Here is a 142895-nt window from a genome sequence, read left to right as displayed (position 1 = left end):
CCGGTGAGGAAAAATAATCTGTGATCAGTCGATAGCTCAGAGAGGAAACATCAAAGGTGTGAGAGCCTCCCACACATCTGAAATAATGAATGTGATGCGTAAGACCTCACACACATCTGAAAGTCTGTTGGCACTTTGTAGAACGTCTTATACAGTCAAATATACAGTAGGTGCTGCGTGCAGGTGAGCTTGTGAATGAAGTCTGCATGAAAGAGGGTGACACATTGGTTGACACATACTCAATATTACCAGAGGTAGAGGGATCAATATTACAATATAAATGGGATGTAGTCTTATCAAGCCACTCCTCAGTGTCTCCAAATTAGTGACTTTTTAACATAAAATCGATGTCCAGAGGGTTTGAAAATGAAACTAATTTGCTCTTTGACTCACCAACATTCACTCTAAAATAAAAGATGACATGCTTAGCAAGGGACTTGCTCTTGTATTCAGACTTACCAAGCTTGTTTCATTATATTTTAAATCAAATGGTCTTAAAAAAAATTGCCGGTTTCAAGGGATTTCACTCAGTTCATGATAATACTACTTTTCTCAAGAAATAATGCAACATCCTGAAATCAGAAATTCAGTTCAGGGGGTTTAATGGTTGCCAAACAATTCCTGTTACCCAAGCATGGAATTAAAGTTTCTTCAAAGCCACAACATTATCTGCAAGTGCAACCCAGAAATGTCCCGATATGTGTGAATATGAGGTAAAGTCAGAAGTGGGCCTTTTTTTTTTTTCTTTTTTTTTTGAGTGCAGATTCAGCAGCAGAGGCATAAACTGGTTTAAGTGTCGGAAGATTCCTTCTGCTGTGTTTTTTCATATCTCATCCCATTTGCCTTTTAAGGCCATCATCGGGCCAATTAATAGAGCCTCACAGTCATAACATGCACACACACAGACACACATGAACAGTCATTCCAAACAGCAGTTTCCAACGGTAAGCAGTGTTGGGCTGGGTAAAGCTAATTCACTGTGCGAGATCAACAGACTGATGTGCAAAGACTGTATTTTTTACAATGCTGTTACTTATTTTTGCGGCAGAGGATTTTCCCCAGGACACCGGCTGTTTAGAAGAGCAAGTGGAAAAGCTTGATATAGAACTGGATATAGATCAGTCACTATTGTGTGATATGAATATATTCCAATGGCTTGTTGTAACTGATTGAGGAATGATTCTCATCCTGGCATCCAGACAGTGAGAAATCCTGCTGCAGCTGTTCTAAGACAGCAGAGAAGGAAGAGACCAATAATGATGATGATGATGATGATAATGATAGGCAAATAAAAGAGCCTGCTGAACACTGTTTGAAGTGTGTGTGTGTGTGTGTGTGTTTGGGTTTTTTGTGTGTTTAAGCATCAAACGGAGATGGCACTTTGTGTGCACGCCTTAGTGTGTGTCTCTGTGCACGCGTTTCTCTGTATGTGACAAGCGTGTGCACATGCTACGTGTGTGTGTGTGTGTGTGTGTGTGTGTAAGCATCAAACAGATGGTGATGAGTGGGTTAATATAAGGTTGAGGTTTCTTCCCTCTGTAGTTCAGAGGCTGCCGCTGTGTCCCACCCCCCATGTGGAGAACGCCACGTAATTACAAGCACTATCAAGACAGGCCACGCGCCTGTGTGTGCATGTACATGACTGCCTTTGTGCATGTGTGTGTGTGTGTGCACGGTGGAGCGTCTGCGTCTGTGTGTGTGTGAGTAATTACCCCCCACCAATAAAACAGGCCGTCTACAGGCTTCATGAAAGGAGAGAGGCAGCCTAATGGATTGGTGAGAGGAACACCCACCACTTTAAACAACACTGCTACTGTAGCCTAAGCACTGTGTGTGTGTGTGTGTGTGTGGTGCCTCATTGAATGTCATGGCTGTAGTTTAGGTTGTTTCTGGTGAATTAGTCAGCACAGCTTATCATCAGATGCAATAGATAATGGTGTAAGTGTGAAAATGCGTTGTCACTATCTGTTTATGGAAACAGAATTCAACAACAACCCATTAACCACCTGACAAGCTTCTCTCTGACACCTTCATTTCTAAGGTTTATATTCAAATATGCGTAATTCCAAAAATGAATAAATGAAACTTATGAATGAGTACAACACTGTTTGGAAGACGTTTGGATTGCTTCAGGGACATGACGTGCCCAGCCTCATAGGAATCCATTTATGGCAAAAGGCAAAATGCTTAAAGGAATAGTTTGGTTTTGGGGGATTTGGGGTTTCTGGGGTCAGACAAACTCGCATTGTAAAATGCAGCTTAGAGGCCGGTAGAGGCCGACAGTCTTCTTGGTGATGGTCTTGTTTGCTTCCAGTAATACAGGAATAAGTAGTACTAATGTCTTAAAATGAATGGGACAATAATTTATTGATGTGAAAATGCGGCAGTAAGAGGCATCACACTGTATATCCAAGTTTGGTCAAAATCAGGCCGGTAGATTCCAAGAAATCACCAACCAACAAACAACTGCACAACACAGCCATAGTCCGCAGCCCATCGGCCCTCTACCCCTCGCTTGATGAAAAACCCAAACACATCGAGCCACAAACACACACATCAGTCTGTATACAGAGAGACAAGTACACGGAGCCACCAAGACGCCGAGGCACCAAACACCACAACATTCCCATACCTGCCTTTTTCTTATTTCTCACCGGCTCAAACAAACAGAGAGACGTACAACCACCTTGCGCCACAAAGACACAATCATGTGGTGCCTCCAAGACACACACGCACCGCAGCCATCCGTGCTTTCCTTTTTGTCCCAGCTTAGACAAACAAAGACGGGCCCAACTGGTAGTTTCCAGCGTCTGGTGACTTACCATGCAACGGTGCCCTGCTACCCACTATTATGCCCCTCAGCCAGCCTAAATGTTCCAAGGCACAAAACCAAAAACATACAATTACTGTATTGTGTATGTGTATCTGCGAGTGTGTGAGTGTGTGGAGTGTAAATGTGTGCATGGGTGCATGTGTGTGTGTGTGTGTGAGCCCTGGAGCCACCCAGCTGCAGTTGGTATGTTTTTAACCAATTCTGTCTCCTGTGTTTGGACTGTAGGGGAAAAGACCACCCTGGAAAAATCCCTATTTACAGCTCCCCCTTCTCTCTCTCCTAACCACTATAATATTGAAGGTTTCCTAACCTGTGGCCTTGAGTTACAGTTCGGAGTCCACCAAACACTCAATTACACTTTAAATATCTGTTAGGGGGAAGTCTGCGAACTCTCAGCGCTGTATTTCTTTCACCGTGCTGAACCGCACTGAAAATGATTTGAGCCCGGCTGAACTTCAGCTGGGCATGGCGTGGCATTCGACAGAGTTGCTTCACAACCGGCATAATGTCTCTCCCATTGTACGACCAATGACGACTGAGGCAAGCTGAATAGTCGCAATAGAACACAGACACCAAAATCATCCATGTGTCCCCAGTAGATTGTTGGCTCCATGCTAACACTTAAGTTGGACACTAGCATTAGCCTATCCAAACTAAAATGGAAATATTATTAACTCAATACAGCTGATATACTTAGGTTTATTTTTGTAACTAGCCTACCTAGCAGAGTGCTTCTTCTGTCCCTCTCCTGTCTCCCGCAACATTTCCCTGAATAGCACCCAAGATAAGGTGGCATGATACATGGAACCTATGCTAACTTTTAGTCACTAGATAGGTAGGCCTGTATAAAAGGGCATACGTTTGTAATCTCCAGTAAATAAACACAAGTAGAAAAACGAAAAACACAGTTTCAAAATGTTACTTTCGACACAAAAAATTACATTTTCGGGGATAATTCAAGTTGTGGGCGGAAGTATGAACGTAATGACTTCACAACTTCTGCCCTAACTTACGTGTTACACGATAAAATGTCCGTGCTTCTTTTGTCCCGTGCTTTTTTTGTCCCGGCTTTTTAGCTTTTAGCTCCCATCGCCCACCACATTCACTTCCTATGAAAACAGGGAAAGTACCTGCTAGTTCAAAACAGTGTTATTTTTGTGTCATATTTTGTGTACATTTTACCAATCTCCTACACAAAACTGCATATCCTTTAACACTACTTATCAAGTCCTCATTTTTGAGATAACGTTAGCGGCCTACTATCACTCGACATAGTGTACACTAAAGTGTTAGTGTGGAGCCTCCTATCACTCGACATAGTGTACGCTAAAGTGTTAGCATGGGGCCTCCTATCACTCGACATAGTGTACGCTAAAGTGTTAGCATGGAGCCTACTATCACTCGACATAGTGTACGCTAAAGTGTTAGCATGGGGCCTACTATCACTCAACATGGTGTACACTAAAGTGTTAGCGTGGGGCCTACTATTCCAGAGATGTTGTTGATATAAAGTTAGTTACTTAAACTTGTACGTGAACTGTTCGCTGCCGGTCGCTGCCATTGTTGTCATCGTTTTCTTGATTAGGTAAAAGTGATTAGGCTAAAGTGTTAGCGTGGAGCACCAGAGCCAACGGGGACACAGGGATGATTTTGGTGTCTATGTTCTCATCACTTAATGAGTAAGTTGACTTGGTGTATTCCTCTAGGGAGGAATGCACCTAGACAACTGTTAGTAACACGGCCCATGATCTCAACCATTATTAAAACGCTCAGTTCTCAAAATGTTTAGCTCAAGGTGTCCATGTGCTTTAAGATGGGTTTTTTTGACCTTATCTGTACCCAGTAGTGAATTATCTAGCCTACATCTGTGTGAGTGGTGTGTGTTGCAGAGTATAGGGTGTGTGTCACCCAGCAGTAACTGAGAGAAGTGGAGTTGTATTAAAACCTCTCCTGTGGTTTGTAAGACCACACATCCTGCTGCAGCTACACTACCGAAACCTGCACTACGAATTGCACTCCACACACATGTGCTTAAATGTGTGTATAAATGTTGAGCACCTGAATGCCCCCACACACACATACACACTCTCTCTCTCCCTCTGTCTCTATTAATCAGAATCATACTAGCGAAGTGTGAATCGAAGCTCCGCTGCCAGCGCCCTTGAGTGCGATCAGCAGCAAACCGCAAGCTCACCACCAGTCAAAGTGAAAAACACAGGTTTAAAATGAGCGCTGGAAAAAAAAAGGGCTTTCATCCTTCATCTGAAATTATCACCAGTAACTGTCACACAAGCATGCTAGGTGGTTCCTGCGTGATCAGTTAACAAAAGGCCGTTGTTTTTGCTGCACCTCTCATGAGGCAGCTTTGTGTGAGCGGCGTTATGTGGTTATGCAACGGGAGATGAAGTGGTAATCCTTGAGTTCCTTGTTTTTTTTGTTATATTGTCTCCATCTTTGTTGCTCATTGCTGTGGTGTTTCTGCTCTGCTCTTCCCAGAGATCACCTGTCAATCAAACAGTGTGTCCAGTACTGTGACTTTGTCTTTTTCCTTAGATTTTCTGTTGACGAAGTTTCTGTATCTGGCGCTCTTTTCTTTGTCTGGTCAGCCATGGTGGCTATCACTGCTCATGCTAACTACCCAGTTCTTCTTCTGTTTATGTTTACATAAAACGCATCACTTCCGCCATTTTTCCCAGGAAAGAGCCAGACACCAGGTGTTTAGAACAGCAAATGGAAAAGCTTTCATGAACTGGGTTGGATCACTACGGTGTTATAACAATCAGCGTTAGAGAGTAGCAAAACAAACATTTATTTATATGAAAATGCTTATTACTGTAAACAGGGAGGAGATTTTGAACCAAAGTATGACAGATGAACATATGTTCAACAGAAGTGTGTGTGTGCGTATATTTGTGGCCTTTAAAAGTTGTTTATATGGGAAAAAGAGCACACCTTGTGTGTAGATATATACATATGTGTGTGTGTGTGTGTGGCCTTTAAAACAGTTTTACACAGGAAAAAAGAACACACCGATGATCCCAGTAAGATAAAGGTTACAGCACAGTCATTCAGATTTTCCTCTGAGGAAAACAATTACACACACACACACACACACACACACACACACACACACATAGTCTCATTCTAGTTTTACGATCACTAGTTTTACCAACACCTCATCCGTCCAAACCATGACTGAATATTTTCCCACTGGTGATGAGCAGTACAGACATTCATTGGTGTGTGTGTGTGTGTGCGTTGCAAAACAGTAAAGTCATCCTCATGTGTCTTCCTCAATCTAGCAACCTGACAACAGAACAACAAATACTGTAACAGGGCAGAGGTTGAAGTGTGCTTTGGCTCAGGCTATCGAAGGTTTTTAATCCTTATTTAACCAGACAAGACTAAGAAATCACTTCCATTGATTTATTTACTCTCCATTAAGGAGTTATATTTTGATTTTCTGCAATTTACAGACTTTGAACTTTAAACCCATTCATCATTGCCATATTAAACTTGCTGAGTATTCTCTTTAAAGACACTACGCTCTGAAACTGTTGGAGGCAGCCTCGACATATGATGCAATCTCGTCTTAATCCCTAACCACGCAACCTGTGTCACAACAGCCTCAAACGCGCGGCGAAAACTCCCCGGCGCGTTGTGACGTCGGTCGTCTGAGACGGTGTCGGACGATCCACAAGGTCCGGGTCAGCCAGAGGGCCATGTTGACAATCTGTAGACACAAGAAAAAGGGAAGGACTCTGATTCACTCTTCACTTATTCACCGACTTCTCCTTTTCCTCAGTCTTGGGAAGTACTTTCCCTGCTACTACGTGTGGTAGATCAGTGATTCTCAACCCTTTTCATATCAAGGACCCATAATTTAGTCCACATTAGGGCCACGGACCCCCATTTGATGAGATTTTGTCTCTTGAACCCAAATCTGAGAATATTTGGATTAGATATAATATTAGATATATTAGATATGATTTTGTCCAGAATTCCATGACTATCTGTATTGTAGGTAGAGAGATAACAGTGAAACTATGATCAAAACAGTCTTTTCTTCTACATTCTGTAATTGTGTTAACTTCTTGTAAATGAAATAATGGTGAAGTTTAACAATTCACCAATTTGCTGGGGACCCCCTGGAACCCCATCAAGGACCCCTGGTGGTCCCCGGAAGCCACACTGAGAACCACTGTGGTAGATGACCTGGGTTAGATTTTAAAAGATCAGTAGGATATCCCACATTACTTAAAAATCAGAATCACTTTATTCACTAAGAACAATAAATGTACAAATCTTTCTTGGTACATGGTATATTCATGAAATATGGTGTATTCAGCATTCAGTTTATCTAAGGTGCTATAGGTAAATAAGGGAATTTGATAAGAGAAAATGACTTGGCACACCTAGATTAATGCATCTCATTGATGTCATTGCAAGTTTTCAAGTTGTACGCTCAACTGACATTTCGTAAACCGAAGGTTGCATTGAAATGTGAACGTTTCATTGAGCTAAGTCTGGAAAGTTGTTCTGTCATATAAAAGATGAATATCAAAAACAGGTTAGTGGGTACAGTCGGCTGGTCAGAGTGTGTTGAGTTCCCACACTCAGACCCAGGCCTCTGCCAGAATGACATTACCAGAAGAAGTTGAGTGTGTGCTTTAAGGATTTGTATGAAAGAAGAATTTAGATTAAAGGGATACCTTGACGTTATGAATTTTAGTCTGTAATTTTCCTTCACCAGTCACTTGTCATATTCCTGGGAAACCTCCATGTGACCTTTAACTATACCCAAAAAAAGCTTGTTAGCATTGCTAGCATTCCTCTTTGAAAGCAGTGCATACCGCTAGCTCCAAGCTAGCTCATCCGGCTGCAACTTGCAGTACACGGTGTCAATGAGGAATGCTAACGATGCTAATGTGACAGTTTGTTGATGGCTGATGTTTCAATTCAGAACCCTTTTCCTCACATTACTGAGGTGTGGTTTGGACAGTAGTTGTTTTGATGACTTTCAGACTTAGCTAGGACATGAAACTGGACTGTGACTCATACCTGCATACTTTGAGAGTAAATTGTGTTAATATCAATACCATTTGCATGCTCTAGAGTGGTTGTGATTCAATATACTCAATACAAAATGTAAACTGAAAGTGCAATTCCCCAAATCATGAATGCGCCCACTCGCAACAATTTCCATATAAAATGAATATAGGAACATTTTGTCCTTGGTCTTCAATTTTGAAGAAAATCCACTCCTTGAAACGATCAACTGAATTGAAAGTGAGCTGACCTCAACCCTGGGTTGTTTATTTGACATGCGCAATGATAACTGTTTGGGGATGCAAAGTGAAGCAAAGGAAATAATTGTTGTATTTCATTTATATTCTTCTATTCTTTGTATATTTGTCAAAGTTCAGATAACTTTTTACTGGCATCCAAAGAGCTTAGAACTAAACTTGATTTGACTTGAGCCAACTTGTGACTCGGCTTTACTTGACTTGTCTTGACTTGACTTGGCTTTGCTTGATTTGACTTGATTTAACTTGACGTGGCTTGATTTAACTTGACTTTGCTTGACTTGGCTTGATTTGAGTTGGCTTAACTGAGTTAACTTTGCTTGACTAACCTGACTAACTTCACTTAGCTTGACTTGACTGACTTGTCTACACTTGGCTTGACATGACACGGTTGTCTTGACTTCACTCGACTTGACTTGATTTGACTTGGCTGGACTGACTTGACCTGGCTTTACTAACTTGGCTTCACTCGGTTGACTTCTCTTGACGTCTTACTTTACCGGGACTGATGACTTGACTTGACACAGTACTCTATTGACTTACCTCACTTTGGACTTACATGTGATTCAGCCAAGGGTGACTTGCTCCCACTGAACCTGTCTGCATGAGAAGTGCCCGGTGAAGAAAAATAAGCAGAATTTCAAAATGTCAAGAAGGATGCCATGAATGGCTGTGTAAAATGCCCGGGCTGAAGAACTGGCCCTGTCCCGTACAGGCTTAGGAATGCCTCTGTAATTTGTGGTTGGGGAACCTTGGTATTCCAGGTCTGAAAATGCCAGAGAGCGTTAAGGGCAGTGCTGGTATGACAGAGAGTTCAAAGTGGGAATACAGTGGAGAACCTGTGCTGCAGCCAGGACAGACTATTTGGACAGCTGGCACAGTTTAAGGAGACATGTTAGAGTGTGACTGAGTTTGTGGTCGAGAGCATGAAAATCCTGTGGGCCTCGCAATCTCCGTCTGCCTCCCTCTTACTCTCTGTCTCTCTGGTACCTCTTTACACTGTCTCTGATTTCCCATTGCTCTCTCTATCTCTCTCCTCCTCCTTTTTTTTCACCTCCCCCCCCCCCCCTCTCTTCCTCTCTTTGCCAGGAACTCAGCTCTACATTGTAAGCGTTCACTCTGTAATTCCTGTCCCTCAATAAAAAGGGAGACTGGGTTTCTGGCAGGCCATCCCAACAGCGATCCTGTGGCTTTGGCATCTTCCGAAAGAGAGAGAGAGAGAGAGGGAAAGAAAGGGTGGGGGAGAAAGAGAGAGGGAGAGAGATTGTCTAGGATGTTAGAGTTTACCCAAATGCGTCCAACTAAGGTTCAGCTCCAGAACATTTCAACTCAACCTTATAATCTCCTCTTCTAACAGCCTCTGGACGCTCTGCCCTGCTGCTCTCCAACTCCCCAGGTCCTCCTGGTGCAATTAAAACCAGGCTCAGATACATGTGTGTGTGTGTGTATGTGTGTATTATGTGTGTGCGTGTGTGTGTGTGTATGTGTTTTTCAAAGCGCATGCATGTATCTGTTTGAATGTGTTTTTTTGTGTGGGTGTGGATGTATGTTTGTGTTTAAGTACGTGTTTGTGCATTGGCGCTTGTGTGTTTATGTGTGTGTGTCTGTGTGCAAGAGTCCTTGAGTGTGAGCATCACGTGTGTGTGTGTGTGTGTGTGTGTCCTGCCTGCCTTGACCCCAGCCCGGTAGTCTCCTGTGTTCAGCAGAAGCCTGCCTTTCATGTTGTTGGTATAACAACACACAGCGCACTACTATCATGCAGCACTTTCGCAGGATCACACTATATCCTTAATGCATTTGTGTTGCTGCAAACTCTGTGTAGACTTCTACGCAAAGATGATGACACTGATCACACATCAGTTATAGTCTTACAACATAAACCTTCCATACATTTTACAACTCGGATTCACTGACAAAATATTTTCACCACGAATACACACTTTCTGACCAACTGGAGTTTGGGGAACACACACTTACAACTAGTTGGATTGGGGAACACACACTTGACCGCCAGGTGATGACCAGTTCAATTTGGGGAACACACACTTGATGACTAGTTGGATTTGGGGAACACACACTTGACGACCAATTGAATTGGGGAATACACTTGACAAACAGTTGGATTGGGGAACACACACGTGACGACTAGTTGGATTTGGGGAACACACGTGACGACTAGTTGGATTGGGGAACACACACTTGACCACCAATTGGATTGGGGAACACAGACTTGACCGCCAGGTGACGACCAGTTGGATTGGGGAACACACACTTGACCAGTTGGATTGAGGAACACACACTTGACGACCAGTTGGATTGGGGAACACACACTTGACCAGTTGGACTGGGGAACACACACTTGACGACCAGTTGGATTGGGGAACACACACTTGACCAGTTGGATTGGGGAACACACACTTGACGACCAGTTGGATTTGGGGAACACACACTTGGTAACCAGTTGGATTGGGGAACACACACTTGACCAGTTGGATTGGGGAACACACACTTGGTGACCAGTTGGATATGGGGAACACACACTTAGTAACCAGTTGGATTGGGGAACACACACTTGACCAGTTGGATTGGGGAGCACACACTTGACCAGTTGGATTGGGGAACACACACTTGGTGACCAGTTGGATATGGGGAACACACACTTGGTAACCAGTTGGATTGGGGAACACACACTTGACCAGTTGGATTGGGGAACACACACTTGGTAACCAGTTTGATTGGGGAACACACACTTGACCAGTTGGATTTGGGGAACACACACTTGACGACTAGAAATGACTGGCCTTCTATGCGAGAGTAACAAATTCATTAAGTCATTAAGTATGATGCAAGTGTTACAGTCCAGCACTGCGCGATCACCTAGGGAAATAAAGAGAAACTTACACATGCATACTGTGCTGTATACATAAGTGTAAACACACACACACACACACACACGTACACACACAGCCGCGGTGCAGCATGCTATTCCCCTCTGCAAGTTGATCCTCCAGTGTGTTCCAGCTCTGTTTTAGTAACATCCACTGTTGACAGGCAACTAAAGAAAACAAGAGAGGAAACAAGACAAAGGCAGAAAATGACGCTTGTTTTCATTGAGCCAGAAGAAAGTTGTTACTCTTCACCTTTAGTCAAAGAATGAAAACACTCGAGCACTCTCCGCCAGCCTGTGTGTGTGTTTGGGTTGTGTGGTGTGTGTGTGTGGGGGTGTGTGTGATGTTACTGGGGAGTGTTAACAGCTAATAAATTACTTTCTTCTCTCCGGTGTATTACTTAGCCAATAAGATCCACATGCAGCCCTTAAAACCTGCCAATCAACACACACACACACACACACACACATACACACACACTCACACAAATTTGCATTGTTCTCGGCAGGTCCTGAGGAAAAAGAGTTCCGTAGTGCGCAGAAAAACACACCGTCCTACACTGCAGAGTTTATAAAAGCAGCATGAAGGCACACACACTTGTATGCCTGTAGTTGTAAGAAGCTCAAGTAGGCTATTCTAATTCTTAAATCTTAAACTACATCCTAAGCACGTCGTCATTTTGAATGTCCAACTAGTTTCTGTAGTTGACATGTTTAACCCTAATCCTAACCCTAAACCCTAACCCTAACCAAACATATTAAGTGAATACAGAGCTGGGGAACATCTTTTTCAGGTTCCCATTATGTGCTATATAGAGCTGGGGAACATAGGACCCTGGTAACATAGGATCTTGGGAACATAGGACCCTGGGAACATAGGACCTTGGGAACATCGGACCCTGGGAACTTAGGACCCTGGGAACATAGGGCCCTGGGAACATAGGACCCTGGGAACATAGGACCCTGGGAACATAGGACCCTGGGAGAGCACATATGTAGAACTGGGGAACATAGGACCCTTTGTCATGTTCCCATTATTTGCCATATAAATCTGGGGAACATAGGACCCTGGGAACATAGGAATGACTCCACTGAGTCTTGGATACTTGATGAGGAAAATGCCACTTTGCTAATTCTAACCATAAATCAATAAAAATATAAATGTGGTATAATAGCTTTGCACCTTACCCTAATCTTAAAGGGCAACTTCGCCGATTTTCAACCAGCTTTGTTGCCTGCAGCCAGAGCTCCCAGTTCATTTTCCGGCAAAAAGCCACCAGGTGACGCGAAACGCGTCATCCAGGGGAACTTTGGAGCTCGGCCTTAGACTACAAACTACGTTTCCGCATTTTCTGTAGTGGTGCCTTCAAGGACGGTAAAATGTGGGTCTCCCAAAACACTCCCGTCCCATGCTACGCTAGCGATAGGGAAAAGCAGACACTAATATATCATACTACTAAATACTTTAAAATATCAGTATATTTGGAAGAAAACTAGTTTCATGATACGAGGCCGAATATCGCCTGTTGAATCAGACACAACAGAGTCTGGAAGAGGAAGCGACCACCGGAGCGACGTTTCAGCCTCAGCTAAGCTAAGCTAAATTAAGCTGCTAAATTTCTCCATGATTCATCCAGAAAAGCTGAATCTAACACAACAAAACAACTAGCCATTAATGTCAGAGCGGAGATGTGGCGCCACTATTACAACTTATGAGGCCGAATATAGTGCTGTGGAATCAGAGAAAACAGAGAGTGTGAAGGAGAGGGCGACCACGGGAGCTGTGACAGCGTCAGCCGAGAGAGACGCGCCTGCAGCCGGGAGAGACGTGCCTGTACCTGGGGAAGAGGAAGCGACCACCGGACCAGAGCGACGTTTCAGCCTCAGCTAAGCTAAGCTAAACTAAGCTGCTAAATTTCTCAGTGAAAATAAGCCTCAGTAAAGAGATATAATGCTGCTTTCTCTCTGCTAACTGTGTCTTTGGTGCTACACTGACCGTGAACGCACCATCAGAGTCAGTGACGCGCGCAATGCATTCTGGTTGTTGTAGGATTCCCCCTTAACAGCAATATGGGGAATCTACAGCCGTTTTCTCAGTTTTCTCTGGTCATAGGGCTCCAATTTCAAAAATAATTGCACATTTCTACTACATGGGTGACCTAGTTTTAATAAATCATCATATTCACAGCAGTGAAATAGGCCTTTAAACTAACCTTGAATGCACTCCTAGCCTTCAAATTAACCTCTATTCCTGAATTCACTCGTAGAACTAAAGATTGGCAAAATATTTCAACTTTTGCAGGATTTCTGACCTCTCTGTTTTCACAAGCAGCTGATTCTCACAATAATAGAGGCATCGGAACACAAGCACAGACACACAAACAAACACACACACACACAGATATAGTTAAAACCAGATCCAGGTTGTTTTGAGTCCACTCAGAGTTGCTGTCGAGTGCCAGTAGCTCCTCTGCTGCTTACACAAACTCTTCATGTAAAACACACGCACCAATTATCCATTAGCCGGGTAGCGATGACCTCACAACTCCTCGCTGCCCTGAGCGCTTTAATCCCCTCATAAAAACTCTCTTTTAAATGGCTAATATAGAAAATCTCCCCTTTAACATCGCCACCAATTGCTACCAGAAGTGTTTGTGTAAAATCAAATATAAAATGACGTCAAATTTCAAGTAGCAACTGGTGATGACTAATAAAGGGCTTTCAGGGCAGGTGAAGCGTTGTTTTGAACTACTGCGTACTGCTTTCCGCACATCTGAACACTAATAAAGCCATTAACAAGCCAGTTTGGTTTGGGAATACAACATTTATTGGCCGTTTTTAATTGGCTTAAGGAATGCCCACTGCCATCAAACAGCTAATCACACACATATGAACAACATTGGCTTCAAAAAACTGACTAGGCTACCCCTACCCAGCACACACACACACACCTCTACCTTTCCTTTAAGTACATTATTTAGTGACCGGCCCTATCTGCAGAGCCCTGATGTCAAATTCCATGACTTTTCCACGACGACTTCTGCGACCGAGGCAGCGTGCTTCCAAAAATCTAAAAACGTTCTTCCTTCCCGGATTGTTAATGTTGTTTTTCAGCTCCGAAAAAGTTTTTAAAGGGGTAAACAGTCTGGTTTCCACTGCAGTCCGTGGATGAACTTCAGCTGAAAACCACCAGCTAACGCAACGAACGTGTGAAACAAGTTGTAAAATACATTCTGCTGTGTTCCTGTAAAGTGAACGGTTTGCAAAATTCCCTGACATTCCCTGACTTTCCCAGACAATTTATCTCTGGCATTCCCTGTTATTAAACGACATGCACTGTGTCTCAAAGGCAATATAAGGTATGTAAGCTGCACTTAGGGACGCATTAAAAATGATGCATCCTTCATTTTAAGAGTGTACACTGCAGCTTCCCCACAAGCTGCAGCTCTCCACTGTACTGTAACAGAAGTACAAGTCAGTCCAGCACCGGCCCACAGCTATGCGTGGAATCCTCCCCCCTCCTTTTCCTCCATAGTTCCTCTTATTTCTGTTTTCCCCTGCATTCCCGCTCCGACTGCGGAGTTCCTGCAAAGCGCTTCACACGCAGCGTCGCTCATAAGGCGTTTTAGCCCTGCATAATGAGCTAACTGTCATCATTAGAAGCGTACCGTGACAATAAACACAGTGCGCCAAAGACTCGATGACAGCGGTGTCATCACACATCAATATCAGATTCGTAAGGTATCATAATACATGTCAAAACACATTATATAATGCAGGTCGTTTTCTCATGTGGTTAAATTATTATGATGTAATAGGAAGCAATAGTGTACACACAGGGAATATAGCGTTTTAATAGGCGTACGATGCACTTTAACACAGCTGGAGCCGAGAGGTGAGAGAATCGGACGTTTGGACTGGAAGGTTGACGGTTCAAATCTCTGGACTGACTGGACAACGTGGGTGGGGAAAGTGAATGAGCACCAGCAGCTACTGTTGAGGTGTCTTTGAGCAAGGCACTGAACCTCCAACTGCTTCAGTGGAGCTAAGACTGGTGGTTCTACTGAGCAGCTCCCAGGTGGGATCTTATGGAACCATATGAATGCGAGGCAGGGCGTTGCTGGAAAAAACGCACGGAGCTCAGTCGGCTTTCTCTGGACGTCTATGATTAAAAAAAAAAAAAAGAAAAGTGAAATGAAAGAGTGAAATGATACAGCGTTGATCTCCGCTGGCAGGTCGGAAACCCCTGAGGACGGCCAACAACCTTCCTCCGTCCAGAATCTATAAACCAAAGCGAGCGGTCCATCTTTTCATCTGCACCGCCGGTTCAGATCTCTCTCTCTCATCTCTTCTCAGGCTTGACCTGGCTCTCTCTTCCTCTCTGTCTTTGTGTCTCTTGGTCTCTGCTCTCTCGCTCTCTCTCCGCCTTTCCCTGTACGTCTCTCTCTCTCTCTCTCTCTCTCTCTCTCTCTGAGGTATTCCAGAGGGACACTTTAACAAGGGCTGGAAGAGGCCCAGGCCTTCGCATGTCAGACTCTGAACAAGTGCCAGCCTTTTCTCTTTTTTTCCAATTCATATTTCTCTCTCTCCCCCCTCTCTCTCTCTCTCTCTCTCTCTCTCTCTCTCTCCCCGTGCGTCTATGTCTCTCGCCCCCGGTGCCTGGCCGTCTCAGCGCTATCGCTCCCCCGGTTCCCTCCGAGCCGGGGCCCGGCGTGCCGGCAGGAAACTCGGCCAAGTGGGCTTCCTGAGCGAGCGGAGAGAGGAAGTGCAGTAATAAGGAATAAGGAAGGGGGTGTGGGTTTAAAAATAACCCGCCTATATAAGCTGAGGCAGGAGCCCACTCTCACTCTCAGACTCTCACTCTGCACTCCGCTGCGCTCCAATACGGCTCGGCCCCAGCCAGCGGCTCGCCTCCTCCCGCCCGCTCACACACACACACACACACACTGACACAGGACGGCTTTCCTGCCGTGCAGAGGAAAGTGGAGAAGTCGGAGCAGGTGTTTCCAAGAAGTTTAACAAAGACATAAACTATGTGCGCTGAGGAGAGCCACTTTATCCCGAAACAGGCTGCAATAACTTTCTCAGAGGGAGAAAGTCCCCGTCTGTTTCGAATAAGAAATCGCCGCTCGTACCAGAAACACATTACTCCGATAAGCTCCGGACAACTGATACTTTTCCTCGGCGCGCTGTAACCCAGGTTGAATTGATTGCGCGGAGATATTACATTGCTTCGCTGTTGTGTACGCGGTCGCGATGAAGTCCTGCGTGTTTTTAAGGCGTTTTTAGCCTAGCTTAAGCGCTCTAGAGCTTGTTTTCTAAAAGGCAGAAGACGAGCTTTGCACTTGGAAGAACATTTACAGGGAACCTTTGACCATCCAAACACATTTATACACTTATGGCAGCTTTCTACAGATTGTTAGCGCTTATGTGGTCAAACGCAGGTCTCTAGTTGCGAGGTATAGCTAATCGCTAATAGCTTTTCTACCTGTCACTCTTTGCGCCCGTTAGCATCACAAAGCTATTAACGTCTTACTGTTTACAGTGTGTTGACAGACGAGACAGCAAAATATGTAAAGACGTCTAGGCTAACATCATGAGAGGCAAAGTTTGATCCAAAAATACATGATTTGGAGGGAAACAAGTTTGTACCTCCTGGCGTATTTTCACGCTTAGCTGCATCTGTGTGTATATCTAGTAAAGACCACGCTAGGAATAGAATTGAAAATAGAAAATGAGTTAATTCTGTTATATAGACAAACATCATGGGTCTGTCAGGGTGGCGGCTTCTTGCTAAGATTACATCAGAAGTCCTTGTTGAAGGCAAAACTAGCCAAGATGAGTGAATGTTTGAAAGGTTTCACCCCATAACCATACGTCCATTTTGGATAAAAAAACATTATTACTTCATCTTCAAATGCTTAGCTTCAACCTCGGCAACCTTTGTGTACAAGCAGTAAAGTTTTTACATTTCTAAAGGTCATGTGTTTGCAACTAAGCCCGTCGGCCTCGGCGGTGCCATGATGTAAATCTCAGTCTAAACGATGACATGGACCCAGATGAGCACATGTGCGAACCATCGAGGCTCGCACAGAGAAACACCCAGCCAGCCAGCCAGCCAGGACTCACTTCCACATGGAAATCATACACTGCTCCATCATGGTGTGACACCAAGCCAAAACACACAGACACTCACACACACACACACACACACTTATGCATACATCGATGCATAAAATCTAATATTTTCAGCATGTGGAACATATCTTTCCTTGCTGGCTAAACAGGAACAACAAACAACAAAGGCCCGTTTTTTTCTGCTGTTCAGGCCTCAATTAAAGTTTCACATCCATATAACGCGGGGTGGAAAAGTAACATGAAGTGACAGAGTGGACTGTGATGAATGAGCGGCCCCGCTGTGTGCGGATGGTATGTATTCAGAACGTATTCGGTTGGAGCTGCGGCTCTGTCAGCATGGACACAGGTGGCTCCCAGCACACATCGGCTATTACTCGGCCATAAATCACAGTGTTTGGACGTAGGGGGAGACAAGAGAGACAAGATGGAGATGAAAGTGGATGAGTTATAGGAGAGGGGGGAGATGACATGGGATGAGATGAGGTACAGGAGAGGAAGTACATGGAAGAAGACAAATATCTTCCCACCCCGATGGAGGAAATTCTCCTGGGAGCGGAGTGCCAGAGTTGCACAGTTGGACACGTACTGCGGGGAGATTTCATCTGCTGAACAACTGGGAAAGCATGTTGAAGCGTGCTATTCATTATTAACAAACTGATAGGAGAGATAGAGCGCTGGCCATGGCAGCGACAATGGGAATGGGAAATCATTTACATACCGCAGACTAGGGCTTTCCCCTTATGTGCACTCTGCAGTGGTCGCCCACCACAGACAGACAGCTGCCACCGCTGGCAGAGATAAAACAATTCTCAAGATGAGGTGGCCTATTCAGGGGAAAGGTAGAAGATGAGAGGTTGAGAAAATGACATAACGAGTCATAACAAGTTCACCATTCCTTCTGATTAGTCAGTGTTTTGTCATCTTCGTATAATCCACAAACACAATAAAGAGTAGAAAGGTCAAGCGCCATCAACTGACTGCTGGTTTGAATTAGAATTTAAGAATTGAAATATCTCAGCTGTCACTCCGCTTTTTTTTGGACAAACCGGTGTTTAGGTTTTCAAAATCGTACAAGGAGATAGTTAGAATTAAACTTATCCTCTTCACTTGAAGGCTTGTTGGTCTTTTCTTAGACCTCTTCCATTGGGGGATATGGTGGAAATACATAGTCCCTCTGTCAAAAGCTATGACCATTTATCTTAGGACTTGCCTCACCTACAGTAGCATTGTTTTCTTGCCACGTAATTAATGTATGAGAGTGGTTTCTATCCAGTCTGTTATGAACAGATAGGGCCTCAGGGCTGTCTGAGACATCAGCCAACTGATAGCTATTACCGAAACGTTTGACTGACTGACTGGCTGTTACAGTAAGGCAGACTGACTGTTTATGTATCACTAGGTCAAAAAGTGATGCATGAATCATCTGATTCCCCTGCAGTGCTGTCATATAGTGCCTCGATACTGGAATTGCTGTTGCCTGCTGCAATAACACAGCCGTCAGCTGAGGACTCACTCGGTCCGGCCCTCAGGCTCAGCTGTCCGTTATGTTACTCTAATGATTGGTCAAGCTAGGTATTAATACATTTTCAAGAATGAATTGCTCATTGTTGTGGTGCTGACGCTGCAGAGTTTCTCAATTCTCAAGTCAGCTCAGTTAGCCTGAACCGTTGGTTTTTGGCTTTGTATAGTTATAGCTAACTAGCAAGCTAATTTAACGAAGCAACTGAAGTTAATATTAACATGCAACTAGTAGCCACTAATAGCCTAATGCTAACGCTAGCTTCTAGATACGTTAGCTAGTGTGCAAATCAGATGTGTTTACAACAAGACAGTGGTGGTTAGCTGACCAGATACTATGATTTGCTAGCTAAAACAAGCTAACATTATCTAAACACAAAATCAGATTTATCAGTGGCAAAATGACCAGTTCCCAGTCAAAAACAACACATAAATACTGTTGATGTCTACTCAGTTCTATTGAGTTGGTCATTTAGACACGTAATCCATTCACAGCCATTGATGCCAAGAGCTGAGGGCCTCCAATGTCACCTGAAAGCCCTCTCTTCTGTTCTATTCTATTCTATTCTGTTCTATTCTATTCTGTTCTGTTCTATTGCAGACACAGAGGTCAAGTATTTGATTGAATTTGGGATTCACTGACAAAACCGCAGAAGGCTCACAATTACCACACATCAGAAGTTTCAGCACGTACACACTGTAGTAATACACAGACACACACACCCCCCCCCACCACACACACACACACACACACACACACAGAATCACCCCATGCAACAATGCTGGCCAGTGAGCGGACGGTCTCGTCTTACGTCAGCAAACGTCTGACTCACTCAACATAAGGAGGCCGGGTCACGGTATTCCTCTTTACTCCACCAGCAACACACACGTCCGGCAGTCAGTCTTTGTCACTACTTCCATGTTTTCACAGCACATTTGACTGTAGCGTGTTCCTTCTGGTGATGTGATAAAGAGCTGGTAGGTTTCTGGCCTGGTGAATTACGCCCTAGTACCATCCAATACATTATAACCACATTTTAAATATGACAACTGCGGTGATTAACTCACAGTTTAACAGTGTTTTTTTTTCCCCATATATCAGTTTGATACTACTTACTGCAATGTATACAATGAATTTACCTTATAAACTAATAGAACGGTGTTAAATTCTATTCCTGCACTTAAATTCTATTCCCATACACAAAACGGTGTATAAAGCGAGCTGATCTGGGTTCGCCGTGCATTGCATCCCTGGTCCTGGTTCCAATAGAGGCGACACGTTGGTACATGCTTCCCAACCCCACGTGCCGCTGTAACGTGCCACAGATCTATCTTTGACTAACAACAATGGAATGCCACCGAATCACCGATGGCTGCCAGGCCTCCAAAACTCGGGTCGACTATCAAAGGCCATTCAGCCTTTAATTAGCATTCGAAATCCGTGTTCACCAGAGGGCAAAACACAGTAAGAGTACAGTATGTAAGAGACACACCCCTGACTTTCTGTCTGTGTGCAGCCAGCTGGCAGCGTGTGCCGTGATTAACTTTGGAGAGGCTCGAAAAGCGTCAAACAGGTAATTTGGTTTGGTAATGTAGGTTATGTATTTTTTTTTCTCCTTACATAAGTCGTTTATGAAGCTGTTCATGGATAGAAGAAACACATCTCACCGCAGCAGTCAGACTTCATACTGAAGTAGAGCAGAGTGAAGTGAAGAGAGAGAAAAAGCGATCAGGTTAGATGAGCCTTAATAAACACCAGTATAAAACTTTATTACCAGCAGGTTTATTTCTGTGGTTGTTGACTTGATGGCACTGAAATCTCCTTTTTTTTTTTTTTATTTGAGCTGCAATGAAGATGGATTAGTCATTAACGCCCTCTGTGATAACTGTGTGTATGTGTTATGTAACACAGGGCTAACATGCATGGCATTAGTGTCCATTATGAAATAGAGGGGTAGACTGAGGGAAACTGCTGTTTCACAGAGATAAAGTCATGTAAGGTTCAAAGCAACAGAAACAAACTCATCACACCTGCCTGCCATTGAGTGGATGCTGTCACCTTATAGGCAATATGGAATAATTCATGTTGTAATTCGTTAGAAATTTAAGAGGAAAAACACATTTACTGCTATTTTATGAATCAAATTAACAAATTTGCAAAATTAACAAAAATGCAACATCCAATCTCAGTTTGTCAGTTGTGCTCCAGTCAACTGAGCAGCATTCTCTTTTTCAGGGCCGCCCACTTGCACACTCATTCTGTCACTGGGGGCTTCCTAGTTCAACCACAGTTTTCTACTGTAGGCCACTAGCAGTTGGGGTTCAGTGCCTTGCTCTATGGCACCTCAACAGTAGGCTACTTGTTGAGGTGTTACTCATTCACTTTCCCCATCCACATTTTTCCCCGGGGGGGGGCTTTGAACCAGCAACCTTCCAGTCTGCCTCTCTCACCTGCAGACTCCGCTCACTCCTATAAAACCGTCCATAAAGGAATGCTGGGGGAGGAGGGGGGGGGGCGTTTGCTTGTTGACATTACCGTCTCGGTCGATACCAGCGTGAATAGCAGGCTCCTCTCATTGAGAAAGCCGCCCTATTAACACCTGAATGAGGCTGCACGGTGCGTTTTTGAAGTGGAGGGTGGGAAAAGCAGCCGTGGAGTAGCTGGCGCCTGGTGGCTGAAGCCTGCAGCAGAGCGCAGCTACAGAATATTACGGGGGTTACCGATGGAGCGGAGGGGGGGGGGGAATGGATAAATAATGAGTTTACCGCGCGGAGGAATTGCTTGATCGTAGTCCATACGGAGGTACGGACGCACGCACAAGCGCTCTCTCTGCCTTCCCCTGTGTGCTTGTGTGTGTGTGTGTGTGTGTGTGTGTGAGAGAGAGAGAGAGAGAGAGAGAGAGAGAGAGAGAGCGCTGTCATGCGTCTACAAAACAGCCTGACAAACTTTTTTATTTACTGACAAGAACTGTAGTTGTCATGCGCGGATGGTCAACAAACAAAGTAATAAATAAATACATGAATGAATAAATAAATAAATAAATACGGAGAGTCATTTCATAACACACGGTAACTATGGAAAGAATGCATTTCTCATGTGCGTAAAAGCGCACCGTGCCCAAATGCGTAATGCCCATGGCACCGCCAGCATCTCTGCCTGTTCATCTAAAGCGTGCGGTGCCTTTTCGGTATCGTTTCCCTCTTTTTGTTTTTTCATCATGTCCCAACAATGTGTTAATTGCTTATTATGTCTTTTGGTGGTGGTGGTGGTGGTGGAGGGGGGGGGGGCGGTCTCTCTCTCTCTCTCTCTCTCTCTCTCCCTCTCTCTCTGACCTGCTCCAGTACCAGTTGTCGGACAGGTTTGGCAGATCGAGGGGCGGGTTCTCCCTGCGTCTTCCCCCGAAAAGGTTTAAGTAGCTGCCCGCAGCGGAGGAGAGACAGCATTCAGCACCAGTCCTCCTCTGACTCCCTCTCTCTCTCTCTCTCTCACTCACTCTGTCTCGCAGGGAAACTCTGCCTTTTATACCGAGGCTAAATTTAGGGGGGCCGGCCGGTGCGTAGAGTCCCCATCCTGGACGCGCTTCCTTCCCCCAGCCTCGCATTGGTCCACTTTCTCCAGCGAACAATATTTATAAGAAAAGCGACTCCTACCCGCCGTACAGCTGCACATGACTCTGGAGCAGAAGCTCATCAGACGGCAGGAGAAGCGTAGTTCTCTATAGCTTCTTCTGGGAACAGGACGGACTCTGGTGATTTCTTTGAAAAACAGAAAAGGCTTCTTCTTTTGAATATTTAGGACTACCAACTTTTTTTTATTTCACAACGTATGGAAATGGCCTTGAGTGGGACCATTTTACCATCAATCTCTACATTTGCCAACCAAAAGGAGAAATGCTGGGAAGATGTAAGTATTCTGCTTATGTATTTACACTTTGTTTTACGCACAGCTGGGAGTTCAGGAGACCCAAACATTTTTTTTTATACATTTTTATCACATAAACTAGGCTATACTGTAGCCTTGGTATCAGTCTGTCATATCAGAACACATACAAAGTGTCTGCTGGTCCTTGAAAAGTTTTGAATTGTTTTGCATGGAATTATCTAACTTTCAAGGCTGTTGCTCTCCATGTCTAAAATATGGTTTCAGTGATATTCAATATGCAGTTTTTTCTCTCTGGTTGCGCTGTTTCATACTTTACTGTTTTGTGTGTTTTGGGGTAAAATTGGTCTAAACTGTTATTTGAGCTGGCATTCATAAGATACTTTAAAGTCTGAAAGTCTTAAGTCTTATTTGAGCTGCAGTCACATGTGAAACTAACTTATTCTTCTCTCCCGTCTTCGCTCCAGAGGTGGAAGGGCGACATGGGCAGCGTTGTTCCCGGCATGGACAGCGGCTGCCTGGGCAGAAAAGACGACGAGGACCTGTCTAAGTTATTGGATCTGGAGTTTATTCTCGCGAACACCACCGGCACTGACAGCGCGCCGGCCCCCGGGACAGGGGCCGAGTCTTACCGGCTGCAGGAGTCCGGGCCGTCCGTGTATCACCAGCAGTCCGCGGCCGGCTACACCTCTGTGGACATGAGCAGCCCTCCCCCGCCTTACAACAACAGCCTGATGGCGGAGCTCCTGCGCTCCGACGTGGACCCCAGCTTCTGCTCGAGCCCCGGCATCCAGGGCCGATTCCTGGTCAGCACGTCGCCTTTCCCCGCCGCGCAGGATTTATTCCCGGAGCAGCAGACCATCAAAGTGGAGCCCCCCTCCTCTTTGGACTCCTACGGGCCCGTGATGGGTCTGGTGCCTCAGAGCTGCACCAAAATCAAGCACGAGGGCAGCGTCTCGTGCATGATGTCGTTCGAGCAGCAGCCGCGGCTGGCCAACTCCCCGCAGGCTGCGGTCGGCAGCATGACGCCGCCGCTCAGCCCGGACGACCTGATGAGCTCCGAGTGCCACCAGCCCCAGATGTGCCCGTCGGCCTCCCTGACGTTCCCGCAGAGCTTCCACCCCCACCATCCCCACCACCACCACCACCGCGCCTCCCCCGGGGGATTCCCCCTCCCGCACGCCGGGATGCAGCTCCCTTTCCACCACCACCAGTTCCCCGGTATGTACGGCGAGGACGCGGCCATGGGCATGCAGCAGCCGCAGCAGCAGCAGCAGCAGCAGCAGCCGGCCGGCCAGCGCGTCCTGCTCACCCCGCCCTCCTCCCCGCTGGAGATGATGGACACCAAGCCGAAGAGGGGTCGCCGGTCCTGGCCGAGGAAACGAACGGCGACGCACACCTGCACTTTCGCCGGCTGTGGGAAGACGTACACCAAGAGTTCCCACCTGAAGGCGCACCACCGGACGCACACCGGTAAGCCCTTCACTTTGAAGATACACATCTAATATGTCATTTTCTCAAGGCTTTATGTAATAATATGTAGCATCCCGACTGTATGAATTATTATAGCGTAAGGGAATTCCTGTATGTTTTCAAGTTCCTCACCATTGTGCGTTTTTTTTGTGTCCCCGCAGGAGAGAAACCGTACCACTGCAGCTGGGAGGGCTGCGGCTGGAAGTTCGCCCGCTCCGACGAGCTCACACGTCACTTCCGCAAGCACACGGGTCACCGGCCGTTCCAGTGTCACCTGTGCGAGCGCGCCTTTTCCCGCTCCGACCACCTCGCTCTCCACATGAAGCGACACATGTGAGGAAAACCCACAAAAAACGGACAAAAAAGAAGAAAAGGACTTCTATGCACAGCAGCATAACCCCCATCCCCAATGACAAAGACTGTAGTAATCCTATGATGAACCTTAGAAGGATGCTATGCAATTATCATATCAGACCTATGAGTCCCTATGAGGAATATTATAGGAATGTTATAGTGATTACAGCCTAAACAAAAGCCATAAAATACCATAAGGTCACTATAAAGTCACTAGTGAGCACAGCAGACATACTATAAGTCCCTATAGGAATATTATAGGTATATTATGGTGATTTTTCGTTTGGGCAAAACCAGCATCAGGAAGAGATGCCCTCCAAATATGGTTTTGTAAAAAAAAAAAATTGTGTCTATTTAAATGTTATTTTTTCAGTGACAAACAAACCGTGACCACAAAACCAAAAACCCAGTCATTTGACAGAAACAGTTGAATTCTGTTCAGACAAAAGTTTGTTTTTTAAAGAAAATATGTAGCTGGTACTACTTCTTTATGGAATTCTGTTTGTACAAACCAAAAAAAAAAAAAGGTGCATTCCACTCAACATGCCAGGCAGGACCTATAAGCACACGCCACTGAAGCAACTGGAAGCCGACAATCCTTTGAAGAGCAATGATTTTTTTTTTTTTTTTTTTTTAAACACAATGTATTTTCACCATTAGTGCCTTCTATAACGTATTATTACACATCTTACGAGTGCCATATTCTCCACTGGCTAAAAAAAAAAAAGACAATCAAAGTTTATTCTGTGTGTTATAGCGTCAAAAGTGTAAAACAGCACATGAAATAAGCTTCGAGACAATGTTTTGTTCTAAAACTGCCTTTCAGTCTTTTTCCTCCTTGAAGGCTTGAATTGAATGTTCTTGTCTGTGAGTGCATCTGTCTGTCTGTCTGTCTGTCTGTCTGTCTGTCTGTCTCATAGCATTTGAAGTCAGGGTCTTAAAGAAACGACAAAAAAAAAACAACAAACAAAAACAACAAAACTCGGAAGTCTCACAGAGTGCATGCCATCTCAACGCGACGTGATTGTCAAAGGGCTACACTTTTTTTTTTTAGTCTTTGGCGTTAAGACTTGTTTGTTCGTGTCTTGTGTTACATGTACTGCCTTGTAAATAGGAATCTGTTTTTTTATATAATGTAAATAGTTTATTTTAATGTACATATTAAACTAATTGAACAACATGGTTTGTGACTCCTGAGCATGACTGGGGAAGGGGTTAATTGGGGTTGGTTTGATGTGAACGCACACACACACACACACACACACACACACACATACACACTCAGAGTTTCACACCACCTACTCACTTATTCACCCGCTCACCTTGAATTCACCCTAAAACACAGGGAAACAAAAGCAGTGATTTATCTGTAGACGAGCCATCTTACCATCCTATCTTCCTATGCCACCCCACTCCCCACACACACACACACACACACACACACACGCGAAACCCTTTCCTCGTCCAGCCCGGGAACACACGCAGCAAACGTCTTGCAGTGTGCAGAGCAATGCTTTCCAGCTGCGACGGAGCCGCCGCCAGAGAAGCTGCGGCGGGTCGCCTATAAATACACAAACATTACATTGACATAATTACAGAGGCTGGATATAGATATGGAGGCTGCGTCAGGGCATAGGGGCGAACCGCAGAAGGAGTGGGAGGGGAAGAGAGGGGGCGAGGGGGGGGTGGGGGGGTATGGAGAAAGAGAAAACCCTGTCTCGAATAAACTCCAAAAAAAACAAAACAAAACAAAACAAAAACAAAAAAAGACCTGCCCCGGGGGATGAAGGAAAGTTCAAAACTCTGCTTGAACCGGCTGAGAGGTCAAGCGTCTCGGAGGAGCGTTTTCGAGGCAGGAGGCGCACCTTAGGGTCGATGTGTGTGAGGTAAACTAGTGGAATGTATGTATCTATCTATTCTTAAAAGACATGATCTGCCACATTCTTCTTCTCTTTGTTGCGGTGACATTTTCGGTGCCAAGCGGTGTCAAGCGCTGTGACGTCTTGGATTGTCTGTGGATGCAGTTTGAGTTTCTCTTTCCCTTGTCTGTTCAGCCTTTGGTGGCTATCGCTGCTCATGCTAACTACCCAGTTCTTCTTCTTCTGCTTATTCCGAACAAACTGGAAAATGCACCTAAAATGCATCACTTTATGTGCTGCAGAGGGGGTTTTTTTTCCCAGGAAAGAGCTACCAGACACCGGCTGTTTAGATCAGACAAGGAAAAGCTGTCATGAACTGGATATAGGCTGAATCACTATTATGTCACATTAAGCAACCATTTATTTATATGAAAATGATTATTACTTTGTTGAAGAATGAGAGGCAAGTCAGAAGACAGAGAAAAGAGGGAGGGAAAGAGATAGAAAGAGATGATAGAGGGAAGACACTTATTGTAAGTTGCTTTGAATGCTTTGAATGTAAATAATGTAATGCAAGACAGAGAGAGAGAAGAGAGAAGGTCTAGAAGTTGGATTCTGGTCACCTGACTCGCATTCCAACACAGTAAAGATCTCATTGGCTTCTGCATCAAGCAGAAGTGGAGCTAATGATGTTGCTCTGCACTTTGCAAGAATGTGTGAAAACAAAAGAGGGCGAAGGAAAGAGGAGTGTGCAAAAGGGGCTGAGGAGCAAAGGCGGATGAGAGAGAGAGAGAGAGACAGAGAGAGAGAGAGAGCAAACACACACCCTTCTCTGTCTGAGCTGTACCATCTGCCATGCCATCGACCACTACAGTTTCAGTGTGGTTTACTACAGTAAAACCAATAGAGTTAGACTAATATAGGTTTTTGAGGGCCGATACTGATACCAATATTTTTGTATTAAAGCTGCCTGTAGCCTGTATTGTCTGCCATTTTAATGCCCAAGAAAACCCCCACATTTCAAGTGTTCAGTGTTTCCCAGCAATTTTATACTTGCTTTTACTGTTCACTGTCACCCCTCGGGTTCAACCGATGTAGGTTTTTGAAGGCCGATACCGATATTGTTTGATCGAAGCTGCCGATAGCTAATATTTTTTGCCGATATTCAATATCTTAACTGCAGGTTTGACCTTTTCTATGCCTCAAAAATAAAAAAAAAAATGAGTACTAAGTGTTTCCCCCTGAATTTGATTGTTTTTCCAGGTGGAAAAGCCTCTGAGACACCACACCTAGTCAAATGCAGTGATACATTACTGCATTACTGATCTAAAGAATTAATTGACAAAAAAAAAAGAGACAAATGGAGGAACCTCGGGCAACTTGCCTCTAACACTGAAGCAGTCAGAAGGCCCCTGTGTCTATTTTTGGCCAGGTCACGCATCTCCATGTCATCTACATCTACAGGGTGGCCCATGCCAGCGCTGAGAAAAGAGGAACCCCCCCCCGCCTCTATCATTAGCACATTTACTCAAGTGAAAAATCAAACATTTTCATTTCACTTTTCTCTGCTCCCTACAGCAGGGTGTGTCACTATAGGTACCACTGCTGAGCGTGGGAAGCTTGAACCGTGACCCAAGAGGGGTCAGATGGTTTACATGTTGGTTTATGTGTTCTCTCACCCGTGCAACCGTGTGTGTGTGTGTGTGTGTGTGTGTGTGTGTGTGTGTGTGTGTATACAACAACTAGAAGTGAGTTTTATGACCGTGTTGACATCGCCGTGGCTGCCCGAATGGATGCAGGCGGTCAGACGGTGGTGAAAAAAGGAAAAACTTCCGCACTCTGTCTGCTGAACTTTGCTATTAGAGCGTCTTTATTAGGAACAATGTGTTGCTACTGAGACCTTCATCAGGTTCTTTAAGGTCTCAGTACTGAAACCTGGACAGTTCCTTTCTTCATTTGCCAACCATGGTCTTCTAGCAGCTGTAACCACAGAACTTGAATAATAGAACGGCCCTTCCACTGTTTGCCATGGTAATTTGGCTAGTACAGCATAAAATGCCATTGTAGAATTTTAAGGGTTAGTTGCTATGGTGACAACACAAGTCTGGGCATTAAGGCCGTAAGGTGTGTCACACCTGCTTGGGAACTGTGCAGATGAGTCTGTTAGCAAACTGTCAAAACTCAACTGAAAGCTAACGTTAGTGACGAGGCTAACGTAGCTTTATCAAAGACTATACTTCTCTCTCTAGAGCTCTTCTAGTCTAAATCTGCATATTAGCAAACCGATCTGGTAAGCATCATCAAACAGGTTCCTTTAACTTAATATAACCCCTTAAATGCTATAAACTAACGTAGCTCAAGCCTACCTGTAGTGGAGAAGAAAAGTTAGCATTCGCTAACTTCAAACAGCTAAAGGACATGGGCTGAAACAGATTAACTAGAACCTCTCTAACTGTGCACACATGTGAAAACTTTTGACCCACTGAAAACGACAGCAGCAGCTTGTAAAAGAGCTCCACCTAGTGGAGGCATGAGTGACAACTCTGCAGTGCCAGTTTTCCACTGCTTTGGTTCTTGCTGCAAATCCTCTCACCTCATACGGAAGCTAGCCCAACTGTACACATAAAAATGGCCGCTCTGACCATCCAGGAACATTGATTTGGAAAGACAATTCTATCCATTCAAGAGCTGTGGCTGCCACATTGTATTCAAGTGTGCAAAAGCTCCACTATTTTTTGTTTTTTTTACTATTTTTGATGGCAAATCAAGTCCAAGGAGTTAATTCACGCAGTAAGCAGATGAACCAAACTAGTTACAAAGAGCACCAGATTTCCTCTCCCAGTCTCCCTCTGCGTTATATTGCTTTATCTCTCTATATGAGCGCACACCATAAACTCCTCCCTGTTTGACATTACATCAGTGAACATTTACAGAGCCTGCTCCGTCCCCCCCTGCTGTTTTACAGCTGAACTCGCTTGATCGAGATACCAAAACAGGTTGAGAGGTTTTTTATTCGGTTCCCCGATCGCAGACGAACCGGTCCGAACACACAGGACTTTTTCCATAGAGGCTCGGACTTAGAGTTCATATGTTTTTCAACGGCATGAACTCAACCTCAAATCCATAAGTTGGGAGCTCGTTTTCCTCACAAACTGAATTTCCTCATCCCTCCTAACCATCCGTCCGAGGCAGAGCTTTCCCAGCCCGCCGCCATCATCAGGAAGAGGCTGTAAACACGCTCAGGTGCTCTTGTGCAACGGTTTATCACGGGGGAGGGGGAGGGAGGGGGGTAGGGACTCCCCATTCCTGAGTATTTAACAGCATATTCTATTCCAACTCCTGCAGGACCGCAACATAAAACAGCCATAAAACTGTAAGTGTGTGGAGAAGAGCTGGAGGGAGGGAGGGAGGAGGGGAAAACTGATACCGGGAAGGTGGAGAACAGTGTTTCCCACCTCCAGGATTTTCAGACTTTTTCCTTTGGAACTAACACTATTAAGCTTATTTTAAAAGCTGCTTGACCCATCCTGACCTTCCATTGGTCGGGAAAATATTGGCGTATAATCCGATCAAATGTTTGAAATGATATCTGGGCTTGGAAAGAGGATGCAACTATTTTAACGGAGGCTAAAGGTTGCAGTGTCCCAAACCCATACGGCAAAATGCAGAATTCTCAAATTTCCATATCAACAGAAATTTGCTGATGCTGTACTGGGAACGCTGAGTTGTGAAAAATGTAACTGAATCTTGGCTCGGAAGTCTTCAGGCTCTTCAGCTTCCTGCCAAAAGATTAGCAGCGAAGAATGAAGAGGATTCACAGCGAGGGGGGGGAATCATTTAATTGGATGAGGGCTTTGTTATCCACTTTCCAGCGAATTTCAAGCGATCCTTATCACGCGTCTGGTAAACGGGAGGCATCAGCTTTATTGGGAACGGTCTTATCTGGGTGGATTCCCAGAGCCCGAGGGCTGTCCCGCTGCTCTGAAGGAGGGGAAATAGGGGGATTTGGATGGGAAGAGGATGCCATCTGCTGGGACGACGGCTCCACTGTGGGTGCCTGTCTGCTGGGAAACAACCCGGAGCGCAGACTTTCAGTGTCGCAGCATCTCACCACATCACCGGTGACCTTTTTGTTGATGCATTTCGAAAGTGATTCATCATGAATGTGCGGCAATTTCTCATCTTTCTTTTGGTCGTTCCTCCCATTACCCCCCCCCCCCCCCCCCCCCGCCCCCTGCAGCTGCAGCGGTACGGAGGTGTTGCGTTGCTTCACTGTATGCCTCCGAGAGTATAAGGGGGGGGGGGGGGGGGTGAGGAGGAGGTGGAGGGGGTGGAAGAGTAAGAGGGATAACATAAAAGAGAGGGGAGGAGGGAAGATATGGCTGCCTGCCCAGCTAAACACGTTAATTATGTATTATGCAGTTTATCTAGGGGCACATGGTACACACACACACACACACACACACACACACACATCACCACAACCACAGCTCCTTCCTTCCTCCCATCTCCCCAAATTCTTCACCTCTTTCTCCCCCCCTGCTCCCACTTCATATCTCCATCTCCCTTCAGCTGTTAGTCCTCCCATCCATCCCTCCATCCCTCCATCCTCCTCTGCCTCCGTTCATCCTTCCTTCCCACTTCAGATCAGATCCGCCAGGCTGCACTGACAACTGGTTTGAATTAACTAAAGTCACAAGAGATTCCCTTTTTTATGTGTGTGTGTGTGTGTGTGTGATTTCACATGAATAGCCACCTCACTGTCTAGTCTGGTTTCAGCCCAGTCACCCAACTGGTTTCTGTCAGTCTCTAAAATTGCAAACAGAGCCAGTTCTGGTCCTTCTTGGTGCTTCAGGGCTGCGACTACCTACAACTACCTAACCCTCCCACACACACACACACACACACACACACACACTCCCCCACAGGCATCAGGTTGTCATGGGAAGGGGGGGGGGGGGGGGCAGTAGTTGTAATGGGTCCCTATGTAAGGGCCTCGCAGGTAGAGGCTCATTCCACAGAGCAGATCTCTTTACTGATTGGCCTAATGGCTACAGAGTAGAGCAAATGGCCCTTGGCGCGTATTTGGCATGTGTGTTGGGGGGCGGGGGGGTTGAAACAAATGTTTTTGTCAATTCAGAATGTCACCAAGTGAATTGAATTAGTTTGCAGCCAAAGACAGTAAAGGATAATTGAATACAGGCTGTTTACCTGACTGGAAGACTGGATTTACATTAAAAAAAAAAAAGTCTGATGTTCTGACCGCACTGCACGCGCCTCCGATCGGATCGGTCCGTTTCCGTGTAAACAGATGGAATCACATGTCAGATTTGCATATCTCATACATATCTCATACAGATCTGATATTTGGGAGATGTGAGATCAGGTTTTCACAGCGCTGGCGGGGAAAAGCAGGGCTAGCGTTAAAAGAAAAAAGGCTGCTGTCTCCCTTCATTATCACCAAATACTGCAAGTCAGCTGTAACTGACTCTCATTGAGCAATGTTATGACACCAGTAATAAAGTGAAAAGTAGTCAACCTCATTACTATGAGAGCTACAGATCCATACTTACTAAATCCATATTTTTGACTTTGACCTGCACCAGCTCTGCCACTCAACTCCATTGGCAACTAGGTCAAAAACAGGATTTCTTATTTCACACTTTTTTATCACACTGATTTAATACAGATCATCACATGTAATGGCGAGGGTTCGACTGATATATGGGGCTGATATTGTCCTTTTATTAAAACTCAGATATGATCCAGTCAGTGTGGCCCGCCTCTGATGTCAGCCTGCATATGTGTGTGTGTGTGTGCTCACGGTCCTCGGGGGAGTAAGGGATATCCCGCTGTTTCCAGGAATTCTCCCTCTACGAAGTGTGTGTGTGTGTATTGGGGGTGGGGGGTGGGGGGGTATTGGCTCTGTCTTTTCCTGTTGAAAACACTGCAGCAGAAACATGTAACTGGACTGATGTGACTGAAAGTGAAAGCACACGGGTTGGAGCCGTGTAACGTGTTCAATTCTCCCTGGCAGGGCGAAAATGCTCTGTTGCTACAATGTGATGTTAAGCAGCTGATAGAGAAAAGCCTAAATGTGAACGTAAACCTAGAAGAAGAAAAAGGTAATGTAGTGGAAATGTCTCCAAAGAAAAGAGTCAAAGCTAGAAAAGGAGACGGAGAGGGAGAGAGAGAGATATTGTGCTATCGGTGAGGCGAAACCAGAGTTTATCCTCCAATTCTCTCTTGACCCGAATTCCCAGTTAAAAGCCAATAGCCTTTTCATTTCCTCCTCTCCATTACCATAGGGTAAACACAAACCTACCTAGGAATTTCCTGTTATTCCATACGGAGACAGTTAGCATTCGCTAACACAGCGGATTGCTTGGGTTTCAGCTAATATGTCCAGCAATGGCCGCTTTGTTTGCACAGCATTAATTTCACACTACACAGCTGTATCCTTGAAATATAGCTGAGTGTAATTCGCTGCACATTGCGGCCGTCTGGGAGGGTTGGGGCTGTTACTGGAGGCCTTTCTGGAGCTCGTTGGAGCTTTCTGCGAGGCCTCGTCCACCTGAGAGACTGTCCATGGACATGTGGTCTGTCCAGCCTGGTGTTTACGCCCGAACCCGACAGGTCAGGCTCAATTTCTCATGTAAAAGGTGCTACTTGTAGCATTTTAGCACCCATAAATTATTGTCACATTCATTTTGAGGCCTTAGTATGTTTACCATAAACATGGCAGCCTACTACTGGCCTCTACTCTGCATTTTACAGTGTGTGACACCGGGTCGGATATGGCGGGAAATCTGCTGGATTGCTTTACAGCACATAGTGAGACTGCTTTATGGCACGAATGACACTCAATAGAACTTGTTCTGGATGTCCGCAGAAAATACATCTGCTCTGACAGTCACCTTTAAGACAAATGGTCCTTTTTAAATGATAGTACAGGTAACTCATGTCATTGGTTGAGAAAATGACAAAACCAGACTGGAAATAATTTAGAGATATTGATTGATGATCTTTGTTAAGTTGGGACATGTTAATAAATACTGACCAACTGATTATCCTAGACAATAGGACTTCCACATACAGTGTGAATCCTCAGATTGAGTGGTACAGGGTATCTGCAGGTTTCAGCCAAATAGACTTTTTTTGTTTAATGCTACATGGAACTGAATTTAAGACCAATTTAAGAACCAAATTAAAGAAACAAACCTGACCAGCCTATTTCTGACTGACCGTAGCTATTGTTATGAAACTGTAGTGTATGGATGTGTGCTTTCTGATGGCAGTGACTGATATACAGTATGTGCAGTATAGTCTTTTACCTTGTATATGTTATATACCAATCAAACAGCAGTCGTTCCTCTCATTTAACTGAAATGTTTATTCTAGTAAACAGTACAGACCATGTAGAGGATCACTATTCAAAATAAACCCAAGCCTCTGCTCTCTTTTCGTCTATTAGTGTAATCGTAGTCAATCCTCCAAATGGTTTTTATCAAGTTATTTCTTTTACACATCTTTTTTCTTCTTCTTCTTCTTCTTCACTTCTTATAGGACAAATATAACAGACATGATACTATACAGATTGTATACACACCGTATGCATCTTAATAAAGACAGCTTGGATTATTTCACCTACACAGGAGGGAGGGAAGTCGAACGCAGGCCAAACGTGGAAACAGGAATGCATCAAGCTTCAGAGAGCCCATAAAAATAAATCAAAGAGAGAAGAAAAATGAAAATAAGAACAAAACAAGTCCCCAACAATCTGTTTTGGCTGCTTACCATCAGGCCTCAGCCTAAGTCTTAAGTAACAAAACTCAAGGGCTTCATTCCAAAATGAAATATCCATCATAAGGAAAAACCCCAAACAAAACAAAAAATACTTTGTTTTGCAAAGTGATTGCTCACATGAAAGTAAAGTAGAAGTTGTTATCCATCTTAAAATATTCATTTTCAAACTGCTAACATTGTCGAGAATGAAATAATTCAAGTTAAAATATGGAGTAATGAACATCCCCAGAATGGATACACAGCATTTTGGAATGAAACCCTTTGAGAATCTGTCGCTAGTAGAAAGAAATAAAAGCGTGAACATACTCTACAAAGTCAGGGCAGTGGAGTCGGCGGTAGTGGGCGCTTAAATAATCATATTAAAAACATACGTTACATATCAAAAAAAACATCTGACTGGATTCACAGGTATCTCAGGACACAAAAACAACAACAAAAAATCTATTGCACAATGGAGGTATCAAAGACAAATACAGCATGACTGATGGTACCGCATGTAACAGCAGAGGAGTGGCGGAGGTACGAGGGATCACACACAGAAATGAATGGTGGAGAACAGATATGCCTGTTGGACATGCTGAGTCAGTGAAGTCCAGTGAGTAAGATAATGTTACAAACCTAATTCTTAGTACTCAGGTATTGTTTTTAAAGATGCTACGTGTAGCATTTTGCGTTTCTCAAAATTAAGACTACATTTCCCATAAACCCTGTTGTTTCCTGTCACAAACGAAGAAGGATAAGAGCCAATAGCAGCCGATTCAGACCAGGTAAGCTAGCATGAAGTTGAAACTATAGTTAGAACAGTGGAACTGGAATAAAGTTGTGTATTAGTTACAAAGTGAAAGAGTTCCCCGTTTTGTGCCATAAAGCAATATTGCTTTGTGCCGTAAATCTATCCAGCACCTCGTTTCCCTTCTTCAGGGAACAGGGGTGACATCCATAACCTTATGATTTCTAAATTTCTAAATCTGACCCGGTAGCACATAATGTCTTCTTATGGTCTTGTTTGTTTACAGTAATTATACTAACATTTCAAAATTAATGTGGTAATAAGTTATTGATGTTAAAATGCCACATGTAGCACCTTTATGTTGCATTCTAAGCATGACATTTAATTTGCAATAGCCAAGACCTAAATAAGATACCTGGGAGATACTGATTTTAAATTCTGAAATATTCTGAATAATTAGTATTATTGATGTTGTATACAGGAATATTGGTAATTGGCCTCTAAATGCATACAAACGGCTTATCCCAAATAAGGCATCAACCGTGAACTTGGCTATTCAGAGTAATGTGTGCATGCAGACTCCCTCTCTGAAACAGCACAGTAATCAGATTCCAATAGACATTCATTGAGGAGTGGAGCTCCTCGCCCAGACCTCCTCCCAGAGCAGCGGGTATCACTGACTCTGCCTCCTGCTACAGACACATCTGTTCTACATGATAGATTTCTGTTTCTATCTGCACGTTTCACAATGTTTTTGCTCTCGAAACGCAGCCAAGACATCTGGCTGTGATTAAAACACCACAGACAGACTGAGACTAAATTTAAAGGGATACTTTGACGTTTTGAATATTAGCCTTGTTAGTTTTTCTGCGCGAGGCACCTGTCACATTGTGGTGAGAAACGTTTCTTAAGTGGCACTTCGGTTTAACCTAAAAATACCTTGTTAGCAGTGTTGACATTCCTTATTCAAACTAATGGGTGCTGCTGGCAACAAGCTAGCTTAGTAGCTGGCGGCTAGCAGTACCCATTGGTTTCAATGAGGAATGTAAACAGATCTAATGCAGTTTTTCTTGTAGACACATTTCCACCAGTGTGACAAGAATATCGCAAAGACAAAAAACATACAGGCTTAGATTCAAAATGTCAATGTGTATTTTTACAGGTAAGGGCTGGACCAAAGCTCTTAATTTAACGTTAGTTATTGTACAGAAGTGGACTATGCACCAGGGAGACTCCTCTCATACATTAATACATTTCGCAACGGCTACAGCAAATCTTCATGATATGTAAACAAAAAAAAGAAGTCAGGGAGAGGCAGTTCGCATTTCTATCTGGCAGCATTAGTGACTGAACATTAAATTTAACCACATGTTTTCTGCCCAATTTTGCGGACTCACGCTACAAGGATTTTACCGTCGTTTCACCCAGCAAGGCAATTCCACACACGTATAATATCTGGGTAAAAATCACAGTTCATATGATAGCTCAGTCATGCCGTAGATTCCTTCAGATGCTTCCCCAGCACCGTGATCGCGTTAAATTCGGCGACTGGGGAAAGCAGCTTTAACACTAAATTAGTTGAGGAAATCCTGTAGTGTGAGTCCGGCTTTCAAATATGGCTCAGAGGAAAGTCTGCGCTCCGAGACGAGTCCCACCTCAGGGCATACACATGGCAAAAACACTGACTGAAGCTTATGATTGGTCATGGACACACACAGAATACACACACACGCGCGCATATATAAAATACAACATGACATTTCAACATACAACAGAGGGGCTTTGAGTAAAACAGCAAGTCTTCACACAGTTAGTTTAGCGGGATCTACTCCGTTCCGTTCCAAAGCCGAGATGAAATCGACATAAAAGACCGGAGTCGACTTCAGTCTATTTCACTACTAAGCTGAAGCATTAGCTACCAGTTCAAGTAAAGGGACAATTCAGATAAAAACAAAACAAAGTGAGTGGTTGAGCCCATGTTGTGATACCAAACTATGACACATCATACCGCAAAAAAAAAAAAAAAAAAAAATAGAACTTTTTCACACATTTCCAGTTTTATCCGTGACAGCCTCGGGTGACCTGATTTCAGTTAAGTTTCAAACCTTTCCAAAGCCTTCTGCAGCTCCTGCTCGTCTGTGGAGAACTGAAGCGGCTAGTTTGAACTTCAAATTATACAACAACAACAAAAAAAGACAATATACATTTTCTGATGTCCTTTTAAAACAAAAAAATACTTCAAAATGAATAAAATAATGATCACGTCATGAAATAAAAACCTTGTAAAATCAGCGCTCTCTAAAATGAAAACAAGGTAAAATGTAGAAAAGTGAATTCCCTCATCTTGCCTTTCAGTCGTCGGATGTAGTGTGTGGCGTGTCGAGTCACAGCATTATGATCAAAGTACAGCTGTCGAGAAGAGGCATAGTTAGCTCCTTTTATCTATGTACACTGGACAGAGAGCGAGAGAAAGTGCTGCAGCTCGTCACACCGAACCCTCCGCAGTACCGTCTCACACTCGTGGACAAAGAAAATATATCTGTACAATTTGTTACTGTCAGTTAAAAGGATACGGTGACATTTTAAATATCAGTCGGTCGTTTTCATTTGTCAGGTGCTTGTCGTGCTTCTTGGAAACCGGTGTGCACTGAATCATTATCGAGGCTTGCAAGCCATTGTTTAGGGTAGCTGACGACCAAATAGATTTTTTTCCCCCCGTTCCACAATGTGACAAGTGCCAGGTGAGTAAAACTGACAGGCTGACATGTCAACGTATCCTGCTAATGTCGGTTAAAACTTTTCTTGTTCACACAGGAGGAGCCACTAAGCGAGAGGAGGCGAGCGTCCTTCCTGCATGACTCCATCTCAAAACTGAACGGACATTTCAGAGAAAAATAAACGCTTCTGACTTTATGGTAAAAGTCAAATCTTACTGTAGATCCTGGTGTGTTTCTGAATAAAAAAAAAAAAAAGAGAATTGTTCTCAATCTCAACTTGGAGAAGGCCGCCAAAGACGGTCTTCTCCAAATGGTGGCTCCACATTCATAAGAACCCAAATACTGAAATAATAGCTCATTCTTTAACATAATTCTACCAGCATAGCAAGTCAACACTGAATACCAACAGACATGGTCAATATCATCAGCAACTCAATGATATATCCATATCACGCCTATTCAGTCTTGGGAAAAAAATCCCTTCTTAAAGAAATACCTTGCCATTTTGACTTCTAGCATTATCTTTCTTCACCAGGTGCTTGTTACACTATGGGGAAAAGTTTCTGTATTGGCTCTTTTCACGCTGAAATGCTGAAACTGTGTAAGCTAACAATTTCGGTTAGCTAGCAGCTAATGAAATTAGCTTACAGCTAGCATTACTTGTGGGTTTTATTTTCCCACAATGTGACAAAAGCTCGAGGAAAAAAAAAAACGTTAGCTTACATCTAGCATTACTCACAGGTTTTATTTCCCCACGATGTGACAAAAGCTGGAGAAGAAAAAAACGGACTGAAATTCAAAATATCAAGGTTTTCTTCGAACGTCGGTCGGCTAGTCCGGCCAGTCCAGTGAGTGGATCCATGCTCTTGACACCAGACATCACGTTAGTCCTATTCACCGTCACATTACCATTCAGCCACTATAGTGCATATACGCAGTGCATCAGTTCGCTTACGTCAAGCCCCGACAGCTCTCTCTTGCGTTCTCCTCCATCTCTCCGTTCATCCTTCAATTTTCTATCCGTTCGTATCGGCAGGAGAGTTTCGCTGTGATTGCTGCGGATTCAGTTCTCGAACCCGCGGTGGGATATATAGTTCTGTTTTCTACGCAGGATCAGTGCCCAAACCCGCACGCAAGTTCGGTTTAGTTTTTCCTTTTTTTTTTTTTCTTTTTGCTTTGTTCAGTAACTCAGTGTGGGGAATGCCTGTAGTGGAGGTCGTGTCTGTGTGTGTGTTTACAGGTGCACAAGTTTGTGTGAACACTAGAATGATAGTCCATTGATGTGCTTTGTGTCTATCTGAATATTTAGATGTCAATCAGCTCTACGTGGTTGTGTGTGTAAGTTTGTGTGTCAGTCGGAGAGTATGTGTCTGCATGTTAGCCTGCCTATGCGCTGTGCTGTGTGTGTGTGTGTGTGTGTGTGTGTGTGTGTGTTCCAGGTCATGCGTTTGACATCTCTGCCTTGCTGAGGGCGATGGCCAGCTCCAGGTCTTCCTGCTCCTGCTGCCTGAGCCTCTTCAGGCGCTCTCGCTCGGCCCGCTCGCTCTCCCGCTTAGCCCACTCCAACTGCTGGGCCTCATTCCCAAACTATGGAGAGGGAGAGAGAGAGGGAGAGAGAGAGAGAGAGAGAGAGAGAGAGAGAGAGAGAGAGAGAGAGAGAGAGAGAGAGAGATGGAGGGAGTAAGTAAGATATAGAGATGAACAGAGACACAGACAGAGTACACTAGAATACAGTCTAGAGTTCCAATAAACCAACGTCAGGCATTAAGTTTTTCCATTGCTTGGGGGAATAACAGAAATGTAGTATGTAAACCTTGTGATTGCATGCCACCACAGGCCTACTAATTCCCCAAAAAACATTACCCGTAAACTAGATGTTTAGAGCAGAATAGAACCTCCACATGATGATTGGTTACTGGCAGAGACTAGCAGACTAACTTACCAGCCACGGTCAAAATTTACCAAGGCTTCTGGCAGCTGGTGGTAATTTCCCACCGACTCACCAAACCAATAAAACCAAAGTGTGATTACATTTCAGTCATTTGCTAAAAATACAATCACTTTTGAGTGTTGGAAAGTTGAGTTGTGTTGAGATCTGTGAGCAGAGGGCCAGTGCAAAGTGACCACAGGGTGACTACAGGTTTCTGAAAGCTACATTTAAGGTGCTTTAATGCCAGTTCAAATAAAACCCAAGACCCTTTTCACACCAAAAATGTGCCTAAGAGTAAGAAACAATACAGTATGCATCAGCACAACCAGAGAGATTTCCTACTAGAAAAGTACGGCACCAAGACTGACTCAAACATAACATTTATTAATTAATTATTATCTAATTTATTGCTGCGTTCCAGAGATGACAGAAAGCTGGAAATTCCAATTTCCTACTAAGAAAAATGGAACGGCCCTTCAAGTTGGAATTCTAAGTAGAAACAAGATTTCTCAACCCTGACATTTCAGAGATGCAGTTATCTGACATCAACAGGTTTATTAACCTTCATTTAACTTCAATTTTCAGCATCACATGATATAAAAATGCATTGCGCTTACAGTTGCTAATGTTCTATGCTGACTAGCTAGCTAACATTGCCATATATTGACACGCGCATGCTGTGTCAGCTGTTGCATGGAGAACAGTATTTTATGTTGGGCAAAGAAAATCTCATGTCATCCATGTTTCTCCCCTGGGTTCTCCAAGGTTGTAATTATGACCAGCTGGGAATTTCCGACCTCCGACTCTGAATGGAACGCAGCATATGAGCTTTCAAAAGGCTTGAATTGAGATTATCAACATAATATATTGTAAGACTACTTGTGTGAATTTTGAACTCTCTTACCTTGACTTTGTCGGGTCCTGTCAGAGAGATGGATTACAGAACAACAGAGGAATTATAAACCAGAAATCCCTAAATTCACCGTGTTGATCTAGGCTAGTTTACAGGACATCACACCACAGCACACAGCCACTTTAAAGGGATATCTGGATATTCTCAGTTTAGTCTTCTTTCAAAAATGTTTTCCTTCCGCAACCCTGAAAGAGCATGTTAGCATTTGTCATTGCAATCATGGGATTCTACTAGCTTCGCGCTCCCAAGCTAGCTAGCAGTGCCCATTAGTTTCACTGACGAATGCTAACAAGCCACTTTTGGGTTAACTGAAGTGAACATTGTGACCAAGTGCCACAGGGAAGATAAATGGACTAAAATAAAAATGTCACTTCATCCCTTCAAGTACACACAAGCAACACTGAGCACTGCAGAAAAAAAACGTGGATAAACACGTATTTCTACCACAAGCAGATATGACATGCAAAGGAAGTGAGAAAAAGATAAAGAAATGAGGGCATTTCCATTGCATTTGTATGATGGCACCATGACATAGTTGTACATGTTATGTATTCATTTGCAGATGTGGAGCACTAGGAAATGTGTCCGACATGCAGCTGAAGACATTCAGAGCTGGGTCAAGTAGGATCTTGACTGAAATCCTCCCAGTCTATTTTAAAATGGGAATAGTACTCAATTCCAGTACTACACTCTGCTGATTACAGAGGAATCACTGTCTACTGACCCAGATCTTCAAGAAATAATGCTTCACCATAAACGTCCGAGGTTTGAGGCAAGACCATGTCACAAGGACACCCGATGAAAATGCAGCGGATAGATGATTTTTTTTACGGGAATTAGCATATTACTCGATTTTCATAAAGGGGATACTTCTGTGGGAAAGGTAGGAATGAGATGGTTTTGTCGGAGTTCAGGTTCGATTTAGCAACTGCGGAGAAAAGGATGCAACAGAACCTTACTAAAACAAACCCTTCAGAATTAGTGGTAGAATGAATCAGTGAAATGTACGATTCATTAAAAATAGTTCAAAGCTACAAAGGCAACTCGTATTGGAAATATGAAGGATGCCAGTGTCACATGGTTCAAAAGTTGCTTCGCGGCCTTCCCTACAGTCCAATTTGGCGTTGATAGGATTCTACCTGAATTCATCAACCAGGAAACAGTTGATTACAATGAGTGGAATTCATTTTCGCAATGCCGAACACTTCTTTCATGCCCAGTGAACAGGTTAGTTTATGCAGTGTGTCTGAGGTTTAGTCAAAGGATCGGACGGTGAAGCAGAATCCTTAGCCGTCATGTCGAGTCGAATGCAAACTAAAGGCATGCTTGGAGGACGCATGCAAAAACGGTCCAACCATTGATGATGGTGGGACAAGGTAAAAGCTAACACAGCAGAGGACACACCAAGACACACAAGAACAGACATGCACGACATGACAGACAGCAGAAATGAGATGCTCTAGCCAAATACAGACTACTAGGTAAATGGTGAACACACTAGCACACGAATATAAGAAGGCCATGCAGGGCGGACAGACTCAGAGCTGAGAGCCGAGTAGTGATACTGCTGTGTCTCACGTTAGAGTAACCTTATTTAGAATGGGCTAAAGGGCTTTTAAACGGGACCTTTGTGACTAGCATTTGAACAGCCAGTCGACTACAAGCATATTCTGTGCCTATTTCCACTTAAAATGTGATTTTCTATCTACGTTTCTATCCATTATTTTTTTTTTTTTGCAGTTTGTTCCTATTAGAGATTCTTCATTCCCTATCTATGAACAACATGCCAACTGGTGATATTACCACCCAAGCCTCTGTAAAAGTCAGGGGAATCCCTGACAATGTTTTTAAGATCTTCTTACCAACACACACACACACATTAAAAACCACAAAAAGGGCTGACACCCTTTCCTGCGCGACAACGAGGAGACTGAATCTACAATGCAGCTCTGCTCTGCCCTTCTCTGCAGCCTCATCAAGTGCATGACTTAATTTACTTGTGTGCAATGTTCTACAATGCACACAATTAACAACCGCTAACAATGTCAGCTGCAATCACGTGTCTCAAATTTGAGCCTGTACAGCTTAAATAGAGCATTTTCAGAAGCACTCAGCAGCACCCAGTTAGAATTTATAGTGGACTAAAAAAAAATGGTCTCAGTGGTGAATAGGGGCACTTTTAGCTCTGGGTTCACTCTCACTGCCAGTCCTAGTATCTTTTTCATTGTCTGTTGCAGTTTAAAAGGGGCTCTTAATAGGATACTTACATACTCTTTTATGTACTACATAAACGTAGTATATAAAAGAGTAATTTGTAATTGCTCTTCATAAACTACAAATATGTCTTTACATTTGTCTCACAGTGACAATTTTCCTGCAGTGGGAGGCCAACAGTGCTGAATGAATGTACACTGTCACTTCTTTAGCTATATACCTGATTTTTTTTCTATACACCTCACCAACAGTTATGAACTATGCTGGCTAACCCCTGGCTGTGTCGGAGCTCTCGTGGGGTGTTTTAGATTGGAAAAATGGCAGCTTGTTATTCACAAACAGAAAAGCTTGTTAACATGGGAAACAGAGATAATGGTTAGAAGGAGCTGCAGCAGAGGAGGCTGAAGCATCGAGTAGACAGGCTGCCTTTGTCGTGTGCTGTTCTGCCCTTGTTAACTCCCTAGATCATTAATAGTGCCCAATGCAGTGTGTTCGGGTACGACAGCTATAAGCAGTGTGGTTGTAAGTAGGGATGCACCGCTCAATCGCCCGCCAATCATAACAGGCCAATAAATGCTCTAAATTATATTTGTTATTTATGCTCATATGCCATTTGACAATATCGTTCTTGTTGTTTTTTTTGTTGTCATTTCATTTCTCTTCTTTCTGAACAGAGCATTCTGAGAGGGTTTGATTGTTATATCCATTCACAATTTCAACTGTTCATAAACATTGACAGCTCACATACTGTGTGTTAATTTCTGACGTGTATTTCATAGCCATATGATTAGAAACAGTTGAATGTATTGGACAAGAGGAATAGCATTTGCTGCCTCGATGTAAACCTTTTTCATGCGCTATGTTTGGATAAAAACCAGCAAAGTCACACAGCCATAAGAAAAATCTGCTAACCACAGTGCTAGACTGGAATTTAACTGTTTATGCTCGCTGCTATGCTTGGTGCATCCCTTGCTTTGAGTCATAACCACACCGATGCATTGCCTCCACTACAGTATAATCCCTAGGGCTCTCTGCTGCCTTCTATCCCCTGTCAATCAACATTTCCCTTGATAGTGCCGTTCTAGTGCGCTAAAGTCACCCGGTCTGGACACAGAGAGTCAGACAGTATCACCCATCTCAACTTACAGAGCTGAAGTCTGCAAAACCCACGGTAGAGTCTTTAGGGGCTTTACTTGTTGCCGAGGACGGGGCGAACGGGTCTTTGCCGCTGAACGGGTCGCCCAGGCCCTTTTTACTCTGGAAGGGGTCGACGGCGTCGCCCCCGAACGGCTGGAAGGGGTCGCAGGGTTTGGAGGCGGGGTCGCCCGCGCCGGACATGCTCACTGGCGTGCTCTTACCTGAGGACACGGAAGAGTGGAACAAGTCAGAAGAAGAAGAAGGAGAGATCACAGCAGAGGGAGGTGGGGTGGGGAGAGGGTCGTTTATTAAAGGAACGCTGTGACATTTTTTTTTTCCTTACCAGACACATGTCAAATTATGTCTCTCTATTTGTCAGTCATCCCAGTAAAGGCTTGTTAACACTGCTAGCGTTCGTCACTGAAACCAATGGGCCCGGCCTGTGTATGGCACAGATTTTAAAGAGGCCACTTCGGAAATGTCAAGGCGTCCTTTTAACAGATCTGTAAAGGGAATGAGGGCACATAGGAGACGAGGTGCTTCTGGGAACAGAAAACTGCTTCACTTTGGAGTGAAGGAGACTTAGGCTTTGAAAAGTCTCAAGTCTCACATATCTACAGAGGAGAATGTGAATAAAGTAAGTGTGTGTGTGTGTGTTCACTGCTGGCTGAAAGATATTGAGACTCATTATTACAGCTACATACCTTCCTTGTCCCGTTTTACTGGACCAATTTGCGGCTATTTCTCTGCATGAGTTGGTGGATGTTGTTTCACATATGTGTTTGTCCTACTGTCCACTTGATGATACTTAATATTCTGATGATACACAAATGTATTCACTCTGCATGAATGTCTAGCTGCAGTCAAAGACTGGATGACACAAACTTTCTTCAGTTAAACTACAATAAAACTGAAGCTCTTGTCTTTGGAAATCTGTTTCTAAAACCATTTTTGATCCTCACTTGAAATTCAATCAACATGTCAAACCATTCAGTCTTGTTATGCAAACACCATGTCTTCAAACCTATTTCTACTCCAAGGTATTTCATTGTTATTTTTGCCTGGATTGATGTAAGTCTTGTTGTGACTCGAGGCATGTCGTTTGACTTGTCCTGGTGTGTGTTAAGTGTGATGTTGGTATCTTCTTTTGACACATTGTGAAGCACTGTGTAACTCAGTATGTATGTAGTAAGTATGAGTAATGTTCATCTTAGTGACTTAAGTTATGTTCTGATAACCCACGATCTGATTTGTTGTGGATCAAAATAGCAAACCATTCTCACGCTCAGTTTTTGCTCGTGTTCGTTCCTCTGCCCTCCCCCTGCTTTTACCTCGGTCGTGATATCAAAGATACTAAAGCTTTTGAAAGCCACACAAGTTTCAGCTCTACTTGTGGCACGCCAAAACTACTCATATCGAGGCTTAATACACATCCAACCCTTTAAATGATCTCACACAGGCCTACATCCTACGGAAAAATATGAACCTGCTCTCACACTGTGAATAAAAACAACACTGCACAAATAGTTAAAAAGCCAACACCCAAAATACCCAAACCAAACGTGTGAGCCTACAATGTTAGAAGTCATTTTGAATGGTTTCCTGGTAAACCAATGGGTTGGGTCTCTACCCACATCACCAATTGTCGGTGTGGTTCACCAGCTCACCAGCTACCGACCGATGTCATTCACATTGGTGATAACAGCCTAGATTGATTTCGACATGCTTTACTGCACCACTGATTATCTATGCAAATTGTAATGCAAACATGAAAAAAAAACACAGCTGATACAACTTGCTAAATAACAGTTATGCTGTTGAATTAATTTGTGGAAGGTCATTAATATGAGAGTCTTAGGGGAATAATTCTCTCGTATCATTAGTTTTAATGTAAGCATGTGCTTGCTCTGGTGTGAACAGAACCCTTCATATCTCAATTAGGAAGAAGTGATCTGGAAAAAAAACAACTTTGAAACTGCATAGAAGACCTAAAGGCTATATTTATATTATATTTAAGTCCTTGAATACCTGCAGACACCCTGAAATAGACAGTCTGCTTGCCCTAAAGACCTAATAGTGCAACACTTTCCTGGAAATAACTATAAAAATACCACCTTCCATTTAAAAAAAGGTCCGGTTTTTCAAGCTCGACTACGCTGCAGGGCACTAAATGAATCATAAATGAACAAAAAAAAATTAAATTAGACAATAATTATAGAGCTGGTGTGTCTGTCAAGGCAGGTCACACTGAGTTAAAGCTGAGGCTGGCAGAGGCTCGTGGGAACGTTAAGAGTTTAACGTGCTCTCGGTGTAGGTGTTAAAACCACAGTCGAACCGTTGTCATACAACGTACCCATCCGGTTTTGGCCCCCATTACCCAGATAACCCAGTCGTTCGTGGGTGAGCAGTTCATTTCACACTCGCAACGCTGAGCAATGCCTGCATGCCTGGAAATCAGTTTTTCTCTTTCAGTAAATTGAACAAGCACACAAAGATATATATATAGATAAGCACATTCGCACACACACACACACACACACACACTTGAGTAACCACAAATGCGAGCTCCACCCTGTTTCATAATCATCCTACACATCGTTAGCGACATCTATTTGCGATGTATGCCACAGGCTTTTACATGCTGCATTCAGAGTTGAACCTCTTGAAAACAAATATATTTCCAGCTATGTGCCCAGAATAATGCCTTATTATTTATAATCGCACTGTCAATGCACCAACGGTTATTATGCCTGCAGAGGCCTCGCCTTGGATTATCTAAGACACACTCCGTTCACACCTCATGATCAGAGAGACGGCGACAGACTGTGCAAGAGGGAATATGCAAGTGTGTGTGTGTGTGTGTGTGTGTGTGTGTGTGTGTGTGTGAGAGAGAAGAGAGTGTTTGAGAGAGATGGAGTGGAAAAAGACAAACAAAAAGAAACAGGAGGAGGACGGGGTTTGTTTGTGCATCGGTGGCAACACTGGGTCTCTGCAGCACCATTTGCCCACATCACACAGCTTGCAGCCTGACCTCCTCTGAACCACACACACACACTCGCAAACACACACACACAGAGAGAGAGAGAGAGAGGAAGCATGTCAGGGTGTGGCTGAGAACAACAACCAGGCAAACCACAGATCATATGCTCTTACACATCACCTTTACACGTGCACGCACACACACACACACACACACACACACACACACACACACACACACACATGCACACACACACACACACACACACACAAGAACATTAGTTAGTTAAAAATGGCAAACACAATATAGTGGTCACCAAAATTAAAAGGTGCATTAAGGGCAATTGTATTTAATTGTATTTTAGATGTGGCCCTGTGTACATTAGGATCTTGAGTAAGTTAATAGATGATATGACTGTGGCTGACAGCTATTGGTGTAACTGATTATCCTTGTTGGACAATTTGAAAAAAATACCTCAAAGCTCAAAACAGCCTTTTCACTAGTTCCCTTCTAGACTAGCTGAGTAAGCAAGCTTGTGGAGTAGTGTAAAAGCAGAGTGTGTGGTCACAGTTGAGCAACATATTCTCATTTTTACTGAATATTTAACACTAACACAAACCACACAGATGAACCGAGCTAGGTTTGAGACTGTAAATAGAAAGTACAGTTTGTTTGCTAATGACAGCACATTAGTTTTCGACTAAATCCTAACAAGCATTGACGTTGAATTGACGTTTGAATTGACGTTTGAATTGACGTTTGTCAACTCGACCAAAGTGTGATACCACTGGCTTGGCAAAGGCGAGACTGCTATCTACTCTGTGCCCACAAAGACACTCTTTCCTGTTTACAGATCAGAGCAAGAGTTTAAAAGAGCCTGCTTTCTATAGAAAGCCAAACTATCACTAGAGGAGGTCACAGGGAAGGCAGCACATACATTTCAGCACTACACATGACTGCAACAGCTTCTTCACTCTACTCTAATATCTACCATTGGGGCATTGATAATCTCACAGCACAGATGTACAGTCTACATTCTCTGTAACTCCTTGCACATTTTACTGTACTACAAAAATAGGATGTAGAAGAGATGTCAAACTGTAACAATAAAAGGAGAGATGCAAAGGTAAAATGTTCAAAAGTCCATGATGGAATTTCAAATTACTGCAAAACAGTTTTAGGATATTCCGGTGAAAAAGCTGGTTTTAATTCTATCTTGTGGCACAACAAAATGTGCAGTGGTGGCACTATGGCTAGGTAGTTGTATGGTATGCTAGGTATGCTGGTATAGCACTGCATGGCGGTTACCATACTTACTCAGTCCTGCTCTGCTTCTGCTTACAGCAGACACTGCATGTTGGGAAAACAAGGTTAGACACCCAAACCAAGGTAAACTTTTTAGTCTACCGGCTACAGCGGCTTGTGGATTCAGTTTTATATGACAAATTAAATTCTCAGCTACATAAGGACTTTTTCTGACAAAGTGACTGGCACAAGTTACTTATCAGCCACAGAAAAAAACATTACCAGCTTTTGGCCAGTGGCTGACCCTAACTTCAACCGATGATTGAAACTATGAAACAGTGAAATGAGACGGGAATAGTGAACAATCAGCAAGCTATAAAGCAGAACTGAGAGCAAATTGACCCATATTGTTGGCAAAGAATGTAAAAACATTAAGTTGGCACAAAAGTACAGGAAGTAAGAGTGAAGTAAAAGCTAAAACTAATGTTCAGACTAAAACATGATACTTGGAGCCCATGGGAACTGGTTACAAAAGCAGTAATCTGTGTGATATGTTAGCGTTTTAGCTAATTATGATTATTGATAACGAAACCTGAAATGTTTGTGTCCAGTATAGTCTTTCTGTCCAGTGTCTCTCAGTCTTTTCAGGACCATTACATTACATTAAAACCAATGCTGATTTGCACTGAACTAATGCTACACATTTACCTCTATGTCAACAGCACTGGTCCCTGGACCCCAGTTTGAGCAACACTGTTTCTCTTTCACTTCTTACTCACCACCCTTCCCTTTATTTTTCCTCTTTCTTTCCTCGTCTTTCCCTCCCCCTAATTCTCAATCTGCACCCCTCGTTTCAAATGGCATTCCTTCATTCAATTATTTGCTTTTTTTTTTTTCGAGTGACACACGAGGCATTTTTGTGGTGATTATAGGTATGATGGTGATGTGGTAATGACAGTAAAGAATCCCCTCTCAGGTATCATGGCTTTTATAAACGGCTACCGACATATGTGTGCTGTCTGAAAAGTATTAGTTTTAAAGAATTAAACACAGGAGAAATGATGGTGATGAATTTTATGGTGATGAATTTTGTCACAAGGCACAACTAAGTGTGTTTTAAGGTCTTATAAAGCACTGTTGGAATGTTTATTTGACCAGTCAGAGGGCTTGGTTGAAAACTACCTGTTATATAATGCTCTCTTACTCCCTCCCCCCGTTCTCTTCTTTCACCTCTAAAGCCTCTCTTTCTCTCTCCTACTCTCTCGACTCACCGCTGGGAGGTTTGGGTCTTGGAGGAACGCTCTTCTTCGGTGGTAGAGCTGGTGTGTCGTTCTTCCTGCTAAAAGGGTCGTCCACAAAACCTGACTGGAAAGAGAGAGAGAAAGGAGCAAGAGAGAGAGAGAGAGAGAGAGAGAGAGGATGCGGTTCTATCAGAGCTCAGCGATAGTTCTTGCGCTGTATAATCTATTCGGCAGCCGGTTATTTCACATCTGTCCTCCGGTGCTGGTTCACATCAGGTCAGGTGGGCTACTTGTAAATCGACACTGCTGATGTGAACAAGACTGAAAAACTAAACAGACAAAGGTAATACTGTTACAGGGTTCTGCAGAGTTCAGAGTGCTGCTTTTTCGGGGTATCTGGAGGTTTCAGAATGCCAAATTTAAGTCTTTTTAAGACATTAAATGGGCAGAATAAGAAAAACAACACTAGGAAATTAATAGTTAAGAGGCATGAAGTCCAACTGTGTTTATTTTAAGCAAATGTGATTCATATGGTACTACTTACCCTGTTCTGCATTGATGGTGAAAAAACACCTCTGATAACCGTATTTTAGGTATTTCAATTATTTTGAAGGCCTTAAATTTAGATCATGGTTCTTAATCTTATAAATGAATTTGTGTCTATTTGGGGAAGAAGCCCTGGTCTATTTCAGGACAGAGCAGGTAGTCCTGATGTTCTGACTACCGTTTTCAGGTTGACTTTTGGCTCCCGGTACCTTCTGGTAATCTGGCAGCCAGCTGGCCCGGCCTTCGAAGGGGTCTCTGGGCTTGGACATGTGGCTGAAGTCTGCGAACCCCCCGGTGCTGTTACTGCTGCTGCTGAACGACCCGCTGCCGAACGGGTCCAACGTACCAAACAGATCTGAAAACAGGACAATTACAATCACTTAATATCGCCAAGACTGACGGAATCTACGCAGTCTGGAGGCAACACACCCACAATGTGCATATAAGCAGTGTAAAGATATGGAGAGGACAGCAGGAGAAAGTAATGCAGACACAGAGTTAAATAAAATCAGCCACAGGAGACACATAAAGGTCAAGTGTAGACTCACAGTGAAAACCTGATCTTTACAATCACATCTCAAAAATCGCATTAAAATGCCAGGCGTAACCATAGCCAGGGTGACTTCGGTCTGGCTTTAGCCAAAGTATTTGATCTATCACCACGTATGAAGAATATGAGCTTGGAAGTGAACTTCAAGAGAAAACGCTGGCATGGGGCGTGCGGTCGTGACACCTCTCCTCCGCAGCCATGGGTTTAATAGGCAAACAACATGCTAACCTGAGCCTGTGGAAACAGTGGTCCCAGTGTGGCGACAGGCTTGGGTTCCTACAATCACTGCGGCGCTCCAGCTGACCGAGAGAGCGCGCGCGTGTGTGTTTGTGTGGACTAGATTAATATCCTGGAGAAAATGAAAGAGCTTTTCTTGCGCTAGAGTGGAGAACAAACAGCTGATTGAGAGGGAGTTGATTCTGTCAGAGGTTCAGCGCTGTGACTGATAGCGGACGTGCGGCGTTTTCACAGTGTTCATTCAGAAGTGTTGGGCCACCACAACAAGATCGTAACCACTACTGCTGGAGAAAGTGTGAACTTGAAGATATATCAACATTCAGCACAACTAGTCATTCTAGAAATACTATTACTTTGCTGAAACTTAACTGGTGTAAAAAAACTACGTCAGCTAAAGTAAAAGTGGCTAATTTAAAAGGCAATATTTTTTTTTTTTTTTACAAAAGGAAACATCATTGCAGATCTTTTTCATGCAATTCTGAAAGTTCTTTTAATTGTAAAAAACTTAAGCAGCATAAATAAAGACAGATTACTCTTCTCTGCTGACTGACTATTCACTGCTGACACTGCTGCACCACTATTGGCCAATTTTTGACTTGTCAGTTTCTTATGCAATGCTTATGTATAGCCTACAACATTTGTGCACTGAGGTGATTTAAAACATAGCAAAGTACTTTCCTTCAGTCAAATCACTTAAGTAAAAATAAAATTGCTAATTTAAAAAAATACTGAAAAAAGTACACGTACACAAAAAACAATTAGAGAAAAAAAAACAAAAAAAAAACACACACATGCATTAAGGACTTGCTTCCTGGCTCAGTGGAATAGAAACTGTGACCTGTTCTGTGTGACTGTGGGAACAACACCTAAGATGTTAAAAACAGCTTACAGAGTTGGAAAAAGAAACGTTTTTCACAGTGTCATGACACCTCGTGAAAGCAGACAAATTGTGGGCACAGCCTGTACCGTCAGCTTTGAACCACAGAGAATGCACAACTTGTACTGATTCCTTAGAATTTTGATGAACTTGAAAAACCTAAATGTTCTGCACATACACCGTAGATGTGGGAGGAAATAGAGAATAGAGAATAATATCACACCTGATCCTTTGGGTTTTGGGCTGGTTGAAGAGAATGGGTCATTGCTTGTAAAGTGACTGGTTTGCTGAGGGAATACAGAACATACAGAAGTTTGTTAATGTTAATAATAAAACTCACACTCAAAATCATATCCTGATTGTATGGGAAAAAAATGTGTGCAGTCTTTGAATTTTTTGCACATTATGTTGTGCCACAAAAATAATTTCAAACACCAAGCACCTTGGAGGGTAACGTGGCGCTTTTACTGAAGGGGTCTGGCGTGGAGAAGGGATCCGTCTTCGTGGTCTTCTTGAAGAAGTCCTCCGACGAGGCCTTGAACGGGTCCGTCTCTTTGAACGGATCTCCTCCAAACGGATCTGGGGCAGAGAGGCGGGGGATGTGAACTGCGGCTTCGATGTGCCTTACTCCTGAATCAGGAGACGAGCTGAGACCATTAAACTTGAATTTTTCAAGCTAGTCTTTCTCAGACTTGTCAGACTCATTTTCTTTCATGCCAGATGACGCAACCGGGGACCGCTCATCAATTTCCGATGACAGACGCCGGTTCCCGACTGCAAGTCTGAGTAACGGTGCTCTCGAGAATATCACGCATTTTGACAGCATCTTAAAATCCATTTTGTGCAAAGCATCAAAATGTTGCAACATGTGACAATTAGACTGAAGTTAAATTTATAGCCACATCTCTGGAAGTTCTCAGCTGGAAGGTCTCCGTTATTAGGGAACTCATGTACGGTCTGGCTCAGGGAGTCGGTAGCGCTGCTGTTGACAGGTTGTTTCTGAGCTATTTGGCGAGTCCGCACGCAGTTGTTTCCCAGCGTAAACGATATTTATCATGAACCAATAACAGCCTGAGTGGTTCGGCTTATCCTCTGGGTGCAAACCTCTCTGTATATGTAGTCTAACCCTTACAACCTTTTGCATCCTACGTTATGCAGGAGTAACAAGAAACAGTGACGCTTACTTGGCCGCCGCCTCAGTCATAATAACATTAGGCATTCGGTCAATATTGTTCTATGAAATCTAGTGGATAATTACGGTGAGGAGGTCATGAACCCGGGACTTGGTGAGAGGCCAGAGTACAAATATCAGTCGGTGGGTTTCTCCTTAACACCCAACATCAGACACCACTGGGGTCTGGCCGCGAGTCAAAGATTTCGCTGGATGAAATATTTACAGTTGCGATGGATATTTGCTTTGGCCAACCTGGAAAACCAGATGGGTGAGGAGTGGGGTTTGCAAATTAGGGGACGACTCGAAAAAGGCAACTGAGAAAGGGAATGTTTCAGATGTAAGTATATGAAACCGGGCCGATCTGAAGTGAACCGTGCCGCTGAACAAACACGACGCGCTGCGCTAGGGTCTGCACCGGGGAGTACTGGAAACGAGCCTGAGAAAGTCACTGTCACCGGGAGTTTATCTGTGTGTGTGAGATGTTAAGGTTTCGATCAGTGCTGCTGCATGTGAAAAGGCTGATTTCCATCACCGATCTCCATCTCCTCGCAGCGCTGCGAGTAGAGAAGTGAAACTCCTCAATATCACCGAAGAGGGAAGTGTGAGGGAAGCCACAGTTACACACACACACACACACACTGCTGCTGCACACATGTACGGGGACGTCAACAAAACACAAGGCTGCCACCAAAAGATGAGTCGTGGGCAACTTAGAATCATTTTAAAGAAGCCATTTACTAAGTTTCTTGGTTTTTGCTTGGTTTGATTTACTTTTGGTCTTCAATGTGAAACACCCCCCAACATCCACATTTGAAATCCTTTTTAAATTACTCAACCGGCCCCTAAAGTGCAATTGCTCAACTCGTATTCAATAGGTACCAAAAGTGCATAACGCCCACTTCTGGTTTTTCCATACAGGCCAAAGCAAATATGCAAGATAACTGGAAATATTTTACCAAATCGCTAACATACTGCAATCACTCAACAAAACACAAAGGTGTGTTCAGAAGTCCAGTTGAAAAGAGACAAAAACATAAAACACTCCTGTATGTGACATAATGGAGCAGTTTCCCTGACAAGGGTTTAATCAAATAAAAAAAAAAAACATAATCATCACTTCATAAAATAAGACACATTGCTCAATGTACTTCTCAGTCCAAGACCGGGCTTAAAGCAATATTTCATTGAGAAGTAATGTTTTTTTTCATTGCTCAAATACCTCAATATAGTCCCGGTGAAATGCACATGAATCATTCAGCTTTACCTAAAAGGACTAACAACAGCATACATGCACAGTTCCACACCTGAATGGAATTTGAGTCATCGTAAAAATGGCACTGATTGGCCGTGGCGGGACATTTTTCTGTCCGTCACTGCCAGCAAATACGTTTTCCTCCACATCTGCTGAACTGATCATGACAGGATTGAAAAAATATGTCTACACACCTACAGTGTGTTTTCATGGCCAAGGAATACAAAGGTGTTAAGGACATCATAAACTTTTCAGATCATCATTTAATGGCAAGTTCATTTATAGTGTGTAAAGAAATAGAATGAAACTGAAATAAAACTGAAGCAGAACTGAGACTATTGCCATTTCTGTGAAAGACAGTAAAATGGCAATGTTCTTGTTTCTCTTACATTTGGTGCTTTTACAGATATCTGAACGATCTGGTCAATTTCTAGCCTGGACTATAAGGAGTGGATGAACAGTCCACAGCCAACACTGGCTGTTATTAAGGCCTATACCTATAACCAGATTTAGAAAGTGAGAAATAAAGCCAAATCCCCAGGGTACCTAATATTGGGAGTTGGCAGCTACTGAAGTTCTACAGAATTGTGCATGCTAAAAAGTGAAAATGCTCCACCAAAAAGCTTTATAGCACAAGTCTTTTCCCTAAGTAAATACCTGTGGATGCCGCTGGCTGCTTTGCAAAAGGATCATTTTGGAAAGGGTCGCCTACAGGAGAGGAATCAAGCAGAGGAGGGGAAGAGCGGGAGGAAAACAAAGAGGAAGGGAAGAGGAAGGGATAGAAGACAGTCAGAGACCAACGCAAGCTGAGGACAAACAAGCTGCCTGGGGGAGAGAGAGAACAAATTACACAGCAAACTGAAGATAAACAGACAACAGGGCACTCGGTAAACACAGAGTCAGCCAAGCTGGAGAGGAGAGGAGAGGAGAGGAGAGGAGAGGAGGGGAGAGGAGAGGAGAGGAGAGGAGAATCAAGTAGAATAAAGTTGAAGATGAAGACCATCATCGAGAAAAAGAGGAAAAGGGGAGAGGCAGGACAGATGGATGACAGAGGAGAAGGGAGGGATCACAAGGGTCAGTCTGAGAAGAGGAGGATAATGTACCCTGAGGGAAAAGACAGAGCAGAGAGAGAGAGAGAGAGAGAGAGGGAGAACAGATAAATAGATAGAGGGGGACAGTGAGAACCTTTGAAGGGGTCTGTTTTGAAGGGGTCTTCAGAGTGGAAGGGGTCAGTATGAAGCTCCTGAGGCTGGCTATTGAACACAGATGGCTTCACCTTGAACGGGTCCTCCTGCAGAGAGAGAAAGAAAGAAAGAAAGAAAGAAAGAAAGAAAGAAAGAAAGAAAGAAAAAAAGACAGCAAGAAAGCAAGCAAGAAAGAAAGAAAGATAGATTGGTTTATTGTGTTTAAGACTTGGCCAAGTGCTCATTCGCACAGTCTACATGTTAAACTTCACACAAAACTAAACACACATGCATGCACACACTTACACACACACACACACACACACACACACACACACACACACACACACACACACACACACACACACACACTTTCCTGTATGTCTAACTGCATCAGGCCTGCCAGATGAAACCGGCTTCATCCATCTTAATAACCGTCCACTCAGCCAGAAGTGCAGGATTCAGACTGAAGAGGCACTTCCACAAGAATGTCTAGAAGGAGCAAAGCCCCTGCCGTTATTAAACCAAATGACAGCAGGCGCACACACACACACACACACACACACACACACACACACACACCTGCCCTCGTCCCACTGAGCTCGAGTTTCACTTTAGAAAACAGGGAAGCAATTTTCATTCTTTTGCAATTTGCCTTTTTCTGTATGTTCTACTCTACTGCTCTCAGCTGGTCCGAGTCAAAGCCTTCTGGAGAGGAAGCTCTCGTCTGCCCAGTCACATTCCTCTGTGTGTGTGTGTGTGTGTGTGTGTGTGTTGGGTTACACACAGGGACTTTCCTTCACGTGCCAGCCTGGCTCGGTGCTGGGCTAAATCTAAATGCTCTAACTTGTTATGGTTCATTAGCAGGCCTCCACTCTGTTTCAATAAGAAACCCTGACCCTGATCCCACTGTTGATCCCAAATATATACATTACACACACACACACACTTTTTCCCTACCTATTAAACTCTCATTCACCTGGCTGGCAATTTTTTCTGGGGCCAACTATGCTGTATATTTTATATCCTTCCCTTACTTAAAGTTGCTTCATGTAGCATTTTAAAATACTATCAAATCAATTGTGATACCTTGGAACAATTACTGTAAACAAATGAGACCATGATTGAGACGACTGGTATTTGTACATCACGCCAGTGTTATTGTTAGTGTTTCTCAAAATTAAGACCACATTTCACATAAAACATCTTTGGTTAAAGGTTTTCTCTCTAGCTTTACTGAAGAGGATAAACATGTTGGAAGTGATTTTTCCATCGGCCTTTCACTCCTTCCACCATCTGTCACTGGCAGAAACTCTGAAAGCTTTAGCTCTGTTTGGTCTGGAAGAACAGCCCTCATACTGTTTTGTGCCATAAAGCAATTTCGTTTGTACCCTAAAGCAATGCAGCAGATCTCAAACAGACTCTATGGTACTATACTGCTGTAGTATGTCAAAAAAAAGTGGTATCGTGGTTGTATATATGGGTTTTGTATCTGGAGAGATAAGCATATCGTACCTAGTGGACATTTCTGGTACCAATGTGGTTATGTGGTAATGATTTATTGATGCTGCAGTGCTACACATAGCACCTTTAACAGAGTGAGATCCAATAGTATCATTTCCCTGCTTAGAGCTTCTGAATGGGCTCCAGTGACCTTGTATTTGTTGTGGACTCTTACGGTGCTGAATCCCCCATTCCCACGCAAAACTAACCACAAAGGTGATCTTACCACCTCAGCCAGGGTTTACCTTGCAGATGCACACACATGCATACTTACACACACACACACACACACACACACACACACACATCTCCAAGCATTCCCATACATAGCGCTCTTACACACTGCCATTCATCTCTTTGAGGTATTAAGTAGAAAGAAGAATAAGCTCCAGTGTGTTTCTCGAGGGGGAGGACCTTTCTCTCTATAAGCGTACAGGTAAAGAGCTTAAAAAGGGAAAATCCACCCTAAAACGCAACTTGTATATATTATTACCAGGATCTGTTGACAGTTCAGCCAAAATTTATGAACTTGCAGACCTCTCTTCTGCAACTAGGAGCCAGTGAATCAAGGTTATAATCTGTGTTGTCATCAAGGTGGAAAACCTGGAGCGGTCGCACAGTGAGTGGGAGGCCGGTTTTGTGGACACAAGAGTATTTGTTGGAGCTTTTACATCCCAAGCAGTTTTAATGCTTCATGGTGCTTACTGTTATGAGCCAGACGGCACATCTGCACGTTCTGCTTAAATTTCTGTACATGTCATACTCCATCTGTGAATCTGATAATGTGAACGTCTAGACACATTTATTTATAAGATAGGAGGTTGGAATGCTAATGTTAAATATTGTGGGGTTGGGTGCTCTTTGGATAAAAAAAAGGGTCCTTCAGTAAGATGAGCCATTTTCCCCACAGTGTTCTTTAAATTTCCATTTAATCTAATCTAACCTAGCAAAATTGGTCGTTACCCCTGTGAAATCATCATGGTTACTGACACAGCCAGTTTCCAATTGGCTGTCAATGGGCAAGCTCCACCACAATACCCAAATGAGTCTTGTGTTTGTTTAATTTGCTTGTCTTTTACTCTTTTGTTTCTGACCCACATCGAAGGGGAGTGTTTCACTTGTCCACAAATCAAGACCGAACCCTCCAAAATCATAGCAGCATGTGTGAATTTGCTTTAGGGTGGAAATTTTAAGCGAGAGTAAGAGCTGTTTGCCAGGTGTGAGAGGGCCTGAGCCGAGGTAATGATGTTATTATGAGGAAAGTCAATAGGAGCGGTACTAAACCGTAGGATTAGATCAGTGAAGGGGGAATCTGAAAGGCCCAAAGGCTCCAAGTCTGCAGGGAACACAATGGAGTGTCAGGGAGAGAAATAATAGCCGGGGTCTTAGCGAGAGACGTTTAGAATGACAGGAGTGATAGCGAAAGGATTTGGCACGCTACGTTTTGCATACTGCTGGTAATCTCTTGTCTAGCTGATAATAAGGCAGGGCCATGAGGAGGAGGAGGAGGAGGAGAGGGGATGGAGAAACTATAAAGAAAAGAGCCAGAAGCTGGGATTTACCATTACCGGGCCAAATCCAGGCTAAAGTAGGGCACTGATATCTGATATCTGATTTCACCAATACTAAAATCCAACAACAGGAGTTGATAATATGATAATTGGTAATAAATGTCGAATAATGGAATAACTTGTCTAAATATAATAAAATGTCCCTTTAAATGGGTCAAAAATGTCATAAAACCTGATAATATTATAAATTGCCAGATGATCTAAAAACATGTCCAGACTGATATTGAAATAATTAACACACAGGGATAAAAATAGGGGATAAAAAAAGATTAACTGGATGACATCATGAGGCTTCGGGCTTTCTCCTAGGTGGCCAGAAAAAAAAGCTTTTGAAGTTCAACGTGGAGGGAAGGTCCTACTGAATCAAACATGACATTGCGGATGTGGTTCAAAGCATCACATGAAGCCTGGCAAAAAGTTTACTGCATGTATGCACACACACACACACACACACACACAAAAAAAAAATAAAACCATACACACCTGTGCTGCCCTCACCATGGGTGGGAATCCGCCGTTCTCTCTGTCGCTGAAGCCCTCGCTCATGTCGGCCAGGTTGGTCATGCTGCCTCCGTGGGTCCCGTTCAGGGTGCTGTTGTACTGCTCGATGCTTTTAGAAACCTCCTGTTGGCTGTCCTGGATCTGGGACAGCTTACTGCGAGCCTGCGGGACACACACACACACACACACACACACATAAGTAGAATTAAAACTCTGTAGGGCATCAGTAATGTCCATAGTTCCATAGTTCATGAACCCAGGTGATAGACAGACGGGGGTTTTTGGCATCTTTCATTAAGTCAAAAAGTCACTTGTGATCAGAACTGGTGCATAGGCCAAAAACAGAAGACTGAACAACACAGATAGTATGATAACCACTCAAAAAGTATGATGAGTAGAAGAACAGGAATGTTTCAGCTTTACGTCATCATCATGAATGAATCCAGAATGTAAATAACCTGAATGTAAAAAAGGAACAAGTATTGTGGATCGTACCGTCTGCGTTTAGTATTATGGCATCTGTGAAATAACATATGAGGAACTTAGTAAAGGAACGCTAATCAAGCAAATCGTTGTCTTCGAGAAGAAAAGCCCGGAGAAGAGGGGAGGTGGATCTTTGATCTAGGGGTTTAAGGCACGGCTTCTTAAATGTGTTCATTTCACAGACCCACAAATAGATAAGAATTAGGCCACAGACCCCCATTTGATAAGATTTAGTCCCAGGGACCCATATGGGAAGATTTCAGTTGTTGTAGAACTGTCTGTACTGCTATGTGGGGGGATAATAATGATGGAAGTGAAACCTGATTATAGTAGTCATTCTTATACAGTCTCTAGGATAATTTGTAGTGACTGAAATATATTATATACTGTATGTATGTTCTAATTTAACAGCTGAAGATTTTTGATGTATTTATTTTTTCCCCAAATAAGTCATTTTCTACATGATTTATCATAGCATAATGACGTCTAATTAAATCTAAAAAAAAAAAAAGTATTAATCACAGCAATAACAAATGATCATAACATGAGGAAAATTGTGAAGGCAATGGCAATTGTCATTCATGGAATCAAAGCCACTTATAAACATCTCTGCTGGGGACAAATGGAGTGATGAAATAATATTGCTACCGGCATTCAACAGAAGATAAAAGGACTGGATTCAAACCCATGATGTTTTGGGTACACGGCACGCACCTCGGCCTGGTGAACAGCTGGGACACAGGTCTAACGTGAGGTTTCGCGAATAATACAAAGGCCCGGGAGGACTATGTCATGAAAATCAACATGAATTTTCCTGGAAGCAATAAGGCGGGATATTATTGCAGGTGAGCGTGAGGAAATGATGAACTGCTGGGTCTCTTTAACCCCCAGTGTGACCTTTCCACTGGAGAGGAGGAGTAGTGGCAGAAAATAGACTGTCGCTCTGTAATTCGGTCAGGCTCCGGGATATTGGTGCGTGTGTGTGTGTGTGTGTGTGTGTGTGTGTGGTCACTCAATTAGATGCAGGTGAATATCATCTATCTCCACACGTCATACTTCATGTGTTTGCCCAGTCGAAGTCAAGTTGAACGTATGCGTATGTATGCTTGGATATGTATATGTGTGTGTGTGTGTGTGTGTGTGCTTGTTAAAGGCGGTTAAAGGCGGAGTGTGAGATGAGTGGTTGCCAGGAGATAGATGAGAAGTAACAGCAGATGATGCTAAATGAAACTGACACACCTGTGAAACACACACACACAGCTAAATGTTGTTCTTCAGTTCCTCTAGTGGCATGGGAGGACACATGTTGACTGTAACAGCAGGAATAAAGAAGCCGATTCTGTAGTACAATACTGCTCCCTGCTGGTGACTTTAAGACACACACACACACACACACACACACACACATATATAATACTATACTTGTGAGAACATTCCATTGACTACATTCATTCAATAACCCTAAACTAACTTTAAGATTAACCCTTGCCTTAACCTAAACCTAATTCGAATTTAAATCTTGACCCTACACCCAAATCCTAAACTAACTGGTTCTGCGTGGCTTTCACAATCTCCATCCCACACCTCCACCCTCCTCCTCCTCCTCCTCCTCCATCACCCCTCTGTCCTACCTGGTTGATCTCGTCCTGCGTGGCCTTCAGGGACTTGATGATGGTCTCCAGCTGGATCTTGCCGGCGGCCAGGCTCTGCTCCAGCTGGTTCTCCTCCTGCTGCAGGCGGCCCAGGTCGGCCTTGGCGCGGCTCAGCTCCTCCTCCTGGCTCTGCAGGTCCGACTCCTGGGAGTGGATCTGGCTCTGGAGGGAGGAGATCTGTGGGACAAGAGAGAGGTGAAGAGGCAACACACACATGCCACACACGCAGCTTTTTGAGATGCTAACATGTGATGGTCTTTCTTGTTTGCCTGTTCTCAAGCTTTGTCCCTACTGACCACTGTACACCCTCTCTGACCATGAGCCAATCAAATCAAAGCAAAACAATGGCTCTATCAAACAGGCTGACTGGCTGTCTGTCACACTGCTCTCCACAAAACAGTAGCATTTAAACTTTTCAGAGAAGCTCTTATGACTTAGACTATGTTTTTTTGTGAGCCAACCAATCACAACGAAGAGTTCGAGCTACACTAGCAGCTGATTGGCTCCTCTGCCTCCATCACCGAAAACCACTGTGAACAGTTCAGACAAGCAGAATACACAGAAAACCAAACCAGTGGCACATGCAATGGTACACGCATGTATCTATTCATTCATGTAACCTACATCAATTTTATGACAGAAACAAAACAGCACGTCATTACAAGCTGAATAGTCTGATGTCGTTATGGAAACAAAGTGCTTTTTTCATATTATCTGCGCACTGAGCTTTTTAAAGAAAATAAATGGCACAGTGTGAATATGCCCATACTGGTTCTATTTTCAGCTTTTCAAGTAGAAAAAAAAAAGACAGTCTGTACAGAAAGCTCTTCAGACCAAACATCTTTCACTGTACTTTCTCCTCTCACTCACTATCTGATTAACATTTGATTCTGGTGTGGATGTGCATGTCGACTAGGTTGACTTTTGGGATTTAGGATGATTTTTAAGGCATACCTACTTTATCTGATATGTAACACAAGTCATGTACCAGACTAAAACCCATCATAAAACAATGCCCTTACAATATTCCTGTGACTATGGATCATGAAAAAGCGGTTCTAGGAAAAGATATAAGAGTGAAGGAGAGAGATCGAGGTGATTATTAGGAGAAGGGATATCAGATTCAGTTGGGAGAAGGTGAGGGATATTTCTTGAAATGAAATACTTCCTGACTTGAATGCTCAATATGTCGTGTGTTTGTGTCCGTTGCTGCTTTATCTCTCTCTCTCTCCCTCCTCTTTCATTTCATCATTCCTTCTCCCCCTCTCTTATCTCTCCATCTGACTCTCGATATATGATCCTGACTTCACTCAGAACGTCCTCTAGTTTTTGTTATCTGGGTACATCTCTTACGTCATTCTCCTTCCCTCCATCTCGTCCTCCTTTGCTCCATCCATCTTTCCCTTTTCCCTCTCTCCTCCTCTCATTATCTGATCCTCCTCCTATTGGTCAGCACATCGCCTGTTTGTGTTTGCGCAGGTCGACTCTCTTCCTCCGTCATTCCCTCCCTTCACCTCTCTCTCTCTCTCTCTCTCTCTCCTCCACCCCCAGCTCCTCCCGCCCCTTCCTCACCATCTGAGACTCCTCCTGGCATTTGATCCGCACTTCGTTCAGCATGTCCTCTAGCTTGTGTTTCTGCTGGTCCATCTCCTCCAGGCGGTCCTGGGCGTCTTGTTTCTGGGCCTCCAGCTCCTGCAGGCTGGCCGTCTCTCTGTCCAGGTCGTTCTGCATCTCCTGACAGAAACACAAAGGAAAGGGAACCCATGGGTGCCTATCTTCCTGCTTGTGGAGAATCTATGGGGTCTCAATTAGTGGGGATGGGTGTGAACCTAATGAAGTAAAAGCTGTCCTCACCTGCACCTCTGCAGTCTTATGTCTGATGGCCTCCTCCGTCTCCCTGATGTCCTGCTCCAGTGTGTACTTCTCCCTGACACACGCAGGCATGAACACACATGGACATATGCACACATGGGTGCAGACACACACACACACACACACAGACACACACATACACACACTTACGGTTACAGAAATAACAACGCATCATCCCCCATCCCCCTTGCTGTGTCTAAAGCAGCTCCTCTGCACACACATCAACACATCATAATAACAAGACATCGGACTGGGATTCTATCAAATCTACAATGACATGAAAAAGAAAAAAAAAGAAAAAATATAGTAGTGTTTATATGTGTATTTCTGCATACAGCTGCCCCTTTTGTGTTGTATTGAAGTCTTCAGCTAATGTTAGCTAGTTTTCAGTACCTGTCCTTGGAGTGGAGCAGGTTGCCACACACAAACAGTGGATATCAAAAGTCTACACACTCTTTCAAATGTTCTAGTTTTTATCATCTTGAGGCCTGAAATGAAAACCCATTAAATCTGTTTTTTTCATTTTTATGACCTCCGCCAACAAAGTTGGAAAGAGGTTATGTTTTCACACCTGTCTGTTAGCAAGGCATTTCAAAATGTTACAAATGGATTTGGCTGAAATTTGGTGGACTGTAACCAGACAGCCCTTGGCCCAAGGATCAGTTGGTGTGGATGATAATCTGGATCTGGGATTTCCGCCAATACATGATTAGCAATTTGTAACCATAACTAGTATGCTGTGTTAATGGGCTGATGGGGAATGCCCAACATCCAGGACCTCTGAAAGGACTTCTTAAAAACAGAAAACGAAAACACCTTGGCTGTGTAAGTGTGCACACGCTTTAATTACTGGTGAGCAGAAGCACCAGCAGTAAGTCTATGGATGAGTCTACCAATTTAGCTCATCTGGATTCAGGAATTGTCTTCCTCCTGTGCACATTCCTATCAAATCAGTCCACAGATTTTCCATAGGATTGATTTATTTGCTCACTGCAGGATACTGATCTGGTTTTTTTTTCAGCCATTCTTTGGGACGTAGTCACCTTGAAAGATTACATTCTTCTTTAACTTCAGCTTTTTGTTGCAGAGTGCATTATTTCCCAAAATATTATGGTATCTAGAGCTTGATTTCATGACTTTAGGTAATAAAAATTTGAAAGAGTGTGAAGCCTTTTGATATCCAAGGTCGCTCTAGGGCCTTTACAGCAGAACTGGACACTGTCAGTACTGGAGAGTGACATAGTTAAACTGAAGTCGGTATTGTTTTTCTCCTGTCATTCTGTGACCGTACTGTATATCGGTGTGTGATTGTACGTTTGACAGAGTGCCAGCCCGTGGATATTCAGTAGCCGGTCTGTTTACCTGAGAGTATTCCACTGGGTAAAAGCAAGAGTGCTGACGCAGCATGGAGAGTAAGTGGTGAACAAACAAAAAATTGATAAAATACACACATTAAAGGAAGAGTGGATGCTGTTTACCTGAGAGTATTCCACTGGGTAAAAGCAAGAGTGCTGACGCAGCATGGAGAGTAAGTGGTGAACAAACAAAAAATTGATAAAATACACACATTAAAGGAAGAGTGGATGGCTGGCTGGGTGGGTGGATGGATGAACGGAAGAAGGGAGGCAGTACGATGAGGTAAAGCCAAGATGAGTAGCAAAGGACTCATCCACATTTGATATTTCAATTTTCCTTTTTAAGTGTGCATTTTATCACTAATCTATCAACTAATGTTCTAACCCATCTGTCTAAACTGCGACAGTCAAGCCGAGGAAGAGTAATGGTTTACAGGCTTGGGTTTGAGCTGCATAGCTTTGGTTTGCTTCAAGTTAGGAATGAGAATATGCCTTAGGAACTGTTGTGTTGTGCAACCAGTGTACAACGCATTAGGAACACCATTTCTTTCCATGAAATAGACCAACCAGGTGGATTTAGGTGAAAGCTATGATCCCTCACTGATATCACCTGTTAAATCCACTTTAATTATGAAGAGGAGATGTGGTTGAAGAGGAGTATGCTGGTTAAAGGACAACTGAGACATGGATTGTGGGAGGTAACTCATTATTAAGAAGGTGCTCCCATTGTGTTGTACACTGAGTGCATATAGCAGTGGCACCAAGCCACCATTATGGAGTGAGTCCAGGTGTGCCTTGAGATTTTCTCCAATGGTTTGTAAATTCAAATCAAATAAAAGTTATTTTTGTGAGATTTTAAAGCAATTCATTTGCTATGCCCCAGAGTTTTGCATATTTGCAAATGTGCGCCTTAACAATGAAAAAGGAAAAAGGAAACCCCAATGCAAGGAAAAGACACAACTGGAACTTACTCAGAAGCCATGTGAAAAGAGTAGATACAAAAAATGTTTCACATGACATCTTGGTGTCCATATTTTTCCTTCAGATAGCGAGAAAGAAGACTCAGCTGGGCAAACAAAGCATAATATAAAGGGGAAGCGTTCACTAGTATACAAGGTCATGATGATAATGGTGAACATAAAAAGGGACAAAATAAACACAGAAGCACTCAAATGACTCATCAAGCACAATGATACTTCGTGTCAACTGATATTTCACTTTGGCAGAACATATTTGATTTTGCAATGAACATACCTGTATATGTGTTCATGAATGGTCAACCACCAGAATTGAATAATCTGGGGACCTGTAGTCAGCATCACTTTCTGATTTTTGTTTTGAAAACCTAGTAGTGTTGCACGATGTGCCCGTACTGAAAAAATACCTTGCTACCCAATTTCAAAAACAGCAGCCTACTATACTACTATGTATACTATATACTCAGTACTATGAATCCTTGTTAACACAGATTAATGTTGCCTTAATTAGCATAAAATAATACCACATGACCTTAGATAATCATATGCTCGATTCTGACAACCACAGTGATTGGCTGCTAGTGTGCACAGGATACTGTTGGAGGTTGACAAATGACAAGTTCTGCTAAAGTGAAAGAACTTTGACATAAAACATCACCAAACAAATCGTTGTGTGAATAGTATTGAATAAGAGCAACGAACTGTGAAACGAAAATTACACTCAAATTAAAGCTGTGGCTTGTAAGTATGAAACACATCTGCTGTTGCCTACATTGTTGCTACATGATATGTAACATGAAAAAGGATCTTCCAAACTGCAGCTTTAAACAATAGATGAAAGTAAAACAGGCAGGCTATGTGCTGTCACTACTGTGACGTTATTGAAGCGTTACCGCTGGTATTGTTTGTTACCTCTGCAGCTGGGCGATCTCCTGGCTGATGTCATCCAACTCCTTGATGCCTGTGAACTCTCCCGAACCCACTGAACTGGAGCTGTCCTGTAGAGAGGGAGAGACACGGATGGATAGAGAGAGAGAGAGAGAAAGAGGGAGAAAAGACAAAGAGTTACGAAGAGACATAAGGCAAGACGGAGAGAGAAAGAGGGGAAGACAAAAGAAAGACAAGGACAGTAAATCTCATTTGATGTGGCGTGAGTGAGATGATGAGATGACACCAACCAAGCGAAGCTAGACCGGGCAAAAAGGAAGGAGAGAGAGAAAGAAAGGCAAAGAGAGGACAGGAGAGAAACCATCGGTCGGTGTGAGGGGCACCACAGAGGATTGGAGCGGCGGGTGGGGGGCTGGGTCAGTCACCAACGTCTGGGGAGGGTCACCACCACTGCCATAATTGGTAAAAGGAAAGGTGCAGGATTTTGTAGAAGCCTGTCGTATCGATTAATAACCAGGCATCCTCTTGGGACATTCAAAAGGTTTTCATGTGGGCGTTTTTGAGAAACTGCCAGTAGTCACCTGGTAGTATTTGTTGGCTTTGCTAGTGCAAATCAATGGAGACTGAAACCATTTCTCTCAAAAAACAATCCTTTACAAGCAGTTCCATTATTTAAAGATCCAGTGCAATGATTTCAACTCAGTCAGGAAAGGTTTGATGTTGATTTCTAACAGAATGAGCATCATTTTTCTGTTTTTCATGGTTAGGTGGTACAGAGCTTGTTGGACTGAGTGAGAGCCGGAGCTTCCACTGCAGCCAGTATTGTTCTTTGGGGAACAAATATCCAGTGTTGGAACTTTGACACCCAGCAACAATGGAGGCACAGAGAGTTTGGCTAGTTTGGCAAGTAGCTGGCTGGCTACTGTCTGACAGACTACGGGGCACCTCATTAACTATGCATACTGTCGACCAATCAGAGCATTCGTTAAAACCTGGGTGTAGGTGACATCATTTACACCAGACAGTAGGCCGGAATTCTAAATCTGTTTGATTCTGTTGACAACCAGAGGGAGAGTTTTTCAAATTTCCACAATGCTGACAGTTATAATAATTTGGGTAACTTTACATTAACATGACCTTTGTTAGATTATACCATGAAATTGAGAAATCTCATTGCACTGGACCTTTAATCAGAGTACCGTTACACTTTATGGAAGTAAATGGAATGTTTTTCATGCAACTTTAACTTTGCAATAATTTCAGTCCCCATTGATTTACACCAGCACTGCGAACAAATCCTAATAGAAGGCTGCAACCACTTTCTCAAAAGCAAAAACAATACTGACCAATACAACTGGCTTCCAAACATCTTGAACCTTCCCTTGATCAGCAAAGAACTGAGGAGGTTGAGATACTGTCACTGCAACCAACTGAACTGCACTGCATTGAAAAGGAGAGAGCTGTCTCACAAATGCTTTCCACTATTCTGCCTGCCTAGCCAGCCGCTGAAAGCATTTGCGGGTTAACTGAAGTCTGTGTTACCTACCCACAGCTTGAACATTATAGCCTGAGAGAGTAGAGAGAGGGGTGGGGTGGGGGTTGAGGTAGAAACATCAGCAGCAGAAGAGTTAGGGCAAGAAGAAGAACAAGAGTGGGCAGTGAGTGTCTGGTAAAATCAAGCTGCCAAAGTGGAGGATAGTACTTTTTTAAACGGCTGATTTAGATGTTGCTGCCAGTCGTGAAAGCAGCATCTGTGCCCTCCCGCCCCCCCCACCTCCCACACACACACACACACACACCCTCCCACCCTCCCACCACCACCATATTGTTCAGCCCTTGCCACTACCTGGTGTTGATTTCCCACCCTCGTACTCTTATGTGTAACCTCACAAAACACACCACCTGTCCACGGAGGGAGAGATTCATATTTCCATTTAAAGCCTTAATAGAAAAAAAACACCCTGTCCTACTCTCTTCAACTTTTCAATTTTCTTTTCTTGGTGAAGTGAATTATCAAGAAGTCCACACAATGTGCAAACTGGGCAGCTGCACATTTGTCTATTCACTGGCAAATTGGTGCAGCTCAACAAAAAGGGGAACCTTTCCTTCACACAGTTGAATGAACAGACTTGCATAGATGTGCGTGGTAGGTTTGAAGTTGCCAGTCACAAAAAACAGTTACAGTTGGCTTTTCTACAAGCAAAGGGAAAAAGGTACAAAAAAGGACAAATTCTACAGTCTGACAGTGCATTTGTGGTTTTGCAAGCTACACTTAGTTAACTAAAAACAACACATAGTAAAAGTGCAAATATCAGCCATAATCCATGTCAGACAGGGTTGTGAATTGTGACCAAAAACTCCTACCTTTTGGTAGTTATACAGTACTGTGCAAAAGTCTTAGGCATAAGTGAATGAAATCCATAAAGCGAAGATGCTTTCAAAACTAATTAAATGAAAAGTTTCTGAATATCAAAAATTTACAATAAACAGTAGTCTACTGACACACTAATGCAGAAAACAAATAAACATCGAAGACTTCTAAGAAATGTATATAAAAAATCTAAGGTGCCTAAGACTTTTGCACAGTACTGTATATTTCCAGTACTATTTATCCAGAAAAAACAAAATCCCCGCAGATGTTGAAGAGTAGTCAAAGATAGTACTCTGAGTGGACAAAGTGGCTCTTGATCAAAACGAGCGGGAGATTTTACGAGTTAAGTTTTCACAATAATACAACCTTTAATGAGACAGACAGACATTATTTGCGGAAAATAACTTCACTGACTACCTGACTTGGCCAGAAAAAAGTGTGCACAAAACTCGAACTGCCCAAAAAGAAGTTGCAAAGCTTTCGTTTCCCGCAGACAAAACCACATCTTTATGAATTTGCCCTAACATGCAAAGAGCTGGAGGAAGGAGAGAAGCGGAGAGAAGGGGAGAAGAAGAAGAGGCGCTGACTCACCCGTCTCATCTCGGACAGAGCGGCCATCTCTGATCCCACTGGGGTCATGTAGCCCGACATGCTCTGGACAAACAGGAAACTTGTCAAAACACGGCAACATAATAGCTAATATTCCATCTAACTGTGAAGCAAATTTCATGGAAACTTTTGAAATGTCGCAAAAAACAGAAAATGTGAATTAGATGCATTTCCATTAGCTGTAGTGAAGCGAATAAAATGGCTTCCAGAATGTCAAAGAATATCCACAAGAAACAACTGAGTCTTGAAAAAACAGATTTGCATTGGGCAAGTTGTTATTGTTCTTTATACATCAAAATTTGCATGGAAATACTTGAATGGAAACCCAGCTAATGCATTACCACTATATAACACGCACACCATTTAAGTTAAAAATGCTTTTACACGGGCATTGTTTTCGTGTGTGTACTGTGCGTCCTTATGCCTGTGTGTGTGTGTGTGTGTTTGCGTGACCTACCGGCACGGGGGTGCCCCTCTCGGACGGGGGGATCATGTCGGCGGTGAGGGCTTGCGGCGGGTCGATGCCCTTGCTGACTTTCTGCTGGATGAAGTGCATGGCGAGGGCAAACTGCTCCCGCGTCAGCTTGCCTATCTGTCTGGTGTCTGCCAGAGCCCTGGATGGGGGGGAGAGCGCACGCACACACACACACACACACAACACAGTGACCGTACTGTCAGACAGGACAAGGCTGGGAATAACAATCGCTGAAGGAGAGGGATGCAGTCACCGGCTGAAGCAGGCAGAGAGACAGTGAGCCTGTCAACCTGTCAACACACTTAACTATGTGTCTGTCTTTTGCAATAGAGGGAGTGCAAGCTGAAAACACAGCAGGCCTTTAAAGACCCGAGCTGAAGTTCACCGTACCATATGTGGGCGAGGAGGTTCTGAGGAAGCCCGGAGTGCATGAAGATGTCCTTGACTTCCTGTCCGCTCACGAAGCCGTCCAGGTCAGCGTCCGTCTTCAGGAAGATGTCGTCATAGCGACCGCGTTCCGACACCGGGACCACCCAGTTCACCGAATGCTGAGAGAGACAGAGGGAAAGAGAGAGAGAGAGAGAGAGAGATTATTTTTTTCAATTCAGAGCCAAATCTGCAAAACCTGATCTGTTTGGGTGCATTTCAGCTTCAAAAATAAAAACATTATCTGCACGCTTTGGCATTTGGTAGTAAAATACAGATACAGTGGAAATTAAAATCATATTAAAATCAGGTTTTGGCCTAAATTTGTCCCCCTTTTGTGCAATCCATATCAATAATGCACCTCACCTGTGCAGACTTGAGCGTGTGTTTGGGCGACAGGCTCCCGGTGCTGTTGAGCGAGTTCATGCTGCCGTGGGAGGGCGTGGAGCGCAGCGAGTCCTTGGGCGGCGGCGGGCTGGCGGGCAGGCCGGGCGCCGCGCCGGGCACCGAGCCCAGGCTCTTCTTCCTCTTCGACGGGGGGATGAGGGAGGAGGGCAGGAGGGCGGGCACCGGCTCCTTCTCCAGGGCCCGGTACACCAGGTGCATGGCCTTAGGGGGTGGGGAGGGGGGAGAGATCCTGGTGTTTATGGGTATTTATGGGCCGCTAAAAATAGGCACGCTGGCATCTTGTATTTCGGACAAATAATGATGGGGGAATTAATAAATGTATGACAATGATGTATAAAACGACACTCACCACTGCAAACTCGTCTCTGTCCAGATGTCCATCTTTATCTATGTCACTGAGGTCCCAAACCTACAGAAGGGAAACAAATGATGTTTCTATGAGGATAAAAATGATGTTTCTATGAGGATAAAGTCACAACAACAATGTATTCAGGGCGTTCAGAATAGAATGATGTCATTCTAAAAGATGCTGTTATCCTGTAAGCAACAGCCTCAAGATTTCTTAACATATTGTTCACGATAAACCATATGGAGTTTTACTTCACATCCACATTAGAAATCATTTGCTAAAAGGAGGTGTTACAGACACATCACTGGAATCAAACAGTTGTTTCATTTATGGATACTGCCAGCAAAAATCTACAGTATGTGAGCAAGAATCCCCCCAGGCAGAGTGTCATTGTTGCTGCTTCATATTTACGGGGAAATTAAAAACGTTTCGGTAAACAGACTGGGACTATTTATCAAAATGCGTGTGCAAAAAAATGTGCTTATGTGCTTGGGTGATTCGGTTCAGGCTGATGTACTTTACTCTGAGACCTTGGAACCAACAAACATGTACAAACGCTTTAAGGAATAACAACAACAACAAAAAAAATCAATACCTTCCCAAGGATGTCCAGAGGTAGCTTGGAGTTGATTAGGACTGGTTTGACCTTTTCTCCTGACAGCAGTCCGTTGACTGGAGCCAGGCTTTCAAATATCCCATCAAATTTACTCTTTTCCTCAGGCTAGAAAGGAATACACACACACAAGTCATCTAAAAGGCCTAGTCTGTAATTGTTGCATTGGGTCCCCTGCCCCACTGGCTTTGTTTATCTTTTGATTGACTGGATTGAAGTAAATTGTGTTTTGAGACTGTAAATGTTTGCATAGGTAATGTATGTAAACACTGAAGAGAAACAAACTTGTATTTGTTATAAAAGTAAAACACTTTGAATGCACAAATCAAATAAAATCTCCTTTTACTACGGATGGGACTATTTATCAAAATTCTATATATTGCAATACAAAAATGTGACAATACGTATCGTAGGGCAGAAAAATGAATCGTAATATTAGCTCCATTTTATTCTGCTGTAGTAATCACAAACGAGATGGCTTGCCCATCACAATTTCATAAGCTCTCCATCCAAATTACATTATTGTCACTTTGTAATGACATTTTTAAATTGTTGTTTACATTCTACCAAGTCAATGCCATCGCTGGCTCAGAAATAAACGTAATTCTGTACAGTCACACATAGGACTTTGGAGATTGTGGTATTCCCCTTTAACTCGCTGAATGAATCTAAAACATTTCTGCAGTGACAGGCTTATTCTACTGCCTGTGCATGTAAGTGTGTGTGTGTGTGTGTGTTTGTTTGTGTGCGTGGGTGTGTGTGTGTGTGTGTGTGTGTGTGTGTGTTTCCGCTCACCCTGACAGCCCAGTGTGGCTCGATGGAGGCGGAAACTGTGCTGCTTAGAGACGGACTGCTGGTGTCCTTCTGCAAACAAAGAGACAAGCCTGGCTGTCAGAAGACTTTTCTTCTCTCATACTGACAGACTGAGCCTTTGCTACAAAGACCTACAGTGTGCGATAGCGTGCGTGCTGAAAAAGGATGTAAACGGCTTGTTTACACTGGTAATGAGTGGAAAATGTCTGCAGGTTTGCTGTGAATTCCGCGTACGGATCGATCTCCTGCAAAAATCGTCGTGACTACACCTTTAAGTTTATATGGACAAATAATATGTGGATTATATGAACCATACTCACAAACTTGGGGGGAGGGACTGTGAGGTTGAGGCTGGACAGACTGACCTCCTGTCCGCTCTGAGCGCAGGCCACCAGCCGCAGAGCTACATAAAACCCCTGAGAGACAGATCCAGAGTCAGTGTCGCCCACCGAGCCTCTCCTATTCCCACTCGCTGAGCTAATTAACATGCATAAAACACACACACACACACACGCATAGAGTAATCCAGCTATTGGTCATACCCTGGTTAAGCTCGGGGAGTGATCTATTCCCTACCTGTTTGTCCAGATAGCCTTTGCCATCGGGGTCGGCCAAATCCCAGATCTGAAACACAAACAGCAGGATTAACAAGCACTGTACGGCAACAATGGCAATTGTGGGGCAGCCGGGTGGAGGCCTAGTGGTCTGATCAACTGGTGGACCTGGTTCAAGCCTGACCAGTTCCAGTATTGTCTTTGCCTTGATTATGCTGAATGCGATCCAATATCCTAATGCTGGCTTCAGAATGTCATCGTTATGCTTCACAACAGCCAAAACCACATCAGACCCGCTGCACTCATGATGTCACCAGGTAAGCCTCTTAAAAAAAAAAACACACACACACACACACACACAAGGAAAATCCTGGCAGCCAAAAGTAATACACTAACACTGAAAATGCCTGTTCCCAATTACATTAATAGAACGGTGAGCGGAGCCAAGACGGGAGAAGCATGATGTCATCGCTTCCAAGCAAAGAGACACCATATAGACCGTCATCCCTTCGCTTTCCTGTCAAATTCCCCTGGGAGTATCTGTGTCTGTGTGTGTGTGAGTAAGAAGTCAGATTACTGCCTTTGCTAATGGAGCATCTCAGCTTTAACCATTTCCCGTTGGTCAATATTTATTGTTTTACAGTGTCTTTATCAAATTCACAGACAGACAATGGTAGGACTATATTCAATCCCCTTCTTCTGCTTCTTTACCAAGTCGGGAGAGAATGTGTGTGAAATCCTCAATGATCTTGTCACCAAATCTGTTTGTTCGTTAGTGTAATAGGATGCAACGCAGATCTCCAGTGATGGAGGGGTGTCTCTAGTTGTCTTTCTTTCCATTTACGGATTCATAACCTGGCCACTGTGAAGCCCTTTGAGACTGTACCAGCGATTAAGGGCGAAACGCTACGCACTTCCTAACATGACGCTCTGCACTGAAAGTGACTGCACTTCCTCTATAGATTCCACAGCTGCCTCCATTTTCCATGACACGAGGAAGATAGAAACTGCACGTCTAGAAGAAGACAAAGAAATTGCACGCCAAAACCAAATTACAGCTGAAATTACAGTTCGATTCGCACAGGATTAGTATTATCAGGGGACCTCTGCCTTCAAAATAGAGGGGGTAATTTGTGCATGTTTACTTCACAAATTACAGACATGGCCGATCTGCACAGGGTTAAAGTCACTGTCAGTCCCCCTAATTATTACAAATCCCAGGATTTTGGCTGGAAACATCATGACCATTTCTTTGGTAACCTTCAATCTAGCAGCCACTAAACAGAAAACATACAGTGCAGTATAACTTTAGCCAATATTCACCTTTCCCAATGTGATGTCAGGGAGTCCAGACTTCTTTAAGAACAAGGCAGCTTCTGTCGGTCCTACTCTCCCTGTATTCCCAGGATCCACCTTGGAACACACACACACACACACACACACACACACACACACACAGTCACAGTCTGAAGTACACCATAGCATCTTTATATCTCTTGTTTTTTCCTTCATACTGAACTCTCCTCTCAAAACAAGGTAGGGTAAATAAGCAAAGTTGACATAACTGATTTCATAAAACTGTTATAGGCCTATACATCAAGTTTATTATACTGTTATTACAGTTTCTTGTACAGTGTAGAAACACTATGCTTTCGATTATCATCTTACCTGTCTGTAAAAGTTCTCATATACAGGGTTCCCACTTGACAACTATGGGAGAGAGGACTGTTATTAGACAACACATCAACCCCATGCATTTCTCCACACAGGTATGTCTCATTCAGTGACTAGCTGATAACATGTGAAAATGACTAGCAATGTATTCAGCATTTTCAAAGGAATTCTGACTTATTAGCCACAGCCAAACTTAACCAGCTGAAATATCAAGTCCTTAAAGACCAGATCTGGCCTCATTCATTGCATCTCTGCTGCATTTCTGACCACTGAGATTTTCATGAAAGAGCACACCAACAGTAGTAGTTAGGATCAATAAAAAAGCCATCACAAACCAATGCTTGGGAATATCTTGTTACATTAGTGCCATGAAGGGCTCTGCTGCTCTGTCTAGCTGTCCCTAAACTAGGATATATTTATCAGTTCGGTGACACAAGATAAAAGCACATAAAGGGCACTGTACTGCCATCTTATATGATTGGGTTGCGTTAAAACCTCACCCGCAGCAGGCAAAAGATGCTCTGGTCTGTACATGCTTACAAGTATTGATCAGCCTTAGTTAACGTTAGCAAGCAGTACAGCTGTAACGTTATAGGCAGCTGAATGGAACAAGCTGGCAAGCTGGCAAGCCAGCTCGGCCAGCTCACAACAGCGTCATTCATCAAAGCTCAGCCCAGGTTAGTTGAGGTTAGCCTGTAGCCTGCTATCTAGCCTCACAGGCGTTCCTCTCCATCCTCACCACACTGCTTGTCATCAGGGCTAGGCTAGCTAAGGTTAGCTAGCTTAAAGCACCTAACGTTGCCCAGTCTCATGCTTTGTCAAATTTGCGTGCGCAGGCCAGCCTGTCCCTACATTATATAATGTGTCCATTATCTTGAAACTCGTAAATAGGAAATTACTTGAATGCTGTGCCGTAGGTAAATAGCTAACCTATTGCAACAATTTATCAGACAACAGCTAGCTAACGCTAGCTATCGCTACCAGCCCGCTACCTAACGGTAATGCAATAAGGCCTCGTCCGACCAGCTGACTGTCTTATTTCTAGGTGCATTTCAAAGGGAGCAGATATCATGTTCAAAATTAAATTAAAAAGCAATGTCATGAATGACACATAGTGTGTCATGCTACGACTTCACCTTGCTTAAAGTTGAAGTGTATCGTAGTAAAATGCTGCATCTTTACCTGGGTGAGAGATGTGAGAGCTGCCATCTTCCCTGTTGCTGCGGGAACGCACACACCCTCTCTCTCCAAGGCAACACTCCCCCTAGCGGACAAATTCATGCCTCACACTCTGTTACAGTCATTTCCAAAGTGGGGACTAAAGATAACGTCACGCCAATTCATAAAAAATGTTTATGTTGTCTTAATTATCGGCAGACACATAAACATCATAAGCAAGAATGAGCACCTTTAACCAATTTTTAGGGTAAACTCTTCAATTCGGCATGTATCCGAGACAGCGAATAGCTCTCATTAAAATACAATTTCAACCTTTAGAATTGGTCCACCTTACTCTCACAATCTTCTTCCACCCAAATCTGTTGAGCGGTAACTGGAAATGCAAACCACTTCTAAAAATCAATATTTAATTGATATAAAGAGCTGCTTGGTGCAAGATTGTGTTCTCAAAATTGGAGGTAAAGACCACTTCTGTATGAAATTAAATCTATGAAATCTATGAATTCTTATGAAATCTATGAATTCTGTTTCATGTTTATCTGACCCATTGGGAACCGAAATTTAATCTAACCACAGCTCTCAGATTGGGTTCCTTGAAACAAAATCTTCTCAAATGGGGGTCCCTGGTCTAATGTGGATCTATCTGGGGGTCCTTGACGTGAAATGATAATAGCTACTATGCATAATACTAATGACTTGTAGTGGGGATCCGGGATCCCCTTAAGAAATAGTATTCATTCAGTTTTAATATGGCAACCTCATTCATTTAATGGCTACCCCCACACCAACCAATAGCCTACCACATTCAGTGTTAGCCTAGGCTACTTGACAGTGCAAATATGTGGATGCCTGGATCCAGGCCCTTCAGCGACATGATGAAACAACTTTGACTCAGTCCGCTTTGTAAAAGCCATTTATTTTACACAGTGCTGAAACAAGAGTTTTTCACAACTATTCAGCAAAACTTCAAGTGGTGTATTTAAGGCTATAAGTCCTCTTATTCTTTTTTTTTTACAAATCCAAAAAAAGGAAACAAAACATCAACAAAAAGGGTAAAATAACATTAATAAACTAAGATCAAAACAACACCACACCGGTGGTTTTATCATTCCTATCCCACTGCCATGCTATAAATAACCCTTTGTAACAAACTCATGCAACCAACAACCCCTTACAGCTAAAGAACAGCATTTTGTCACAATAAAGTGCCTCTTTTTCCAAACGCAAAGTTTGTATAACGCATTTACAGTATAATACAAAATTTCCAGTCATCTCCAGTTGAAAAATAATAAAGAAAAGAACTAAAAAGGAGAAAAAGCAAAGCACATGCTGAATGCTGAAAAATGATTTTTTTTTTGTTTTGGCTTCTAGCACTTCTTGGAATTCCCTTTAATCCACTTTCAAAACAAACACTATGACTAATTACCTATAATCCAAACTCTAATGAATATGATCATCAATTCTATGACACTCATCTATGCATTAATACAACAAGTAAAATATCTCATAATAGATCAAACACTACATTGTAAACTATTGCGCTATTTGTCAAATGAAACTTGTTCAACCCATAAGGCATGGAGGAGCAATGGCTCAAACTCTTGCAGCATTAAGATGCATAGAAGATTTGATATCATGAGACTTCATAAACTCAACTGAAAAAGATTGTCTGAACGTAACAGGTGGACTACGTTGGATCATTTTAGCTAAAGAAATGATGACAAAAAAAAACACAACCTTTCTCGAAAATCCAAATAATCAGCTCAAAACCTTGCTATATGGTACTTTATAATAACATTGCAAATTTCTTCATCTGCGAAACACCAAAACAAACAAAAGAAAACTCCAAAGTGCAAGACCATAATGACAATTCAAACTCACTGCATTTGGGTGTGCCCACTTCTCCAGCAAAATACTAAACCATAACATTTATCATATTATCTAGCCTCAGGCGTGATCATGGTATACAACTAGTTCAGAGGAATAGTGGCAAGGTCAATGTTATATTATTCATATTTTCTATCAGAGTGCAAAGTCCTGTGGTATTTTGACCATTCATTTACAGCAAACAGATTTGGGCATATGTGGTTTCATGCATTCAGTCCATCCTTGAAGCGAAAAAACTGAAAAATTAAACACAGACAATTTATTCTGTTATCGACTGAATGTGTGCAACCCCACAACCGCACCTGTATGCTGAATGAAAAGTCAAAACACTGCTGGAACCAGGCATGTAGTCTGCTATCTAGTCTCATTGGGTCTGTGGTATCTTCTAGGTTTGGGACATCGTCTTTCCAAGGACAACAGAAGTCAAAGAAAATAATAATAATGACATGGTCAGACCTGAACTTTAATATAAAGCAATGCGAGCTCTCATTAAACAATTAGTCAACAGTTTGCATCAGATTTTCAGGTAAATCCAACATGTAAAGTGTGCATAAGGTGGTTTTTGTAATTTGTATGGTCATGCAGAAAATGTGAAAATGTGACCTCAGGGTTTTTCCGTACTTTTGTAGTGTTTTAGGTAGTAGTTGCCAGAGGGAAATTTGAACACAGATATGGGGACGCTTAAATACATGTATATAGATGTCAAAATGTTCTTTCAGGCAACGTAAGGGCTTAATGTGCGGGGGAAAAACCTTGTTGGATTTGGAAGGCGATGCAAAATGTTGCCTTTTTTTTTTTTTTCTTCTTCAGGTAAGCAAAAGAAACTCCTGGCGTTTACTCCTCTTAGTGTGATCGCTCGGCAGAAGCGGCGGCAATGAGATAGCAGCAGTGAGGCGCGGCGGTGAGCTCCTAGGATGATCGTCACAGCAGAATGGAGAGTAGGCAGCACAGCGTGTCATCATCGTCGCCATCGTCGTCATCGGTTTTGCCCGCGTCGTGAAAAAACAAATGCATCTCCTCTCCCTCTCCCTCTCTCGTCTCCCCTCTTTCTCAACGGACCTTGTGTAGCACTGTCATACATTCTGTGGCCCCCTCTTTGCGGGCGGCGGCTGCGGCGCGTGAGCAGGGGCGGGCGGGCGTTCACTCGTCGTCCCACGTCTGCTGCAGCAGGAAGTTCGCGGCGAGGTTCTCGTTCTTCTCGCAGGCGAAGTAGGCCTGGATGACCAGGCCTTCGGGGAAGCCCAGCGCTTTTAACTGGAACACACAACACACACAGCACACACAGGTTCAGGTTAGAGACAAACTCTCAGCTCCTCATCTGCCATTTTTCTAAAACAGTAACAAGTTGTTGAGGCAGAACAGTAGGTCCTCTCTTTGTGTCATACATCCTGACCGGGGCTTACGGAGGGGCAAGCACATGAAACTATGAAACTGCCAAATCTACTAGGGCGTTATGTATGTCTGTATTAGCAATCTTCTGTTCAATAATCTAACCGATGGCCTCAGGACAGTAATATGCTCACTCACGTCACAATGTACCTGTCCCTGAGATATCCTGTCCTGAGTCGAACAGCGTCAGCGTACGCACACTGCTCCTTCTATCTTGCTATGAATCGGATGCTCATTCATCACATTGTTGAGATTAGCTTACCTTTCAGCGGATGCTTTTGTCTGTTGAAACTGCAGCGCTCCTCTGCAGATCATTGATTAAATCATTCTTATACTTAGATGCTTCAAATGTGTGCCTTTATTAAACCAGGAATCAATATACTAATGCTGGTATATATTAATATACCAGCATTTGGCTAACCTAAATGTAAAAAATGGGACAAAATCAGAGTAAAACTAGGTGTGAAGCAAAGGAAAAAAAAGAGCAGTGGTGGAACACCAGTCCAAAAATCAGTCAAGTGTACACTAAAGTGTTAGCATGGAGTCTGCTATAACTCAACATAGTGTATGTTATGTTTGATGATTAAGGATGAGGTTTTGCAAGGTTTAGTGGATTGTCATGAGATAATGGCACTGAAATGCCTTTAAGTCAATCATTGCTCAGCTGGAAATAACTCTTCTATGATCTGAACTATAAACAATCCCTAATAATCGCTGCTCTGTAATGTCAATGGTAGTAATGTACCTACCCTCTCAATGGCCTCCTTCTCCTGCGGGGTGACCTGGATGTAGTTGGTGTGTGGTGACCCCTGGGCCTCGGCCCCCTCCCCTCCCGTGTCCCCGGGACGTGGTTCGTTCAGCATCTGGACAAAGCGCTCCTGGTGCTGCGTGATTTGCTGCATAATAAATAATAAATATCATCAATATAAATACGACAGTAACCCAAATGAGGAGGTCCTAAGCTCGGTAGAGAACAGCTGATATGGGGTGGCTATGTGGGTTGCCCTTATTCACATGATGGCCATTTTGAACACTCAGGGTGGGAAACTCTACCCAGAATATTGGCAAACCGATATAAAACTGGTATTACTTCAACATGTAAGTGAGGACTTCAGATAGACCTAGCAGTTATCAAATTAGCAGCAATCTCAGGAACAACAACCACAACAACAGCTTGAATTTAGGGAAATTAGTTAGCTAGTTTACTAGTTAGCTACTAGTTAGTTACCTAGGCTAGACTCTGGTAGCTACAGATAATGAACCAAATGTGAACCTAAAATGTGAACTGATATCCCTCTGGATTCTAGAGATCCATTTGTTTCTAATATGTTTTTCAGTGTGAATCAGTGTGACGCATCTTGGTTCACAACAGCATCTGACTGGACTTGCTCTTCAGCTAGAGTTTGCCACCCTGAGGGTTCAAAATGGCCGCTGTGTTAATAAGGTCAAGTGGAAGAAATAAAAACTAAATGAAAGCCATGGGACCATCATCAGGCACCTGCAGTAGCTGTGGGTTGTCCCGGCCCAGCTGCTGCAGCAGGGCTGGTAGGAGAGCCGGGTTCTGCTGGATGATCTGTCTCATCTGCTGGAACTGAGGCTGGTTCCTCAGGAACTCCAGAGGGTTCCCGCTGGAAACCAAACCTCCACCGGCAGAGGGAGGCTGGCTGGCAGGCACTGGCCCTGCTGGGGAAGGGGGAGAAATATCCAGGGTTACTCTATTTGGTTTTATATGTGATGTGAATGCCATTATGACTGCCCCCCATAATGAATTGGGGAGGGGACTATGGATCATTTGTTAGTTACATATTATATCACAGACTCTCTCAGGATTTTGAAGAAATTTGGGGGAATGATGCATCTGACCACTCTGTTCCAGTATAAAAATAACACTGACTGGACCAAAGGGGGCGCTACATTCATTCATACATTCAGTATGTTGTTTGACACTGTCACACATACTATCTCTGTTTGTTTGTTTGCTTGTTCGTTCATTCATTCATCTGTCTGTCCATCACACACAACATCTCAAGCAGGCAGGCAAGTCAAATCACGATAGAATCTCTTCCTCACACAAAAGTCACAACTCTGTGTGTGTGTGTGTATGTGTGTGAGTTCTTACTGTTGGAGGCTGCTGGGGTCTGCTGTGGTCGGTGCGTAGCTGGGGCGGGAGCTGGGGTGGGGGTGGGGGTGGCGGGGGCGGGGGCTGGGGCAGGGGCAGGGGCGGGGGCGGGGGCGGGGGCGGGAGCGGGGGGGTTGGATGGAACGCTCTGTCTGATCAGCTCCTCAGGCGGCAGATCGGTGGGCTCTGCTGGAATCCCCTGCAACACACAAGCTATTCACTACAGAGTCACACACTGAGAGGCACTGTAACAAAGAACACCTGCAGTGGATATTAAGAAGAACAGAAAACATGCACCTGTTACCCATTTAACTCATATTGACTGAGTTTGTATCTGGTGTGTTGCTTGAGGGAAACAGGAAATATTTCTGTGGTGCTTGAATTAATCTCAGAATGAGGTGCTGACTCTGCATATTGCAAATCAGATATCGGCCCGCCAGTGTCATCCACCTCTGATAGGATGGATATGGAGTTTGTTTGATTATATATTTATTGTAGAAGTGATCAATACTGCATTGGTTGTCTGTGGGAAGGGTAACAGTTTGATTTTCGATTCCACACAAGTAGGCATGGATATGATTATTAGTAGTACGCAGTGGTGGAAAGTAACTAAGTACATTTACTCAAGTACTGTACTTTTTTGAGATACCTGTACTTTACTTAGTATTTCCATTTGATGCTACTTTATACTTCCACTCCACTACATTTCAGAGGGAAATATTGTACTTTCTACTCCTCTACATTTATTTGACAGCTTTAGTTACTTTTCAGATGGAGATTTGACACAATGGATAATATAACAAGCTTTTAAAATACAACACATTGTTAAAGATGAAACCAGTGGTTTCTAACCTGTTTGGCTTTTGACGTCTTACAAAGAGCAGTGTGTAGTCGGGTCACATTTCAGATGTCTATGAGTTGTTAACAGCTCCACCAAATAGTGATTTTTCTTTTCCCTCTAAACCTCACATGGTTTCATTTCAATAAATGTTCACATGATCCAATATTTCAGCAAAAATCAAAGATTAGAGAAAAAGTCCAAAAACTGAAAACAGATTTGTGTATCAGAACTTTGTTTTTTCTTCTGTCCTCTCCCATTAATCATCTGTATAAACTGTATATAAAGTAGTTCAAACTAGCTCCACCTCCAGCAGCTACAACAGTAACATGCTGCTTACACACTGATGCTTCAGTATTAATAATCTAATGATGTCATATATAATAAAATATCAGTCAGAGGGACCAAACCACTACTTTTACTTTAATACTTTAACTACATTTTGCTGCTAATACTTATGTACTTTTACTTAAGTAGGATTTTTCATGCAGGACTTTTACTTGTAATGGAGTATTTTTACATTGCTGTATTGGTACTTTTACTTAAGTAAAGGATCAGAGTACTTCTTCCACCACTGGTAGTACGTAGTAGCAGTAGATTCAATCCAAATACCAGTAATCAGTATCAGTATCTGCCTTCAAACATCCATATGGGTCAACCTGTGGCGCAGACTCACCATGAGCAGATACTCCACCGCTCGGTCTGGGTTGTTGTAACTGGCCCTCAGCGCGGCGATTACCTGCTCCCGCTCGTAACCCATAGACATGATCTCTGACACCAGGTTCTCATATGCCTGCCCCGTCACTGAGGAGGAGAAGGCACGGGAAACAGATGGGAGGGAGGGCCGAGGCAGACGGCAGGGGAGGGAACACGCAGGAGGACGAGAACAAGAGGTGGGCAGCACGACAGAGAGAGAGAGAGAGAGAGAGAGAGAAGGAACACAGGAAGGAAGGAAGGAAGGAGTGGGAAGAGAAAAATATGGACGATATGAATAGAAGGGACGACGGAAGGTGGATGGGGAGAGGGAGATGAGTTGCAAAAAAAAGAGAAAAAGCACAGTATAATCAGTAGGCTGGACTAGTATTTCTTCACTCATGACAAAAGAAGGGAGCGTTCCAGATTTATTACCCAGTATCGACGCTGCTTCCTCAAGGAGACCCAGTTCGTCCACAAGGCTTTGAGAGAAACAAAAAAAAGAAAAAAGATGAATAAAAAGACCGACAAAAAGCTGTTTACATGACTGAGCAATCACCGTTTGCTTCCATTACAGGGGAAAGAAATGATGACCCTAATTAGTATGTACAGCTCACTGCCATGTGTTTTTGTTGACATCAAAGTGTACCCATGATGCTGTGGGAGTCTGAGTTTGACAGAGGGTGAAAATCAAAAGTGAAAGCAGTAAGATGTTTCCATGCCATGTTTAATATGGGAGTAAGCCAGGCGTCTTAACCGGGTTTCTCAGAATCAGACTATGAGGTTACCAGGTTACTGTAACCCAGTTATGATGTTTACACGCATCGACCCAAAACCAGGCTACTGAGTAACCGGGTTAAGAAGGGAACTGCATGGAAATATAGCCAGTGTCATTTCCCCTTACCTGGAAGCAGAGGCGTGGACCGGTGGGGTGGCAGAGGGTTGATCCTGGTGCTCTTCCCTGGGCTTCTCCTCTGGCTGGGCAGCAGGGGCGGGGCGGTCCGCTGGGGTAGAGGCCGGGACGGCCTGAACGGCTTCCGGGACCGGAGCCGGGGTCGCGGTCGACGCCGGAGCCGAGCCGGGGGCTGCGTTCGTGTCCGGAGGCGCGTTTGCCTCCAGAGAAACCGACGGGACATTTTCCGGGGCCGGGGCTTCAGAGGGAGGCACTGACTGTGTGGCGTCGGGGGCCGGGGCGGGTGTGGGCGCAGGCACTGTATGTGTGGGTGTGGAGGGCACTTGTGTGGAGGCGGGGACGGGGGCCGGGGCAGGGGCCGGCGCTGAGGCCGGGGCTGAAGACGGGACGGGAGCCGGGGCGGGCTGGGGGGTCGGCTGGGGGACTGCTTGTGGAGGAGTGGCTGGTTTAGGCTGTAAAGACAGAAGTGCAAAAATAGGAATTTTGCTGCAGGTGACAACAATGACAATAGAGGCCTTTCAGGTGATGTAATGCGCCCTCTGGTGGCTATAGTGGAGGTGCTTGGGCCAACAATGGCTATGAACAGCTGATTGAGACATGGTCTATTTTTGCAAGGTTTTTGATTGGAAAGTGATCATTTTGTCACTGCTGCATCTGATCATTTCATCACTGATACAGATGATTCATTTTGTGTTTAGATGTCAGTTTGTTAGCTAGCTAACCATAGTATCTGGTCCACATACTTGTACTCCATTCATTGGTGCTTATAATGATAATGAATGGACCTACACCCATGCTAGCATTTTCAGAAATCTGTCTTTTTCTATCCTGGTAGTTATATATTTAACCATAATTTGTGCACAGCCAACTCTCCACCGGACCTCCATGATGGCACCAGACACGGTTGCTAGGAGATTTGTGACGCAACTGCAAAACCTCCATTACAGCAAAGCAGTCAGGGGATGGCAACCTCCCACGTTTCTGTCCATGCCTAAGTCCCTCTCAGTCAAGGTCATGGTTTCGTTTCTGTTCTGTGGTTTTGCCTCATAGCTCTACTTCAAGCCTATCTTGGTGGACAGACGGTCAGAAAAGCATGCTCAAACAGACACATCAAACACGATTTGCATAGTAGTCATGAAGTCAGCGTTGTCGTCATCTGATTTAAATGAAACAACAACAACGTGAAGAGACACCTACCTTTGTAACCATGACCACTACAAAGTTTTTCTCATCAATTTTGTACTCTCCCAGAGCGGTGTCATCATTCAAGATTTTGCCTGGTGCATCAAAACAGAAACAGCAAGTGAGAGCAGATTTTTGACCTCATTTTTAGACATGGTGGTAAAGTAAACCAAAATATTGGAGAGAAACAAAATAGGCAGGACAGTAAAATGTTACAACACATCAGAGGTACAGAGTGAATTACACTAAGTGGCGTTTTGCAGCATTACTACTACTATTATTACTAGTACTTTTAGAAATCTGTACTTTTACCTCTGAATATTTTTATATACCTACTTTTAGTTGTGTTGGTTTAATTTTTGGTTATAAAACTGGTACAATGAGTCTTTTACAGTCATTCTGAAATTTGCCTCTTGCAATTGATACAAACTTTACATTTACAATATACAAGGAATTTAGCTGACACTCTTATCAAGAGCAATTTCAATTTAACACAACAGTAGAATAAGCTTCAACTCTAATTTCTCCAACATAACAAGCAAGCAATAGCAAAGAGGTCAAGGGTCAGAGCCACAGCACCTTGATAATACATGTAACAAATATTCCTGTGAGGTGTTGAGGGGTCATACCATCTAAAAACAAACCATCCCCAAACCTTGGACTAATAATAACCTAGTATTCACATTACAAGTTCTTCAGTATATTTCTGATGAGCTACTCTTTGACTTGATTCATTTCCCAGATGAGTATTCTCGCTGCCACTCGAGTGAAAGTGCTGTAACTTGAATAAAATATCGCAGTCCTTCTTATTTCTGTACCTCTGTCAAAGCCACTGTGTCTCACCTGCATAGATGAGTTTTTGCCCCGCGGCTGGAAACGTATCTTTGCCTCTCTCCTCCTCTATTTTCTCCTTCAGGGCTTTCACCTGACAAACATCAACAGATGAATCAGCCTTATTACTGTCTGGATTATGAATGGATTCAATGTCACCACATGACTCAAATGTATTCATAAAAACTGTTTTCATATTTGGTGTGGAATAGACAACATAGAACAAACAATAAAGGGAGGCATACTAGACTATTATTAAAGTGCTACAATGGTATTACTAAAATTTCAATTGACGTAATAGTGATTGCTCTAATTTTGTCTTGTGCAGGGATGTAGTGGTAAATAAAACTGTGTATAAAGTATGACCTCCAGTTGGTGTTTATAAGGGAAACAGTCACCATTATAAAAAACAACTGTACTCATTTTCTGTTTTTCTTTAAAGATCATATCCTCATATAACCTACAGCAGTTTGATGCAACTTATGATGTTGTATACTGTGAATTTATGTCACTGCAATAGCAATGATAATGCACTTCACAGAAAACAATTTCAGCACAATAAGCCTAATGTAAAGCACTTCCTTATATGGTAAGAAAAGTCCAGAAGGCCCCCTCCTCTTCTCTAGCAGAGGTTTACAAGTGAGTCTCCCCATTACTAATTGAACGGACAGGGGTTTAAAATATTGCATCGTCATTCATGGTGAGACAGTGTGTAAGAAGTCAAAAGTGTCAAGTCAGACGAAATAAAACATGCCACCTCCGGTCGCTACCTTCAAAATAAAACACACGACGATCATACATTGCAACATCAGAAATACAAATTAGCAAGAGCAAGGTGAATATAAAGTATGTATTAGAAAGGGGGCTTTGTGAAAACATAATATGCTTCACCAAAATCTCCTTTTCACAGCGTATACGCTGTAACAGATACTCCTCAATGGTTATTTTTTTACAACAGTGACCATTTTGCGCTTTTATTTTGAAGGCAAAATCGCCAAATTCTGGTGTTATCCTAGCTAACTCTAGCTTACTTAACGCAGAGTCAGTGGTACCAAGAGCCACAAAACCGCTATTTCATGTCGGCGCAAATTTGTCACATTGTTGTTCTTGTTAAAAACAACTATAGAGTTAAGATATCCCTTAATTAACGATACCCTGTCTTAGCGGCAACATTCCCTGTAATAAGCCAGTCCTCCCGGCCTGACCGTGTTTACTTCAGCCCCGTTAACTTCTACTCACCGTCAATTCTGGGTCTATTTCTATTTTAAACGTCTGCTGTTGGAGGGTCTTCAGTGTTATCGTCAGCATTTTTCGAAGCGTTGTCAGTGACTGTCAGGACCGAAAACCGGCTCGTTCACAGTAATTTCTAGTCTGTAACTGCTGTATTTCCCCCAGTAGGGTATCTATCTGTCTATATGTATGTGTGTGACTCAGCTGTCTCCCTGTACTGTGGATCTGAGCTCCCGCGCCATCTACTGCTGGAGACAGAGCAGACCAACACACTGCTGCCTTCAAGCACTGTCGGAAATATTAGAACTACCAGTAGAGCGCATAAATGAGCCAAGAAACGGCGTTGGGGAGTAGTTTCACGACATGTAATTAAACTAGTAGTTTAACTACATTTTGCTTTGGGGCAGTGCAACTTTATTCGAATATGGAAAGTATTTTTGTCATTTTTAGGAGCAGTTAATTACTTCATCTAACAATTATTTTGACTCTAAAAGATGGGACTTTTCTACCACTATAACTGTACCACTGTAGCTGTGTGCTACACTTGATTTCTAAAATAAAACAGTAGCCACCAAGAAATGCCTGCTTTTGTTACTTCACTATTATGTCTGAACAAAAGTATTTGAATGCACAAACAAGATGCATGCGCGACTTTCAAATTCAGAAGTAGGAGTATACAAGGAGCACTGGAAGACAGCTGAAAATTGCTGAAAGTGAAAACCGGCGCGTTCAAGCCGAAATTTCGTGATCTTTCAAAGCAGTTGAAGGCAGCATATCTTCTTCCTGTATCTGCGTAATATCTGCATCATCCTATATCACATCCTGCTATAATTAATTATTCCATATGGTTTGTTTTACAGCTTACCTGTCAACCAACCTTACGTTATATACCGGCCATTAATTTATTGTATGGGAATTAATACATTAATACTTTCAATGGGCATATTTTTTCCATAAACATGTCTTTTGTCTCATTTTGACACTAATATCACATGAACAGATTTTAGGCATGTGGATATGATTCAACTTAGGATGACAAATGGAGAATCTACTTGATCGGTTAACTTTGGTTGTATTCCATAGACCCAAGACCTCACTTTGACTTGTGACATGAATTTAGAATATATGAATAGTTGTTGCACTATGAAAATAAGTGTGTATGCTTTTCGTTTGTTTTGGCCATCACCCAAAAATCTATCATCACTTTATAGACTTGCCTTTATGTAATTGCTTTCGATCCTGCTCACGTTTAATGTTGTGTTGTAGAGATTTGACTTGATGCATGAAGAGACTTGTGTTTGTGTAAATGACTTAGATGAGATTTGTTCCAGCAGATGACTGAATTTAAATGGTTTTCTGAATTTGTATGGAATGATTGAATTTATTGAAGTTGAAACTGATTATAGAAATCAAACTCATGATGCTCTTACCAAGTTTTTATCCTATTAAAACCATATTGCATTGAAAAGTCCTAGATATTTAGTTCTCTTGTTACTTTTCTTGTTTTTATGCCTTCCTGTAATGCACTTTGTAAACTTTTAGAAAAGTGCTAAATAAATTAAGATCATCATCATCATCATCATATCACCCCTACACCCTCTCTCTCACACACACACACACACACACAGCTCCAACATTGAGAGAAAAGCTTCATTTTATTCACTGAAACTCAAACAGTGTGTGCCATGGGGACAGTCGCTTGTTTAGAGCAACAAGAAAAAAAATGAGGATTGTGAATCACAGTTTGTCTGATACAGTCTCTCTCACACACAAACACACTCACACACACTCACACACACTCACACAAACAGAGTTGGAAGAAGGACATATGCCAAAATCAGAGAGCGTTGGGTACTGACATGAGAATGATTGAATAAATTATGATGGGATAAATTACAAAAAAAGGGACGAGTACTGCATACCAAATCTTGCAGGGAAAAATAAAAAGTGCAAGGAGTCGGATGTAAATTGACCCTCGATTGACTGAAAAATCCCCAAACAGGCAACGTGAGAAATGGAAAATAGATGTGAGGAGGAGGAGTTCAGATGAAATTATGGATATTGAGACAGAACAGCTGGAAAAAAAATAAAAAAAGCAGCACAACTATATGATGCACACTTACAACAGGACTGACCACATTCTGTAAATCACATTAAATTATAAAATTCTCTCTGGGGGGGTGGACACACACACACAAAAAGGAAAAAAAAAGAAAATGTAAACCCTTCTCTAACTTGAAAAAAAAAGAAAAAAGAAAAAAAGGGAATCGATAAAAAAAAAATTGAACGCAAACCAGACCTGCCCCCACCCTCCACCCCTTCCCCGCCCCTACACCTGAATAAAAGGCTGCCGTATGGAAGGCCAGAGTCCATAGGGTTTTCAGTTGATTTTTCTGTTGTTGTCGTTTTTGTTTTTTTTTAAACTCGGAAGGAGAGATGCACAGCAGTCCTCCTGACAACATGTCCGCCGACCGGCTCCTCTCCGCCCTCTACAACTCGTCCTTCGGCGTGACGTCTTCGTCGTCCTCTTCTGTCGGAGCGCCTTCGTCCTCCTCCTCCTCCTCCTCTTCTTCCTCCTCCTCCTCCTCCCCCTCCTCCTCCTCGCCCTCCTCCTCCTCCTCGCCGTCCTTCTTGCTCTTCTCCTCCTCCTCCCTCAGCTTCCTCTCCACCTCCTCCTGCTCGTCCTTCATCTTCTTCTCGGGCTCCTGGTTGGGGGGAAAAGGAGGGGAAAGTCGTTTTGCGAAGTCGTTTTTCAGGACATTTCCATATAAATAGAATGTAAACAGTGAAGGAGACGTGTGATCGGCGCCATTTTGACTTTAAAGACACTTTTGATTCATGTCACATTCTACAATGCTGCTGTTAAGCGAGAGTCACATGTAGCTTTAAAATGTGTGTGCTGCCTAGAATATATTCAAAACAAAAAAACATCATGTAGGCCCTTTCCATCATTCAAAGTCAAGTGGAGTGTGACTTAAAATGAGTATGTAATGCGTTTCCACTGCATAGTGTGTTGATTTTGTGTATGTGAGATGTATTCTACACTGTCAAGAATTTCTGAGCACGCTGCCCTAAGGCTGTTTTCTCACTGCAGCTTGAAGTGTCCCACCTGTGATCTACACCTGACTTGTATTTGAACGCTCAAATCAGAATTTGTCCCAAATCTTATGTCAATCACCTGAGGCCAGTGTCATCATTTTGTCATAATAATCAGCGTTAGCACGGAGGGACGAGACACAACAATAGAAAAAAAAAAGCCAAAAAAGCTGGCTTGATTGTAGGGCTGGGTGAATATTATCGTTTATTATCTTTCAATAGAATCATATCGTGATGGGATATCCTGAACCGCATTATTTAAAAGTGGAAAAAATATTTCATTAGGAACTGATAGCCATGACACATTAAATGTAAAGCTGTTTAATGCAGTGCTGATAAACACATGGGCAAAAATGTCCCCAAAAATAACTAGTACTCGTTACTGTTATTTTATGTGTTGTGCAACTAATTTTCCATTCAAAAAGTTTGGCCTGGTCATGTCATGTACCATTTGTGTATGTACGCAACATACAGTGTAGACTACATTTAGTATGTAGTATTCAGTGTGTTAGCATCCCACTCAACACGCTCCTACCTTAGTAACTCCCCAGGTTTTCTTCCCAAACTCCTCTGCTTCTTGGACGTCGTCAGAGATCAGGAAGTTGTCGAAGATGGTGCCAGACTTCACCTGGACAGGGGGGGAACGCATGAGCAATATTTACTCATGAGATCGATATGTACAAGGTTTCTTCTCATCTGGCTTCAAGTGAACTGGGGTCATCGATCTTTACCGCACATTGATAGAACTTTACTAGTCTCTTTACCTGCCACAGGTCCAGGCCCAACACTCCGATCTTGTCAAACTTGTACATAGCGGCGTCGGCAGAGTACTCGGGGTTGTCGATCTCAGGGTGGACCCAGGCTCCTTTGTAGTCGGGGTTGTCGATCTGTTTGGGTTTCCACTCGCCCTGAGGGAGAGAACGGGACTGGGGTTACGACTAGGGACGCCCCGGTGCTGAACTGATATCGGTTATCGAACCGGTTCCGCGATACAAGTAACATCGTGAGAAAATCACCCCAGACTTCAGAAATCAATGCAAAACAGATGAACTTTCTGTTATTTCTATTCACCCTCTAGTCTAGTAAAATCTCTCATCAGATAGGGGAGAATGGATTATCTCTCAATCATTTTGTTCAAAAGAGCCACAGCTCCTAGACTCTAAACTCTGAAAAAGCCTGAGCCTTCCCACCCCTGCAGACCATAGATACCTGGTAGTCTGGGTTGGTGATCATGGGGGGTTCCCACTCTCCATCCATGTCCTCGTCCCAGTCGCTAGGCTTCTTTGCATCAGGGTCGGGGATGGTCTCTGGCTTGTCCCAGTCCTGGCAGAGATCATCATCCGGGTTAGCATTTACTCGCTTAATAACACGGGTATAACACCGTGCACAGTATAAAACAGGAATGTGGCCAGGACAGGACAAAATGAGCAAGAAATAAAAGTGAAACTGGAATTCTCAAACATCCAAACATAAAGGCTCTGAGCCAAAGTTGATCATTCTCACACCAATTACTGCTTAGACTCTCTGGGCGCTTTGAGCATTGAACTTGACCTTGCCAGGCTGGGAAATCCAGCCCTACAGGTAACTAACGGGATGTGGGTGAAGTGGCTAATGGGTGGATGGATGGTTAGCCAAGCATGCAAAGCCCTCCCTCCCACAAGTCTTTCAACCAGAAGATCCAGTGCTATTCTGGGCAGGGTGAATGAGCACCTATGTAATTTCTCAAACACAATGAGCCCACACTGGCTGAGGAGGAAACTTGACACTTCCTGTCTGTGTGGACTATAGCAACTATGCCACTTTTTGTGGCTGTTATGTAAAGGTGACTTGCCTTTAGACGAACCCGACTACCCACAGGAACAGAATAGAAACCACTTTCATAGATTCAGATTAGAGTTCCAGTGGGCAACAATTCAGTTTGAATGCTTCTCCCAAGGTGTATGTGTTTATTTACACCAATACATACTTTCAATGTGCAGACTTTCGTGCTACGCTGCATTTTTTCTATCCAGCAGCTGATTTATATTGGTTTTAGATGGTTTAGATGAATGTTTTTACTCTGCTCGACGCCTAGATTTGATCCATAACTGGTGGATCGTAACGTATGATGTAGACCATTCAGGCTACCTGAGATTTCAGAGATGTTACACCCTCTTAAACAAAGCCCAGTGCCCAGCCAAGCACGTTTAAGAGGGACCAGTTTCAAGCCCAGCGCACCGGTGCTCATCAAGTGTCTGAGAGTAGGATCCAAGATATGTTCATGTGTTGATGTTCTCTACAAATATAATTTAGCTGAAAACCCAAGCCATAAATGACATGTAAAGTCACAAACTGGAACTAGAAATCTTTGGATCCCTCACTTGCTCGTAAAAAAATAAATTAAAAAAAAGCAGTGATGCAAGAAGAAAACCAAGGCACTCTGTCTGGAGTGAAAAAAGATAAAAAAGCCATTAATACATGGGCTGCAAAACAATTAAAAATGACTAATGTGTGTCAACCTAATCGTCTTTCGGATGCTTTTTGCTTAGCAACGGGGGTGGAGAGACAAGATAAAAAAAATAAATAATTGTAAATGTTGTGATCTTCAACTATAAGGACCAGAACCACCTTATCAAGAAAAAACATCAAAAGCAAGGTAGCTACTGCATTAAGCTTGATGAAGATCTTGATTTTGTCCTCTCTGGAACTTCGGAACGCAGATTCTTTTGCCCGCTTTCTGACTCTTTCACTTTCTCAACCAGTAACCCCAACGTAGCACTCGCTCTTGTATGTTATTACTTAAAAACATTTGAGGGGAGGAAAACTTTCTGTACGCCATGCATGCGTGTGGGTCCAATACCTCAGGCTTGGTGTCGGCGGGGTCGTCGATCTTGGCCCGGTCGTCCCAGTCGCTGGGTTTCTTGGCCTCGGGGTCCTTGATCTTCTTGGCAGGCAGCATGTCCCAGTCTTCCTCCATGCTGCCCGACTCCACCTTCTCGTTGTTGATCTTCACCTCGTACGTCTGGTCCGGATTCAGGATCAACGTGTACAGGTGGGTCAGCTCGTCGTCCTGGAGGGAGGAGAGAGGGAGAGAGGGAATCGAGAGAGAAAGACAACGAGCAAAAGAATTAGCGTCTCAAACGGACTTCCAGAGAAGACAAAAATCGAGACCTCTGAGAGGCTTTGCGCAGTAACTACCTTGCATTTGATGTCTTTCTTGATGAGGTGGTTCTGGCCCTTGTAGTTGAAGATCACATGAACCTTCTTTGTGCTGTATCCGCAGATGTCGGGGCCTGGAGACATGGGTCACACCACTTATTAATGTCTTTGATGACATTACAAAGACAGCACAGTCGCAACTACATGATGACAAGAGTTGAAAGTAAAAAAGCGTCTTCAAAAAGCACCTAGAATAGCATGAGTGAGGAGTGAAAAAGACTCAGCGGGGGGGGGGGGAATGCAACAAGTCCTTTCTTCCTCCGACACACAACCCTCCCCCACTGGCTCAACAAAACACACACACTCGACTCACCAAACATGATGTAATACTGCGAGTCTCCGTGCATGGCGCTCTGGTCCAGGTCAGAGGGGAAGATCTTGACGTAGCCGCCCCCGCAGTCGATCTTCTGCTCGTGCTTGACGGTGAACTGGACGACCAGGGGCTTCCCCTCGTTGCTGAACGCGTCGAAGCGGGCGGACATGGCGTAGAAGCGGGCGTCCTGGCTGGTCTGGAGACCTGGGTGTAGGTGAGAATGAATGGGAGTGAATGACAGGTGTCAGTAAGAGTCACTACAGGCTATTCCTGGCATTTTGTGAGTGCTGTATTGATGCATGTTATCTATGTCAAGTGGTTTTGCTTTTGCTGGTACCTACATATTGCGGGTTTCTTGCCCTTGGAAACTACTTTTTTCATTCTTCTCAATGGGACTTTGAAATGTATTGTGTATTGGGAAATCCTAGCACATAAAACCCAATATCTATTTTTTTCTGAGTGGCGGTATCGTGGGCGGGACACATACACGCCCTTCTTTTACCTACATTTGCATTGATAAGCTACCATTACTATCCACAAGTATTTGACATGCAAATCCACCCAGTTGAAACAAACCTATTTGTATCAGTTCTCTCAGTGCCAGTGAAGACAGTAAAAAAAATAAACACAGATACGAGAGTAGTATGCGAGCGTTACCTTTATCAGCCTCTGCATCCCCGTAGAACTTTCCAGCACTCAGTTTCCACTGGCCGTAGTCTGACTTGTGCTTGGACTCCACCCACCGGCTCGTCCATCCATCTGAAAACACACAGCAATTCAATTCATTAGTTTACTCACTGCCTACATTATCCTAATTAGTTAATACAACATTACAACACTGCATTATTCATGTATTATACCGTTTATGCAATACACTTGCACGACACTTAAGAGCTGCATTAAAGCAGCTGGAGAGAGCCAGAACACCTGAAATTAGACGTTTGCCTTCAAAATAAAAGCATAAAAACAAGAAAGAAAAAAAGAAGCACTGGGAAATACTGGTGCTGTGAAAAGGATATTAAAGGGTAAAATAACTAATTTTTTCATGTATTACAGATTCCTCCTTGCTTGTGGACTTTATTTTCACTTTGGTATTTTTGTATTATTCAAAAGGCGTGGCAGCACGTTCGTCAAAAAAAGGGTTTTATTTGGAAAATGTTGACCGGAAGAGGCTGGTTTTACGCTGGCTGGTTTGGCACGATGAAGGCGGTCATTAAGCAGTTTTGACAGAAGAGGCTCTACTATCCAGTCATACTGGATTTCACCTTACGGCCCTCAGTCTGACTGGCGCACAGTTCAACACATAACCAAAAGTGAAAGAATCTCTGTGCCTGTATGCGGATACGTCAGCTAATGCTTTTAAGTAAGGCCAAGTGTATAGATACGGTTATTTGATAAGTTACTGAATGGTTTGATAGTCACATAGCAAAAAGACTCGCTTTCTGCAGTAGACTAAATTCAGCCAGCCTCCCTTTTGAAAATTAAACTCTTATGATTTCATGAGGCTATTTAGGCTATTCACACTCAAACACAGTATCTTAACGTTGTACAGCCTTACTCGTTTTTCACCCACCCAACTACTGAATAGACATACGTGGCCTTTTGCTATGGTTATGGGTCAAATTAATGCAATAGTTTAAGAAACATTTTCTTTAAAAAGAACAAATTTAAACGAGCAAAGGTCGAAAGAGATAGCAGTTTATGCAAGGTAGTTAGCAGACACTTTCACAACACGAATACACACAGGATAAGAAAACGTGGATTTGGCTATACTGCACCTCCATCCAGAAATTGTTCCTTGAAGTAGACGGTAGCGTCAATAGTGACAGCTATCGATGCAAAAACTGCGAGAATTGCCACTGGGAGCCTCATGTTGGCAGCTTGTGTCCGGCGCCGTGCAGGTAAAGTGAACAGATTAGAGCTGGAATCTGGTTATAAAGCCTGGAGGAAATGTAACCCGAGAAATTCAACACTCTTCAGTCCTGCACAGATGGCCGCGGCTCATTGGACAAGAGCCTCGCCAATGAAATGAGACCACGAGTTACTTTTCGGAAGCGCTCGGGTTACGTCGGGCGAAGATCGGACAGGCGAAACCATGGATGGGAGAAACGGAGTGGATTTCATGCTGCTTTCAGGGCACATGGGAAAGATAAGAGAGTCCTACTTGAACTGAACTGAACTGAACTGAAAATAGTTCACGTCGACTGTAAGGAAGTAAATACTACCAGACAATACTGTTCTATTATTATTAATATTATTCTACTATTAGCAAATACCGTTCACTTCCGTTTTAATAATAGGTTGTTACTGCTTGAAAATACTGTTCACCTCATTTCTCAAGTGGCAAATACTATTTGAAATCATTAACTTCAGCCTCCTACGGTAAATACTACTAGAAAATACGCTGATATCGCAAATATTGTTTGACTTTCTGTATTTGAAGTCACTTTATTTAAAGTTGGGTCATTAGACTCGGGGAGGAGCCTGAATTAATTTATTTGACGGTATTTAAAAATCATTCTTATCGTTCAGTCTGGCACTACGGGGCTTGCCATGTCGTATAGGATCCATAGGTGACCACCTACCCGGTGGCTAGCCGTGATCGTATAGTGGTTAGTACTCTGCGTTGTGGCCGCAGCAACCCCGGTTCGAATCCGGGTCACGGCAGTTTTTTGAGGATCATCATCCATTTCAACTGGGAGTCAAGATAAGAGGAAGAAAGCGCTGAACCACGTAATCCCCGTGGAACAAAATGTATCAGAATAATCCCGTGGCGAACCGTAGTGATACCACAGGGAAAAAAACAGTAAACAGTGTCACAGACACACTGTAAGTCTCAGTAGATATATTCTTGTGATACCATGGAGATTAAAAAAACTTCACCAAGTAGATATGAACTCACTATTGAGTCATATCATAGGAATTATTTGCTAGTGAATAGGCCTACAAGCAACACGTGAACAGTGGATGTGGTCAGTGAGATAACGTATAGGCTGTAACTGGTGAGCGCGCCTTCCGATGTTGACATCACTGTGTCATAACAACTGACATATTGCAATAATGGCGGAAGGAGAAATATCCTCAAAGTTTTTTCAATTTGGGGAAGGAGGGGGGTTCAATGTCTGACCTCCCCTTCAAATAAGACAATAAAATAAGAAGATTAAATTTCAGGGACCCTCAAATAGACACACATTAGGCCACAGACCCCTCATTTTATAATATTTTGGGAGATTACAGTAGTGAAACCTATGATTAGAACACTCATTCTTATACATTCTTTAATTAAGATCATTTCTATGAAATATTCTTATAACTATAGTGAAACTTTTCTTCAGTTTGCTAGGGACCCACTGGAACCCCCTCAAAGACCCCTCAAAGACCCCTAAGAATTGGGAACCATTAGTCCATACGTAGTGCAGATGCTTGGAAACAGTGTTATTGCGACCCAGGCTTCAGTTAAGAAATCTGTGTATCTAGATATAATGAGGTCAGACAGAAACCTGGGGGAAATATCAGTCATTAACTGTCATACAGTCTCACCGTCCGCACGGATGGCTCGCCGTGATCGTATAGTGGTTAGTACTCTGCGTTGTGGCCGCAGCAACCCCGGTTCGAATCCGGGTCACGGCAGTTTTACACGGACGGATCGCTTTCTACCTGTTCTTGTAGGAGGGAAAGACTACAGAACCAATTTTAAAAAGGAAGTATGGGGAGAATGTCAAGGACAGTTGTCCGGAAAATGACTCATCTCCACCTGTTTATTGAACCGTTACAAGGGTCGCATTGAAAAGGTAGAAGTGAGTCACTACTTGCACATAGGCTGGTTACAGTGCTGTTTTGCCGGTCTCTACCCGTAGATATAATCAAAATAGCAGCATTAATAGCATAAATAATCTCTACCCCGATTCAGTTCTTTCATTTTCTTGCAGTACATTAGGCTATGTTTTATATAGTTGTAAACCTCATGTATGCTTGTATTATTGTGCCACAAAAACACCTATCACAAAATGTCTTTCCCAATGCCCTGCACGCTTTACCTTTTTAGCGCACGAGACCACAACCTAGTGCGCGCGCGAGTGCCATGAAATCCTTTTGGCTTTCCGTAGACACGTCTAATGACGTCATTCGTAAACAGGAAACAGCCGCGACTCTTCCCATGGAGACGAGGGACGCCAGAAACAGTTGCTATCTACAAAGTAGCCACTATTTAGTGAGCGACTGTTAACATTTTGAACCATTTGACGTTGCCGAATTGCTGATAGTATGTAAACATTAAATACATGTTTTTACTGGGGGGTTTCAAGATGAATTTCCGAAGCGATTTATTTCACAGCATCCCTTATGTAACGGTAGCGTCAACGTTTCAAGCTAATGGAACTCACTTTCACAGATTGCGCATCGCTCGCGTTCTCTTATCCGGCCGCCACGCTGGAATTTTGACACGAGAAAGTGTGTGTTTGTGATTAAACATGCAGCCACAGCGCATTTGCAGCGTATCACAAAGTTATACGAGGCAACAGTTAGTTAGTTAGCGTCAGGACCGAGTTGAAGATGTGGAACCGAGGTGGCCGAAGCTCCGCTCTGGACCGAGCTCAGGCTCTGCTGTCTGGGAAAAGAAACACCAAAAGCGCCGCTGGGTCAGTAGAGCCGTCCGGGAATAGGGGGGCTACTGCCAAAACACCTGGAAATACAGTAAGTTTCATGTGTTCAATTTACACCGTTAAGGACCCATTCTCCTAACACTAACTGCAATTTTAGTGCATGTAAACCAGGAGTCAGGAATCTTTAAAAACCTTAGAAAGTTGTATTCTTGCTTCCCTTTTAGGTGGCTGTGGGTGTCTCTCTCAAAGTCAGATCTGCACCCCCAAATACACACACTGTATTCCCGGACCTGAGTGACCTGTCTTCAGTCAGCTCAGTCAGTGATCATGGAGAAGGCACCATGGCCTCTGCTGCTGCTGGGAAGAGCCAGGGGAGAGAGGGGGGTTCACCTAAGGTAATGAACTGAGGAAGGTATTGCCAGTGGTTGCTGTGTCATTCACAGTTCTGGATTATCATTGAATTTTGAGAGGTGTACTCCAGACAGGGAAAGTCATTGAGTTTTACAAATGAGTCACTTTACACTTGTTTTCTGCTCCTAGGATCCAAGACCTCAGACTTCTCTGGGAGGAGGAGGAGGAGGAAGCAGGTTTTTGAAGAAGGCCCCACCGCCTGCTGCAACCAGCAGCCAGTCCCCAACTATCAGCAAGACCCAAATGCAGCAGCCGCCTGAACCCAGGTACAGTTCTGTGAATGTAGGGATACACAGATGTGACTTAGCCTCAGCATCAGGTCAGTATTGGCTGGAGTGGAGCGTGGAAAAAGTGAATGTTATTATCTGATTCATTTACCTGAATTGATCCAACTCAGAACATTTCAAATTCAGATATTTGCATATGCTGCTAAAACTTAACTTGCACAAAAAAAAGATCCATGTTTCATTCTGTTTCTTTGTCCTTCACTCTTTCTATGTCCGAATTCCTCTATATTTCCTCATTTCCCCCTTTCTCTCTCTCCCTCCATCTCTCTGACACCGCCCTCTGGTCAGGTGTGTGTCGTCTTCCCAGCGTGGCTCCCAGAGCGCTGCGCTGAGCAGGCTGGCTTTGATCGAGGACCGCATCCGCAGCCGCAAGGAGAGCCAGCCCGAGACCCGGGGCCGGGCCACGGAGGGACCGAAGCCCGCCCAGAAACTAGCCTCCGAACTGGGAATCTCACCCCAACCGCCAGCCTCTCAGTCTCTGGAGGCCTCCGTGCCGCTCTCAGCCCAGTCCACCCCCAGCCCCAAGGGGAAACGTTTCATCAAGAAGACGGCAGCTGTAGCTGTTGACAGAGGTAGTTCTCCTACTGCTGCTGCTGCTGCTGTGCCTCCCAAAGGCCCAGATGTCAGTGTCAAAATGATTCCAGATAGCGCCGGGTTATTTGACAGGTCCGGAGCTGCCAAACCTTCAGCGCCATTTGCGGATTTGATGACTAAGCCAACGAGAGTAGCGGGCGGCGTGAGTCTGGACAGTGATGAGGAGGACATGAGGAAACTGCTGGGAGACTCGTTGGATTCAACAGAGGACAGCCTGTTAAGAGCAGGGAGAGCCTCCTCCGTGAGAACAGCAGGAAAGGTAGATGTGTTCTGATAATCATTGAAAAGACATTTTCACATTCAGAGGCACAGAAATGACTAATGATTCTTTAAAGACTCAGGCTACTTGTGTCTCACCAAACTCACAAATATAATGGTTTAGTCTATAATGGTTTAGTGATTGTCAACCATGTGAAACCATGACATTTCACTGATGTGCGCACCTTCAACCAGAGGGAGTGAACTAATCAGTGCAGCTTCTACAGTTAGGCTTGGGCGATATCCAAAATTGAATATTGCCACTTGTTTCAGTCAGTTCAAAACAACATTGTCTTTTTCTCCCTTTTTAGTTGCTGAGCAAAAGTCTGAGGGTCTCCTCCACGCCGCCTCCGGCTGCTGTCCGTCCCCCGTCTCGCTCCCCCGCCTCTCCTCCTCAGCGCCGTTCCCCTTTCCGATTCTCCGGCCAGGCCCGGGCCCAGTTCAGCCCCTCCGCGCTCTCCCCGTCCCCCTCTCTCCCCTACGCCTCCCCCTCTCCTCCGGGCAGACGGGGCTCCCCTCCCCGGCCCGGGAGTCCGCCGCGCTCGCTCTCCTCGCTCTCGGGCCACAGTGAGGTCCTCTCTCTGGCGGAGCTCTTCCCTGCGGTCCCCGGCTCAGAGTGTTCCCGCAGTGAGAGGAGCTCAGTTTCCTCTGAAGGTGAGAGAAGTTGGGCATGAAGGGGGAATGCAGCTAGAATGTTGCAGCTTACCAAGATCAAGAGATGCAGCAGTATGATTTTTTTTTTTTGTGCCGTAAAGCAATCCAGCAGATTTCCCACCAAATACGACCTGGCACACAATGTAAAATGCAGTTCAGAGGCAGGTAGAGGCTGCCAGTCTTCTTGCCGATGCTGTCATTTGTTTACAGTAATTATAGTAATGTCTCAAAATTATTTGGTAATGGTTTATTGATGTTACTTACTAATTATTGGCCGATTATTCCGCATAGAAATTATTACTAACTCATCGTTTGCTGTTGATTTCATTTTTCCTAGAGGCAACAGAGCTCATTCTTTTGTATATTAATTATGTTTTTCTACACTCTTCATCTCATGCATCCTAGCTGGACAACAAGGTACAGAACTTACCTCTTTGTAGAGTTAGAATTATTAGGGATTTGGAAAACGTTGAGTTGCATTGCAAGGCATCATAGGTTCATTACAAGCTTATTATAGGTATACATATGCACCAGTCTTACAGTTTAAGAGCAGAAACTGCATATATTATAATACATTGTGACATGCACTGTGATATTGTCATCAGCTATACAGCAGCCCAAAAAAGTATTCATCCACTACAGGTGTATTGTGGGATATCATATGATGTTCTGATTACAGTGAGTTTTTAATGTGATTTTGATGCTTTATAATGCATTACTAACACAACGGCAAAGTTCAGTGTTAATGACAGTTAGACAATTATCATTATATAATTGTATCAAATTGTATAATTGTGATTTTGTGTTATTGCAGACTTCAAGATAAACGTCATGTCATTAGATGACCTGGTGCCCGTTAGCCTTGGATTCACTGTGGAAACGACAGGAGAGGAGGTGAGGAATGACAAGAAATGAATGTAAACAACAGTATAGAGTGATAAAATATATTGTATAAATATTATACAAGCAGTAGTGTTTATAAAGAATATTATTTATACATGTATTATACTATATTATACGAATTAAGATTGTAGATTGTAAAGCAGGGGTTCTCAAATGTTTTCATGTCATGGACTCCCAAATAGACACAGATCCCCATGATAAGATTTTGTCCCAGGGACCTATATGAAAAGATTTTTGTTGTTGATTTAGTTTTGAATTGCAGAACTGTAGAATAGTTGGCAGAGTGAAAACTAGTGAAATTAAACTATTCCTCATTTTGCTGGGGGCCGCCTGGAACCCCCTCAAGCACTCCTGGAGGTCCCCGGACCCCACTTTGAAAACCCTAGCATAAGTTATGTAAACAACTTACTCACTTAAATACCAAGGTGTGGCATTAGACTGATGTATTTGCTTGTTGCTTCCTGCTTCCTGCTACCTAAACAGAGGGAAACCAAACCCTCCAAACACAAAGCCCCTGCTCCTGGAGCCCTGACTGGAGATCGGCAGCTCCCAGGGCAGAAAGAAAAGAAGAAGGAGGAAGAGGAGGAGCAGGAGGAGGTCCTGGACTACCAGAGTGACTTTGAGAGCGAGAGCAGAACCGAGCCAGATCACAGCGCCAGCCAGGTGTCGGAGCGCCTGGGAGGAGACGGCGGGGAGGAGGAGGACGTTTCCGAGGTCAGAGAGGAGGCGTCTGAGTCGGACGGGTCCTGCAGGAGGACAGAAGTCGAGTACTCCAGCAGCTTCTCTTCTTCTGACACAAGTCGGTCCTACGTCACGCGGACCTCGGATCGCAGCCGAACAGCCGGGTCACTTAGAAGAAGCAGAGACTCCAGATCCTCGGTGTCGCGTGGCGAGCGGTCCTCATCTCGCCGGTCGAGGAGGCGCGCTTCACCCTGCAGGGCTTTAAAAGAGGCAGCGGTACAGACCCAACCTGACCCACTGGCCTACACCTGGTCTGCCGGTTAGTCTGCCATACATGGCATTTGTCCAATCATTTGTCATTTGTCCAACAGTCCAATCACTGTTTGTGAAAATGAATATCTTTCTTCCAAAGCTACACACCAGAGGACTAACTATGTGTTGACCGATATGAGATTTTTCAAGGCCAATAACCAATTTTTAAATTTGAAATTAAGTGTTCAGTGTTTCCACAGAACTTTATTCTTCTCATTCTTCTCAAACAGCATTTAGACCATAGGACACTAAAACTTTCCTTTGTAACCCAGGAAATAAAAATAGTACATAGGAATAGCATGCAATACACCCTTAAACTGAATTATGATTCCCTTTTAAAAATGGACCAGCAAACTCTTACTGTCCTAGCCATGTCTGATTTAACAGTTCTGTGTTACTATGAGCCCATCATCACTGACATGTCTCAGTGAAGTGGAGGGATGGTCACACTGTGGCTGCCTGCCTCAAGCTCTCACCTCATGTAACCCAGCTGCCCAAATAAGAAAAGCATTTACTTGGATATTTATGGATTGATATGAATACTAGCCACCAGCCAAATAGAGGTCAATTTTAGCTGCAGCTGGTAAATCTGTCAATTCTGCTGGTCATTTTGGCAAGTGGCCAGCTTGTGTGTTTTCTACTCTGAAATCAGAGCTGCTAAGAAAATTTGGCTGGCAATATTTTAAAAACAACTGCCAGTGTAGCTTAGTGATGGAAAAATCTGAATGAACTTATATCTGAAAGTAACACATTCAATGCCTTAAAGGTGCTATGTGTAGCATTTTAACGTCAATAAATCATTACCATATACATTTTGAGATATTATTATAATTATTGTAAACAAAGGAGACCCTCGCCAAGAGGATTGGTAGTCTCTACCGGCCTCTACACTGCATTTTATATTTTGTGCCATCAGCTTGGATTTGGCGGGAAATCTGCTGGGTTGCTTTCTGGCACAAAGGGACATTGCTTTACGGCACAAAACAGGAAGAGGGCGCTGTTCTTCCAGCACAAACTTAAGTTTAAGAGTTTCTAGCAATGGGAGATGATGATCATACCAAGATATCACAATTAATTTGACGATATTGATATTTAAAAATACTACATGCAGCACCTTTAAGTGTGATCCCGGGCCTACGATGACTATTTCTATCTCCTACTGATGTCTCACTCTCCTCTCTCTCTAGGTATGGCTACTATGGGCCCCGCAGTGGGCACGGCCTATGTGGATCCCACTCCTGTGGCCAGTCACACTGTAAGCGCGGAAACTGTGGAGGGTAAGACAACTTCTACCACCGCCATTCCTCTGACAGAAATACAGGGGCATGAGTTTCTTCCAGTGTTTCAAGAATGCATTAAGTGGAAGCTTATGGAAAGGTCCTGGCTGTGATACCTATCCACAATCCTGTTTCTCCCTCTCCACTGAAGTCATAGCACCGATTAGTGCCAATATGTGCTTCCACATAACAGTGTGCCTCTGTGTTTGTTTACGTGTGTGTGTGTGTGTGTGTGTGTGGGGTGTGTCCATCAGCTCTGAGCACCTACAGTCCAGCTGTGTTTGCCCTCAACGACATGCTGAGGCAGCAGCTTGCCTTGACCAGGCAGTTCATCGAGAGCAGCAGGCATCTGCACTCCTGCCTGGTGCAGAGCCTGGGCCCAGCAGACTACACATACACCACACTGGAGGACACCAAGGAGGTAGGCTTTCTGAGGCACACATACACACATACACAGACACAAAAATACATACACAGACCAAACTTTGGGCAGTCCATATTCGCAGATAATTCTTTTTTTTTTTTGACCTGCTGGGAATTCCAGGTGGGTTTTCACAGTAATATAACTTATACTTCCTTTTAATAATTAGATATTCCCAGTAAAAACTGATGATTTTCTCTCGTGTTGTAAACTGTGTTGAAGTTTGAGTGACCTGAATTTGCCTCATAATGACCACAGCACTGTAAAAACCCAATGCTTAGATAAGTAACAGCGTCATCAGCAAACTGCTTCTTCAGCAGTTCTTTTAAAAGCATTCACTATCAGCCATCGCTGAACAAGCAAACAAACAATGCCTGATAGAGGGAGACAATTGTTTTAAACAGAAAGGCGGCCCAGCTGATCACAAGAGAATAGGTGATTTAATCTGTCAACAGCAGCTCATCTGACCTGCTGGGAGATATTTCTCAATCTAGTTTTTTGTTATTTTGGTTTTTAAATCGGTCTTAAATTCAACTCTAGCTTGCATTAAAAAGGTTTGAAATGTGGCTTTCTGAAACCTGCAGATTCCCTGCAGACAGACAGACACACACACATTGTAACTGACATGTTTGACTTCAACCGTTTTCCATTCTTTCCACAGTTCATCCGCAAGCACAAGCCTCCCAAGCTGACAGTGGAGGAAGCCTTGGAGGAGGTGCTACAGGAGATGAGAGACTACCACTATATCTGACCACCGCTATCTTATCTGAAGACGCCAGTGAGCACCATCACTACAGCTGAGAACCGCATGGGAGCAGAGAAAGTGGCCTCTACTCCCTGGATTACTCCTCCTGCCAGGGCACAACAGACAGTTGTAGTTACCGTCTTATTAAAAGGGGTTTTTTTACATTATGAGAGACTATTTTTCTATTAAGTGAAGAATCATGTGTTGTTGATCAGACATACAACCTGAAATGTTGACCTTCTGTAAATTGCGCTCCATGATCAAATGCCATAATCATGAATCTCTTCAGTCAGAAAATCATGTGTTTTCAGTGTCAAACCAGTGCAAATGAAGGGATGTGATGCCTGTGTGTATGAAATGAACTGTTTGGTAAAGTAATGCAAAGCATCCATGCCTCGTTGACTGTCATTCTCCTGTTATTTGTGAGCAAATTATGCACTGGCAAAAACAAAGGACCAAAAAAGGGGGCTATTCATTTGAAAAAAGTGAAACCTAATCTGACAAAATGGTTACTGGCTTGAAAATAAAATGGAAACTATAAACTAACCTAAGACCCTTGCAACATTTCAGTAACTTGGATTTTGCAAAGCAAATATCAGGTGACTTTTTTCCCCACAAAAATATTTTAGAATGAATATATTTTTGATGGTCATACATATTAAACACATTTATCTCATACATTAAGCTAATACAGCTCATGTAAAATATGCTTAGAGTACAACACTTAAATCTTTTAATCCACACAGCACCATAGGAGTTCATGAACAGCCAACTGATCAAATAATAAAAACACTTGCAAGGGAAGTAACAAAAAAGTTTATTAAAAAATAACGCATATGGTACTTGTACAGTCATACCATATTCTCAAGGCTTCATCACCGACAGTAAATGTTCTATGATAAGTGCAGGATTTGACATAACCCAAATGAGACGAATTGAAATGCCAGGATCCGGGGGACTTGTTAAGTGGGATTGGGGGGGTGGGTGATAAGGTGTTGATGGGGGGGGCGTCCAAGGCACAAAATCGGGTTGCAGTGTGAGTCGTCAGTAGGGGTCGTTGAAGGGGTAGTGAGGATGTCCCGCATCCCTGGGAACCCGCTTTCCGTCCACCTGCAACAAACAAACCCAAGATGACTTCCACTCTTGACTAAAACATTTGTGTTTGCCTCTTGAAAATGGTCCGTAGGGTTCGACCGATATGGGTCTTGGAAGGCCGATACTGCTGGTTTTGGATTGAATCGACCTTGGATTCATGCCCAAAAGGAAGGGGGAAAAGCTTCTGACAGACTATCATGGGACACTAAAACTCTCCATTGAAAGCCAGACTAATGAAATAGTTTTAGGTGTGTCAGCAGCTCCTTAAGGTGGAGTGAGGCAGGTTTCACTGCAGGTTTTACTAGACTGACACCACTGAAGCTCTTCAGTAAAATCAAATCCTTACCTCCATCATATCAGCGGTGGGAAATGTTGACTGGCTGATATCCAATATCATTATGGGATATAGCTTCAAATCATGAGGGGATACCAACAAGTAGTTTTTCCGTTAACTGAAGTGGAAACATTTACTTCACATTATAGCAAGTGCCTGGCAAAAATTCAAAATGTCAAGGTATCCCTTTAACATATAATAAACTTTAGTCTATTATCCACACTTGATTATACAGCTTTGTCGAATACTGAATTCTGATTGGCCAGTGAACGCATTCTGAGTTCTGTTACTTCTGAATTACAGGCTGCTGTTTCACATCTCCTCATATCACTCCATGGTCTGCAGGTCCATTTAGGTGATTTCTAATCAAATTAACGAGCAACACCTTGTGCCAAAAAGACTTTTCTACTCTTTATACGGTTACTGCAGACAGTCCTGCTGGACTCGTTTTTTGGTGGAAGCTTGTAAACTATTTAAGCTCGTAATTTTAAATCAATATTTTGGGTCAAATGATTAATGTTTTTGTTAAGTAGCTGTGTAATAAGTGGGATAATGTCTGCTTCACATTGGGGTCTTGATTCACCCTGTGGGGCCTAATTCAGTGATACTGACTCGCTCACATTATCCCTTACATGATAATGGACAGTGAAGGTTAGCATCTTACAACAGCAGTTCATCATCGCAACTGAAAACACATGAGTTGAGCTGCCAAAAGGTTTCCAACGGACAGGACGGAATATGAAACTGCAAATACCGACCAGAGAAGTCAAGCCTACTTACTTGGATCATTGGTACAATGTAGCGCCAGCCTTTGTTCAGCGCTGTTATACTTTTCATCTCCTCTCCTTCAAGGGTAAAGTCAAACACCTGACAACAAACATAAAACACAGACACCTCTGAGTCACACAAGAGAAGTCAGCCTTATGTGATGTGGAAAGTGCAGAAATCCTCATTGTGATTAGATTTTTTTCTCCTTCAGTTAATCATGCCACTCTATTGCCAATGTCTCCTAAACAGATGGACACTAGTTCCTCTTACCTGTATATTCTCTTTGATACGGGACTCTGTCACACTCTTGGGGATTGTCACCACTCCTCGCTGTGTCTGCCACCTGGAAAACACAACACAATCAATTACTGTGGGTAGTAGAGAATTCAAAGGCAAAATTATTCTAGTCAGAATAAGTAAAAGGATACCAGGAAATTAGTTAACTTAGTTGTTAATGTACATTGGTACATTGTAATGCAATGTAAGTGGGTTAACTGGACAGACGGTAAAATCACCTCAGGATAATCTGAGCGGGGGACTTGCTGTATTTCTTTGCCAGGGTGGCGATAACAGGCTCGTCAAGCAGCACGGGTTCCTCCGGATCTTTCCAGGCCCGGTCAGGAGAGCCCAGAGGGCTGTAGGCCGTCATCACCAGGCCCCGGTCCCGACAGTGGGCCAGCAGCTCCACCTGGGACAGGTAGGGGTGGCTCTCTACCTGCCCGACAAAACATACACACACACATACAGAAATACCAGGATATCTGCAGGGTTCCCAAAGCAGAATTTAAGGCTGTTTGCATTTTCACAATCACTGAAAGGAGTTAACAACTTGTCCACCTGTTCCTTTATCACCACATCACTGACCGCTCCCTACCTACCTGAAGCACAGTGGGTTTGATGCTGGCGACAGACAGGATGTCATCTATCTGCCGACTGTTGAAGTTGGACAGGCCGATGGCCCGGACGAGGCCCTTCCCCACCAGCTTCTCCATGGCAGCCCAGGTCAGCTTGTAGTCGATGTCGTCATACAGCAAGGTGCCGTCCTCCGTTTTAGGGAAGGGAACGTCTCCTCGTCTAGAGAAATGAAAGATTTAATTCTGTGATTGAAAAATGACAGACTGAATTGGTAAAGAAAGTTACTGTATATCACCATACAAAGAAAAAGTGCTGTGACATGAATGCGTTGCTGTATTTGAGAGATGAACGTTTTGCTCACTGGAAGGCGTAGGGCCAGTGGATGAGGTAGAGGTCCAGGTACTCCAGCTTCAGGTCCTTCAGGGTCTTCAGGAGGGACGGCTCCACGTCCTCTGGGTGATGCCGGGTGTTCCACAGCTTGGACGTGACGAACACGTCCTCTCGCCTCAGGGCCTGGAACAAATAAACAGTCCACACAGGTGAGTTTCTCCTACTATTCATTCATTAGTTGTGGGGCAGTACAGTAAGAGATGTGCAACAACAAGCCTATCTATCCCTAGGTGCCTACAAATGCAGTTTGGTGGAGTTCGGCTGGTGTACCTTGCCGGGGCCGAGTGTCTCCTGTAGCGCTTCTCCAATCTCCACCTCGTTGCCGTAGATGGCGGCACAGTCGATGTGGCGATACCCAGCCTGCAAGGCCCAAATAACTGCTTGCTTCACCTGTAATAATAGGAAAAATAACCATTAAAAACCACCAAAGATTTGATAGGCTGCACCAACAGGTCAATTACAGACGTCAATTGGGTGTAGCAGGTATGGAACTTGCCACACACTATCCTTAGTGAGTCACAACTTTTGTAATTGTTAGCATGATAATGGAGAGGAAGTATCTTGCAATAATTCACAGAAATCTAGTTGGAAGCCATGTCTAAAAACCTAATTCACATCAGTGGAGCATTCAGGACTCATCTTCCCTCCAACTTCCACATCTAATACTTTATCACATTGACCAAATAATAATATCTTGTCACTCATTGCTCCACCTTGTCACCAGAAATTAGTGTGTGTTAGTTTTGGTAGCAAATTATATGAGATGCAGAAACTTTGCCATAGCTTTGTGTTTAGTATATTAATGCTAAACTGCAGTGGAATAGGGGATTGGGGTGAAGGAGGACAGAAAGGGATAGAAAGCAGAACGTCTTCATCAATCTCGTATAGCTATTATTCCCATTTTTCTTTGTATGTTCTGCGATTAATTTAGTCCAAGCCATGTTTTCTGTCCTGTTTTTATTTTTTACCTGTGAAAATCCAATGAAGAAAATGTACAAAAAGAAAACAAATTTTCAAACAGGCTAAATAATGAGGGTAAAAGTGAAGCGTCTACCTTTCCTGTCTCACTCTTCCATGTTCCCAGTCCAAGGAGGGGCATCTTCCGCCCTGTGTTGAGAACTGCAAAGTCATTCATGCCTCTCACAAGCACCTAAAAAAAGGACAAAAAGAGCACAATTCAGCTTTAAATTCTGAACTGTGGACACGTTTGCGTAGGGCTGTAACTCCTCCCCCTGTTTCAAAAGTTCATAAACCTGTTAATGTGTCTTTTTTTTTTATCTGTCTTTAAGATGAGACTTGTTGCTTATGGGTTATAAAGACACAGCAATTCAGCGAGCAGAGCTGTCACTTAGTCACTGGGATATATTGTAGTGCAGCAGGGTTGTAGAGCCCCTGGCATTGCCACAAGCAAACCTATATGAAACAAATCACTGCTCTGGGTAAAGGGGAAATTGGTTGTAGGGCAAACATATTGCCAGGAGGAGGAAATGTCTAGATGTGCCACGGCAGTTTGTCAGGCTAAACAGGATCAACGAATGAGCTGGGAAAACACAAGCAGGAAGATGCTCGAGCTTCATCGGTGTAGCAACATACGACGGACAGAAATCAATTCTTAAGAAAGAGAACCCTGTGCAATAAATTGACTTTTGACATGAAGGAGAACAAGACAGGAGAGTTATTGCTGAGTAGGCACAAGTTAGAGCAGCCGGGGGGGGGGGGGTTACAAAAACAGAATAGGCAATTTACAGTCCTGCAAGAGACAAATACTAGCACTTTGCTCTGGCAGTGGGGGTTAATGGACAGAGCTAAAGTCAGGCCATGAAGGCAGCTACTGAAGGAAAAGGAAAAAGTTGTCACAGCTTCAGTAAGAAGAGACAGAAAACGTGAATCACCATTTTAATGGGGATAGCTAAAATGTATGAAAATATTACTAAAAAGGCCAGAAAATGTACATGTCCCAGTCTCTTTGCTTCTTTGAAACATTTATTTTGGTTTATTTATTCTAGTGCCCATTTTTCGAGCAAGTACCTTATAATTATAGTTTTGTTTATGTATTTTTTAGACTTGTAGTGCCAGTTTGTGTGTGTACATAAACCTATTCCATGACTATTTTTCTGCAAATGGTCTTAAAATATAGAACGTTCTTGTTCCTTGTGGTAAAAATAACAAAACATTTTCTCCTGTCAGCTGTCCATCGTCAGCTGATTTCCCGGAAAGTCACGCGCGCCAGCCACACCTCGGTGATTATCGCGGGATTCTTCATGGAACAATCCATGGGTTTACCCTGGTTTTAGGGTTTTACCCAAGAAAGCAAATACCTCCGCCCAACTGGGCTGCAAGGTGCAACGTTCATATTGATAGATACACAAGGGTAACGTTAGCAAACAAATGCTAACTCAAATGACTAGACGTTATGGAAACAACCGTCACTCACTGGTTTCGCTAACGTTAAATGTTCATTGTGCTATCGTTTCTGTAGAAAATACCTGCTCACACCAAAGAGCTCTAGCATAAAAACAACAGTAGCATTATTATCAGAGGCGCACACGCCCTTCATGTGCCACTTGCTTCTCGTGCTAAGCTCTAACTATTATGAAACTGTTTTCGTTATCGATTTACTCACCCGCTTGCTAGTGTCAAAACATAAACGACGGAACATCATATTTAAGACCTGAAATTTCAATGAGTGCATAGTCGATTCAGCTCAGTTGTCACAGCACAAAATGCTAATCTGCAGCGGCGCTCCGCTCGGTCGAAGTCACCAACTTACTGTTTCAATCTTTAAAAACCTGCGAGTTCAAAGGCCCTCTCTGCTTGCAGTCCTCCTGTGCAGGGAAAGTGTGCAGCCGTAAAATTTGTGTTTTTTTCTGCCAGATGTTCAAAAACACCACTTCATTTTGCTGACATTTCCCTTTCCGGGATGTAGCGTCCCCCATTTCCGGTTTTCCTTGAACTGATCGTTTGCAGTAGCGCCAAACAGCTGTGGAGAAACATCACTGTTATATGAAAAACTTAAGCTCAGTTTTGAATCTGGAATTAATTTGTATAATTTTTTAAGGTTCCGTGGTTGCAAAAGGTTTGCACACTTGAACAAAAAAATGTTGTAATTCTAGTTGAAGTTACAAACATTGAACACTTTCTCACGTTTTCAATGTGGAATTTCATAGAGATATTTTTTTATTTCAAGTGTACAATCTTTCTTACCACCACGGAACTAAACACAAGGACAAATTAATTCCCACAAAGATTCAAAACGGAGCTCAACCTTTCAAATATAGATTCAAGCTTTCAAAACTGTGTTTCAACCTCCTTTCCAGTTTCCAGTCTCTCTACAGAAGCCTGTTTGTTTTGGGCGGATGACACTGTACCAGAGACAGTATTATATTGAGTATTATATAGTCTTTGACCGTACCCTCCCTGCCTGTAGGGGGCAGACTGCGGCTTAGTCTGTACCGCCAGCCTGCAGAGTGAAAAGCAGGACAGGAAGTACAATTCGTGTCCTAAAAAACATCAACAACCTGCTTTAGCTCTCGGTAAAGAGAAGCAAAAACGTAGCTGAAACTGATAAAACATATCAAGTCGTAATATCCGATGCAAAAGCCTTAAAAGCAGCAACCGGTGTAACTATTATGGGGTGAAGACTTCCACGCACGTCGTTGAAATGGTTTGTTTTGGTGTTCAAACTCAGCGGCTACTTTAGCTAAGTTTGCTAACTTTTTGTCACCTGATTCGTGTGAAGTCGTTTAGACAGCCTCAGTAAGCGAACCGTCATCTAATATGCGTACATATTGCTCTGTGTTTAGTTTTAGGAAGGTTGTGGATGTAGCCGGAGTCTCAACTCGCTGCCGTTGACGCGTCGGGTAGTGTTGATAGGGCCAGGCCAGATAGGGTTTGCTCGCAATGGTCTTGCAGCTGCTCTCACCTGTCAACTAGCTGGCTCCTATCCTCCTGTCTCCGTCTGCCGCTGCCCCCCATGGCCCACTGCGGCTCCGACTCGAGCGGAAAGGTGTCGGCGCCGCGTCCAGACAGCGGCGCGGTTATCATGGCGTCGCAGGGTAGCGTCGACCAGAGCATGAAGCCGGTGCTGTTCGAGATCTTCGGGGAGATCTGGACCGTCCAGTCGCGGCTCGGCCAGGGAGTCTCGGCCTCGGTGTACCGAGTCAGCTCGGGCAGAGCCACCACCGCCGCTGTCAAGGAGTTCCAGGCCGACACTCAGGGAGGAGATTACGGGTATCACAAAGAGAGGTCCGTGCTGGAAGACATCCAGGGACATAAAAACATAGGTAACAGCATTCATTTCATCTTGGGAAACATGCAGGCCTGTGCCTGACCGGGGCAGAATGTAGCAGGCAGAAAGTGTACCTGGGCTGCTTCATGTAACCTAACATCAGAGTTGGTGAATAGCAATTTGCATAATGTTGAGATGGATATTGAGTGGCATTACTAACTTTTCTTCTTACTATGGGAACTGAGAAGATTTCATGGTGGATTCTATGATATTGGTATTGGATTGGTTTATATCAAGGCGCCATTCAAGCCTACCTCCACCTTTGTATCTACTAGCCCCAATACATTCTGTTCTCTCTTTTGTATGGAGAGTATGCCAAACTCCATTCAAAAATCTGACAATTCAGTGAGGCCTTACTTATCTTCAAATGTAAACACCTGGAGAACATGATGTAACACCATTTACAAATAGTTGGGGTCCACTCTCAATTTGGCATACATATAATCCACCAAGCAGGACTTGATTGCAATAAAACTTCAGCCTTTCAGAGTGTAGTGAGCAGTGTGAACCACTTCTAAATATTGAAATTTTATTGAAATTAAGGAGTGGCTCACTGGCTCCTAACGATTCAACAAAGGTCTTGACTCATATTTTGTGGGACATTCCATGTACCTTTGCAGATAAGCAGGACCACAATATATTACCAGAAATTAGGCTGGAGTTTGACACATTGTTCTTCCACAAAAAGAGAACGGCACTTATCGAGGCTGAGTTGAGATATAAATCAATCCATTTTATTATCATCTAAACCACCATGAAATTATCCAACCTGTTGTCATAGCAAGAAGGAACACCAGTAAGGTCCCCTCATTATCCATCTGAAGATATTACAAAATCCTTTATCTTATTTCTCAGTATGATGTGCTACTGCACTTGTATCGCACATTAGTTTTATGCTGGCACCCATGTTTGATATGTTTTGCATGGCAAAGATGCAGGATACTGCAAAACATGTTGCTCACAGCATTGCTAATAGGCAAGATCAGGATCCCTGGTTGAGAATGTTTTTAGAGGAGACCCAGTCTAATGAAAAAATAGCAGTACTCTACTCTTGTCTTGTGGAGGGTCAGGACTCAGAAACAGGCAGAGATGCTTTGGAGCCAAACACACGGTTGTATGCTGCATTCACAACATATGGGAGTAACCATCGGAACGACTTCACATTCAAACTTGTCTGAAGCCGTCAAATGTCATGTCTCTTTCACACTCAACACACACACACACATATATTTGGATTCATGTTTCTCAGCAAACCCCATATTTTTTTCATTTATGCTTTATTTAATCAGGTAGTCTCATTTAACCTAAGAGCAAAAAACATACATCTGAAAGCTGAGCTGAGAACAGTATGTTCTGCTAACTACTTGACCGCTGAGGTGAACAGTATTTTCTAGTAGGAAGCTCTTATCTGCTGTCTCTCCCACATCATGTGAATGCAGTGACAGTATAGGCATCGCCGTTCCTAATGCCACACTCGCTCTCCTCCTGTTTCCCAGTGACGCTGTACGGAGTGTTCACCAATCACAGCTGTATGGGCGTGTCCACCCGCTGTCTCCTGCTAGAGCTCTTGGATGTCAGCGTGTCAGAGCTGCTGGTGAGAGGCAGCGCCCAGGCAGGCAGCAGCGGTACCCAGGGTGATAGGTAAGCCGTGTGATGTCAGTGTTTTCCATACAGTCAGGGTGACCCACCACACCTATTCAATCGCAGGGAAACTGTGCAGTACATTACAGCCTTTAAATGAAGAATTCAGTTACAAAAAACATATTTGAATAATTTAATGAACTAGAAGGGCACTCGTGCTGTTATTGCTTGTTTGTGAGTCGGATCCGGATCCGCTCCAAAATTTAATGGGTTCTTGGCCCATGCTACACCCTTCCACGAAGTTTGATGAAAATCGGGCCAGTAGTTTTTCCGTAATACTGCTAACAGACAAACAAACAAACGGCACCGAAAACATAACCTCCTTGGTGGAGGTAATGAATAAAATGTGCAAAGAAAATACAATTTCATGTCAGGTTTTCCAGGCTGTTTTTAAGTAGCTGTGGTCAGGGAGGAACCTTCATCACATTGGAGGTGGACAGCACTGGCTGACCAATATTAAATATTTAATAAAAGGCCAATATCAGCCTACATACCAGTTTAACCCTGCTATGTTGACGCCTAATGTCACTGCTCAAAAAATAAAGCTTCTTTGCGCCTGTTATGCTCATGCATATGTAAATTAAATGTCATTCTACCCACATAATAGTGATTTGTAGGTGAGGCCATGCAAATCGCTATTATGACACTTAACAGCAAATTATTGCAGCGCATATAAAATCTTTTGAACTTTTCTCGAAGAGTTTGTCCAAGGTGCCTGGTAGTGCAGTAGATAATTCCCAGTTTACACAGCGTCTCATGCAACTATTCTCCAGTACCATGACCAAAATTTAGATGTTAGCGTAGTCGCTGAGAGGCCTTCATGCATTTATGAGAGCTAAGGCATCGGTGGGCATTTTATTTTATTTCATGACCTCATTTTCACCAGACCCCAGCAAGGCCACTCCATGTGGCTGGTCCAGCACTGTGCCAGAGACGTCCTGGAGGCCCTGGCCTTCCTCCACAGGGAAGGCTACGTCCACGCCGACCTCAAGCCGCGCAACGTCCTCTGGAGCGCCGACGACGAGTGCTTCAAGCTCATCGACTTCGGCCTCAGCTTCAAAGAGGGAAACCAGGTGGGCGCTTTCCCCGGGGATGTGTGGGTTAGGAAAAGAGGAGGGAGGGCGAGCATGGGAGTGTAACAAGCATGAGCAAATCCAGGGTGTTTCTGTTTCCCTCTCTGTCCTTCTCTCCTTTCACTCTTTCACCCTTCTCCTCCTCCCTGACTTCCCATTCTCTCCCGTCCTCTTCTCCCCTGCTCCGTCTCTTTACCCCTCCATCCTCCCATCCCCTTTTCCCTCTCTTCCTCCACCGCCGCTCCCTCCTCCCATTTCTAACCCCCCCCCCTCCCCCCCCTGCCTCGCCCTCCCCCCTCAGGATGTCAAGTACATCCAGACCGACGGGTACCGCGCCCCGGAGGCCGAGCTCCAGAACAGCCTCGCCCAGGCCGGGGTGGAGATGGAGGGGGACTCGGGCTGCACGGCCGCCGTGGACCTGTGGAGCCTGGGCATCATCCTGCTGGAGATGTACTCAGGAATCAAACTCAAAGAAACTGTCCGCTCCAAGGAGTGGAAGGTACGCCAAAGAAGCCCCTGGCTCTGGGTGTGATACGGATACACATTATGTTCCAAAGTTTTAAAATGTCCAGTAATGCTAAACCCTTGTTGCAATGACAAAATAGCATGCTATCTATCTATTTCCCTCTCCTTCAGGACAACAGCGCTGCCATAGTAGACCACATCTTTGCCAGCAACAGCCTGGTGTGCCCTGCCATCCCCGTCTATCACCTCAGAGACCTTATCAAAAGGTAATTTATCACAGCTAAAGTAGCAAATACTGGCAATGTGGTGGGGTTCAGGTTTGTGACTGAGACTACTATATACTGGAATTATTATGTGGTATTTATTGTAATTATAACCTCTACAGTCATAGGTTTACATTGACCTTTTTGCCTCTTTGTACCTGCAGCATGCTTCACAACAATCCCAAGCACAGATGCACAGCTGAAACTGCCCTGCTGAGCCCATTCTTTAGCATTCCCTTTGGTATGTGTAAATATTTGAGACGTACACCCAGATTAACACATATCTCTCTCTCTCTAGTTCGCCACATTTACTTATCTGTGTGTGTGTGTGTGACAGCTCCTCACATTGAGGACCTGGTTCTGCTACCCTCTCCTGTCCTGCGTCTGCTCAACCTGATTGACGACAGCCATCTGCACAATGAAGAGGAGTATGAAGGTAGAGCCACCGAAGGAATGCATTTGTTTTTGGGAGACTGCCAGACTTGGCCATACAGTATATCATTTGAGCTTACTTACCATTTAGCTACATGTTCTCATTTTCTTTTAGATAATGCTAGTCACCTATTATCACGAACTAAGGCAAATGCCATGAATTGTGTAACTTTGCCAAAAGATGTGAATAGCACCAGCAGTAGTGTTGGTTTTATTTTCCTATTACAGTACTTGCACTTGCAAACATGTTGCAATGATGCAAACATCAGAACTTTCATTAGCTGTGTTCAGTTGGAAATGAGTAATAATAAGTACTAAAGTAATATTGGCTGTCTTTGTTTTTCACAGATATCCTGGAGGACATGAAAGAGGAGTGCCAGAAGTATGGCTCAGTGGTTTCTCTGCTCATCCCCAAGGAGAACCCAGGGAAAGGACAGGTTAGACTAAACCCACCCCATCTTAAAAAGTCTGAAAAAGTCTTAAAATAGATTGAAAAAAGATTTCCAATGCACTATTCAGGCAAAAAAAACAAAACGATTTATCCGCATTACATTTACATTTGTTATCAAAAATGCATCTTGGGCAGCCGGATAGAAATCCGATTGCCCTTGCCCCGCGCTTTCCCCTGCAATATGCACATTCTGTCCACAATGACAATATATATCTGGTATCTGGTATCATTTGTACTCCAGCCGTGAGTCTTATCCTTATCCAACTGCTGATAGAGGTTTTCACCTGCAGCCTGACTGTGTTTACTTAAACAGATTTTAATCCGTCCCCAATGCGTCTTGGATGTATTAAACCTGATTTTTATGCTGATAAATGCATAAATGGGGTCATTTTGTGCTCCAAAATGAGTTCAAAATTTGAATTTTTAGTGTACAATTTGGACAAAAAGTACTCTTTTCTATTTAAGTGGAGTGGCACTTAATGAAGTTTATGTGAAAGTTCCATAAACAAAAAAATGAAGTTTGCAAAAGTGTTCACCCCCTTTACTTATTTGGGCTAAACTGTCTCACTGGAAAAGCATTTCATGACATATTATCTGTGCTTTTACTGTACTCTGTACATATATACGGTGTATTCTCTCTCCTTTCCTCATTCTCATTCACTCACTCACTCTCTCATCCACATGCCGTTTGTGTGTCCGCCAGGTGTTTGTGGAGTACGCCAACTCCAGTGACTCCAAAGAGGCTCAGAGGCTGCTGACCGGCCGCACCTTCGACGGGAAGTTTGTGGTGGCCACCTTCTACCCCCTCAGCGCTTATAAAAGAGGTTACCTGTACCAGACCGTGCAGTGAGCTCCCTCAGCCCGGAGCTCCATTCATACCTCTGCATTGTTCGCATGGAAAACAATCCATCTGCGTAGGGGCAGCACAAAGGAGCATCCATATTTCTTTTCAGAGTTTCTTTTCCCACAAAAGTAACTGGCCTACAGATATAGATTCAGTTATAAATCGGTATGGTTAAAATCAAAAGTTGAAAAAATAATACTAATCCCTGCATGTTCCCATGTGCTGTTCGCTACAGTCAAACCGCAGTTCACGCAGAGAGTATAAATCAAACTCAGCAGCGAGGAGCACAAGGCCGACAAGTCACTCCCGCCGTCTCCGCCCTGTGCGCTACTGTATCGATGCGCATCCATCCAATGCTTCAACGTGACCTGTATCTATCTAATTCCCTCTAGGTCAGAGGTTCCCAAACTGGGCCCCAAGAGACCCCAGAGGGTCCTTGAAAGGGTCCCAGGGCATCCCTAGCCAATGTATAAGAATGACTAGGGACAGACGAGAACAGTCTGTGGTCTAAAGTGCATTTATCCAGGGGCTCCTTAACACGACCAAGTTTGGGAATCCCTGCTCTACGTCTGTCTGGAGTAATTATTTGTGAAACGTTCTATCTCGTCAGTAAACTCAGGGATGTGATCAGGAACATTTAAAAAAAAAAAAAGGCAGGAAAACACACAAGCCTAAAATCCTGAAAACAAATCCCCCCTGAACATCACATCCCTGTGAACTTAAGGTATTCTGTGGTGAACGTCGGTGTCCTTTACTGCCGTTGAAAATGCTGATGTGATTACGTTATCCTTGCCTATTTATATTTATGTTGAAACTTAATTGAGAGGAGGCGGCTCGGTAGGAGGGGTTACATCCAACGCCTGCTCCTACTACAGTTTTCAGGGAGGAATGGTTTGGAGTGACCCATCCTTTATCACTCACTATCATTACCTGAGCAGCCCAAGGGGTCCTAGTGCCCCCTCCTGTAGCCTTATGCTTTGTAGCTTATTTACAAAAACCTACATACTGAGGGTGTATATATACAATCCATTGTCTATGCTCTCCTTTGATGATGACATACAGTGAGCTTTGTGTTTCAACAGCAACACTTTGTTCAATATTTTGGCTAGTCATGTGACTTAAGTGAAATGATGCAGTGACAAACAGGTGAAGTTAAGCCTGTCTAAGCTTTAATTTGTGGTAATATATATGATGTCAGTAGTGCGGTCATATCCATGCATTGCAGACTTGTAGAGCTCATTGCACTCTTAAGAATTTTTGCCTACATACTGAAAATGAAACTTTATGAATATGATATTAATCTGTCCAAATTGTATAATGTATGCATTGTATAATGGGTCCAGCAGTTGTGCAACTGTAGTTTCAACTGTGTTTGAAAATGTCCTCTAACTAAAGCCAGTAGTCTATACTTTGACCTCACAGTCATTGTGTAATTCCACATCTAAAATAACAGCATGGAGCCAAAGCATCAAGCAATGTGTTGCTGTTCATATTCTCATGGAGCTTATTGAAAATGCAGACATAGCCATTGTGTAACTCCAGCTTTTCCATGCTTTTTCTACTGCTGCTCCACCCTGAGAGGAATTATTCTAAAGATCCTGCAGCACTAATGCAGGATGGGGGGGAGACTTGTGCATTGGCTTCCCTCAGCAGGATGGGGTGTGATCTTAAATTCTTAAACTGAACAGTACAACTTTCCGACGCTTTCAAATGATACTGTCAGTGTTTCACTTAGTTTGTGGGTAGATGGGTAGACAGACAGTTTGACTTAAAATGTCCATAAACATGCTTGATAAGTCTAATAGAAGATGAGATGAGTTGGTAAGCATGTTTTTTTTTTTGCAGTGTAATATACCCCTAGGAGTAGAATCAGAACTGCTTTCATTCTGCTGTGGATTGAGTCCATCTAGTGGTACCAGTGGATGTGCAGCACCCGTCAAGCCCGCTCTCGTCACCCCTAAAGGCCAGATGATATCTGCACAAGTGCCCTGTGAAAATTCACAAGCTCGCTAACTAACCAAACTGCTGCTAAAACAACAGGTTGCGCTACACTTTGTATGCGTCGATTCATTATGTAGCCCGAGCCTCTGCCTTAGAAAATCATTCCCTCCCACCTGATGTAGTCCGGCCCACTGACAAAAAACAAAGACTTCTCGTTTTTTTTAGAATACAATAAAAATAGAGTAGTCCTCTATTTCATGTTCTTCCTAAAACTGCACATTGCCCATTTATCACCGTGCTGTCGTCAAAGTGAAGAGCTGACGTAGGTTCCCCCATCTTGTAGAGCACAAACACAGAGCCAAGGTCGGGCCCTATTCAGTCAAAATGGGCGACAAGATTTCAGAATATGAGTAGAGGCAGACATGAAAATATCTTAAGTTGTTCTGAGACTGCTGTAGAAACCCATTTCGTTTAAATAACGCTCTATTTCTCCTTCCCATTTGTACGGAGCAGAAAATGTTTGAATTCTACATCTACAAATGTTTCCCCTCGAGTTAGTGTAATGGGGCGCTAACCCAGAGCGGGAGGATGTGTCGAAAATTTAAAAAAGCTGCAATGTTGTGTCTGTCCAAAGTACCACGAAAAGCATATTTTTCTACAATACTTTTATTTCCATATCTTGAAAATGTGAATTCCAAAGGCGCCACTAGAGAGCAGCGGTGGCCTACTCTGAGAATCATGATTTGATTCTGAACATGAATTAGAGCTGAATTAGACTGCAACCACTTGACTACAGCACTTTTTTTTTATTAGCCATCTGTGGTACATGAGTAAAAATCCACCTATTTTTGTACTTCCTCGCATATTTCTGTAGTGTGTTACCTGCAGTCTGAGCGACCCCCTGTATTTATTCCTGAATGAACTGACGGATGTAGAAGCTAGGTTGATTTCAATTGTTTCAATTATTTCTCTTTACCAGACACTTGTGACTAGTCTCCATGTTGGTCCTCATGTAGGGATGCTAACAGGCTGTTGAATTGGGGAACTGAGGAGCAACTCTTCTCCCACAGTGTCAGGTGAAGAAGAATTTTACTTTGAAAATGCCAAGATATTCCTTTAAGGCATTTGACGTTTGATTTTGTCTTTGATTGGAATTTATGATGTAGCTCCATATCTAGTGAAGAGTCTCCTATATGTGTGGCTCAGCTTCAGAAGTGCTCTCTCCTAAGACAAATATATGGTTAAGGTCTGTAGGTGTCTGTAGCAGTGCTGATCTATCGTAACTAACCAGGTCCACTTGTGATTTGTGATCACCTGAAAGGAGAAACTGACCATAGATCAGCCTTCTCACATGATAAATATGGGTCTTGATTTCTATGGCTTATATTGCACTGTAGTGCATTACGAGTGTATGTAAGGTCGTCTCTCTTCTTGGCTGTTAAGTTTGAGAATGCATGACAAATCAGTGTGTGCAAGTTGTGCTATTTATCGGGCTATGGTGAGAGTGTACACTTGGATAATCCTTAAGGGGTAGTGAGTGTGTGCAAGAGTGTGCGCATGGCTGCGTTATGTCAGCATGAACATGAGGTGTCGGATGTTTGAGCAGTATTACCCAGCAGCTCTGCTGTTTGTGTTCCTCATTCAGTATGATGTGAAATCACAATACTTGTTGTGAAAGTGATGTATGAGACTGGGCCAGATAGAGGCCCCTGATACCATGTTGGGGAAACAGAGTTTCATTTTAACTTGAGACATCCACAATTTGAAAAAAAGTGACAACTACTTTTAGTGGCAAAAAACTAAAACGCTGTTACTTTGTTTAAAGGACAATAGGTGTCAAGTCCTTAATTGACAAAATGATACCACTTAAACAGACTGAATCTTCAATATTTTAGAGATCTTGAATCCCTACAAATGGATGTATAGCTCTAAATATATAATATAATAATATAACTCTTCAAATGTCTGGTCTTCCACTCCTGAACTGAGCTTAACTTCCAAAGCTCTGTTCAAACGCTGCCTGGGCTTTCCCACTACTAGCTACTAATGGCTGATGGTCGTCCCAATCTCCTTCTGGAGACCTTAACAATAAACAGCTAGAGGTGACAAAGGAAAGGAGCACAGAGACAAACTAAGAGTCTGACGAAGACTGATTCATAAAAGATAGAAATAAGTATGACATTTATCTTTAGTCAATATTGTAATTTTTGTGACATGACCATCCATTGATGAGCCACTATTGAAAGCATTCTGTCATTGTGAATACACTGCAACATGATCAGTTTACCACTGGTTTATATTGCTGGTCGACTTCTGCCACATACTTGATGATAGCACTGATTGTGGTCAAGATGATCTTCTGCCTCAATATGAATCCATTAACAATAGCATCTCTGTTTGGTGTGCATTAATGTTAACAATGGGGCTATTCTTGGTTGTTGATGGAGTTTGGGTTTCCACAGAAAAGGGCATAGCGGGTTTTCTATTAAAGGGTTGTACCTTGGTGTTATTTATGTTATTGCTCTGCCTGCCTGCCTGAATGGAAATGATTTACTAGAACGCAAACCACTTGATCTAGCTACTGGTAATATTTGTTATCTGTTAGTCTGCAGCTGCTGCTGCTCAGACTTGGGTAATCCAGCTTCGGCCCCATTAGCATTAGCAGTTTGAATGTAAATTAATGCAGATGATTGGACAGCTAGTGCAGTAAGTGCCCATAATCCAAAACACTTGTCTAACTCGCTGCCACAAAGCTGTGAGGTGTGAGTGTTGGCGGCACAGTGTGTCTGTACATGTCTCTCTTGGCAGTACAGCGTTTAAAGTATTAGACTCAAATATTTATCAGGCTGCAGTTGACCTGAATGATTTAATATCAAGTTGTTTGCTGCATGTCAGGTCCTGTTATGAGCTCAGTGTAGCTGAATCCTGAAAGCAAAGCTCTAGGATATGCATAAGCAGCTGTTTTTTTTGTATTTTGTTTACAGAATTATGGTCATTTCTGTTCATTTAGAGGATAGGTGGAGCTTGTTTTGATTGTCTTTTTCTTCACCAAGATTATTAATATATCCATCTCAGATTTGTATCCCTGTCGGCTTAGACAATTGTCATTGTTGTCCCTTGCTAATTATGTGCTATGCAGGCACAGGTCTCTTGTAAAGACACCTGGGGCCAGATGGATAAAACTCTGTGTAGATTCCAGACTGTGTGCACAAAATTGGAAACATGCATACAGTGTTTTCTTCAGGTTTATAAATCCTGCTTATGTTGTGTTCATGTATTTTTCCGTTTTATAAATCTCAATCATTGTCAAACTGTGCTCACATGAGCTTAATGCCCACTGCCACAACACCAGTATTTAACCTGGTTTGGACTTTAACACCATTCATCATCATGGGCCAGAAAATCAGACTTCTCCTCTCCTTAGTGTTGCATTGGCAGCGTCCTCTAGCAGCGCCACAGCAGCCATTAAATCCTTATGCACAGCCATTACACACCGCTATATATTGTGAGCCATAACAGCCTATTGATTGATCACACATGAGCAGCTCTGATTTATGATCTGATATGTGCTTATTATTATTCCCACATTACGATATGGGTGACAAGATGCAAACCTATTTAGTCGCGCTAGAATAAAAATCATACTAGTAGAAAAAATGATGTTAATGGACACATCTATAGATGTTATGATTATGTGAAACTCCATTGAGACACAATAGACTACTGTGGTGTGCTGAAAAGATGAATTCTTTGACGTTCTCCTTCTCTTTACCACATTGCTATATCACACTCAGCTGACTCATGAAAGCATGTGTAAGCATGGTGTAAAGTGTGGAGGTACGCACGTTCTCACAGCACATTCTTTTTTTATAAATACCAATTTCTGTGTGGAAAGTGGCGTATGTATAAATTTTGTGGGGTTTTTTTTGTTTGTTTTTTTATACATCTGGCCGCTGGAATGAATTTGGTACGGCCTAGTCTAGCGTCAGGCCCGCTGACAGTAGCGTGATGTATATGGTGTTAAATTATTTACAAGGCGGTAGCGACGGAGAGGGAGCAGGGTGGAGAACAGAGAGAGCGAGATGCCTTTGAGAGCGGTGTCACGCTGCTCTGGGCCCCGAGGCGATCCTGAGGCGACAGTGATTCTCTTCTAGTCATTATTTTATATTCTAGGGTCGTGGCCGTGTTGACAGCTAAACACTACATTACCCCTGCCGGAGCGCCCCCCCCCCGGAGAGTCCTCCTGAAGAGCGTTCACGGTGGAGACTCCCAACACCGCTTAAACCTTCAGAGTCTGGTCTTCATCCTTCTGGCCTCGGCTCGGTCTCCCTCACCGGCCTCTTACCTTACTTGACCTCTTCTGGCCTCTGCCCTGTTATGATTTAGTTAGTATGCGTGAGGTCTGCCGCTCTGTTTGCCTTCTCTGGACTCTGAGGGCCCCCGCGATTCCACCGGTTTGAAGAGATGAATCGGTGATGAATGCAGATGGAGAGAGGCGCTGTTAGACGGAGATAGGCGAGGTCAACATCGGCTTGACACGCTCAGGCTTTAGTAGGCTGTTTTCTCACATCTTTTTCCTGGCCTCCGATTCCTCCAGCTCCCCTCGTTCTCCACCTTTCCCTCTCCAACTCGAGCGTGACACTTGACTAGTACTTTGCAGTGCTTGAACTCAATGACAACCCGAAGCTTTATTCGCTCTCTCGGCTTTAAAGGCTGCACTAGGCGAGATTTCTATATGAAATCACACCCATCTTATCGGCCTATATCATATATTTTCTTTCCTGTTGTGCTGTTGCTGCTCAACATCGTTCCTTTGTGCACTGACAGAGATTCAGGGTCGTACTTTATTTCATAGCACCTGACCTCTTAACGCCTAACTTTAATAAGGTCTCAGCACAGATGTGCGTTAGTGTGTGTCTAGATGATGCGGACAAGGTGTGCGCGCATGTGTAGAGGAGTGGTTAGCAATAGTTTTTGTAAGCAGTGTGTGTACGCTGCAATTGCCCATATGGCATTGTGCAGTCTGTGTGTGGATGGCATGTGTGTGAGAGAGAGATATGTGACATTGCGTATTGAAATAGATTGGACTACTTTTTTCCTCCATGCAATACTCATTGTGAGTGCGTTATTGTCGAAGCTGTTTGCAATCCTAAATTCTAAGGAAGTTGTGAGACTTCAGACTCAATTGGGAACTGAAGAGCGAACATACCAGAATGCGTGTTCCAAAGTGACCAGCTGTTTACACCCTAATGTCTACAACAAACTATTCCTTTTGACAAAAGCACACATTACTTGGGCTAACCTTGAAATTCTTTACAGCACAGATGATTAAAAACTCAAGTGAAATGGCATCTATGAAGCTTCTCATAGAAAGAACTACTGATTCGTTCCCATTGATCAGCTGTTTTGTTCTGATCGGCAGAAGTTGACTGAACTATTTTGCTGACGTCACCTGAGTTAAACTTTTTTCATGTCAGTAGCAGTACAGGAAATCATTTAAGGTAAATGAGTATTTCACTAAATCAGTGCTCATGTGTTTTTACTTCCAAATGTACAATCTGGTGGCCCAGTTTTGCATGGTCCTTGCAATTAAAAGTCCCCAAATTTGGGGACGGTCCCTTATTAGAGGTACACATGGACTGTTCTAATGTGAATGACAGAACTCATTTTGCTCATGTATTACGACTAAAATGAAACTTATTCAAGGAAATGCTGAAGTAAGTTTCTCAAGTTTGAGATAAAAAGTTTGACAAGTGCTCCAGAAGCTCTTCTCAAGCACAGTAACTTGAGTAGTTGTTAGAGAGTTGTTCCGTCTCTGCTGAGCAGAAAAACAGAACCTGATGTTAGATCTCCTCCACTGAGACAGAGCCTGAGTCAGGTCAGAAAATTCAGGTATGGTCTTCAGGAAGAAATGAGCATTGACTTTAATTCTGTTCAAATCCAAACAATGACCGAGTGAAGAACATTTTGTCTGTTTTTTGAGCACAAACCTGAAGAAACCATGAAATTTCTCAAATAGTGGGGTTTCAAATCTGACCCAACCCAAGAAACTAAGTAAGAATCTGGTCGGCCCAGCGAGACCCGAACCTGTTGGGGGTCTCATCAGGTTCGGGAGTAAATGTCAAGCCTTCATGAATACCAAACCCTGGCTGAGCTGTCCGACAACCAAAAACCAAATGAATCATTCGTTGTTGTCATAATTTCTTGTTTCTTTTACACTTTGAACAACTCAAAACCAAAAAGTCATATCTTTTATTGTAATATTGTTCAAGAAAAAAAGTCATCAGTCATAAGACAATCTTAATGTCCATTGCTGCCTTTGTTTAAAGTCTTCCTTTTGGTTTTATTTGAAGCCACCTTGGTTGAGAACCAGGTTTGTTGAACTTTGTGTTCAGATTTGACTTGTACAGCAGAAGATGTTACAGAGAACACTGGGATATCTGAAGAAGCAGGATCATTCATTTGGCCAGATACATTTAAATTGCACAACTTGATGAGAGTTAATGAAATGATATAATGAAAGATCATCACTTGGTGCAGTATTGGTACTAGAAAGAGTACAAACCACCATCCATACAAACCAATATGCAAACAAGAATTAAATATAAATACAAAGAATTCCATATTAACGCTGATACCCACATATCTGGCTAACTGGGCAGTCCTGCTTCTTGAAACGCCCCCGCAGCTCAAACTGAACTGAAAAAACATGAATGTTCATTTCACAGCTTTCCAGCCAAGTGAGAGTCATGGCACTCGTGCTGTTGTGTTTGAATATCTCACAATAAACATGATGCTTTACTTGAACGGATGCCGGTCTCAGTTTGTCATTTCAGGGTCCATTAAATGACTGATTTATAGATTTATAGAGAAATGGACGGGCAAATAGATAACTTGTTTAATGGGGGGTGTAGGATTTGGAATTGGGGATATCTATCATGTAGGTAGGAATAATTTAATTTCACTATGATTTATTTAACTAGAAATTGGAGAATGTATAAGAATGACTCTGCTAAGTTTCACTCTCACCTACAATTCAAAACTAAATCAACATCAAATTTTATTGGGCTTTCCTTTGTTAAGAGCACAGAGTATAGACAGTTCAATACAAAATCAATCATCCCATATGGAGATGTTGGGAACAACTTTTATTAAATGGGGGTCCGTGGAGCCTAATGGGGTCTTCTGAGACATGTCCTACAGGATTTAGACAGTTTAAAGAGGGTCTGTTACAGAAATTCAAATGTTCCTCTATTTATGTACATATATGGTCAAAGATGTTCAATGAAATCATTGTTCAAATTTGTCTTTGAGTGGTTACATTTAAAGTTATTGCATTTTAACTAACTCCAGTAAACGCATCACAACTGGACTTGGTCTTGATTGGCTCCCCTCACTACATCGCTAAAGTCCTTCCAATCAGGCCAGTTTGCAGCATTTGCAACATTATCGTGAGCCACAGTGTATTTGAAAACCAAGTCATATAAACTAGAATAATACCAGAGCCCTATAAAGTGAGAGAGAACATGTGAGCGGTGTAATGTGCTGCTCTGGCCTACAGGGAGCAGCGTAGCCCGCATTCATTCCCACCTCCTGGATTCCTTCACATTCTCTCTGTTGTTGTTGGAGCCATCGATCAGCCTCTGTTGTCTCCTCCTGCGGGGAAAGTGAACCTCAACAAACACATCGAATAAATTCATCATCTAACAAGGTGGCCATTGATTTCAGGCCCGGTCTGAAATGGATTGTTTTGCCGTGAAGTTTTCACCAAGTGATCAAATGCTTGCTGCGTCTCTCTCTGTCAGTCTATCCATCTCTTTTCTCTCCACTCTCCACAAAAAAAGGGCTCCATGTAGCACCAGAAAGGGCTTGGCTTGTGCATAGCTGAACCCTTTGAGAATGTACGAAATGTGAAGTTCATGAGGGGTTTGGACTTTGATCATGAATGGCTAATTTGTACCAGAGGTTGTTCCATGTTAAACATAAAAAAACCCCCACTGAAAATCTGTTTGTTTCTTTATGGAACTATCAGGTGTTTTTGGAGCCATTCATGGTTCTTCAAACACACTTTAAGAACCATTTAAAGGTTCAAGTGCTTCCTTTAAATTCTTTGAAAATAACCTCCCAAAAAGAATCCTCTTTTCTTCTTCTTGGGGAGAGTTAAGCTGTGGGCGAGATATGCCAGAGGGAGTATTGTGCGAAACCCAAACCATCTGCAGGGAGAAGAGATGAGGTGAAAACAGGATTGTGGGAAAATACCGTACCGCTAGGGGAGGATTTCTTTTTCCACGCTGTCCTAGGAAAAGATGAGAGTACAGGCACAGTCGAGTCAGTCAACATCAATTAAAGCACTCTGCTGCGCCGGGTCGCTGCGGGTAGCACCATTGATTGACTAATTGTGCTTTAGAGGGAGAGTTAGTGCAGTCAAAACAAGCCAGAGGATAATACAGTAAACAAATAACCTGCCACTTGGGTTACACATGCTCAAAATATCAAATTGACTTACCTAATGTGGAACAGATTCTGTGTAATCCAATTTGTGAGTCATAAATATCATTTTTATCTGGATGTCAGATATACATTTTTGTCTAAATGGGGGAAAAAGTAGGGCCAAAGTTATGGAAAGTCTCCTTTCATTATGGCCAAACACATCTATTCTCTCTCAAGGAAAGTTCTAGTAATTCTAGTTATAGTAATCTCTCCGGTACACATCAAATTCCTGGTTTTAAAGTAAGCCTAATTGGAAATGATCAGGACATTTATTCTACGCGGTGCGCACAGCCAGGCTATTTATCTAGATATTCCCCTCCCTTGATCTGCTTAACGAGGCAGTTTTAGAGCCACGAACTGACATTTCATAATGGGCAACTTGTCATTTCGAAACAAATGTGGGCGCAACTGAATTAAGTCGTAATGATTCATATATAAATCACGCTTACCTTGGCTGCAGACTGAGCATAATCTTCAAGTTTTATTGACTAGAAGATGACATCCAAGTTAGGGCTGCATTTCTCTGACTGAAGCCCAGACTGACACTCAACATGCCGCAGTCTGATCCAGCTTGTCAAGTCCCATACCCTTGTGGTTTTACATTGTTGCTGAACCAAATCTACACATGTAGTTTGTATTATATTAGCCTGTCCTGTTGGCTGTGACATATTCAGCTGTCTTTGCTGCAGGTGGAGACTGTAAAATGGACAGGATTAATAACTTTGCAACAGTAACAGGCGTAAAGAGACTGTTGGCATCGCTAGTGAGTTAGTCAGTATGGGCCGTGTCCCACAGGCCCTAACGGGGTTTAACATCCGATTTCCTCCTGCGCAAAACCAAAGTGGAGGTGGAGGCGGCACACTGAAAGCTGCTCCCAAAGGTGCATGAATTTATTAACACCAATACATGACTACTGTTGTGACGCTTGGTTCGGGGCTGAAGGAAAAAGGCTCAACAAGTTATTTAGTCTTATTCAGGCTTGTGGAAAAGTTGAAAATCCTGCCAATGGGTTGAGATAATTTCACTTGTTTCAGGAGCACAGAACTTGAATGGATAGAACAGTCATTCCACTGTTTAATATGGTAATTTGGCTAGTACTGCATAAAATGGCAATAATGGAATTTTAAGGGTTAATTGCTATGGTGACAACACAAGTCTGGGGCCGGATTCACAAAACCCTCTTAAAAAAAAATCTTCTCAAGCGCCATTTCTTTCTTTAGTCTTAAGAAAAAAATAGGAAAAAATGCTATTCTCCAAAACAGTTCTTATATATTTTCTTAACTTTCATGTTTCTTCCTAAGAAAAAACTTATAAATAAATGGTATTCTTGAAATGAAAGTTAGTAGTATCTGAATTTCTAAATTGGGTAGTAAGGCAAAATACAAGCTACTAGTCACAGAAATCTCTTTAGTTGGAGAGTTGATCTCCCAAATGGTCCTTGCTACCATGAAGGATGTGATACCAACATCTTTTCAGCTGGAACCCTTGGAAATGTAAACTTTTGGAAATGTAAACTCCCATCTGTGTTCAGAGTAGTTATGAAATATTAAGCTTTTAGTTTCTCACATTCCTTATCTACATGTAAATTCAGCAATATGTTAAGACATGTTTTAGAGCTGCATTATATAAATAACTTCTTTTTGACTAAAATGTCAGATGGGACCTTATTATTCCAAGGTCATGATGTGACATCAGGATGAGGTAAATGTACCACAGCAGTTCCACTTTCATTTCTCAGTTTGACAACAGCATTTAAATTGCAAAACCACACAAACAATTGATACAATAAAAACATAAAAATGACTATACATCCAAGACAGCTTTGATATTTTGATACATTGTACTGTATGTCCAGATGTCTTAAATCCTCTGCATACAATGTTGGCTGTAGAGCCACTTACAGAATGAAAACAATACAGGCGGTGCATTATTTTTAAGATATCAAAGGTGATATCTTTTATTAAGGGAAAATAGAAGGTAAAGGGGGTGGGGGTGGGGTGGGGGTGGTGGACGGTGGGTTGGAAGAGAGTGTAGGGTAAGGATGTGTGAGGAGAAGGAGTGAGCACAGATGTCAGTGTGCTTAGGTTCTTGGCTTGAAGCAACTCAAGCCAAGAACCTCAGAACCTTTTTTTCTCCTTGCCCTGATGGGTAAAGAGCTGATGAATCTTCTCATTATGGAAGCCTTAGTCCGCTTGAAGCAACTCAAGTGGACTCCACCTTCTCCTCCTTTTTTTTCTCCTTGCCCTGACGGGTTAAGAGCTGATGAATCTTCTCATTATGGAAGCCTTAGTCCGCTTGAAGCAACTCAAGTGGACTCCACCTTCTCCTCCTTTTTTTTCTCCTTGCCCTGACGGGTAAAGAGCTGATGAATCTTCTCATTATGGAAGCCTTAGTCTGCTTGAAGAAACTCAAGCTGACTCCATCCTCTCTTTCTCCTTTTTTTTCTCCTTCCTCTGACGAGTAAAGAGCTTGAAGAAACTTCTCATCATGGAAGCCTTCTTGGGTTTTTCCTGCTTGTCGGCCGGCTGCTCCATCTTCTTCTCTGCCTTGAGATCAGTGGAGAGGTTCTGGGTGGTCAGGGCCTCCTTAGCATGGAGCGTTTTCAGCTCTTTGTTTTCCTTCTGGAGTGCCTTCACCAGATTCTCCACCTCCTGGAGCCTCATCGTCTGCTCCCGGTGGCTCAAAGCCTTCTCTTTCTCAACGGTGTGATTGAGATGCATTTTTTGTTGGAGGGCTTTCTTATCCTCGATCTGTTCCTTAAGCTTAACAGTCAGCTTTTCGGTGATCGAGGCCAGGTCCTTCTGGAGCGTTTTCATCTGCTCCATTTCCTGCCGATGAGCGTTCTCCCGCTCATCGGCAATCTGGAGCTTCTCTTTCCACTCCTTCATTTCCCGACGGAGATCCTCGTTCTCACGGCGGAGGATCTCCTGAAGGTGAGTGGCCTGCTCTCTGAGCCCCTCCTTGTCTTTCTGGAGGGACGTAATCTCCTTCACGCAGCCCTCCAGTTTCACAGCCTGCTCCTTTGCTGCTGTGCGGAGCTCCTGGCTCTCTCGGCGGAGGATCTCCTCTTTCTCCGCCTGCAGGTTGTTGGCCCGTTCCTGCTCTTTCTTGAGAGCCATAACGTCCTCCTCGCAGGCCTTGAGTTTCACGGCCTGCTGCTGTACTAGTGTGCGGAGCTCCACGTTCTCTTGGCGGAGGATCTCCTCTTCTGCTTGAAGGTTATTCGCGCGCTCCCGTTCTTTCTGGAGGGCCGCATTCTCCTTCTCACACGCCTCAAGCTTCATGGCCTGCTCCTTAACTTTGCCACGGAGGTCCCACACGTTCTCCTTGCCTGCCATGGACTGCTCACATCTGCCAAAGGCCTTCCCTTGCTGGGGAAGGCTGGGCCACTCCTTCTCATCCTGGAGGGCCACATCCTCGCAGGCCTTGGGTTTGATGGTTTGGTCCATCAGTTTCCTACGGAGCTCCTCGTTCTCTCGGCGGAGGAACTCGTAGCCCTTGTCAGCCTTCGGCTGCTCACGTCTACATTTGGCCATCTCTCTTCTGAGCGCCTTCAGCTGATGCTGCAGACCCATGTTTTCATGGATTTGGTCCTCATGTTCGGAGGCCAGGTCTTTGTAATTTCGGCGGAGGCCCGCCTTCTCTGCCTCACACGCCTTTAATTTTCTGGCTAGCTCGATGGGATCCATTGTCTCCTCATCGAGCTGTTTCTTCTCCATGTCTTCAAGACAACCTTCTCTTTCAGAAGGCCTCCAATAGTTGGAATGTATCTAGTCGTGTATACACTAGTAGATAGTAGTGTATCTAATAGTATATCTGGTCTCCTATCTCTATCTTATGACTGCTCTCTCTTTACGTGTTACCTGCTCACCGTCTTTACCCACATAGAGCTTCTGTGGCTGTAGCAGCCTGTTTTATAGGATTACTGGAGTTCCATTTGCGTCATAAAGAAGAACGTGCATCCGCAGGCAGGTGAAAGCCAATTGATTGAGAAAAGTTGGCAAGATTCCAAAGATGCACACGCTCAAAAAACGGTTTATAAAACTGCTGGCTTTATTTAAAAATAACATGTTTCTATTCATACATATTAGATAAATGTACATTTTAACAGGTTGGACATGTAATGAGAGTAAAAAAAAAATTGGATTAATGAGAAAGATTTTAGTTGGCCACCGGAGACCACCCACTGCGCATGTCAGAAACCTGGGCTGCGTGCTAGGGCTGTTTGACAGATTACAGGCGGCAAACAGGACATCGCCAGCTACATTTAGGTGAGGATTTCAATGTTTCATAATATGTCATGAAGTAGTTTGATAAAAATGAGTTGCAAATGGCCTTATTGCATTATGTTGTTGCTAGATTGCTTTGGAAGGCCTATACTTGCTGGCAAATACCGATTCTATCTAACATTACTGAGTTGATCACGTTCCCATGTGGCTAATTAGCTAATGTCAACGTACTATAGGCTAAGGTTACTTGTAAGTTAGTTGAAAAGCCATTCTCTGAAAATGCCAATGATCTAGGTGACAGGTGGGATTTTATAGGTGTGTTGTTGTTATTTCCCACATGGCAGACACTGAAGCTAGCTAACGTCAGCTAACTTGCACAAATGTTAGCTTTAGCCAGCCTATCCCCGGCAGCTAGCTAGTCAGGTGTGGGGTTTATGTAAGTTTAGTTGCAAGTAACTGAAGGGGGCTAGAACGACTGTGAATGAACAAAATATTTTTATTTAACGTCCTTTTATAGACATATGTAGGTCTAGTTAATACCTAATGCTGAGTAGCATTATTTTGAATGCAGTTTCAAAGTTTGGTCGTTGTGGCAAAGGCTCTTTGGGCAGTGTGTGTGTCTGTAACAGTTGGTATTATTTTGGAGGTGGTTCAAGTGGTTTTGATATAATACAGGTCCTAGATCAGGCTGTTCAGGTTGTATTGCAGTTGTCATCAAGGAGTGAGAAATGATTTACTGTCTGTATTAATACAGATAGTAAAAATATCTTAACGTCTGTTAGAAGTAGACGTATGGTTCAGTTAGCTTCTGTAGGCACCTGGTCTTCTACCTGCTGTGCACCGCCTTGTTCATTGTTCTGATGGCAGCTAGTTATGTCTTTGCAGATAAATGCTGAGTTCATGCGGATCACTACGGTTCCACTGCAGTCAACGTTCTTTGGGAAACTGGACCAGGAGCCTGATAAGCTGGTGAAGATCTTCCACAGCCCACAGGAGGAGCTGGAAGAACGATCCATAACATCTTGGCTGGCTTAGATGAGGTATGTTTCGTCTTGGAAATGCAGAAATGGTTTGGTCACACTGAATATCCAGTGTATATGTATTTTTCTCTTTTGTTTGTGGTGGTGTTACTTATTGAATGCATTTATCTGACAGTGTAAAGTACTTGATGTGGTTGCGAGCTGGGCCGGGTCCGGTTTACCTGGTTTGATACAGTATAAAAGCTTCCATCAGTTCCATTTTCTACACATTGGCTGTACCGGCATTTGCCATTATGAAATCGTCTTAGACCTTAAAAAGTAGCCTATGCCTACATCAGCTGACTGCGTGAACCCTGATTATTTTAACTTGTATTGCATTAATGAGATAACATGATAAATACAATATGTTAAACAGAGATAATGCTGGCTTGTACCCTTTCACACACAAATCACTACTGCTTTTGTTGCTAAGCAATGCAGGACACACACTATATATACATACTACTACATACTAGGTCAAAATGTCGGCATTCATTTACTGAATAAGAGCTGTTTGCTATAGATTTGTCTGTAAGACGCGTTCAAATTTGAAACTGGGGAGGAGCTTGGTGAAACATGGGTCCCGCCAAGTTGCATCATGGGATATTGTATATAATGGCTTGTGATGGCCGCATCTACCGCCACACTTTGACGGTGAACACTCCTACACTCCACTCACCTTGGTACATTTACTTTTGTTTCATTCAGTCATTACGTTTTGCACTTTTTACAGTCACAATGCACCTACACACAAGCAAACAAATACATGACTCTCCACATGGCTTTTTGTTTCATATAGCATACTCAACTTTATTAGCTTTGTGATTTGTAGTGTGCACATTTTAGTGAACATGATATGGTTTATATTGCAACTCTGTTCCAGTTCAGTTGGTTCCATCGTTCTAATTGTAATTTCTTTGAGTTACCGGTGCTGTTGGAGTGGTGTCAGCTATAGCCGGCTGCCGTCTATTTAGCCGTCTACTCACCTCTGTCTGGCCAGCCGCTTTTATAACTGAAGGTCACTAAACGTACACACTATTAGAATTTGGTCGTGACTGACAACCGAATTTATGAATGAGAGGATGGTACATACTGGAGCAGACTGAAGTAAAACTAGACTGTGTACGGGTAACAGGAGTCACTCCACTCCTCCGATCTCACGATGGCTGGAAATAATGTGTGTAACCATAGTAACGTTTACTTCAGACCTGTATGGCGGCTACCACTGCCTGTATTTTCAGTTTATTTGACACCAGTAACACCAGTAACCAGAGGCGTCAGTTTATCCATAAGATCTTAATGAACCGCCACTGACAGCGGCATCACTTTCTCTTTTTCCATGGCAGGAACTTGATACTTTTAACCGCAACATCTGGGCCAAGACCGCAGAACTGGAACAACTGCAATGTTGAGGAATATAAAATTTGAGAATGTCCCACAACACTTACCTCCATCTCTTTCAAATTAAGGATGCTAATGTTACGTAACATAACCGAATTCACACTACTGTTACAGTATATTGTATAGGTTGTATAGTTTTGCGTCATGTGCCAACTTGTGTTTTTCCCCTCGGGGCTTGCCGTACTTAGGAGACGAGCGGCAGGTCCTGAGTCTATTCACTCCAATGGGAGAAGTGAACGTGAGCACAGATCATGACCGATTCTTTCGCCCCATAGTCACCGAAGTAAATATTGGACCCATTTTTCACAAGCCACATATCTTCCGAACATTCTGACACTCAAATGGCATTTTTCAGACAAATCAGGAGAAAATTCACTTTGTTGGAGCCCTGTCTCTGTCTCAGCAACACACTCTCATATCTCAGCAACATCATCATATCTCCCGTCGGGTCTGGTTTCTCTGCAGTGCTGCTGACGCTTTCCAACTGGATAAACAGAAATTTAAAGGGACTTATACGTGAAACCATGAATTAAAAGTTAAAACTGAAATCAAACTTGTGTTTCTTTGCTTAATAATACTATTATTGTTATTATTTAACTGTTTTTGGAGGGGAAAAAAGAGAATATTATTAGACTGATATGATCTTGTACTGGGTTGATATCAGATAGATAAATTCTGACATTTACTTGTAAGCCCACTTACCTCTACCGATAACATCACGCGACTTCCAAACGAGGTAGGGGGATGGGGGGGGGGGGTATACCATTTCATACCACTGGCGCAGCTTGTAATGCGTCATCTTGTGTGTATAGAGCATCTTTGACATATATGTTCCCCCAGTGTGTCATTTTGTTAGGTCAGTTTGTTCTGTTCAGTTGTTTAATTTGGAATTGTTTGAGTTAGATTCTGTTCAGTTGGCCTCTTTTATGGGCCCAGAAAGATATTTGCTCTAACTTGAGTGTTTCTGTGCTGTGTTCTGTGTCTTTCAGGACTGTGACCTGGTGGAGAGAGAGAAGGAGCAGATGGTCCTGGGGATCCTCGAGTTGTGGGAGCAGTCGTTGAGGGAGTGGCGGTGCTCAGCGGCCTTCCGAGTGAAACGCCGCCTTCAACTTTACCGAGACAGAGGGAGAACGAGAGAGCTCCATTCAGAGTAAGTTCAGATTGTGTGTGTGTGTGTGTCTGTCAGTTTTTTTTTTTTAAAGAGTGGTCGGCTGCTTTGCACTTCTGATGTTCTAGTTAAGTGTTGTGTTTGGTGCTTTGCATATCCCTGTGTTGACTGCTTTAAATGATGACGACATGATAGTAGCCTGTAAGCGTCCTATCAGCATCCGCCGTGGTGCTTTTTCAATTGGAGAGATGTGGGCTGCTCTGCATTTCTGGTGTTACATTTAATGTGTTGTCTAGTGCTTTGTGCCTAACATGACCTCTGTGTAATTGACTGCTTTAAATTATGAGGACTGGTGTGGTGGTATCTTTAGGCTGGTTGTATTTGCTGTTGATGGTTTAAGAAAAAATAACAAGGGAGCACTGATGGCTTTTTCAAAAGAAGGTAGTGCGTCATTTATTTTACCAGACCCACATAAACTCTCACAAGTATCCATGTGGGTTACATAGTAGCCTATAAGTGCGCTCAATACAAAGACAAAACAAAAAACACGAATAATTGCTGGGTTATTTGACAAACACTCAGATAAGACAAAGGCAAGGTTAGATTGTATTGGGGGAAATACATTATAGAGCAAGTCCTATAATATTCCTATAATACTCCAATAGGGACTTGGAGTGTCTGAGATATTCAATAGTGAGTTTATAGTGACCTTATCATGGTATTTTTTATCTTCTGTAGTATCACTATAATATTCATATAGGGAATTATAGCTTTGTTGTGATATTTATTTAGTGTTCATCTAAAATGTATAGGAATACTATAGTTGATTATCGCAAGGGAACGCACAGAGTTATTTTTCCCCATTCCTTGGCTTTAGCAGGGCCTTTGATTCCACTATTGAATTATATTAAAGATTATATGCTTTGGTTGACTTATTTCTAATAGTAGGACTTCAGTCTCAGATCTGGTAGACTTCTTAGTCTTCCATGTCATTTTTATGAATGAATAATAATAATTTTAGGCCTAATACATCGGGACATATTAAATCTATCTGAGACCAATCTGGTCAGTATGCGACCTCAGTATAGTTAGTATGCGTCAGTGCTGCACGAATACAATAGCATATCGGATTATCAAAAATATTTAGTCATAATTGTGCCCCCTCATGCAGTTCATATGCCCCCCTTAAGACTGAGCCCTGGCGACGGGTCTGCTGGAGCACCTGAATGGAATGGAACCATCATTAATGTTATTAGTTACACCTGTGTTTACCCTGCTGTGACACGTCAAAATGGCTGCTGTGGAAAGGCTCTATCGTCAGTATAACAAGACAGAATAAGATCACTCAGCTAGTATCAGGAAAGTGACACTTGAGTCCAAATGAGCCTTGAAACAAGGTGGTTTGCATCGGAAACATTGGTCTCACTTCATTGGCAGTTGTTTCACTCCGATTTTAAAGCTCTACGCTACATTTAACGACTTGTTACGATGGAGATTTTTTTTTTTCACAGCGAACCCCCTGTGGCCTGTTAGACTCCACAGACCGACCTGCTGCCACTGCCCGGTTAACAGCCGGTGTGTGTCTGTCTGTGTTACCTCTCCCAGCCTGTGTAAGAGGCTTTTACTTTGCCTCCCCTGGATGAAAGCTGGAAGGATGGATGGAAGGAGGTAGACATGAATGGATAGATGGGTGAATGAGGAGGAGACGGTGTAAAAAAAAAAAAAAAAACTCTCACAGACTCTCACATCTTCGCTTTCGTTCACTCAGATGTGCACCAGAAAGAGAGAGAAAAAACCAGTCGGGCATGCTGGAGCGCTTGTCAGCATGGCAGGGCTCTGAGAGACGGGGGCAATTACCGTCTCAGACGTCGGCCCCCAGAGAGGCAGCGGGGGGGGGGAGGGGGAGGGGGAGGTGTGGAGGTGTGGAGAGCAGGAGCAGAAAGGCAACCGCCGAGGGAGGAAGACCTAAGAGGCTCCGCACTCCTGCTGCATCTGAGGTGAAGGAGGGGAAGAAAGGATGAACACACAGGAATAAAAATACATGCGCTGAGACAAATCAATCTGCCCACATGCAGGTTAGGTGCTACGTGTCGCATTTTCCAAGATCAATATATAATTGTCAAATTAATTGTGATAAATCATGGTCTAGCTCAGTGGCTCTCAACGTGGGGTCCGGGGACCACCAGGGGTCCTTGAGGGGGTTCCAGTGGGTCCCCAGCAAACTGATGAATTGTTAAACTTCACCATTATTTCATTTACAAGAAGTTAACACAATTAGAGAATGTAGAAGAATGACTGTTTTGATCATAGTTTCTCTGTTATCTCTCTACCTACAATACAGATAGTCATGGAATTCTGGACAAAATCATATCTAACAATAAAAATATTCTCAGATTTGGGTTCGAGAGACAAAATCTCATTAGATGTGGACTAAATTAGGGGTTCTTGATATGAAAAAGGTTGAGAATCACTGGTCTATCTCACACCAGTGGTATTGGTAATGCTAGTGTTTCCCCATGACTCTCGTTGCTTCCTGTTCTTTGGTTAAAGATTCTGTCTTTGGCTTTACTAAAGAGGTTAAACATGTTGGAAGTGATTTCTGTGTCTCTGGTAGATAGCTCTGTCCGGTGTGCATGATAACACGTACAGCATATTAAGTATGTTATGTTATTAAGTATGTTATGCTGGATGGTGAGTTCATTTTAATGACATGCATCTAAACCTGCCAGGCTTGTTTAGCAGATTGGAAAAACAGACTCAATTTGACAAAAATAATTCACTTTCAATGGCAGAATATCTCTCTTCCTGCAGCACTTTGTGTGTAACTGTTTTGTTTACACAGGAAATGAGCATAGCCATTTTTAGCCAGACAGCTTAAGTTTTTGTGCTGTTGATTTGTGATGGAGTTCACTGATGAAGATTGAGATTTTGTTTTCAGAAATTATGAATCTACAGGCAATAGAATAAAATCAATACCAACTTTGGATTACTAAAAGGTTGATCTTCATACTTTGGATAATACTAGTTGCCTAGTGTTGCATAACAGAGCGTTAGCATGCACACCGGACAGAGCTATCTACCAGAGAGACAGAGATGATTTTGGTGCCAATCCTCTTGCCACATGTTTGGTCTGGAGACCGATGGGCCAGTGGGTGAATAAGCAATCCAGCAAATTTCCTGCCCAATCCAACCTGATGGCACACAATGTAAAATACATTGTAGAAGCAGGCAGAGGCTGTCAATCTTGTAAGTGATGGTCTTGTTTGTTTACAGTGATTATAATAATGTCTCAAACTGATAATGATTTATTGATGGTAAAATGCTACACGTAGCACCTTGAATAATTTGATGTGGGCATAACTGTGTGGCTGGAGCTGTCTCGAGGCTCTGTAGTGTTGGATTGATTGGGTTGACAGAGCCTCTGGTTTCCTCTCAGGTTAAGCTCTCTCTCACTCTCTCTCACACACACACACACAGAGCCATAAACTTTCCTCACAATGATCAATAAGCCTGATAAGAACTCTATCCTGCCAGCTGGCAGTGACTAATGCTTTGGCAGACAGGCAGCTTCTCCTGGAGGTCAGGGTGTGCCGGCTGCGAGCCGAGAGTCAGCGAGCAGCCTGCAGAGAGGGAAACAGTGGATGACAACCTTGGATAGGAGTGGAGGTGGAGGTGTGTTTGTGTGTGTGTGTGTGTGTGTGTGTGTGTGGGGGGGGGGGGGGGGGGGGGGGATGTGTGTGGATTTACTGGCAAAAGCAAGAATGAAAACTCATCAAAAATATGATCACAAATCAGGAGGAGTCTGAGAACTCAGTCAGCGCCTTTTCCCACTTCTGCCTGTTTCTATGTACAAGTCAGAGTGGATGCAGGAGTCTTAGGTGCTTGGGCTTTGGCTGACTTCTCTTCATTGGCTACATTATAACTGACACACAGTAACACATTCAGACACTGGACACAGCTCATGTTTTTGTAATCGGCTCAAGGGTGAGACTGAACACAGACCCGACCACAGGATGCTTGTTGTACTGACATCACAGTGTTAATGCTAATGCAATTACATCAAGTGCATCTCATTTAGTGACATAGTGGACACCGGCGATCCCAGTCATGTGAATGTTTATTGTGTTGCTGATGGTGATGTTATATGAGATGTAATATTTATATTATAGCACCGCATCAACAAACACAGCAATATACCTACCCAAGGTTGCAGTGCGCAACAATATGAAATATGAAATAAGAAAAATGTGAAATTTACTCTCATTGGTCCAGTTGGTTTGGATCAAGGTTATTATTGTAAACTAAAACTAAGACAAAAACTAGGTGTGAAATTGACATAAAATAAAAATGAGACTAAAACCATCTTGGTATAACTCAGTAAAATGAAATATAGTTGCAGTGCTGTTATGTTTTCATTTTTGTGTATGTGCAGCGAGGAAAGAATGAATTTTGGGCTATTTTTACTGAACACTAAAGAATTGATTATTTATATTGCACAAAACATGTTGTAAACATATATAATACCTGTTCTTCACTTCTATCATTATACCATGTCCAAACCCTTCAGCTCACCACTTCTCACCACCTTGCATCCATCCTGCCAGAACCTTAAATCTGTCAGTCAGTGAGGCTGAACTGTGTGTAAGGAGAGAGGGAGGCAGCTTTTAAAGCCGTTACACTGACACTGGCTTTTAGACTCATTCAAAGCCTATTAATTAAGCTCAACTCTAATTAATAGCCTCTTTCATTGATTTGACTCCCGACTGCCCAATTACCATGAGTCTGAAGAGGAAGTGTGTGTGTGTGTGTGTGTGTGCGTGTGTGTTTGATGTGTGGTGTGTTCCCCATGGGATGAGAAGCTGCAGCTGAACAATCTGCAGGTCAAGAGGATCAGAAAGAGCGAGGCATGGGAACAAAAGGAAATGTTTGTACCCAGGAAAATACACTGCATGTACAAAACAGTAGGATTATGAAAGTAATAATCCTTGACATTTTCATGTATATACATGTCAGGTTTGCTACTCTATCGCTGATTGCTACAACACAATAGTGATTCAACCTATATCCAATTGATGAAAGCTTTTATATTGTCTGTTCTAAACAGCCGGTGTCTGGTGGCTCTTTGCTGGGGAAAATCCTCCGGTGCACAGGAAGTGATGTGTTTTCCAGTTTGTTTGGAATAAACAGAAGAAGAAGAACTGGGTAGTTAGCATGAGCAGTGATAGCCACCATGGCTGAACAGACAAAGAAAAGAGCGATGAAATGACCAAAGATGTCACCAAAAACAAAAAAAGTTTTTTTTAACATTAGGCTCTTTCCATTCCATGAGGTGACTCCAGGTAAAAACCGGGGTTGCAGATAAACGAGAGGTTAGAGAAGGACTTTTTACCATTGAAACTACTGGAGAAAAATGGGTGCAGCTAAACCTTGGAAAGGGAAACCTAATATTTCGTACTCAGCATAAAGTCTTAATGACTTTTATAAAGTCCTTATATGTATATTTGTGTGTGGACATTGCTTTTGGTCTTGAGGGTGCACCTAGCTTCTTAGCCCATTGACACACAATGGAACTGGATAACTTTATTTACCACGACAATCTAACAACCTGAGATAATTCCCCGGTAGACTATGGCTACAAGACAACCATGAGTTAAATTTGACAGTTTATTCCAAATGTCAGGATTTACACACATGGGTATCAAGTGAGTCCAAATGTGATTTTGTACTGTGGTGTTTATCATAATAATGGAGAGCAAAGATCAAACAAAATTGCCAGAAATGTATTTGGAAGCCATATCTAAAAACAGTCGTACCCCAGATTTTGACCTTTAATTATATCGCCCCCGTTGCAAAGAGTAACAAAACCCCAAACCCAAATCTGTGTAAAGTCCGACATCTAATGGTAAAAAGCATGCTACAGAAATGCCCATCTGCTATTGGCTGATCTTTGGTGCCAGGTGATGTCACCACCTGTTGTACTCTATAGAAGGTGACCAAAGATTAGCATGACATTTGGAGTTTGGGGTTTTGGGTTTTGTTTCTCTTTTAAACCACCAGAACATGGCGTCATCCCTCGAAGACTGGTTTCAGAAATCTCATATTCGAGTTTCAAGTTTAACCTTTAACTGTGCGGAGTGTTTTTAAAAACCGGGAAGCGGAGACAGACTGTGAGAAGGTCACGGGGAGAGGTTTTTTTTTTTTTTTATCTTTTTCTTTTCCGTTTCTTCTTCTCTTCGTGTCTCGCATCACACTTCCTCACCCGCGCAGAAAAGAGCGCTCGATGTTTCAGAACCAAGACGGCGGCACGTTCGCCCCGTAATCCCGCTGTTCCTGTCGTCTTTTTTTTATTTTTATTTTTTTTATCAGATTGACATTCACCCCCCCCCCCCCCCCCTTTCGTCTGGCAAATCACAGCGTTCCGCCTGGACGAGCAGCCTTCACTAATCCCCGTCTCCGTTCGGAAAGGAGAGGGGAGGTAAATGCGATATGTGCCCCGGCTGCCGTTTTTTTTCAAATAATAGAACGGATTAAATATACATTGCATACATATTACCCGCCTCGGCAATGACCTCCCGCTCAGTGTGTCGCCGTCTTTTTTACGATCACCCAGAATATCTAATTATTCATTTTCACGCCGTTCTCCAAAGCAAGAGCTCATTTTGCGCCGGCTCCGATCGCTCCGAGGCCCGTGCTAATTTTCCTTTTTCAGATCTCTCTCTCTCTCTCTCTCTCTCTCTCTGCCTGGTACGCATACAAATATACCGTTATGAAAATGTATTCGCGCCCCTCCGTGTATCCAATTTCGCTTTTTTTTTTAGGCCGTGATTAACGCCGCATAACCAAATTTTGTGGAGTTTTACTAACTAGCGGGAATCGTCTCCCGGAAAACTTTCAAAACTTTTGGAACGAAGCTTTGAATCCCGTTCACGGTTCGGAGATGGAGACATTTATGAGGACCTCTGTGAGGACACTTCCACGTCTCTCCTCCTTCCAAACAAAGCCTGGTCGGGAAAGAGCGGCAGCCCGGGCCAGCCATCCGAGACACTCGATTATGCATGGAGGCCTAGATTCCTTTGCGAGAAAGAAAGGAGGAAAAAAATACTGAATAAATGCATCGCGTTTTGAATTATTAATCGGCGACAAGGCCTGTGTGTCCTAGCTGATTGGTTGTTTACAGCTGTGATTTGGAACGGAGGTAAATAAAGCCGTCGTCTACCACGCTGGGTGCGTCCCGGAGGCGGCGACACATCGGGACGCAGAGAAGAAAGGGGGGGGGGAAAGCAGGATTTCTGTGTCGGGACAACAGAGTCAGATGAATTAAACATCATAAAGCAGGGGGGGGTTCGGGCTCCTGGATTCCCGCCCAGTACCGTCTCTCTCTCTCTTTCTCTGGGTTTTGGTTTCTCCGAAGTGGATTCAGACAAACACGAGCCCCCCAGCCCCCCCCCGCCCCGACCGCGTCAAAACAGGAAGTTTACGGGGCAGGCCCGGAGCGGGACGGCCGGTTGCCATCGTCGCAGGAATGAGACGAGAAAAAAAAGAAAGAGAGACATAAAAGACAGGATATGAGCGGAATGAATGAAGAGGCTCTTCTGTTTTGGGGAAAACAAGCAGAGAAGAAGAAAATAGAAACAGAGTCATCTTTCACACGGAGAGACACAAAACACAAGAAGTCATGATCGGGTCTATTTCCAGATTCTTTAAAGTTTACAGTAGTTACA

The 142895-nt window shown here is 43.3% G+C and overlaps 9 protein-coding genes and 2 non-coding genes across 12 annotated transcripts in view; 5 read left to right on the top strand and 6 right to left on the bottom strand.

Moving 5' to 3' along the window:
- The first annotated feature begins 21757 nt into the window (after positions 1-21757).
- LOC139643775 (Krueppel-like factor 2) lies at positions 21758-25569 on the top strand. Of its 2 annotated transcripts, none has more exons than XM_071519041.1 (3): positions 21758-21783; positions 23053-24035; positions 24197-25569. In XM_071519041.1, the coding sequence occupies exons 1-3, from the start codon at positions 21758-21760 to the stop codon at positions 24370-24372; spliced, it is 1185 nt and encodes a 394-aa protein (XP_071375142.1). In that variant the 3' UTR covers positions 24373-25569. The 2 variants fall into 2 exon arrangements, with proteins under 2 accessions (XP_071375142.1, XP_071375141.1); XM_071519040.1 differs by lacking the exon at positions 21758-21783 and adding an exon at positions 22137-22586 and having other exon boundaries at positions 23030-24035.
- A 13372-nt stretch (positions 25570-38941) lies between these two features.
- Positions 38942-75284, bottom strand: eps15l1a (epidermal growth factor receptor pathway substrate 15-like 1a). The gene is made up of 25 exons (XM_071519044.1): positions 75258-75284; positions 74070-74111; positions 73725-73814; positions 72424-72471; positions 72168-72263; positions 71830-71898; positions 71017-71142; positions 70422-70481; positions 70031-70273; positions 69629-69786; positions 69221-69377; positions 65808-65893; positions 62546-62618; positions 62264-62425; positions 60671-60868; positions 58554-58718; positions 54983-55088; positions 54455-54505; positions 51814-51950; positions 51708-51712; positions 51595-51650; positions 49908-50062; positions 49192-49285; positions 43705-43916; positions 38942-39088 (listed from the first exon to the last, which is right to left on the bottom strand). Exons 1-25 carry the CDS (start codon positions 75282-75284, stop codon positions 38942-38944), a joined length of 2763 nt encoding a protein of 920 aa, XP_071375145.1.
- Positions 75285-78259: 2975 nt separating this feature from the next.
- rad23ab (RAD23 homolog A, nucleotide excision repair protein b) lies at positions 78260-86500 on the bottom strand. Its single transcript, XM_071519043.1, has 10 exons — positions 86346-86500; positions 85119-85200; positions 84291-84370; positions 83085-83545; positions 82616-82662; positions 82164-82291; positions 80650-80848; positions 80029-80210; positions 79280-79426; positions 78260-78395 (listed from the first exon to the last, which is right to left on the bottom strand). Exons 1-10 carry the CDS (start codon positions 86412-86414, stop codon positions 78282-78284), a joined length of 1509 nt encoding a protein of 502 aa, XP_071375144.1. The 5' UTR covers positions 86415-86500; the 3' UTR covers positions 78260-78281.
- Positions 86501-87972: 1472 nt separating this feature from the next.
- On the bottom strand, positions 87973-94902 carry calr3a (calreticulin 3a). Its single transcript, XM_071519039.1, has 9 exons — positions 94722-94902; positions 93601-93702; positions 92944-93147; positions 92610-92704; positions 92272-92481; positions 90642-90755; positions 90197-90340; positions 89968-90060; positions 87973-89041 (listed from the first exon to the last, which is right to left on the bottom strand). Exons 1-9 carry the CDS (start codon positions 94813-94815, stop codon positions 88826-88828), a joined length of 1272 nt encoding a protein of 423 aa, XP_071375140.1. The 5' UTR covers positions 94816-94902; the 3' UTR covers positions 87973-88825.
- Positions 94903-95538: 636 nt separating this feature from the next.
- Positions 95539-95610, top strand: trnah-gug (transfer RNA histidin (anticodon GUG)). Its single transcript has one exon. It is a non-coding gene; the product is annotated as a tRNA-His (tRNA).
- An 891-nt stretch (positions 95611-96501) lies between these two features.
- Positions 96502-96573, top strand: trnah-gug (transfer RNA histidin (anticodon GUG)). The gene has a single exon. It is a non-coding gene; the product is annotated as a tRNA-His (tRNA).
- Positions 96574-97113: 540 nt separating this feature from the next.
- On the top strand, positions 97114-104583 carry cunh19orf44 (chromosome unknown C19orf44 homolog). Its single transcript, XM_071519047.1, has 10 exons — positions 97114-97635; positions 97769-97939; positions 98085-98221; positions 98531-99095; positions 99406-99748; positions 100563-100642; positions 101135-101651; positions 102832-102921; positions 103176-103342; positions 104004-104583. The coding sequence occupies exons 1-10, from the start codon at positions 97495-97497 to the stop codon at positions 104091-104093; spliced, it is 2301 nt and encodes a 766-aa protein (XP_071375148.1). The 5' UTR covers positions 97114-97494; the 3' UTR covers positions 104094-104583.
- A 297-nt stretch (positions 104584-104880) lies between these two features.
- On the bottom strand, positions 104881-110437 carry akr1a1b (aldo-keto reductase family 1, member A1b (aldehyde reductase)). The gene is made up of 9 exons (XM_071519038.1): positions 110300-110437; positions 108584-108679; positions 107800-107919; positions 107501-107652; positions 107163-107358; positions 106800-106999; positions 106555-106627; positions 106297-106383; positions 104881-105197 (listed from the first exon to the last, which is right to left on the bottom strand). Exons 2-9 carry the CDS (start codon positions 108662-108664, stop codon positions 105132-105134), a joined length of 975 nt encoding a protein of 324 aa, XP_071375139.1. The 5' UTR covers positions 108665-108679; positions 110300-110437; the 3' UTR covers positions 104881-105131.
- Positions 110438-111502: 1065 nt separating this feature from the next.
- On the top strand, positions 111503-116992 carry uhmk1 (U2AF homology motif (UHM) kinase 1). The gene is made up of 9 exons (XM_071519048.1): positions 111503-111812; positions 113314-113442; positions 114356-114531; positions 114833-115030; positions 115168-115262; positions 115424-115500; positions 115597-115695; positions 116040-116128; positions 116846-116992. Exons 1-9 carry the CDS (start codon positions 111503-111505, stop codon positions 116990-116992), a joined length of 1320 nt encoding a protein of 439 aa, XP_071375149.1.
- Positions 116993-129825: 12833 nt separating this feature from the next.
- LOC139643777 (trichohyalin-like) lies at positions 129826-131136 on the bottom strand. Its single transcript, XM_071519042.1, has one exon. It carries the CDS (start codon positions 131134-131136, stop codon positions 129826-129828), a length of 1311 nt encoding a protein of 436 aa, XP_071375143.1.
- An 11717-nt stretch (positions 131137-142853) lies between these two features.
- The window catches only part of LOC139643780 (uncharacterized protein C1orf226 homolog), a 9595-nt gene continuing 9553 nt past the window's right edge, over positions 142854-142895 (bottom strand). The window contains exon 4 of the mRNA XM_071519046.1: positions 142854-142895. This exon is cut by the window's right edge and continues 4127 nt beyond it. The gene's annotated coding sequence lies outside the window, so the exon portion shown is untranslated.

The sequence above is a fragment of the Centroberyx affinis genome, unplaced genomic scaffold (assembly GCF_046629955.1).
Source record: "Centroberyx affinis isolate AG114_WGS23_722 - 3 ecotype Tasmania unplaced genomic scaffold, CSIRO-AGI_Caff_v1 ptg000652l_1, whole genome shotgun sequence".
NCBI classification, from domain to species: domain Eukaryota; kingdom Metazoa; phylum Chordata; class Actinopteri; order Beryciformes; family Berycidae; genus Centroberyx; species Centroberyx affinis.
The sequence above is the reverse complement of the archived record's forward strand: the minus strand, read 5'-3'. Positions and strand labels throughout refer to the sequence as shown.

Bases quoted from the DNA above. Each gene is read 5' to 3' on its own strand.
- LOC139643775 (XM_071519040.1), top strand. From the start codon at position 22,509: ATGGAAATGGCCTTGAGTGGGACCATTTTACCATCAATCTCTACATTT. The intron at 22,587-23,029 runs GTAAGTATTCTG...TCTTCGCTCCAG, and splicing joins AGGAGAAATGCTGGGAAGAT to AGGTGGAAGGGCGACATGGG. The intron at 24,036-24,196 runs GTAAGCCCTTCA...GTGTCCCCGCAG, and splicing joins GCACCACCGGACGCACACCG to GAGAGAAACCGTACCACTGC.
- eps15l1a (XM_071519044.1), bottom strand. From the start codon at position 75,284: ATGGCAGCTCTCACATCTCTCACCCAG. The intron at 70,482-71,016 runs GTATTGATTTTT...TCCCTTCTGTAG, and splicing joins CTCTGGACATCCTTGGGAAG to GTTTGGGACCTCAGTGACAT. The intron at 43,917-49,191 runs GTGAGTCGAGAG...CCGTGTCCTCAG, and splicing joins AAGACCCAAACCTCCCAGCG to GTAAGAGCACGCCAGTGAGC.
- rad23ab (XM_071519043.1), bottom strand. From the start codon at position 86,414: ATGCTGACGATAACACTGAAGACCCTCCAACAGCAGACGTTTAAAATA. The intron at 82,292-82,615 runs GTAATAAATCTG...TCTCCTCCTCAG, and splicing joins GGAAGCAGCGTCGATACTGG to TGACGGGGCAGGCATATGAG. The intron at 80,849-82,163 runs GTGAGTCTGCGC...TGTGTGTTGCAG, and splicing joins CGGTGGAGTATCTGCTCATG to GGGATTCCAGCAGAGCCCAC.
- calr3a (XM_071519039.1), bottom strand. From the start codon at position 94,815: ATGAGGCTCCCAGTGGCAATTCTCGCAGTTTTTGCATCGATAGCTGTC. The intron at 93,703-94,721 runs GTGCAGTATAGC...GTGTGTTTTCAG, and splicing joins GGAACAATTTCTGGATGGAG to ATGGATGGACGAGCCGGTGG. The intron at 90,341-90,641 runs GTATCTATGGTC...TCTCTCCCTCAG, and splicing joins TCACCAACCCAGACTACCAG to GGCGAGTGGAAACCCAAACA.
- cunh19orf44 (XM_071519047.1), top strand. From the start codon at position 97,495: ATGTGGAACCGAGGTGGCCGAAGCTCCGCTCTGGACCGAGCTCAGGCT. The intron at 100,643-101,134 runs GTGAGGAATGAC...CTACCTAAACAG, and splicing joins TGGAAACGACAGGAGAGGAG to AGGGAAACCAAACCCTCCAA. The intron at 101,652-102,831 runs GTTAGTCTGCCA...CTCTCTCTCTAG, and splicing joins GGCCTACACCTGGTCTGCCG to GTATGGCTACTATGGGCCCC.
- akr1a1b (XM_071519038.1), bottom strand. From the start codon at position 108,664: ATGAATGACTTTGCAGTTCTCAACACAGGGCGGAAGATGCCCCTCCTT. The intron at 107,653-107,799 runs GTACACCAGCCG...TATTTGTTCCAG, and splicing joins AGACACTCGGCCCCGGCAAG to GCCCTGAGGCGAGAGGACGT. The intron at 106,384-106,554 runs GTAAGAGGAACT...GTTTGTTGTCAG, and splicing joins GTATCAAAGAGAATATACAG to GTGTTTGACTTTACCCTTGA.
- uhmk1 (XM_071519048.1), top strand. From the start codon at position 111,503: ATGGCCCACTGCGGCTCCGACTCGAGCGGAAAGGTGTCGGCGCCGCGT. The intron at 111,813-113,313 runs GTAACAGCATTC...CCTGTTTCCCAG, and splicing joins CCAGGGACATAAAAACATAG to TGACGCTGTACGGAGTGTTC. The intron at 115,696-116,039 runs GTAGAGCCACCG...TGTTTTTCACAG, and splicing joins CAATGAAGAGGAGTATGAAG to ATATCCTGGAGGACATGAAA.
- LOC139643777 (XM_071519042.1), bottom strand. From the start codon at position 131,136: ATGGAGAAGAAACAGCTCGATGAGGAGACAATGGATCCCATCGAGCTA.